At 46.6% G+C, this 123016-nt stretch overlaps 5 protein-coding genes and 4 long non-coding RNA genes across 21 annotated transcripts; 5 read left to right on the forward strand and 4 right to left on the reverse strand.

Annotated features, from left to right (window-relative positions):
• Window positions 1–2087: 2087 nt before the first annotated feature.
• On the reverse strand, window positions 2088–2943 carry LOC148385838 (janus kinase and microtubule-interacting protein 3-like). The gene is made up of 3 exons (XM_088399679.1): window positions 2841–2943; window positions 2568–2630; window positions 2088–2481 (listed from the first exon to the last, which is right to left on the reverse strand). The coding sequence occupies exons 1-3, from the start codon at window positions 2907–2909 to the stop codon at window positions 2356–2358; spliced, it is 258 nt and encodes an 85-aa protein (XP_088255805.1). The 5' UTR covers window positions 2910–2943; the 3' UTR covers window positions 2088–2355.
• Window positions 2944–23535: 20592 nt separating this feature from the next.
• On the reverse strand, window positions 23536–24915 carry LOC148385839 (janus kinase and microtubule-interacting protein 3-like). The gene is made up of 5 exons (XM_088399389.1): window positions 24813–24915; window positions 24517–24579; window positions 24332–24430; window positions 24013–24246; window positions 23536–23879 (listed from the first exon to the last, which is right to left on the reverse strand). Exons 1-5 carry the CDS (start codon window positions 24879–24881, stop codon window positions 23670–23672), a joined length of 675 nt encoding a protein of 224 aa, XP_088255515.1. The 5' UTR covers window positions 24882–24915; the 3' UTR covers window positions 23536–23669.
• Window positions 24916–26017: 1102 nt separating this feature from the next.
• LOC148385840 (uncharacterized) lies at window positions 26018–34290 on the reverse strand. Of its 5 annotated transcripts, XR_015863111.1 has the most exons (8): window positions 34171–34290; window positions 31475–31862; window positions 31286–31362; window positions 30645–30818; window positions 28068–28309; window positions 27704–27921; window positions 27251–27444; window positions 26046–27126 (listed from the first exon to the last, which is right to left on the reverse strand). It is a non-coding gene; the product is annotated as an uncharacterized LOC148385840 (long non-coding RNA). The 5 variants fall into 5 exon arrangements; XR_015863110.1 differs by having other exon boundaries at window positions 26018–27126; window positions 27251–27921; XR_015863112.1 differs by lacking the exons at window positions 26046–27126; window positions 27251–27444; window positions 27704–27921; window positions 28068–28309 and adding an exon at window positions 29201–29436 and having other exon boundaries at window positions 34171–34282.
• Window positions 34291–35324: 1034 nt separating this feature from the next.
• Window positions 35325–35841, forward strand: LOC148385841 (uncharacterized). Its single transcript, XR_015863182.1, has 2 exons — window positions 35325–35516; window positions 35789–35841. It is a non-coding gene; the product is annotated as an uncharacterized LOC148385841 (long non-coding RNA).
• Window positions 35842–41892: 6051 nt separating this feature from the next.
• Window positions 41893–83429, forward strand: LOC148385842 (uncharacterized). 2 transcript variants are annotated; one of them, XR_015863184.1, is made up of 4 exons: window positions 41893–42117; window positions 82824–82894; window positions 83031–83135; window positions 83280–83429. It is a non-coding gene; the product is annotated as an uncharacterized LOC148385842 (long non-coding RNA). The 2 variants fall into 2 exon arrangements; XR_015863183.1 differs by lacking the exon at window positions 41893–42117 and having other exon boundaries at window positions 81643–82894.
• LOC148385843 (uncharacterized) lies at window positions 43528–54215 on the reverse strand. Of its 6 annotated transcripts, none has more exons than XM_088398691.1 (4): window positions 50912–54215; window positions 48175–50837; window positions 46494–47389; window positions 43736–44196 (listed from the first exon to the last, which is right to left on the reverse strand). In XM_088398691.1, the coding sequence occupies exon 2, from the start codon at window positions 50752–50754 to the stop codon at window positions 49255–49257; it is 1500 nt and encodes a 499-aa protein (XP_088254817.1). In that variant the 5' UTR covers window positions 50755–50837; window positions 50912–54215; the 3' UTR covers window positions 43736–44196; window positions 46494–47389; window positions 48175–49254. The 6 variants fall into 6 exon arrangements, with proteins under 6 accessions (XP_088254820.1, XP_088254819.1, XP_088254818.1 ...); XM_088398689.1 differs by having other exon boundaries at window positions 43741–44196; window positions 46494–48292; window positions 48364–50837; XM_088398694.1 differs by lacking the exons at window positions 43736–44196; window positions 46494–47389 and adding an exon at window positions 43528–43569.
• LOC148385844 (uncharacterized) lies at window positions 58987–63237 on the forward strand. The gene is made up of 2 exons (XM_088398729.1): window positions 58987–62290; window positions 62365–63237. The coding sequence occupies exon 2, from the start codon at window positions 62448–62450 to the stop codon at window positions 63102–63104; it is 657 nt and encodes a 218-aa protein (XP_088254855.1). The 5' UTR covers window positions 58987–62290; window positions 62365–62447; the 3' UTR covers window positions 63105–63237.
• LOC148385845 (uncharacterized) lies at window positions 64441–69560 on the forward strand. The gene is made up of 3 exons (XR_015863066.1): window positions 64441–64907; window positions 64979–66777; window positions 69066–69560. It is a non-coding gene; the product is annotated as an uncharacterized LOC148385845 (long non-coding RNA).
• Window positions 83430–83737: 308 nt separating the features above from the next.
• LOC148385846 (janus kinase and microtubule-interacting protein 3-like) lies at window positions 83738–102880 on the forward strand. Of its 3 annotated transcripts, XM_088399163.1 has the most exons (4): window positions 83738–83865; window positions 83952–84050; window positions 84136–84369; window positions 84503–84846. In XM_088399163.1, the coding sequence occupies exons 2-4, from the start codon at window positions 83961–83963 to the stop codon at window positions 84710–84712; spliced, it is 534 nt and encodes a 177-aa protein (XP_088255289.1). In that variant the 5' UTR covers window positions 83738–83865; window positions 83952–83960; the 3' UTR covers window positions 84713–84846. The 3 variants fall into 3 exon arrangements, with proteins under 3 accessions (XP_088255289.1, XP_088255290.1, XP_088255288.1); XM_088399164.1 differs by lacking the exon at window positions 84503–84846 and adding an exon at window positions 102537–102880 and having other exon boundaries at window positions 83738–84050; XM_088399162.1 differs by having other exon boundaries at window positions 83738–84050.
• Window positions 102881–123016: the final 20136 nt, after the last annotated feature.

A 123016-nucleotide genomic window follows, 5' to 3' on the forward strand; every position in this document is an offset into this window, starting at 1 on the left:
CCACGACGTGGCAGATGTCATATAGCAACCGCTGTTTTGTTTAGTAGATTTACAGTTGTTATGCATTGGCATAATGGTGTGCACTCAAAATAGATTTAAATAAATTAAATATTTCTTCTGCCCACTCCCTTTTAAACAAGTTAACTCTGCCCACGTCCATTGACGTCTTGTCTGCGTCACGTGACCACGACGTAGCGACGTCATATAGTAACCGCTGTTTTGATCAGTAGACTTAGTTATTATGCGTTGACATAATGGCGCACTGGTTAGCATGGCCACCTCTTAAGCATGATGTTGCGGGTTCGACGCCTGATCAATGTTAGCATGGAGTGAGCTGAAGTGCATGGCGCTGAAGATTTGAATCTTTGAAATGCGCTGAGGTCTGACATATCAGGCAGAATGGTTTGCCATCACGTTCAACAAAAAATAGAAACTTTCCCACTCTGATTAAAACGTCCTGTGTTCATCTACGTATTTTCGTTTTGCTGTGCATCTTTTCCCTGCCATTTCGAGAGCCCAATTGACACTCATAGTTTAAAGAAATGTGTTTGCCCATCCTACTTTGTGGAATTTCACCACATGCGCTTATGACCAAAATACCAAATTGAACTCAAGTGAAGCCAACACGCACAACCCCCCCCCCCCCACACACACACACACACACACACAAATGTTGATATGAACATAAAAGAGCCGCATGCGGTTCGGGAGTTGCGGCTTGGCCAAACCTGTACTATACAACTTTATTTGTATAAAATTTTCACAACAGCTGTCACACAAACAAAGCGGGAAAAACCGAAGACGTGCGTGTTCCGCCCACGCTGGATTTATTTGCACCTTTGAAAAGACACCGTATTGCCGCAGATGTGGCAAAGAGTACTTTTGGGCATCTGAGACGGAAGGATGTCCAAAGCATCATGTCACCTGCTCTGGTAGGCATGGTGGTGGGACGTTGAGGTCAACCGCTTTGGGGTTGGCTGAATCTTTGATCGCAGGATGCCACACACTTGAAGACAGAAGCAGAAAAGCAGAGCTAAATGCAAAATGTACTCACCGGTGACTCCAATTTTTTTCCCCCCTGAAGAAACAGCTGGACGGGTGGCCCCGGCTGGCCAGTGGGACTCTTGTTATTCTGACCCTTTTTAGTGCGCGTTTGGGGCAACAACCGTTTTTTGTGGCACTCTCTTCTGGTTCAAAAGTGCCCTGCATGTGAATTTGCTTTTCCTGCCTTCTGATTGGATGAGCGCCGGTGTGACGCGGTGCCTCTGTCACCGTGGCGGGGGGTATACGTTGGCATCGGAGCGTCTGCCAACGTCTGAGACCGGCTGGCAGTGTATCGGAGGTGTCGAGTGCGGTGCCGCTGGAGCTCACTCACCAGCTGGTGTTAGGGCCACAGAATGAAGGCCAAGGAGAAGAATAGAAAGAGAAACAGAAACTTCTCCTCCAATTGTTTGATTTGTCTCTTCTGAGCTTCGATGAATTCTTTCAGCTCTTTGTTCCTCTAGGACGGACAAATGGAAAGTGGCATTCAAAAGCCAGTAAGCGTGCAAGTAAGTGCCGGGCTGGCTTTGGGCCCTTACCTGTTGCGCGCTGTGCAGCAGATCCATTCTCTCTTGGAGGATGCAAGCGTCGCGCTCCCTCAACTCGCACATCAGGGCTCGCTTCCATTGGTCCACGGCGCTCCTAAGCTCTTCTCTCTGATCCGCCGTCAGCACGTCATTCACGCCAGCGTGGCTGGCTTTTTCGCCGTCCGTGGCGGGGCAGTCCCGCTGCGGTAGCGCCTCGTACAACATGGCCTCCAGCTCCAGGATCCTCTGGGCCGCAATCCTCGTCCATCAGTGGTCCGGCGGGAGATTTGAGGGAGGCTTACCTTATGAGCCTGGTCCATGGAACACTTCCTGAAGTCCAACTCTTCATCCAGGTAGCCCTTCTGCTTGCAGAACATAGAAGAGCCCAAAGGCACAGCGTCAACAAGCTTCTTTCAGCGCAAAGCCTTCCAAAAGTCACATTTGAGCCGCCGAGTCTCGTGGAGTGCGAACATAAGGAGTTCGACATACACTTACGGCGTTATAGCCCAGGATGTCCAGCTTCTTCATCAGATCACTGATGACGATGTCCGGGGGAAAGGCGCAAGGAGCAATGTAAGGTGTTCTGGGACCTCGGGTTAAGGTTAGGGTTGCGAGGGACGCCTTACGTACGCTCACGCCCTCGGCCTCGCAGTAGATCTGCAAAGGGCTGAGGCCGTCTGGGAAACGGACTTGCAGAAACTTCAAGACGGGGGAGCGCCACTCCCTCTCCTGAAAGGCAGAGGCATGCATCCGTCCGTCCGTCCGTCCGTCCGTCACATCTCTGGCCTCAACACGCTTGTGCGAGTCTTCCCACCTCCAGCTCCAGGATGCGGAACTCAAGCAGTTCGTTTTGGTCTCGGATATCCTGGATGTGCTCTTTCAGACGCGCTTCTTCCGCCTCCATCCGCCTGACCTGAAAAGACAGTCAGACCTCATCTGCGGGGCTTCCCGACGGGTGTGACGCCAAGCGACTCCGCCCAGCGCCTTTCTTTCCGTCACCTTTTCGGCCAACTGCTGATTGCTCTGACGCAGCAGCTGCTTCTCCTCCACCCACTTGACATTCTAGAAGAGACAAACGCGTGGACAGCTTTGGAATGTTGTGTCATTTTCATCCACAAATTCTTTGGTTGACTGGAAAATGACATTTGCTTTTCTCCGCATTTTCCCAGCCACATTCGGGGGGGGGGTTGGTCCAGTAATGCCAGACGAATGAGTGACTGAAGAATGTAGCTATTTTGTCTGAGAAAAAGGTGTGCTCATTGATGAGCTTACCTGTCCTTGTTGCTTCAGCGCTGACTCCAGATCTGCTACTCTGCTTTGATAGTGACCCATTTCTACCATCAGCTTTTCTCTGGTCTGAAAGGAGGAGGAGGGAGGCTCCTCCTCCTCCTTTCAGACCAGAGAACACCCGAGGCTGGGTGAGAACGGGGAGGCTGCGACCCGGCCGGGGGTTGCGGGAAGGGGCGCCACCTTGATCTCCTTCTCGGCGTCGTAGTCCCCTTCGCTGGTCTGGGCTAGCAGAGCGTAGGCTCGTTGCAGCGCTTGATATTCTTGCGTCAGCTGGCGGTAGCGAAGCTCCGCCTCTTCATGCACACACCAATGCAACACAGCACTAGTACCAGAATCAGTCAGACCGGCGACAAAGCACCCGCGACGCAAAGACGAGTCCGATTCCAGGCTGAAGAGGAATGTTTGGTGCCAATACGCTGGCAGAAATGGCGGGCTACCTCTTCGGGTTCCGTGTCGGGGGTTCTGTCGGTGTGAAAAGACAAGGACGATCCGTCCGAGTCCACCAACACGTCTTCGTCGTAGCCGTAAAATGTTTCGATGACCTGCGGGCGCGGAAGCAAACATCTCTCTGAACAAACTGAAGCGACACCTCACGATGAATCGACGAGAGGAACGATAGCGAGAAAAAGGCCATTTCATCTTGCGCAACACCAAGCAGCCGCAAACAAACAGACTCACCTTGCAGGACCTCACGCTTTGTTCCTCCTCAGAGATTCTCGACGTCGGTATCGTAGCAGCAAATCTCTCTCCTGTCGACACAAATAATCCGCCTTTGAGATTCTTTGGATGCAAAGGGAACGAACGGCTCCGGCGCAGAAACAAACGCGACTCACAATGACATTTCTGACATGAGCTCCTGTCTCCAGAGCCTGAAAAACACGTCACCGGCGATGATTGGAGGGACGCTCGTCTTTTCCAAAAGTGACAACTACAGGGTGTGTCAGGGTTTTCCAGATTATCTTTATCGTATCATTATGTTGCTTTGACTTTGACTGCAACCTGTAATAAATAATATTATTTATCCCTTATTTATCCCTATCGCTTATCCCTTCCTACACAAAGTCGTAAAACACCCCTTGCTATGTTTTGACTAGAGGTCAAGGGCTTCCTCTATTCAATCCACTCTTACACCCACCCTGTTTCTCTTAATTAAAATGCTCGTGCAGGAGCCGAGAGTCAGACTTCATTCGTACAACGGATGGACTCTCCACCTGCAGGTGTCCAAAAGAACTTACTTGTCTCCCGTGTGGTTCTTGCAAAATAAGTTGGAGCGAGCGCAACTCTAACAGGGTGCATTTTGCCACTAGCTGCCTACGGACAATGATGTCGCGCTCGCGGCTCATGGTTGACGGGCTGAGCAGCCGGGCAAGTCCGTCGTTTTCAGCGCACAGCGAGTGGCAAAGGCGCTGACAAAACGGGAGCTTTGAGCTGCTGAAAACGGCAAAACAAGTCTAAAGCGTGTTCAAACGCGTGCGCACAATGCTCCTGCTTGAAAGGTCGGAATTTAAGGGGGCCAATTTTTTGGATGGCGGCCGCCGGCCAAGCTTTGGACGGAAAAGATTTCCTGGCGACAGCGAGCGAGCGTGGCGCTGCCGTACGTGCACCGAGTCGCCTGCCTGAAGACCTTGGACAAGTCGTCGATGATGTGCCGCTGCTCCACAACTTGAAGGAACTCCATTTCACCGTCCTGCTGGCCGCAACCGCGGTCCAGGTCATTGAGCGAACTAGGCCTTCTCTGTGGAACACAAATGCAGTGGACTCTGTTGGCACGCCGCCGTTGTCCGCGTCGACTTACCAAGCTTGCCATCTCCTCGTTCTCCTGGGTGACAAAGCGCACTTTGTTTTCAAGGCGACACAGCACCAGCGAGAGTTCTTCATTCTTCCTGCTCAGGCGTTTGTTTTTGTACAGGAGTGGCAGAAACTGGCTTTCTGTTTCTCTCAGTCGCTTTAGCTGCAAGCATGAAGTGCGGGATGTGAAAGACGCACAACACGCGGGCCAGAACGTATCCATTCCTTTTGCATCGGTTTGAACGGAATCGTGGCTTTGGCTCCCAATAAAAGACATCTACCAGGCAACCGACTCGACGCGCCGCTCAACTAATAAGCAAGCGCAATGGGTGCCTCGCTGGATGGCGCGCATCAAACGTAGCGCAAACCTTCAAGCGTGCCGTCAATAAATTACCAGTTCATTGCGCTCTTCAGAAAGCAGGGCGTTTCGATCCTCCAGGTTCCTGATGACTGCGCTGAGCTCAGCGATTTTCAGATGAAACCGTCGCGTGTCCCGATCCTCCTGAGACTGAAAACGCCCCGCAACACACACACACAAGCACTCGTTCAAAGTTCAAAACTGTTTTTGTGCTACCTTCCTCCAGCAACGAACTAAGTCATGCGTACTGCAAGTGTGTGATGAGGTGGCTTACGCAATGAAGAGGATTGCTAGTAGCGGCGTTGACCCCACTTCCAGGGTAGTTTAGGCCCGCCCTTTGGGAATCCCTCAGGGCAGCGATCTGCTGCTCGGCAGCCTGAGTCTGCAGCTGAAGGCGGTGGACGTGGCCGGCCCCAGGGCTTCATCCAAAACACTAACCGCTCTGTCTTTCAGCTTGATCTCATCCGTCTGGATGTACAAACGGGGAGCGCTCAGGCAGGCGGGCAAACTCATTTGCCAGAATTGTGACAAAAACAAAGAGAGCAACCGGCCAATTTTTTTTCTTGAATCGACTGGAACACCTTTGCTGTGACAAAAGCGAAGCGAGCAACCGCACATTTTCTTCTTGTGAAATAGAATAGAATAGAATGCCTTAGGTGTCATTGCACTGCAGGTATACAACGAAATTGGGAACATAGCCACGCACCGCGCATCTGATCAGTCCTACCAGTCGGCGGATCTCCCTCTCGCAGTCTCTCTTGGTTCGGCTCAGCTCCTCCCGATGCTGGTGATGAGCCGATCGGAGCTCGGCCGCTCGGGACTGCCAGGCCTGCTGGGCCGCTGCCAGGGCTTCTTCCGCGCTCCTGGTGGAGGCGACACCGCTCGGTCTCCCGACACCGCCGCGTCTCCTCCACCTCCGCCAGCAAAGCGCCCCCCCTCCTCACCTGAGCAGACATTGCGCCACACCGGGCCGTTGAGACCGCAACGGAGCGCCGCGACGCTTACTGGGGACAAGCTACACAATACGGTAGCGGCCGCATCGAAGCCCGACGTGGCGTGCGGATAGTCAGACACGGATAGAGCGGATCACCTTGTCCATGGAGCCGTCCCTCAGGCTGAGGACCAAGGCATTCAGTCGCTGGATCTCTCCATCTTTGATTTTGATCACTCTCATCAGCTCCATTTCATGCTGCCGCAGTAATGTCTCCCTGGTAATGGCTAACTCTTTCTGCTTCTCCTCATGGAGTTTGCTTTTGAGTTCCGTCATGGCGGCGGTGGCACGGTGGTGCTCCGCCCGCAGGTCCTGACTTCTCTCTCTCTCCAGACAGCTGACCTGACATGACTTAGACTTAGACTTAGACAAACTTTATTGTCATCTTGTCTGCACATGGTGCATACAAAACGAAATTCCGTTGCATACGTCTTACAACAAAGTAGTGATATTGCAGTTGAATAGAAGTAACATATCCTATGAAAATATATATATATACATATACTATATATATATATATATATATATATATTAAAAATAAGTATAAAGTGCAGCAGTGATAATTATGCAATAGTGCAAGTAGGCAAAACAGTATTCAAGAGTGTGCAGAGGAATGCTAAACCATGTATTAAACTTCTATTTAAAGGGTTTATACAAGTTCAGTAAAGTTGGTAGTGCGAGATAGTGCAAGATAGAGGTCCGTAGTGTCATAAAGTACAGTTCTGTGAATGTGTGATGCAGAGTTCAGTTTAGAGCTCAACAGTTCTAGTGTTCAACAGTCTGATGACAGCAGGGAAAAAGCTGTTGCAGAACCTGGTGGACCTGCAGCGGATGCTGCAAACCTCTTCCCAGAGGGCAGCAGGGAGAACAGTCCATGGTGGGGGTGTGATGGGTCATTGATGATGTTACGGGCACGGGACATGCAGCGCTGAGATGAAATGTCCTGAATGGAGGGAAGAGGAGCCCCTATGATCCTCTCTGCTGTCCTCACCACTCTCCTCACGTTCTTCCAATCGGAGGCGGTGCAGCCTCCACACCACACAGAGAGACAGCTTGTCAGAATGCTCTCTATGGTGCTCCTGTAGAACGTCCTCATGATGGGTGGGGGCAGGTGGGCTCTCCTCATCCTCCGCTGTAAGTACAAGCGCTTCTGTGCCCTCTTGACCAGTGCCGTAGTGTTCATAGTCCAGGTGAGGTCTTCTGTGATGTGGACCCCCAGGAATTTGGTGGTGCTGACCACCTCCACAGCTGAGCTGTTGATGATCAGTGGAGCGTGGTGAGGCTGTTTTTTCCTGAAGTCGACGATGATCTCCTTCATCTTCTCCTCATTCAGGATCAGGCTGTTTTCTCTGCACCAGCCCACCAGCTGCTCCACCTCCTCTCTGTAGTCCAGGTCGTTGTTGTCTCTGATGAGCCCCACCACCGTTGTGTCGTCTGCTGACTTCACGATGTGATTGGTGGTGAACCTGAGGACGCAGTCGTGTGTCATCAGGGTGAACAGCAGGGGGCTCAGGACGCAGCCCTGAAGGGAGCCTGTGCTGAGGGTGATGACATCAGAGGTGTTCTGTCCGACCCGGACTGACTGAGGTCTGTTGCTGAGGAAGTCTAGCAGCCAGTTGCGAAGGAGGGTGTTGAAGCCCAGGTGTTCCAATTTTCCTACCAGATGCTGTGGGATGATGGTGTCAAACGCTGAGCTGAAGTCCAGGAACAGCCTCCGCACATGGGTGTTCTTCTCCTCCAGGTGAGCCAGGCTCAGGTGAAGAACGGAGGAGATGGCGCCCTGAGTGGAGCGGTTTTGCCGGTCGGCAAACTGGAACGGGTCAAATAATAGGGGGAGTCTGGAAACGATGTGACCTTTAAGCAGCCTTTCGAAGCACTTCATCATAACCGGAGTCAGTGCAACAGGCCGGTAATCATTAAATGAGGTGATTTGAGGTTTCTTCGGCACCGGAATGATGGAGGCAGTCTTAAAGCACGCCGGCACTGTGGCTTGGCCCAGCGAGGTGTTAAAAATGTCTGTGATGACCCCAGCCAGATGACTTGCACATTCCCTGAACACACGCCCAGGAATGTTGTCGGGGCCAGGGGCCTTACAGGGGTTGACTCTCCTCAGGGTCTTCAACACATCGGCGGAGTCAAGGCAAAGTACCTCCTCTTCCTGATGGGGGACAGTTTTAACTGCTGGAGTGCCGTTTAGTGCCTCGAACCTCCCAAAGAAGTTATTTAGACCATTTAGAAAGTCAGCATCAACTACACCCACCGGGGGGGGGGGGGAGAAGTGAGTTGTAGTCTGTAATCGCCCGTATGCCTTGCCACATACTCCTGATGTTTTTGACGTCGTGGAAACGATCCTGAAATTTTCGACTGCGGTCTCGCTTCGCTATCCTGATGGCACGGTTCAAGTTGGCTCTCGCTGTCCTCAGTGTCTCCTTGTCGCCAGACTTGAAGGCAGAGTTCCGCGCTCGTAGCGTTTGACGTACCTCCTCAGTCATCCAGGGTCGTTGGTTGCCCCGGGTGATGATATTCTTAGTGGTGCTGACGTCCTCGGTGCATTTGTTGATGTAGGCTGACACAGTCATGGCACACGCATGTCTAATCTACATCGGGAAAACTGGGAGGGAGGGAGGGAGGCAGGCAGGGAGGCAGGCAGGGAGGCAGGCAGTGTCTGTCTGTTGAGGTTTTCACCTTGTTCTTCTCCTGCTGAAGTTCTAACTGGACGTCCATCAGTTTGGTTCTCAGCTCGTCATTGGCGGCCTGAAGGGCGTCCGTTCGCTCCGCCTTGGCCCGCCCTGCCGGAGCTCGTTTGGACATCTCTTACTCGAGTCTCGCCCGGTCGTCAGTCAGAGATCACAACATTTGTACCTGGAGAGCACAAACGCAGCGCTGTTTTCCACTGGCTTCGAACTCAACTTCAATCGGTACCGTAACTTACAACATCATAAACATAGAACTAGCTTGACTTATTCATTGAATAAATGCATTTGGTTCTTCAAAACTGCATCACGCAACATAGCGTGACCGAGACGGCCGTTATCCACCTGCGTGAAGTTATTTGGTGAAATGAATGAGATGTTTAAGACACCATCGTTCTGTCTCTATGTAGATGAAGGGAAATAATCGATTGCTGAAGGTCCAAAGGTGTTGTGATAAACAAATAAACATATTAGTGATTAGTGACATATTTGTGATAAACATATTAGGCAGGATAATCACATATGTTAACGTGACTGCCCACACTGTATTTATTTATGGTTATTTGTTAAATCGAGTACTGTTAGACATGAAATAGGAAGTGTTTAACATAAATGGAAGACGAAAGGGGTACTCACCATTGTAGCTCCTGCTGGTCAATGATACGAGCCTCTTCTTGCAGTGGAAAACATACAGCCAACAAACACCGTGGAACCTAAAGGAATGAAATTAAACATTAACATTTAGCCTCAACCAACATTCACAGATACAACGCAACGCAAACTACACAAACGTAAATCTTTTTAAACACAATGAGTTGTACTTACCGTGTACGCTCTAGACGGTCCACTTGCAAGCAGAAAATAAAGATATTTCTGTTGATAATCGTCGTGTTTGTATCCGGTGTCTCGCTCAAGGCCATTGCGCCCACAGATTTGAATTTTGGCGAGAGTTCAGCCTATTGACGTCATTTCCGCGGTGTAATACCCGCATATCTGAAACGGCAAAGTTAAGAGTAGAGTTAAATAAAGTTTTTAGTCAACGCAATAATTTACAACCGTTGACCAGTCGAAATAATCGTCGAAATTTGGCGTCTGTGGCTGGAAGCAGACGCCGAGTTCGACATTCCTCCCAAACGCCACACTCCCTCGCTTTTCAGGGCTAAAAAAAAACAGTTGTAATTACCTTGTACGCTCTAGACGGTCAAGTTGCAAGCTGAAAACAAAAATATTTGCCTTGTTAGTCATCGTGTTACTAACCGCTGTGTCTTGTTTGCCAGAATTGCCGCTTTCCTACTTCCTGTTGCAAGCCACGCCCACGGATTATAATTTTGCCGTGAGTTCCGCCTATTGACGTCATGTCCGCGTCACATGACTGCGACGTAATATTATCTAAAACTGTTTGTGCGGTATTGTGTTGTTCTGTGCGGTATTGTGTTATTCTGTGCGGCGTCGTGTTGTTCTGTGCGGCGTCGTGTTGTTCAGTGCGACGTCGTGTTGTTCAGTGCGGCATGGTGTTGTTCAGTAAGGCATGGTGTTGTTCAGTGCGGCATGGTGTTGTTCAGTGCGGCATAATGTTGTTCAGTGCGGCATGGTGTTGTTCAGTGCAGGATGGTGTTGTTCAGTGCGGCATGGTGTTGTTCAATGCAGGATCGTGTTGTTCAGTGCAGCATAATGTTGTTCAGTGCAGCATGGTGTTGTTCAGTGCGGCATGGTGTTGTTCAATGTGGCATGGTGTTGTTCACTGCGGGATGGTGTTGTTCAATGCGGGATCGTGTTGTTCAGTGCGGCATAATGTTGTTCAGTGCGGCATGGTGTTGTTCAGTGCGGCATGGTGTTGTTCAGTGCGACATAATGTTGTTTAGTGCGGCATAATGTTGTTCAGTGCGGCATAATGTTGTTCAGTGCGGCATGGTGTTGTTCAGTGCGGCATGGTGTTGTTCAGTGCGGCATGGTGTTGTTCAGTGCAGGATGGTGTTGTTCAGTGCGGCATGGTGTTCAATGCGGCATGGTGTTGTTCAGTGCGGGATGGTGTTGTTCATTGCGGCATGGTGTTGTTCAGTGCGGCATGGTGTTGTTCAGTGCGGCATGGTGTTGTTCAGTGCGGCATGGTGTTGTTCAGTGCGGCATAATGTTGTTCAGTGCGGCATGGTGTTGTTCAGTCCAGGATGGTGTTGTTCAGTGCGGCATGGTGTTGTTCAATGCAGGATCGTGTTGTTCAGTGCAGCATAATGTTATTCAGTGCAGCATGGTGTTGTTCAGTGCGGCATGGTGTTGTTCAATGCGGCATGGTGTTGTTCACTGCGGGATGGTGTTGTTCAATGCGGGATCGTGTTGTTCAGTGCGGCATAATGTTGTTCAGTGCGGCATGGTGTTGTTCAGTGTGGCATGGTGTTGTTCAGTGCGACATAATGTTGTTCAGTGCGGCATAATGTTGTTCAGTGCGGCATAATGTTGTTCAGTGCGGCATGGTGTTGTTCAGTGCGGCATGGTGTTGTTCAGTGCGGCATGGTGTTGTTCAGTGCAGGATGGTGTTGTTCAGTGCGGCATGGTGTTGTTCAATGCGGCATGGTGTTGTTCAGTGCGGGATGGTGTTGTTCAGTGCGGGATGGTGTTGTTCAGTGCGGCATGGTGTTGTTCAGTGCGGAATGGTGTTGTTCAGTGCGGAATGGTGTTGTTCAGTGCGGCATGGTGTTGTTCAGTGCGGCATGGTGTTGTTCAATGCGGCATGGTGTTGTTCAGTGCGGGATGGTGTTGTTCAGTGCGGCATGGTGTTGTTCAGTGCGGCATGGTGTTGTTCAGTGCGGCATGGTGTTGTTCAGTGCGGCATGGTGTTGTTCAGTGCGGCATGGTGTTGTTCAGTGCGGCATGGTGTTGTTCAATGCGGCATGGTGTTGTTCAGTGCGGGATGGTGTTGTTCAGTGCAGGATGGTGTTGTTCAGTGCGGCATGGTGTTGTTCAATGCGTCAGTGCGGCATAATGTTGTTCAGTGCGGCATGGTGTTGTTCAGTGCGGCATGGTGTTCAGTGCGGCATGGTGTTCAGTGCAGGATGGTGTTGTTCAGTGCGGCATGGTGTTGTTCAATGCGGCATGGTGTTGTTCAGTGCGGGATGGTGTTGTTCAGTGCAGGATGGTGTTGTTCAGTGCGGCATGGTGTTGTTCAGTGCGGAATGGTGCTGTTCAGTGCGGCATGGTGTTGTTCAGTGCGGCATGGTGTTGTTCAGTGCAGGATGGTGTTGTTCAATGCGGGATCGTGTTGTTCAGTGCGGCATGGTGTTGTTCAGTGCGGCATGGTGTTGTTCAGTGCGGCATGGTGTTGTTCAGTGCGGCATAATGTTGTTCAGTGCGGCATGGTGTTGTTCAGTGCGGCATGGTGTTGTTCAGTGCGGCATGGTGTTGTTCAGTGCGGCATAATGTTGTCCAGTGCGCCATAATGTTGTTCAGTGCGGCATGGTGTTGTTCAGTGCGGGATGGTGTTGTTCAGTGCGGCATGGTGTTGTTCAATGCGGCATGGTGTTGTTCAGTGCGGGATGGTGTTGTTCAGTGCAGGATGGTGTTGTTCAGTGCGGCATGGTGTTGTTCAATGCGGCATGGTGTTGTTCAGTGCGGGATGGTGTTGTTCAGTGCGGCATGGTGTTGTTCAGTGCGGCATGGTGTTGTTCAGTGCGGCATGGTGTTGTTCAGTGCGGCATGGTGTTGTTCAGTGCGGCATGGTGTTGTTCAGTGCGGCATGGTGTTGTTCAGTGCGGAATGGTGTTGTTCAGTGCGGCATGGTGTTGTTCAGTGCGGGATGGTGTTGTTCAATGCGGGATCGTGTTGTTCAGTGCGGGGTGGTGTTGTTCAGTGCAGGATGGTGTTGTTCAGTGCAGGATGGTGTTGTTCAGTGCGGCATGGTGTTGTTCAATGCAGGATCGTGTTGTTCAGTGCAGCATAATGTTGTTCAGTGCAGCATGGTGTTGTTCAGTGCGGCATGGTGTTGTTCAATGCGGCATGGTGTTGTTCAGTGCGGGATGGTGTTGTTCAGTGCGGCATGGTGTTTTTCAGTGCGGCATAATGTTGTTCAGTGCAGGATGGTGTTGTTCAGTGCGGCATGGTGTTGTTCAGTGCGACATAATGTTGTTCAGTGCGGCATAATGTTGTTCAGTGCGGCATGGTGTTGTTCAGTGCGGCATGGTGTTGTTCAGTGCGGCATGGTGTTGTTCAGTGCGGCATGGTGTTGTTCAGTGCAGGATGGTGTTGTTCAGTGCAGGATGGTGTTGTTCAATGCGGCATGGTGTTGTTCAGTGCGGGATGGTGTTGTTCAGTGCAGGATGGTGTTGTTCAGTGGGCATGGTGTTGTTCAGTGCGGAATGGTGTTGTTCAGTGCGGCATGGTGTTGTTGAGTGCGGCATGGTGTTGTTCAGTGCAGGATGGTGTTGTTCAATGCGGGATGGTGTTGTTCAGTGCGGGATGGTGTTGTTTAGTGCAGGATGGTGTTGTTCAGTGCGGCATGGTGTTGTTCAATGCGGCATGGTGTTGTTCAGTGCAGGATGGTGTTGTTCAGTGCGGCATGGTGTTGTTCAATGCGGCATGGTGTTGTTCAATGCGGCATGGTGTTGTTCAATGCGGCATGGTGTTGTTCAGTGCGGCATGGTGTTGTTCAGTGCGGCATGGTGTTGTTCAGTGCAGCGTAATGTTGTTCAGTGCGGCATGGTGTTGTTCAGTGCGGAATGGTGTTGTTCAGTGCGGGATGGTGTTGTTCAGTGCGGGATGGTGTTGTTCAGTGCGGCATGGTGTTGTTCAGTGCGGCATGGTGTTGTTCAGTGCGGGATGGTGTTGTTCATTGCGGCATGGTGTTGTTCAGTGCGGCATGGTGTTGTTCAGTGCGGCATGGTGTTGTTCAGTGCGGCATAATGTTGTTCAGTGCGGCATAATGTTGTTCAGTGCGGCATGGTGTTGTTCAGTGCGGGATGGTGTTGTTCAGTGCAGGATGGTGTTGTTCAGTGCGGCATGGTGTTGTTCAATGCGGGATCGTGTTGTTCAGTGCGCCATGGTGTTGTTCAGTGCGCCATGGTGTTGTTCAGTGCGGCATGGTGTTGTTCAGTGCGGCATGGTGTTGTTCAGTGCGGCATAATGTTGTTCAGTGCGGCATAATGTTGTTCAGTGCGGCATAATGTAGTTCAGTGCGGCATAATGTTGTTCAGTGTGGCATAGTGTTGTTCAGTGCGGGATGGTGTTGTTCATTGCGGCATGGTGTTGTTCAGTGCGGCATGGTGTTGTTCAGTGCGGCATGGTGTTGTTCAGTGCGGGATGGTGTTGTTCAGTGCAGGATGGTGTTGTTCAGTGCGGCATGGTGTTGTTCAATGCGGCATGGTGTTGTTCAGTTCGGGATGGTGTTGTTCAGTGCGGCATGGTGTTGTTCAGTGCGGGATGGTGTTCAATGCGGGATCGTGTTGTTCAGTGCGGCATGGTGTTGTTCAGTGCGGCATGGTGTTGTTCAGTGCGGCATGGTGTTGTTCAGTGCAGCATGGTGTTGTTCATTTCGGCATAATGTTGTTCAGTGCGGCATAATGTTGTTTAGTGCGGCATGGTGTTGTTCAGTGCGGGATGGTGTTGTTCAGTGCGTTATAATGTTTTTCAGTGCGGCATGGTGTTGTTCAGTGCGGCATAATGTTGTTCAGTGCGGCATAATGTTGTTCAGTGCGGCATGGTGTTCAGTGCGGGATGGTGTTGTTCAGTGCGGGATGGTGTTGTTCAGTGCGGCATGGTGTTCAATGCGGAATGGTGTTGTTCAGTGCAGGATGGTGTTGTTCAGTGCGGCATGGTGTTGTTCAGTGCGGCATAATGTTGTTCAGTGCGGCATGGTGTTGTTCAGTGCGGCATGGTGTTGTTCAGTGCGGCATGGTGTTGTTCAGTGCGGCATAATGTTGTTCAGTGCGGCATGGTGTTGTTCAGTGCGGCATGGTGTTGTTCAGTGCGGCATAATGTTCAGTGCGGCATAATGTTGTTCAGTGCGGCATGGTGTTGTTCAGTGCGGGATGGTGTTGTTCAGTGCAGGATGGTGTTGTTCAGTGCGGCATGGTGTTCAGTGCGGGATGGTGTCTTTCAGTGCAGCATGGTGTCGTTCAGTGCGGCATGGTGTCTTTCAGTGCGGCATGGTGTCGTTCAGTGAGGCATGGTGTTGTTCAGTGCGGCATGGTGTTATTTAGTGCGGCATGGTGTTGTTCAGTGCGGGATGGTGTTGTTCAGTGCGGCATGGTGTTCAGTGCGGCATGGTGTTGTTCAGTGCGGTATCGTGTTGTTCAGTGCGGTATCGTGTTTCTCAGTGCGGTATCGTGTTGTTCAGTGCAGTATCGTTGTGTTGTTCGTATTGTGTTGTGTTGTTCGTAATGTGTTGTGTTGTTCGTATTGTGTTGTGTTGTTCATATTGTGTTGTTCATATTGTGTTGAGTTGTTCGTATTGTGTTGTGTTGTTCGTATTGTGTTGCCTTTAACATTAGCCTCTAACACTTAGCCTCTAACACTTAGCCTCTAGCATCTAGAAGGTAAATAAATAGGAAGGAAGGACTCACCGGTGACGTCTTCGCCCACGTCCAAGCGTTGTACTTTGTATTTTCATCCTTCTGACAGTGGAAAACATAGCCAACAAACACCGTGGAACCTAAACGAATGAAAGAAAACTATCATTTGGCCACAACCAACATTCACAGATACAACACAATGTGACGTGCGGGGTTGAGGTTAAAGGTTGAGTGAAGGGCCCTCGTTTTAAACTACTTTTTTGAAAAGAATTGGGAACAAGTAAGACGTATTTAATTTATTTAATGGGAAGTAGTAAGAGCTATTGAATTTAATCTATGTATTATATTCTATTGTATTGTATTCTGTTGTATTCTTTTGGATTGTATTCACACTAACCCCACTAAAACTTCAGCCCACAAAAACTCGCCTCTGGCGCCTAGCCTCTGGCACTTAGCCTCTAACACTTAGCCTTTAACACTTAGCCTTTAACACTTAGCCTTCAACACTTAGCCTAGAAGGTGAATAAATAGGGTTAAAGGTTGAGTGAAGGGACCTCGTTTTAAACTACTTTTTTGAAAAGGAGTGGGAACAAGTAAGACGTATTTAATTTATTTAATGGGAAGTAGTAAGACTTATTAAATTTATTTAATCTACTTTTCTTCCCAGGCAAAATTTGATGTGCTGCAATTCCAAATTTCCAAAGTGAATGAAGGAATGAAGTCCTTTAAATTATGATTTTGTATAAATACTAGGCATTAACACAAAATGGACGTCACAAAATGGGCAGACTTTACTTGTTTGAAAAGGACTGGTTACAAGACAGACTTTTTTAATTTATTTAATGGGAAGAAGACTTATTTAGTTTAATTGATCTATTTTTGTTCCCTGGCAAAATTCGATTTGCTGCAATTCCAAATTTCCAAAGTGAATGAAGGAAAGAAGTCATTTAAATTATGATTTTGTTTAAATACTAGGCATAGACACAAAATCTACGGCACAAAATGGGCAGACTTTACTTGTTTGAAGAGGACTGGTTACAAGACAGACTTTTCTGATTTATTTAATGGGAAGAAGACTTATTTAGTTTATTTAATCTATTTTTGTTCCCTGGCAAAATTGGATTTGCTGAAATTGTATTTTGCCAAATCTTGCCTTGAGACCTGATAGGAAGTATTAAACGCTTAGTTAAATCAATACAAGTTGGTAATAAGAGCGAGTAATGTTGGTTGAACCGATGAATGAAGGTTGAAAGCAATTTAAATTATGACTTTGTATAAATACTAGATATTAACAGAACATCTACTGCGCGAAATGGGCAGAGTTTACTTGTTTGAGAAGGAGTGGCTTATTAAAAACTAAGATTTATTTAATCTGTTTGTTCCCAGGCAAAATTGGATGTGATGCAATTCCAAATTTCACCACATGATAGTGCCCAATTTTGACTTCATAGGACATATTAAACACTTAGCTTGTTATTATGTTCAAGGTAATCAGATTTGTTTATTATTCTAATGGCCTCTTCAAAACTATTCTGGATTACTACTTTGGATCTATTCTACATTACTTGGCAACAACATACTCTGTAACAGATTAGGCAGTATAATCATATATGTTAACTTGAGAGTGCCCACACTCAATCTACTTATCGTGATGTGTTAAATCAATTACTGTTAGACATTATTTGTCTGATAATCTACCAAATCTTTGAATTGAAGAATTTGTGATTTAATTAATAGCTTGTTCAGGGTAATCAGACTTGTATATAATTCTAATGGCCTTCTTTTGAAAACTATTCTGAATTACAACTTTGGATCTTATATTACTTTGCAACAATCTACTCGGTGACAGATTAGGCAGTATAATCACATATGTTAACTTCAGTGCCCACACTGTATTTATTTATGGTTATTTGTTAAATCAAGTACTGTTAGACATGAAATAGGAAGTGTTTAACATAAATGTTATGGCTACTCACCATTGTAGCTCGCTCCTGGTCAATGATACGAGCCTCTTCTTGCAGTGGAAAACTTGCAGCCAACAAACACCGTGGAACCTAAAGGAATGAAATTAAACATTAACATTTCGCCTCGACCAATTTTCACACGTACAACGCAACGCGGCTACACTTCTGCTATTACAAACGTAAATCTCCTTAAACACAATGAGTGTTACTTACCGTGTACGCTCTAGACGGTCCAGTTGCAAGCAGAAAATAAAGATATTTCCGTTGATAATCGTCGCTGCTCAGTGGCTCACGGCCATCGCGCCAACAGATTTGAATTTTGGCGGAGGTTCGGGCAATTACGTCATATCCGCGGCACATGACTGCGACGTAATACCCGCTTATCTGAAACGGCAGTTAAAAGTAGAGTTACATCAAGTTTTCTTGGAACCTAAACGAATGAAAGAAAACTATCATTTGGCCACAACCAACATTCACAGATACAACACAACGTGCGGGGTTGAGGTTAAAGATTGAGTGAAGGGCCCTCGTTTTAAACTACTGTTTTGAAAAGGAGTGGGAACAAGTAAGACGTATTTAATTTATTTAATGGGAAGTAGTAAGACTTATTAAATTTATTTAATCTACTTTTCTTCCCAGGCAAAATTTGATGTGCTGCAATTCCAAATTTCCAAAGTGAATGAAGGAATGAAGTCCTTTAAATTATGATTTTGTATAAATACTAGGCATTAACACAAAATCGACGTCACAAAATGGGCAGACTTTACTTGTTTGAAAAGGACTGGTTACAAGACAGACTTTTTTAATTTATTTAATGGGAAGAAGACTTATTTAGTTTAATTGATCTATTTTTGTTCCCTGGCAAAATTCGATTTGCTGCAATTCCAAATTTCCAAAGTGAATGAAGGAAAGAAGTCGTTTAAATTATGATTTTGTTTAAATACTAGGCATAGACACAAAATCTACGGCACAAAATGGGCAGACTTTACTTGTTTGAAGAGGACTGGTTACAAGACAGACTTTTCTGATTTATTTAATGGGAAGAAGACTTATTTAGTTTATTTAATCTATTTTTGTTCCCTGGCAAAATTGGATTTGCTGAAATTGTATTTTGCCAAATCTTGCCTTGAGACCTGATAGGAAGTATTAAACGCTTAGTTAAATCAATACAAGTTGGTAATAAGAGCGAGTAATGTTGGTTGAACCGATGAATGAAGGTTGAAAGCAATTTAAATTATGACTTTGTATAAATACTAGATATTAACAGAACATCTACTGCGCGAAATGGGCAGAGTTTACTTGTTTGAGAAGGAGTGGCTTATTCAAAACTAAGATTTATTTAATCTGTTTGTTCCCAGGCAAAATTGGATGTGATGCAATTCCAAATTTCACCACATGATAGTGCCCAATTTTGACTTCATAGGACATATTAAACACTTAGCTTGTTATTATGTTCAAGGTAATCAGATTTGTTTATTATTCTAATGGCCTCTTCAAAACTATTCTGGATTACTACTTTGGATCTATTCTACATTACTTGGCAACAACATACTCTGTAACAGATTAGGCAGTATAATCATATATGTTAACTTGAGAGTGCCCACACTCAATCTACTTATCGTGATGTGTTAAATCAATTACTGTTAGACATTATTTGTCTGATAATCTACCAAATCTTTGAATTGAAGAATTTGTGATTTAATTAATAGCTTGTTCAGGGTAATCAGACTTGTATATAATTCTAATGGCCTTCTTTTGAAAACTATTCTGAATTACAACTTTGGATCTTATATTACTTTGCAACAATCTACTCGGTGACAGATTAGGCAGTATAATCACATATGTTAACTTCAGTGCCCACACTGTATTTATTTATGGTTATTTGTTAAATCAAGTACTGTTAGACATGAAATAGGAAGTGTTTAACATAAATGTTATGGCTACTCACCATTGTAGCTCGCTCCTGGTCAATGATACGAGCCTCTTCTTGCAGTGGAAAACTTGCAGCCAACAAACACCGTGGAACCTAAAGGAATGAAATTAAACATTAACATTTCGCCTCGACCAATTTTCACACGTACAACGCAACGCGGCTACACTTCTGCTATTACAAACGTAAATCTCCTTAAACACAATGAGTGTTACTTACCGTGTACGCTCTAGACGGTCCAGTTGCAAGCAGAAAATAAAGATATTTCCGTTGATAATCGTCGCTGCTCAGTGGCTCACGGCCATCGCGCCAACAGATTTGAATTTTGGCGGAGGTTCGGGCAATTACGTCATATCCGCGGCACATGACTGCGACGTAATACCCGCTTATCTGAAACGGCAGTTAAAAGTAGAGTTACATCAAGTTTTCTTGGAACCTAAACGAATGAAAGAAAACTATCATTTGGCCACAACCAACATTCACAGATACAACACAACGTGCGGGGTTGAGGTTAAAGATTGAGTGAAGGGCCCTCGTTTTAAACTACTGTTTTGAAAAGGAGTGGGAACAAGTAAGACGTATTTAATTTATTTAATGGGAAGTAGTAAGACTTATTAAATTTATTTAATCTACTTTTCTTCCCAGGCAAAATTTGATGTGCTGCAATTCCAAATTTCCAAAGTGAATGAAGGAATGAAGTCCTTTAAATTATGATTTTGTATAAATACTAGGCATTAACACAAAATCGACGGCACAAAATGGGCAGACTTTACTTGTTTGAAAAGGACTGGTTACAAGACAGACTTTTTTAATTTATTTAATGGGAAGAAGACTTATTTAGTTTAATTGATCTATTTTTGTTCCCTGGCAAAATTCGATTTGCTGCAATTCCAAATTTCCAAAGTGAATGAAGGAAAGAAGTCGTTTAAATTATGATTTTGTTTAAATACTAGGCATAGACACAAAATCTACGGCACAAAATGGGCAGACTTTACTTGTTTGAAGAGGACTGGTTACAAGACAGACTTTTCTGATTTATTTAATGGGAAGAAGACTTATTTAGTTTATTTAATCTATTTTTGTTCCCTGGCAAAATTGGATTTGCTGAAACTGTATTTTGCCAAATCTTGCCTTGAGACCTGATAGGAAGTATTAAACGCTTAGTTAAATCAATACAAGTTGGTAATAAGAGCGAGTAATGTTGGTTGAACCGATGAATGAAGGTTGAAAGCAATTTAAATTATGACTTTGTATAAATACTAGATATTAACAGAACATCTACTGCGCGAAATGGGCAGAGTTTACTTGTTTGAGAAGGAGTGGCTTATTCAAAACTAAGATTTATTTAATCTGTTTGTTCCCAGGCAAAATTGGATGTGATGCAATTCCAAATTTCACCACATGATGGTGCCCAATTTTGACTTCATAGGACATATTAAACACTTAGCTTGTTATTATGTTCAAGGTAATCAGATTTGTTTATTATTCTAATGGCCTCTTCAAAACTATTCTGGATTACTACTTTGGATCTATTCTACATTACTTGGCAACAACATACTCTGTAACAGATTAGGCAGTATAATCAAATATGCTAACTTGAGAGTGCCCACACTCAATCTACTTATCGTGATGTGTTAAATCAATTACTGTTAGACATTATTTGTCTGATAATCTACCAAATCTTTGAATTGAAGAATTTGTGATTTAATTAATAGCTTGTTCAGGGTAATCAGACTTGTATATAATTCTAATGGCCTTCTTTTGAAAACTATTCTGAATTACAACTTTGGATCTTATATTACTTTGCAACAATCTACTCGGTGACAGATTAGGCAGTATAATCACATATGTTAACTTCAGTGCCCACACTGTATTTATTTATGGTTATTTGTTAAATCAAGTACTGTTAGACATGAAATAGGAAGTGTTTAACATAAATGTTATGGCTACTCACCATTGTAGCTCGCTCCTGGTCAATGATATGAGCCTCTTCTTGCAGTGGAAAACTTGCAGCCAACAAACACCGTGGAACCTAAAGGAATGAAATTAAACATTAACATTTCGCCTGGACCAACATTCACACGTACAACGCAACGCGGCTACACTTCTGCTATTACAAACGTAAATCTCCTTAAACACAACGAGTGTTACTTACCGTGTACGCTCTAGGCAAAATTGGATGTGATGCAATTCCAAATCTATCTGAAACGGCAGTTAAAAGTAGAGTTACATCAAGTTTTCTTTTTTAATCAACACAATCATTTACAACCGTTGACCAGAAAGAATCGTCGAAATTCGACGTCCCCCACAAACGCCACGCTCACTCGCTTTTCAGGGCAACAAAAGTACTTCTTTTTAAAAACGATGAGTTGTACTTACCGTGTACGCTCTGGACGGTCCAGTTGCAAGCAGAAAATAAAAATATTTCTCTTGTTAGTCGTATGTTACCATCCGCCGTGTCTTTGTCAACATCGCCGCCATTTTCCTACTTCCTGCTGCGAGCCACGCCCACGGATTTAAATTTGGGCGGAAGCTCTTTCCATTGGCGTCGTTTTCGCGTATAGCAAATCCGATTGGTTGGGAAGGGGGCACGGTTATGCAGCCGAGGGGTCCTGTGATCGGTGGGATGTAAAGTAGGCGTCGACGTCACGTCCGCGTCACGTGACCACGACGTGGCAGACGTCCTATAGCAACCGCTGTTTTGTTTAGTAGACTTACAGTTGTTATGCATTGACATAATGGCGCACACACCAAATAGATTTAAATAAATTAAATAGTTCTTCTGCCCACTCTCTTTTAAACAAGTTAACTCTCCCCGCGGATTTGAATTCCGGCGAAAGTTACGCCCATCGACGTCACGTATGTCACGTGACCACGACGTGGCAGATGTCATATAGCAACCGCTGTTTTGTTTAGTAGATTTACAGTTGTTATGCATTGGCATAATGGTGTGCACTCAAAATAGATTTAAATAAATTAAATATTTCTTCTGCCCACTCCCTTTTAAACAAGTTAACTCTGCCCACGTCCATTGACGTCTTGTCTGCGTCACGTGACCACGACGTAGCGACGTCATATAGTAACCGCTGTTTTGATCAGTAGACTTAGTTATTATGCGTTGACATAATGGCGCACTGGTTAGCATGGCCACCTCTTAAGCATGATGTTGCGGGTTCGACGCCTGATCAATGTTAGCATGGAGTGAGCTGAAGTGCATGGCGCTGAAGATTTGAATCTTTGAAATGCGCTGAGGTCTGACATATCAGGCAGAATGGTTTGCCATCACGTTCAACAAAAAATAGAAACTTTCCCACTCTGATTAAAACGTCCTGTGTTCATCTACGTATTTTCGTTTTGCTGTGCATCTTTTCCCTGCCATTTCGAGAGCCCAATTGACACTCATAGTTTAAAGAAATGTGTTTGCCCATCCTACTTTGTGGAATTTCACCACATGCGCTTATGACCAAAATACCAAATTGAACTCAAGTGAAGCCAACACGCACAACCCCCCCCCCCCCCCACACACACACACACACACAAATGTTGATATGAACATAAAAGAGCCGCATGCGGTTCGGGAGTTGCGGCTTGGCCAAACCTGTACTATACAACTTTATTTGTATAAAATTTTCACAACAGCTGTCACACAAACAAAGCGGGAAAAACCGAAGACGTGCGTGTTCCGCCCACGCTGGATTTATTTGCACCTTTGAAAAGACACCGTATTGCCGCAGATGTGGCAAAGAGTACTTTTGGGCATCTGAGACGGAAGGATGTCCAAAGCATCATGTCACCTGCTCTGGTAGGCATGGTGGTGGGACGTTGAGGTCAACCGCTTTGGGGTTGGCTGAATCTTTGATCGCAGGATGCCACACACTTGAAGACAGAAGCAGAAAAGCAGAGCTAAATGCAAAATGTACTCACCGGTGACTCCAATTTTTTTCCCCCCTGAAGAAACAGCTGGACGGGTGGCCCCGGCTGGCCAGTGGGACTCTTGTTATTCTGACCCTTTTTAGTGCGCGTTTGGGGCAACAACCGTTTTTTGTGGCGCTCTCTTCTGGTTCAAAAGTGCCCTGCATGTGAATTTGCTTTTCCTGCCTTCTGATTGGATGAGCGCCGGTGTGACGCGGTGCCTCTGTCACCGTGGCGGGGGGTATACGTTGGCATCGGAGCGTCTGCCAACGTCTGAGACCGGCTGGCAGTGTATCGGAGGTGTCGAGTGCGGTGCCGCTGGAGCTCACTCACCAGCTGGTGTTAGGGCCACAGAATGAAGGCCAAGGAGAAGAATAGAAAGAGAAACAGAAACTTCTCCTCCAATTGTTTGATTTGTCTCTTCTGAGCTTCGATGAATTCTTTCAGCTCTTTGTTCCTCTAGGACGGACAAATGGAAAGTGGCATTCAAAAGCCAGTAAGCGTGCAAGTAAGTGCCGGGCTGGCTTTGGGCCCTTACCTGTTGCGCGCTGTGCAGCAGATCCATTCTCTCTTGGAGGATGCAAGCGTCGCGCTCCCTCAACTCGCACATCAGGGCTCGCTTCCATTGGTCCACGGCGCTCCTAAGCTCTTCTCTCTGATCCGCCGTCAGCACGTCATTCACGCCAGCGTGGCTGGCTTTTTCGCCGTCCGTGGCGGGGCAGTCCCGCTGCGGTAGCGCCTCGTACAACATGGCCTCCAGCTCCAGGATCCTCTGGGCCGCAATCCTCGTCCATCAGTGGTCCAGCGGGAGATTTGAGGGAGGCTTACCTTATGAGCCTGGTCCATGGAACACTTCCTGAAGTCCAACTCTTCATCCAGGTAGCCCTTCTGCTTGCAGAACATAGAAGAGCCCAAAGGCACAGCGTCAACAAGCTTCTTTCAGCGCAAAGCCTTCCAAAAGTCACATTTGAGCCGCCGAGTCTCGTGGAGTGCGAACATAAGGAGTTCGACATACACTTACGGCGTTATAGCCCAGGATGTCCAGCTTCTTCATCAGATCACTGATGACGATGTCCGGGGGAAAGGCGCAAGGAGCAATGTAAGGTGTTCTGGGACCTCGGGTTAAGGTTAGGGTTGCGAGGGACGCCTTACGTACGCTCACGCCCTCGGCCTCGCAGTAGATCTGCAAAGGGCTGAGGCCGTCTGGGAAACGGACTTGCAGAAACTTCAAGACGGGGGAGCGCCACTCCCTCTCCTGAAAGGCAGAGGCATGCATCCGTCCGTCCGTCCGTCCGTCCGTCACATCTCTGGCCTCAACACGCTTGTGCGAGTCTTCCCACCTCCAGCTCCAGGATGCAGAACTCAAGCAGTTCGTTTTGGTCTCGGATATCCTGGATGTGCTCTTTCAGACGCGCTTCTTCCGCCTCCATCCGCCTGACCTGAAAAGACAGTCAGACCTCATCTGCGGGGCTTCCCGACGGGTGTGACGCCAAGCGACTCCGCCCAGCGCCTTTCTTTCCGTCACCTTTTCGGCCAACTGCTGATTGCTCTGACGCAGCAGCTGCTTCTCCTCCACCCACTTGACATTCTAGAAGAGACAAACGCGTGGACAGCTTTGGAATGTTGTGTCATTTTCATCCACAAATTCTTTGGTTGACTGGAAAATGACATTTGCTTTTCTCCGCATTTTCCCAGCCACGTTCGGGGGGGGGGGGGGGGGGGGGGGGGGGGGGGGGTTGGTCCAGTAATGCCAGACGGATGAGTGACTGAAGAATGTAGCTATTTTGTCTGAGAAAAAGGTGTGCTCATTGATGAGCTTACCTGTCCTTGTTGCTTCAGCGCTGACTCCAGATCTGCTACTCTGCTTTGATAGTGACCCATTTCTACCATCAGCTTTTCTCTGGTCTGAAAGGAGGAGGAGGGAGGCTCCTCCTCCTCCTTTCAGACCAGAGAACACCCGAGGCTGGGTGAGAACGGGGAGGCTGCGACCCGGCCGGGGGTTGCGGGAAGGGGCGCCACCTTGATCTCCTTCTCGGCGTCGTAGTCCCCTTCGCTGGTCTGGGCTAGCAGAGCGTAGGCTCGTTGCAGCGCTTGATATTCTTGCGTCAGCTGGCGGTAGCGAAGCTCCGCCTCTTCATGCACACACCAATGCAACACAGCACTAGTACCAGAATCAGTCAGACTGGCGACAAAGCACCCGCGACGCAAAGACGAGTCCGATTCCAGGCTGAAGAGGAATGTTTGGTGCCAATACGCTGGCAGAAATGGCGGGCTACCTCTTCGGGTTCCGTGTCGGGGGTTCTGTCGGTGTGAAAAGACAAGGACGATCCGTCCGAGTCCACCAACACGTCTTCGTCGTAGCCGTAAAATGTTTCGATGACCTGCGGGCGCGGAAGCAAACATCTCTCTGAACAAACTGAAGCGACACCTCACGATGAATCGACGAGAGGAACGATAGCGAGAAAAAGGCCATTTCATCTTGCGCAACACCAAGCAGCCGCAAACAAACAGACTCACCTTGCAGGACCTCACGCTTTGTTCCTCCTCAGAGATTCTCGACGTCGGTATCGTAGCAGCAAATCTCTCTCCTGTCGACACAAATAATCCGCCTTTGAGATTCTTTGGATGCAAAGGGAACGAACGGCTCCGGCGCAGAAACAAACGCGACTCACAATGACATTTCTGACATGAGCTCCTGTCTCCAGAGCCTGAAAAACACGTCACCGGCGATGATTGGAGGGACGCTCGTCTTTTCCAAAAGTGACAACTACAGGGTGTGTCAGGGTTTTCCAGATTATCTTTATCGTATCATTATGTTGCTTTGACTTTGACTGCAACCTGTAATAAATAATATTATTTATCCCTTATTTATCCCTATCGCTTATCCCTTCCTACACAAAGTCGTAAAACACCCCTTGCTATGTTTTGACTAGAGGTCAAGGGCTTCCTCTATTCAATCCACTCTTACACCCACCCTGTTTCTCTTAATTAAAATGCTCGTGCAGGAGCCGAGAGTCAGACTTCATTCGTACAACGGATGGACTCTCCACCTGCAGGTGTCCAAAAGAACTTACTTGTCTCCCGTGTGGTTCTTGCAAAATAAGTTGGAGCGAGCGCAACTCTAACAGGGTGCATTTTGCCACTAGCTGCCTACGGACAATGATGTCGCGCTCGCGGCTCATGGTTGACGGGCTGAGCAGCCGGGCAAGTCCGTCGTTTTCAGCGCACAGCGAGTGGCAAAGGCGCTGACAAAACGGGAGCTTTGAGCTGCTGAAAACGGCAAAACAAGTCTAAAGCGTGTTCAAACGCGTGCGCACAATGCTCCTGCTTGAAAGGTCGGAATTTAAGGGGGCCAATTTTTTGGATGGCGGCCGCCGGCCAAGCTTTGGACGGAAAAGGTTTCCTGGCGACAGCGAGCGAGCGTGGCGCTGCCGTACGTGCACCGAGTCGCCTGCCTGAAGACCTTGGACAAGTCGTCGATGATGTGCCGCTGCTCCACAACTTGAAGGAACTCCATTTCACCGTCCTGCTGGCCGCAACCGCGGTCCAGGTCATTGAGCAAACTAGGCCTTCTCTGTGGAACACAAATGCAGTGGACTCTGTTGGCACGCCGCCGTTGTCCGCGTCGACTTACCAAGCTTGCCATCTCCTCGTTCTCCTGGGTGACAAAGCGCACTTTGTTTTCAAGGCGACACAGCACCAGCGAGAGTTCTTCATTCTTCCTGCTCAGGCGTTTGTTTTTGTACAGGAGTGGCAGAAACTGGCTTTCTGTTTCTCTCAGTCGCTTTAGCTGCAAGCATGAAGTGCGGGATGTGAAAGACGCACAACACGCGGGCCAGAACGTATCCATTCCTTTTGCATCGGTTTGAACGGAATCGTGGCTTTGGCTCCCAATAAAAGACATCTACCAGGCAACCGACTCGACGCGCCGCTCAACTAATAAGCAAGCGCAATGGGTGCCTCGCTGGATGGCGCGCATCAAACGTAGCGCAAACCTTCAAGCGTGCCGTCAATAAATTACCAGTTCATTGCGCTCTTCAGAAAGCAGGGCGTTTCGATCCTCCAGGTTCCTGATGACTGCGCTGAGCTCAGCGATTTTCAGATGAAACCGTCGCGTGTCCCGATCCTCCTGAGACTGAAAACGCCCCGCAACACACACACACAAGCACTCGTTCAAAGTTCAAAACTGTTTTTGTGCTACCTTCCTCCAGCAACGAACTAAGTCATGCGTACTGCAAGTGTGTGATGAGGTGGCTTACGCAATGAAGAGGATTGCTAGTAGCGGCGTTGACCCCACTTCCAGGGTAGTTTAGGCCCGCCCTTTGGGAATCCCTCAGGGCAGCGATCTGCTGCTCGGCAGCCTGAGTCTGCAGCTGAAGGCGATGGACGTGGCCGGCCCCAGGGCTTCATCCAAAACACTAACCGCTCTGTCTTTCAGCTTGATCTCATCCGTCTGGATGTACAAACGGGGAGCGCTCAGGCAGGCGGGCAAACTCATTTGCCAGAATTGTGACAAAAACAAAGAGAGCAACCGGCCAATTTTTTTTCTTGAATCGACTGGAACACCTTTGCTGTGACAAAAGCGAAGCGAGCAACCGGACATTTTCTTCTTGTGAAATAGAATAGAATAGAATGCCTTAGGTGTCATTGCACTGCAGGTATACAACGAAATTGGGAACATAGCCACGCACCGCGCATCTGATCAGTCCTACCAGTCGGCGGATCTCCCTCTCGCAGTCTCTCTTGGTTCGGCTCAGCTCCTCCCGATGCTGGTGATGAGCCGATCGAAGCTCGGCCGCTCGGGACTGCCAGGCCTGCTGGGCCGCTGCCAGGGCTTCTTCCGCGCTCCTGGTGGAGGCGACACCGCTCGGTCTCCCGACACCGCCGCGTCTCCTCCACCTCCGCCAGCAAAGCGCCCCCCCCTCCTCACCTGAGCAGACATTGCGCCACACCGGGCCATTGAGACCGCAACGGAGCGCCGCGACGCTTACTGGGGACAAGCTACACAATACGGTAGCGGCCGCATCGAAGCCCGACGTGGCGTGCGGATAGTCAGACACGGATAGAGCGGATCACCTTGTCCATGGAGCCGTCCCTCAGGCTGAGGACCAAGGCATTCAGTCGCTGGATCTCTCCATCTTGATTTTGATCACTCTCATCAGCTCCATTTCATGCTGCCGCAGTAATGTCTCCCTGGTAATGGCTAACTCTTTCTGCTTCTCCTCATGGAGTTTGCTTTTGAGTTCCGTCATGGCGGCGGTGGCACGGTGGTGCTCCGCCCGCAGGTCCTGACTTCTCTCTCTCTCCAGACAGCTGACCTGACATGACTTAGACTTAGACTTAGACAAACTTTATTGTCATCTTGTCTGCACATGGTGCATACAAAACGAAATTCCGTTGCATACGTCTTACAACAAAGTAGTGATATTGCAGTTGAATAGAAGTAACATATCCTATGAAAATATATATATATACATATACTATATATATATATATATATATATATATATATATATTAAAAATAAGTATAAAGTGCAGCAGTGATAATTATGCAATAGTGCAAGTAGGCAAAACAGTATTCAAGAGTGTGCAGAGGAATGCTAAACCATGTATTAAACTTCTATTTAAAGGGTTTATACAAGTTCAGTAAAGTTGGTAGTGCGAGATAGTGCAAGATAGAGGTCCGTAGTGTCATACAGTTCTGTGAATGTGTGATGCAGAGTTCAGTTTAGAGCTCAACAGTTCTAGTGTTCAACAGTCTGATGACAGCAGGGAAAACGCTGTTGCAGAACCTGGTGGACCTGCAGCGGATGCTGCAAACCTCTTCCCAGAGGGCAGCAGGGAGAACAGTCCATGGTGGGGGTGTGATGGGTCATTGATGATGTTACGGGCACGGGACATGCAGCGCTGAGATGAAATGTCCTGAATGGAGGGAAGAGGAGCCCCTATGATCCTCTCTGCTGTCCTCACCACTCTCCTCACGTTCTTCCAATCGGAGGCGGTGCAGCCTCCACACCACACAGAGAGACAGCTTGTCAGAATGCTCTCTATGGTGCTCCTGTAGAACGTCCTCATGATGGGTGGGGGCAGGTGGGCTCTCCTCATCCTCCGCTGTAAGTACAAGCGCTTCTGTGCCCTCTTGACCAGTGCCGTAGTGTTCATAGTCCAGGTGAGGTCTTCTGTGATGTGGACCCCCAGGAATTTGGTGCTGCTGACCACCTCCACAGCTGAGCTGTTGATGATCAGTGGAGCGTGGTGAGGCTGTTTTCTCCTGAAGTCGACGATGATCTCCTTCATCTTCTCCTCATTCAGGATCAGGCTGTTTTCTCTGCACCAGCCCACCAGCTGCTCCACCTCCTCTCTGTAGTCCAGGTCGTTGTTGTCTCTGATGAGCCCCACCACCGTTGTGTCGTCTGCTGACTTCACGATGTGATTGGTGGTGAACCTGAGGACGCAGTCGTGTGTCATCAGGGTGAACAGCAGGGGGCTCAGGACGCAGCCCTGAGGGGAGCCTGTGCTGAGGGTGATGACATCAGAGGTGTTCTGTCCGACCCGGACTGACTGAGGTCTGTTGGTGAGGAAGTCTAGCAGCCAGTTGCGAAGGGGGGTGTTGAAGCCCAGGTGTTCCAATTTTCCTACCAGATGCTGTGGGATGATGGTGTTAAACGCTGAGCTGAAGTCCAGGAACAGCATCCGCACATGGGTGTTCTTCTCCTCCAGGTGAGCCAGGCTCAGGTGAAGAACGGAGGAGATGGCGTCCTGAGTGGAGCGGTTTTGCCGGTCGGCAAACTGGAACGGGTCAAATAATAGGGGGAGTCTGGAAACGATGTGACCTTTAAGCAGCCTTTCGAAGCACTTCATCATAACCGGAGTCAGTGCAACAGGCCGGTAATCATTAAATGAGGTGATTTGAGGTTTCTTCGGCACCGGAATGATGGAGGCAGTCTTAAAGCACGCCGGCACTTTGGCTTGGCCCAGCGAGGTGTTAAAAATGTCTGTGATGACCCCAGCCAGATGACTTGCACATTCCCTGAACACACGCCCAGGAATGTTGTCGGGGCCAGGGGCCTTACAGGGGTTGACTCTCCTCAGGGTCTTCAACACATCGGCGGAGTCAAGGCAGAGTACCTCCTCTTCCTGATGGGGGACAGTTTTAACTGCTGGAGTGCCGTTTAGTGCCTCGAACCTCCCAAAGAAGTTATTTAGACCATTTAGAAAGTCAGCATCAACTACACCCACCAGGGGGGGGAGGGTGAGTTGTAGTCTGTAATCGCCCGTATGCCTTGCCACATACTCCTGATGTTTTTGACGTTGTGGAAACGATCCTGAAATTTTCGACTGCGGTCTCGCTTCGCTATCCTGATGGCACGGTTCAAGTTGGCTCTCGCTGTCCTCAGTGTCTCCTTGTCGCCAGACTTGAAGGCAGAGTTCCGCGCTCGTAGCGTTTGACGTACCTCCTCAGTCATCCAGGGTCGTTGGTTGCCCCGGGTGATGATATTCTTAGTGGTGCTGACGTCCTCGGTGCATTTGTTGATGTAGGCTGACACAGTCATGGCACACGCATGTCTAATCTACATCGGGAAAACTGGGAGGGAGGGAGGGAGGGAGGGAGGGAGGGAGGCAGGCAGGCAGTGTGTCTGTTGAGGTTTTCACCTTGTTCTTCTCCAGCTGAAGTTCTAACTGGACGTCCATCAGTTTGGTTCTCAGCTCGTCATTGGTGGCCTGAAGGGCGTCTGTTCGCTCCGCCTTGGCCCGCCCTGCCGGAGCTCGTTTGGACATCTCTTACTCGAGTCTCGCCCGGTCGTCAGTCAGAGATCACATTTGTACCTGGAGAGCACAAACGCAGCGCTGTTTTCCACTGGCTTCGAACTCAACTTCAATCGGTACCGTAACTTACAACATCATAAACATAGAACTAGCTTGACTTATTCATTGAATAAATGCATTTGGTTCTTCAAAACTGCATCACGCAACATAGCGTGACCGAGACGGCCGTTATCCACCTGCGTGAAGTTATTTGGTGAAATGAATGAGATGTTTAAGACACCATCGTTCTGTCTCTATGTAGATGAAGGGAAATAATCGATTGCTGAAGGTCCAAAGGTGTTGTGATAAACAAATAAACATATTAGTGATTAGTGACATATTTGTGATAAACATATTAGGCAGGATAATCACATATGTTAACTTGACTGCCCACACTGTATTTATTTATGGTTATTTGTTAAATCGAGTACTGTTAGACATGAAATAGGAAGTGTTTAACATAAATGGAAGACGAAAGGGGTACTCACCATTGTAGCTCCTGCTGGTCAATGATACGAGCCTCTTCTTGCAGTGGAAAACATACAGCCAACAAACACCGTGGAACCTAAAGGAATGAAATTAAACATTAACATTTAGCCTCAACCAACATTCACAGATACAACGCAACGCAAACTACACAAACGTAAATCTTTTTAAACACAATGAGTTGTACTTACCGTGTACGCTCTAGACGGTCCACTTGCAAGCAGAAAATAAAGATATTTCTGTTGATAATCGTCGTGTTTGTATCCGGTGTCTCGCTCAAGGCCATTGCGCCCACAGATTTGAATTTTGGCGAGAGTTCAGCCTATTGACGTCATTTCCGCGGTGTAATACCCGCATATCTGAAACGGCAAAGTTAAGAGTAGAGTTAAATAAAGTTTTTAGTCAACGCAATAATTTACAACCGTTGACCAGTCGAAATAATCGTCGAAATTTGGCGTCTGTGGCTGGAAGCAGACGCCGAGTTCGACATTCCTCCCAAACGCCACACTCCCTCGCTTTTCAGGGCTCAAAAAAAACAGTTGTAATTACCTTGTACGCTCTAGACGGTCAAGTTGCAAGCTGAAAACAAAAATATTTGCCTTGTTAGTCATCGTGTTACTAACCGCTGTGTCTTGTTTGCCAGAATTGCCGCTTTCCTACTTCCTGTTGCAAGCCACGCCCACGGATTATAATTTTGCCGTGAGTTCCGCCTATTGACGTCATGTCCGCGTCACATGACTGCGACGTAATATTATCTAAAACTGTTTGTGCGGTAATGTGTTGTTCTGTGCGGTATTGTGTTATTCTGTGCGGCGTCGTGTTGTTCTGTGCGGCGTCGTGTTGTTCAGTGCGACGTCGTGTTGTTCAGTGCGGCATGGTGTTGTTCAGTGCGGCATGGTGTTGTTCAGTGCGGCATAGTGTTGTTCAGTGCGGCATAATGTTGTTCAGTGCGGCATGGTGTTGTTCAGTGCAGGATGGTGTTGTTCAGTGCGGCATGGTGTTGTTCAATGCAGGATCGTGTTGTTCAGTGCAGCATAATGTTGTTCAGTGCAGCATGGTGTTGTTCAGTGCGGCATGGTGTTGTTCAATGCGGCATGGTGTTGTTCACTGCGGGATGGTGTTGTTCAATGCGGGATCGTGTTGTTCAGTGCGGCATAATGTTGTTCAGTGCGGCATGGTGTTGTTCAGTGCGGCATGGTGTTGTTCAGTGCGACATAATGTTGTTTAGTGCGGCATAATGTTGTTCAGTGCGGCATAATGTTGTTCAGTGCGGCATGGTGTTGTTCAGTGCGGGATGGTGTTGTTCAGTGCGGCATGGTGTTGTTCAATGCGGCATGGTGTTGTTCAGTGCGGGATGGTGTTGTTCAGTGCGGCATGGTGTTGTTCAGTGCGGCATAATGTTGTTCAGTGCGGCATGGTGTTGTTCAGTGCGGCATGGTGTTGTTCAGTGCGGCATGGTGTTGTTCAGTGCGGCATGGTGTTGTTCAGTGCGGCATGGTGTTGTTCAGTGCGGGATGGTGTTGTTCAATGCGGGATCGTGTTCAGTGCGGGGTGGTGTTGTTCAGTGCAGGATGGTGTTGTTCAGTGCAGGATGGTGTTGTTCAGTGCGGCATGGTGTTGTTCAATGCAGGATCGTGTTGTTCAGTGCAGCATAATGTTGTTCAGTGCAGCATGGTGTTGTTCAGTGCGGCATGGTGTTGTTCAATGCGGCATGGTGTTGTTCAGTGCGGGATGGTGTTGTTCAGTGCGGCATGGTGTTTTTCAGTGCGGCATAATGTTGTTCAGTGCAGCATGGTGTTGTTCAGTGCGGCATGGTGTTGTTCAGTGCGACATAATGTTGTTCAGTGCGGCATAATGTTGTTCAGTGCGGCATGGTGTTGTTCAGTGCGGCATGGTGTTGTTCAGTGCGGCATGGTGTTGTTCAGTGCAGCGTAATGTTGTTCAGTGCGGCATGGTGTTGTTCAGTGCGGCATGGTGTTGTTCAGTGCGGCATGGTGTTGTTCAGTGCGGGATGGTGTTGTTCAGTGCGGCATGGTGTTGCTCAGTGCGGCATGGTGTTGTTCAGTGCGGGATGGTGTTGTTCATTGCGGCATGGTGTTGTTCATTGCGGCATGGTGTTGTTCAGTGCGGCATGGTGTTGTTCAGTGCGGCATAATGTTGTTCAGTGCGCCATAATGTTGTTCAGTGCGCCATAATGTTGTTCAGTGCGGCATGGTGTTGTTCAGTGCGGGATGGTGTTGTTCAGTGCGGGATGGTGTTGTTCAATGCGGGATCGTGTTGTTCAGTGCGGCATGGTGTTGTTCAGTGCGGCATGGTGTTGTTCAGTGCGGCATGGTGTTGTTCAGTGCGGCATGGTGTTGTTCAGTGCGGCATAATGTTGTTCAGTGCGGCATAATGTTGTTCAGTGCGGCATAATGTTGTTCAGTGCGGCATAATGTTGTTCAGTGCGGCATAATGTTGTTCAGTGCGGGATGGTGTTGTTCATTGCGGCATGGTGTTGTTCAGTGCGGGATGGTGTTGTTCAGTGTGGCATGGTGTTCAGTGCGGCATGGTGTTGTTCAGTGCGGTATCGTGTTGTTCAGTGCGGTATCGTGTTTCTCAGTGCGGTATCGTGTTGTTCAGTGCAGTATCGTTGTGTTGTTCGTATTGTGTTGTGTTGTTCGTAATGTGTTGTGTTGTTCGTATTGTGTTGTGTTGTTCGTATTGTGTTGTGTTGTTCGTATTGTGTTGTGTTGTTCATATTGTGTTGTTCATATTGTGTTGAGTTGTTCGTATTGTGTTGTGTTGTTCGTATTGTGTTGCCTTTAACACTTAGCCTCTAACACTTAGCCTCTAACACTTAGCCTCTAGCATCTAGAAGGTAAATAAATAGGAAGGAAGGACTCACCGGTGACGTCTTTGCCCACGTCCAAGCGTTGTACTTTGTATTTTCATCCTTCTGACAGTGGAAAACATAGCCAACAAACACCGTGGAACCTAAACGAATGAAAGAAAACTATCATTTGGCCACAACCAACATTCACAGATACAACACAATGTGACGTGCGGGGTTGAGGTTAAAGGTTGAGTGAAGGGCCCTCGTTTTAAACTACTTTTTTGAAAAGGATTGGGAACAAGTAAGACGTATTTAATTTATTTAATGGGAAGTAGTAAGAGCTATTGAATTTAATCTATGTATTATATTCTATTGTATTGTATTCTGTTGTATTCTTTTGGATTGTATTCACACTAACCCCACTAAAACTTCAGCCCACAAAAACTCGCCTCTGGCGCCTAGCCTCTGGCACTTAGCCTCTAACACTTAGCCTTTAACACTTAGCCTTTAACACTTAGCCTTTAACACTTAGCCTTTAACACTTAGCCTAGAAGGTGAATAAATAGGGTTAAAGGTTGAGTGAAGGGACCTCGTTTTAAACTACTTTTTTGAAAAGGAGTGGGAACAAGTAAGACGTATTTAATTTATTTAATGGGAAGTAGTAAGACTTATTAAATTTATTTAATCTACTTTTCTTCCCAGGCAAAATTTGATGTGCTGCAATTCCAAATTTCCAAAGTGAATGAAGGAATGAAGTCCTTTAAATTATGATTTTGTATAAATACTAGGCATTAACACAAAATCGACGGCACAAAATGGGCAGACTTTACTTGTTTGAAAAGGACTGGTTACAAGACAGACTTTTTTAATTTATTTAATGGGAAGAAGACTTATTTAGTTTAATTGATCTATTTTTGTTCCCTGGCAAAATTCGATTTGCTGCAATTCCAAATTTCCAAAGTGAATGAAGGAAAGAAGTCGTTTAAATTATGATTTTGTTTAAATACTAGGCATAGACACAAAATCTACGGCACAAAATGGGCAGACTTTACTTGTTTGAAGAGGACTGGTTACAAGACAGACTTTTCTGATTTATTTAATGGGAAGAAGACTTATTTAGTTTATTTAATCTATTTTTGTTCCCTGGCAAAATTGGATTTGCTGAAATTGTATTTTGCCAAATCTTGCCTTGAGACCTGATAGGAAGTATTAAACGCTTATGTACTGTTATCCCGTTTATTCTTTCGTTGAACGCTCTAACACTGCCCCCTAGTGACCGAATTTAGGTTAGGTTTCATTCGTTCATTCATTTCCGGTTACTCGACCCCCACTCAGCCACTACGCAGGTCGTACGCAGCTACCAGACAGTGCACATCGTCGCAGCGGGTTCGTGGCTCAGCCTTGGGGTATCTTAGTCTGTAAGTTATACATTCTAGTTGACTTTCTGTATATATGTGTTTATAAAATGTACGCTAACATCCTAAGCTCCATTTGCCTGTGAATGCTACGCTAGTATTGCAAATGTGATTGTTTAGCGCTACTTTTGGCTACAATGCTATGCTAGGTTTACGCATGTGACGGTTAGGTAGGCTAATCGTCTCCATTTAAGTTTATATGTTTTCATTTCTACATCTTCTGTGATTTTGATGTACATTCTACTGATGCACTGTTGTTGTTGTGTGAATTACAGTTTTACAAAAAAGAAATAACTGCCTGTGTGCCAAGTAAAGCAGCTACAAACTACGCGGCCGCAGCATCCTTTTTTCTTCAGTTGTTCGCTATCTGTCTAGCCTTGGCAGACATCACGCCAGCGTGAGGACAGAATAGTAAAAAGACTGTTACCCGGCGGGTTGAACCACAGCAAAAACGACTGTGACCCAGCGAGTTGAAACTCCACAGTAAGAAGACTCTTACAGCATCGGACTGAAACTCCACAGTAAGAAGACTCTTACACAGCGGACTGAAACTCCACAGTAAAAGACTTCATCTACTAATACTAAAACACGCATCCAAACGATACAAGATGGAGCAGCGGAATGAGTTGGTCCAGCCACAAAAGCTCTACGACACCAGATCAATCGCCGTAAGAACGGAGTCTTCAAGGTCCAGCAGGTCCTCAACCAGCTCTGCAGCCACCAAAGCAAGGGCAAGAGCCGAAGCAGCCCTGGTGGGGGCGAAATATGCAGCTCGAGAAGCAGAAATGATGAAAGCAAAGGCTAAAATAGAGGCTGAAGCAGCACAACTGGAGGCCAGTCTGTATGTGCTAAAGACCGAGAGAAGTGCCACAGCAGCGGCAGCTGAAGCAGCAGTCTACGAAGAGGCAGCAGCAATGGAAGGCCGCTCTCTCGAAGATCCGACGCAGATCCCTCCGGAGGACAACGCTCAACGCACCAGCGAGTATGTGAAGGCTCACTACGTGACACCGAACGCTCAGCAGCCAGCTCCGTGTCCAAAGCAGCCGCTCAACGCATCGTCGCCAGCACCACGAGCACCGTCGCCAGCACCACCAGCTCCAACCCAGCGGTACCCGCTCACCGACACCGTCACAAACCAGCCTAAGACTCTTGCTAATGATGAAGTTATGTTTGATTATAATACAAATAGATCTGCACATTGTCCTTCAGCTCCAGTGTCTCACACAGCTAGCTTCAGAAATTATCCTTGGGAACCAGCACAAATGACTGATCTTACCAAACATCTCGTTAGAAGAGAACTTGTGAGTTCCGGACTTTTGAAATTTGATGACTGTCCAGAAAACTACTGGGCCTGGAAAACTTCTTTCCAGGATGTGATTAGAGAACTTAATCTAACAGCTAGAGAAGAGATTAATTTGCTTTTAAAGTGGCTTGGCCCCGAATCTTCCACACAAGCCACGCGTATCAGGTCCGCGCATGTTCACAACATTACGGCAGGAGTAGCTATGGTGTGGAAAAGGTTAGATGATACATATGGCTCACCAGAAGTCATTGAGAATGCTCTTTTGTCGAAACTAGAGAACTTCCCTAAAATCTCGAACAAAGACAATCAGCGTCTCAGAGAGTTAGGAGACATTCTTTTAGAGATTCAAGCAGCTAAGTCAGAGGGATATCTTCCTGGTCTATCCTATCTTGACACAGCTAGGGGGGTAAATCCTATTGTCGAGAAGCTTCCTTACGGTCTGCAAGAACGCTGGATATCACTCGGGTCTATGTTCAAAGAAGAACACGGGGTGTGCTTTCCACCATTCACTTACTTTGTAAGTTTCATATCCAGACAAGCAAAAACCCGAAACGATCCAAGCTTTGCGTTCTCATCGAACTGCGCTGCAAGTCAGCCAAAACATGAAAGATATCCAAAACAGTATAACAATCCCAGAACAGTTTCAGTGAAGAAGACAGAAGTAACAGCAAAACCTACGAGTAATAGTGTCAAAGGGAACAAAATAGAGGAGCCAGCAGATCAGTGCCCAATACACAATAAACCACATCCTCTATCAAAATGTCGTGGATTTAGGATCAAACCGTTAGATGAGAGGAAAGCTTATCTAAAAGAGAACTCAATCTGTTTTCGCTGTTGCGCTACCACAAAACATGTAGCCAAAGACTGTAAAATCGCTGTGAAATGCAAAGAGTGTGACAGTGACAGACACATCAGTGCGCTACATCCCGGTCCAGCTCCCTGGTCAACTTCTGCTCAAGTAACGGAGCAAGTGCAAGGCGGGGAGTGTGAAAACAGTTTCCCTGAAGTGATCGCAAAATGCACTGAAATCTGTGACAAAGCGCAGGGACTCAAGTCATGTTCTAAAATCTCACTTGTGAATGTGTACCCTGCTGGTCGCCCTGACCAATCTCAGAAAATGTACGTTGTGTTGGATGACCAAAGCAATCGGTCTCTGGCGAAGTCTGAGTTTTTTGAGCTGTTTAATGTCAAATCGGCTCCGTCCACTTATACCTTGAAAACATGTACTGGGGTTAGTGAGGCCACAGGCAGGAAAGCTCACAACTTTGTTGTTTCCTCACTTGATGGTGGCACTCATGTAACTCTTCCACCTCTGCTGGAGTGCGACGCACTGCCAGGTGACCGTAGTGAAATTCCTACGCCTGACGTTGTAGAGTTATTCCCGCATCTCGAACCCATTGCTGGCAAGATACCACCTTTAGAGCCCAGCACACCTATTTTGCTCTTATTGGGGCGAGATGTTTTAAGTGTTCATAAAGTGCGTGAACAGTACAATGGCCCGCACCACTCACCTTATGCCCAACGATTAGACTTGGGGTGGGTTATTGTGGGTGAAATATGTCTAAATGGAGTACACAGACGGACAAAGGTGAACGTGTACAAAACTAACGTCCTACCAAATGGACGGTCTTCTTTTCTTGAGCCTTGCACAAATGCAATGAAGGTGAAAGAGACATTTGTCATGCCAAAACAGAAGACTAATGCTTTCTGTGACATCGAGGCTGCTTCTCTCAGACAGACTGATGCTCTGGGTGTCAATGTCTTTCAAAGAAGTCCTGATGACGACAAACCAGGGTTGTCTATAGAAGACAAAAGGTTCATTGAAATAATGGACAAAGAAATGTACATGGACAATGACAACCACCTTGTGGCGCCTTTGCCTTTTCGTGACCAGCGACCACTTCTTCCCAACAACAGAGGGCAGGCTCTGAAACGCCTCAATGTTCTGAAACGGGCTTTGGATAAAAAACCAGCTATGAGAGAACAGTTCATCGAGTTTATGCAGAGGATATTTGACAATGACCAAGCTGAAAAGGCTCCAGAGTTAACGCCAGGTGAAGAGTGTTGGTACTTACCAATATTTGGTGTGTATCATCCTCAGAAACCGAGCAAGATCCGAGTTGTATTTGACTCGAGCGCCCAGTTTGAGGGTGTCTCACTAAATGATACTCTCCTCAGAGGGCCTGATTTGAACAATACGCTTCTTGGTGTTTTACTGCGCTTCAGAAAGGAACAAGTTGCAGTTACTGTTGATGTAGAACAGATGTTCTATTGCTTTCGAGTGAAGGAATCACACAGAAACTATCTGAGGTTTCTCTGGTTCAAAGACAATGATCCAAACGAAGCCATCACAGAGTTTCGCATGAAAGTCCCAGTTTTTGGGAACAGTCCTTCTCCAGCCATTGCTATCTATGGTCTGAGACGGGCAGCTGAGCTGGGAGAAGAAGAGCATGGATCGAAGACCAAAGCGTTTGTCTTCCGCAATTTCTATGTGGATGATGGACTTGCTTCTGTCTCCAAGGAGAGCGAAGCTGTTGAACTTTTAGAAGATGCAAGACGCATGCTAGCTGAGGCAAACATTAGGCTTCACAAAATCGCGTCTAATGTCGGGCGTGTCATGAATGCATTTCCTCCAGAAGAAAGAGCCACAGATCTTAAAGATTTGGATTTGGATGTGGATCCTCTGCCGCTCCAACGCAGTCTTGGGGTCTGTTGGGATCTAGAACGTGACTGTTTCACCTTTCGAGTTGCAAAGGACACTAAACCTTTCACCCGACGTGGAATACTTTCTGTTGCCAATAGTCTTTATGATCCTCTCGGATTTGCAGCACCTGTGACAATTCAAGGCAAAGCATTGTACAGAGAGTTGACACTTGAACAACAAGATTGGGACGACCCTCTACCATCAGACAAAGAAGCAGAGTGGTTAAAATGGACTGAATCGCTCAGTGTACTAGAAAGTCTACAGATTCAGAGACCCTTTGTTTCCATTACATTATCAGAGACACAAACAAGAGAGCTTTGCATCTTCTCAGATGCTTCGATGATGGCAATAGCAGCTGTTGCTTATCTCAAAGTGTCCGACAGAGGTGGACACTATCAGGTCGGATTTGTCATGGGCAAGTCTAAGCTTGCACCATCTTCTGCTCACACAGTACCTCGCTTGGAACTATGCGCAGCCGTGCTCGCAGTAGAACTGGCTCAGATCATTGTTGGTGAATGTGACATAGAGTTTGACGCAGTAAAGTTTTACACCGACAGTCGAATAGTTCTTGGGTACATTCACAACAGCACTCGCAGATTTTACGTCTATGTGACAAATCGAGTTGCTCAGATTCGTAAATCAACCAAACCTGAGCAGTGGGTTTATGTAGCCACAGACCAAAACCCAGCAGACCATGGCACCAGAGTAGTTCAAGCTTCTCACTTGCAAAACACTACTTGGCTTACTGGTCCACAGTTCTTAGTGCAGTCAGAGACAGAACAAACAGAAACGTTTGCACTTGTGAATCCATCGGAGGATGGGGAACTTCGCCCCCAAGTGACTGCTCTTATAACCAAAGTCAGTAAAAACAAGCTTGGCTCTCACAGGTTTGAGCGCTTCTCAACATGGAAATCCTTGGTCCAAGGAATGAGAACTCTTCTGCAGGTTGCTATGTCAAGATCCAAAGCATCCCAGTCAGACGTCATAAAACCCTCACATCCTAAAGTTGTCATACTCAAATGTGTGCAACAGGAAATCTATCAAGAGGAAATTGAGTTGCTTTCTAAAGGGAAAGATCTCCCTTCAAACAGTCCCATCGGGAAGCTTGACCCCTTTGTTGACGAGGACGGCTTACTAAGAGTTGGGGGACGTTTACAATCTGCTGATCTTTCCGAAGTCGAAAAGCATCCTGTGATAATACCAAATTCTCACCATGTGGCAGTTCTTTTGGTCAGGCATTATCACAATGAGGTAGCCCATCAGGGGCGTCAGTTCACTGAAGGCAGTTTGCGGACTGCAGGGCTGTGGATTGTAGGAGCTAAGAGACTCATATCCACCATTATACACAAATGTGTCTTGTGTCGGAAGTTAAGAGGCCGCTTTGAAGAACAGAAGATGGCTAGTCTTCCTTCTGATAGGCTTACTGTTGACCCACCATTCACTCATGTCGGTCTTGATGTTTTCGGACCTTGGAGTGTCACATCACGTCGCACTAGAGCAAGCAGTGTTGAGAACAAAAGGTGGGCTGTGATGTTTACTTGTCTTTGTACACGAGCTGTTCACATTGAAGTTGTCGAGTCGATGTCTACCTCCAGCTTCATAAACGCTCTTCGCCGCTTCCTGTCAATCAGGGGACCAGTTAGAAACCTGAGATCAGATCAAGGTACTAATTTCATTGGCGCCTGCAATGAGTTGCAAATCAATGTGGATGACCCACAGATAAAGGACTACTTGCAGGAACAAAGCTGCACTTGGACTTTTAACGCTCCACACTCTTCTCATATGGGGGGAGTGTGGGAGAGGATGATAGGTCTCGCTCGCAACATCCTTGACGGCTTGCTTTCAAAGGGCCCAACCACTCGCCTCACTCATGAGGTACTGGTCACTCTTATGGCTGAGGTCGTGGCCATAATGAACGCCAGACCCTTAGTCCCTGTGTCAACCGATCGTGGAGCGCCTGAAGTTCTCTCGCCTGGAATGCTTCTGACTCAGAAGGCCAACCCAGTGTTAGCTCCCCCTGGTAACTTTGAACTCCGGGACCTATACAAGGCCCAGTGGCATCAAGTCCAGGGTCTTGCAGATTGTTTCTGGAAAAGATGGAAACGGGAGTATCTCGCTACCCTGCAGTCTAGGAGGAAGTGGAAGGTAGAGAAACCTAATGTGAAAGAGGGTGACATTGTTTTGTTGAAAGACAATCAAGCCAAACGCAATGAATGGCCACTTGGTACAGTTGTTAAGGCGATTCCTAGCCACGATGGCAGGGTCAGAAAGGTCGAAGTGAAAATCGTACAACACGGTTCCGTCAAAACTTATACCAGACCTATCACAGATGTAATCTTACTCTGTGCTGAAAGTTGAAATAACAATAGTGGTATATTTTTAATATACCAAGCGGGGAGTGTACTGTTATCCCGTTTATTCTTTCGTTGAACGCTCTAACACTGCCCCCTAGTGACCGAATTTAGGTTAGGTTTCATTCGTTCATTCATTTCCGGTTACTCGACCCCCACTCAGCCACTACGCAGGTCGTACGCAGCTACCAGACAGTGCACATCGTCGCAGCGGGTTCGTGGCTCAGCCTTGGGGTATCTTAGTCTGTAAGTTATACATTCTAGTTGACTTTCTGTATATATGTGTTTATAAAATGTACGCTAACATCCTAAGCTCCATTTGCCTGTGAATGCTACGCTAGTATTGCAAATGTGATTGTTTAGCGCTACTTTTGGCTACAATGCTATGCTAGGTTTACGCATGTGACGGTTAGGTAGGCTAATCGTCTCCATTTAAGTTTATATGTTTTCATTTCTACATCTTCTGTGATTTTGATGTACATTCTACTGATGCACTGTTGTTGTTGTGTGAATTACAGTTTTACAAAAAAGAAATAACTGCCTGTGTGCCAAGTAAAGCAGCTACAAACTACGCGGCCGCAGCATCCTTTTTTCTTCAGTTGTTCGCTATCTGTCTAGCCTTGGCAGACATCACGCCAGCGTGAGGACAGAATAGCTTAGTTAAATCAATACAAGTTGGTAATAAGAGCGAGTAATGTTGGTTGAACCGATGAATGAAGGTTGAAAGCAATTTAAATTATGACTTTGTATAAATACTAGATATTAACAGAACATCTACTGCGCGAAATGGGCAGAGTTTACTTGTTTGAGAAGGAGTGGCTTATTCAAAACTAAGATTTATTTAATCTGTTTGTTCCCAGGCAAAATTGGATGTGATGCAATTCCAAATTTCACCACATGATGGTGCCCAATTTTGACTTCATAGGACATATTAAACACTTAGCTTGTTATTATGTTCAAGGTAATCAGATTTGTTTATTATTCTAATGGCCTCTTCAAAACTATTCTGGATTACTACTTTGGATCTATTCTACATTACTTGGCAACAACATACTCTGTAACAGATTAGGCAGTATAATCATATATGTTAACTTGAGAGTGCCCACACTCAATCTACTTATCGTGATGTGTTAAATCAATTACTGTTAGACATTATTTGTCTGATAATCTACCAAATCTTTGAATTGAAGAATTTGTGATTTAATTAATAGCTTGTTCAGGGTAATCAGACTTGTATATAATTCTAATGGCCTTCTTTTGAAAACTATTCTGAATTACAACTTTGGATCTTATATTACTTTGCAACAATCTACTCGGTGACAGATTAGGCAGTATAATCACATATGTTAACTTCAGTGCCCACACTGTATTTATTTATGGTTATTTGTTAAATCAAGTACTGTTAGACATGAAATAGGAAGTGTTTAACATAAATGTTATGGCTACTCACCATTGTAGCTCGCTCCTGGTCAATGATACGAGCCTCTTCTTGCAGTGGAAAACTTGCAGCCAACAAACACCGTGGAACCTAAAGGAATGAAATTAAACATTAACATTTCGCCTGGACCAACATTCACACGTACAACGCAACGCGGCTATACTTCTGCTATTACAAACGTAAATCTCCTTAAACACAACGAGTGTTACTTACCGTGTACGCTCTAGGCAAAATTGGATGTGATGCAATTCCAAATCTATCTGAAACGGCAGTTAAAAGTAGAGTTACATCAAGTTTTCTTTTTTAATCAACACAATCATTTACAACCGTTGACCAGAAAGAATCGTCGAAATTCGACGTCCCCCACAAACGCCACGCTCACTCGCTTTTCAGGGCAACAAAAGTACTTCTTTTTAAAAACGATGAGTTGTACTTACCGTGTACGCTCTGGACGGTCCAGTTGCAAGCAGAAAATAAAAATATTTCTCTTGTTAGTCGTATGTTACCATCCGCTGTGTCTTTGTCAACATCGCCGCCATTTTCCTACTTCCTGCTGCGAGCCACGCCCACGGATTTAAATTTGGGCGGAAGCTCTTTCCATTGGCGTCGTTTTCGCGTATAGCAAATGCGATTGTTTGGGAAGGGGGCACGGTTAGGGTTAGGGTTAGGGTTAGGTATTTTGAGTTTTACTCGCTAAACCTTCCCCAAAGGGTCCGCCGACCCTGTCGGTTAGATAGAAGGCAACGGAAGGCACGGGCCTACGCATGTCTCACCAGTAAACCCCGCCGTACCAGGTCACATAAAATCTGGATTGGGTACGAAGGACGGCGAAGTGAGACTGCACTTCTGCCAGAACCTCCCCCGAGTAGCTGAGGCGCCACCCAGGTCTTCGGCCAGCAAGATGGAAAAAATGAGAGAAGAAGAAAAAAATGAGAGAAGAAAAAAAAGCAACCTAAAGTCCTACCCTTGGATTACATTATGTCTATTCACTTTGAATCATTGTTTACCTCATATCTTGTTTTTATATTCAACCAACCGCTTTCTTAGAAGTTAGGGGTTAGGGTCCGCTAAAGAGTTCCTCCCCCGAAGGAGAGGAGCAAAGGCACAGTCCTCCTATCCTTACCTGCCACCCATAACCGGCTCCAAAGTATCCTACCCATTGCGGACACGCCAGCCATGTTGGCCCGGACGACGTTGGGGTTGAGAAAGATATTTCTTTTACCTTGAACTTGTGTTTGTGCTTATTGTATGTTTGATTTTGACTGTACTTACCCGATCTGGTCACCTCTGAGGAAAAAAAACCTAATTTAAAGTCCTACCCTTGGATTACCTTTGTCTATTCCCTTTGAACTATTTTTGAACTAATATTTCGTTTTTATATTCAACCAACCATTTTCTTTAGAGGTTAAGGTTAGGGATTAGGGGTTAGGGGTTAGGTTTAGGGATTAGGAGTTAGGTTTAGGGATTAGGGGTTAGTTTCCTCTTTTTAGGGATTAGGGGTTAGGTTTAGGGTTAGGTTTAGGGATTAGGTTTAGGGATCAGGGGTTAGATCTAGGGATTAAGGGTTAGGTTTAGGGATTAGGGGTTAGGTTTAGGGATTAGGGGTTAGGACTAGGTCTATAAGGTTTACTCGCTACACATTCCCCAAAGGGTCCGCCGACCCAGCCGGCCAGACAGAAGGCCGCGGAGGGCACAGGCCGACGCGTGTCCCCCTCAACAAACCCCGCCGCACCGGAGTCGCACAAACTCCGGAACGAAGGACAGCGAAGCGAGACCGCACCTCAACCAGAACCCCCCCCGGAGCAGCCGAGGCGCCCCCCCCCGGGGACTCCAGCCAGCAAGACAAAAAAACAGCGAGACACGAGAGAAGAAAGTCCCACCCCTGGACCACATCACGTCTACCAACCTTGCAGCATTCTTGACCCAATATCTTGTTTCTATACTCAACCAACCACTTTCTTCAAAAGGGGTCCCATTAAGTCGTCCTTATTGTCCTGGGTAATTTGAACGTCATAATTTTGTAGACACGTCATCAGTAGTGGACCTTGGGGTCACAGAGTGTTTCGGCCATTATCACCAGACACCCTCGCCCAAGGGAGGCCCCGCCGGGGTCGATCAAGCCCCGGAGTGTGTCTACATCCTCAATCGAAATCTCAGTAATTGTCTAGTCAACTGTCCAGCTTTACCGCAGACAGCATAAATCAATTGGTCAGTCTGTTAGTCCTTTTGTTGTGCTGATTTGTTCAACCGTTAAACATATGTACAAAACCTTTGTATTCCTTTGTATGGCATGCCCCAAGTCTGGTAAAACATAGTTTAGGGCTAACCTGGTATAGTTTTGCTTCGCCCGCTCCCGCATATCTTATCTCAATAAAGTCTAGCATAGCGTAGTCCAGCATAGCCTAGTCTTGACGATTAAACAAGTTTCACCCGTTACTCTCAAAGAATCGGAAGAATCTTCCATATTAACCGGAAGCCAAATTCTTCCCCAATGCCCCTCCCCCGAGTCACAGTCCTACCGCCGAGCACCTCCTCCCAAGAGCCTCAGCGAAGCAACTGACAGCTCTCGTCATAAAATCACGTTCCCACATCTAACTGATAAGCACTAAAAAAATATATCGGCAAACCCTATTGGTACTGTTTAATTGGGTTAGTCGTGCAACATTTAAATGTAAATTGAATTCACAATCTAAATCCAATCACATATTCAGGAATACATTCATCTACATAAATCGCGATTCCCCTAAGTCCCGCCCCCCGGAAACACTCAAACTCCTGTCAATCACTCTAGCGGCTGTTTTTTCTGTAAACCCCCTATCTTCCAAACCCTCACATCGCCCCAATCAACTATCAATATGAAACAAAATTCTCCTAAAACCCCTGGTATTATTAAAGTGTATAACCCGATTCCCTTCATTCGTAAAAGTAATTTATAACATTAATACGATCGTATATTCGTAACCAAATCCCCGTAAGCGTATCGTAGCTAATGTTTTGAGCGTTAGCTGTGTTTCCTTTATTGATATCCGGTCCCATTCATCCGGCAATTTAATATTTTCTCTTTTCGTTCTCTTTTAGCTTAGCATACTCCCGCACATCCTATACCAATAAATTCCAGCATAGCGTAGTAACGCATAACGTAGCTTTAGCAATTAAAAAGAATCGGAAGAATCTTCCACCTTACCTGGAAAGAAGGTCTTCCCCAGTACCCCTCTCCTGAGTCACAGCGCTACCGCCGAACGCCATCCCCCCACGAGCCTCAGCGAATTAACTGACGGCTCTCGTCATCCCATCACGTTCCCACCTCTATCAGACAAGCCCTAAAACATTCGGTAAACCCTATTGGTACCGTTTAATTGGGTTAGTCATGAAACATTTAAATGTAAATTGAATTCATCCTCTAAATCGAATCATATATTTAGAAATACATTCCTCTAACTAAATTGCCATCCCCCTAAGTCCCGCCCCCCGGAAACACTCGTAAACTCCTGTCAATCACTCTGGCGGCTCTTTTTTCCGTAATCACCCTATCTTACAAAACCTCACAACGCCCAAATAAACGATCAATATGCAATAAAATTTTCCTAAATCCCCTGGTATTATTAAAGTGTGTAATCCGATCCCCTTCATTCGTAGAATTAATTTATAACATTACTACGATCGTATATTCGTAACAAAATCCCCGTAAACGTATCGTAGCTAATGTTATGAGCGTTAGCTGTGTTTCCTTTATTGATATCCGGTCCCATTCATCCGGCAATTTAATATTTTCTCTTTTCGTTCTCTTTTAGCTTAGCATACTCTCACATATCCTATGCCAATAAAGGCTAGCATAGCGTAGTACCGTATAATTTAGCTTTAGCGATTAAAAAGGGTTCACCTGTTTTTCTCAAAAAGAATCGGAAGAATCTTCCACAGTACCTGGAAAGAAGGACTTCCCCAGTGCCACTCTCCTGAGTCACAGCGCCACCGCCGAAAGCCAACCCTTCCTTTCTCTTTTCTTTTCTCTCCCACGAGCCTCAGCGAAGCAACTGACGGCTCTCGTCATCCAATCACGTTCCCACATCTAACTGATAAGCACTAAGACATTCGGTAAATCCTATTGGTACCATTTAATTAAGTTAGTCGTGAAACATTTAAGTGTAAATTGAATTCATCATCTAAATCAAATTATATATTTAGAAATACATTCATCTACGTAAATCGCGATCCCCCTAGGTCCCGCCCCCCGGAAGTACTCCTACGCTCCTGTCAATTACTCTGCCGGCTCTTTTTTTCTAATCCCCCTATTTTCCCAAACCTCCCCTCGTCCAAATAAATAATTCACATGGAATAAAATTCTCCTCCACCCCCTGGTATCATTAAAGTGTGTTACCCGATTCCATTAATTCGTAGAATACGATCGTATATTCGTAACGAAATCACTATAAGCGTATCGTGGCTAATGTTATGAGCATTAGCGATGCGGAAGTACCCATAAGCCCCAGCAAAGCCCAATGGCGTCTCCCCTAGCCACTAATAGTACCGAAGCCGTTCCATAATTCATAAGAATTAAATAAATTGTAATTCCACCGCTTGCCACCGTTCCTTTATTTATACCCGGTCCCATTGATCCACCAATTTAATAGCGATCATTGAAATAGTTACCTATTTGGGGCGATATCGTCCTGCGCGTACTGCAGCTAACAAGCATTAGCAACCCCGAAGTACCCATAAGCCTTTGCGAAAAGTCATGGCGGCCCCCTTAATACAATATTATTATTAAACTTGCCCCTCGCAATCACCATAATAAAATCCATTTAGATCAGTATTGTTTACTTGCACCACCCGGTCCCCTCCGTCCGTAAAAAAACACACTCACTCACCTTAATCCGACTTTGCATTCGGAGTCAGTAGCCCCGTATACAACGTAGCTAGTCAATATTAGCCAAACCGGAAGTTTCACACTCCCCATTGCGTCATGGCAACCCTCCGTCAACCATTCTGCAAATCAAAGTATCCGTTAGAACAAACCAGATTAAAATCACGTCTAGAGTTGAAAAACCTTTCCATACCACTTAATAGTGTTTTCCAACGTATTCATTTCTGAATTTAAAGGGTATCATTAATCCCCTAATATTTGCGTCTAGCCGAGCCCTATTCGTACCACCGCGATTTAGTGTGCCAAGGGCGCCCTCAAGCGTCCCATCACGTACTATGTTTTCCTTTTATGTGTTTGAAGAGAAATCCTTCTTTTTTTTTATATTTTTTTCTTTTTCTTTTAAAGTTTGCTTAAAATCCAAAATATAATTCGATTATAGTTCCCCCTTTTTTTTGTTTTGCAATTTAATTAAATTTAATCGTAAATTTTTAGATTTGGTAGGATTAAAATTCATTCTGGAATCTCATTGCATTTAGGATCAAAATAAGGTTCAGTTTAGACTAATTTTGTTGAAATTTGGTACAATTTCCTAATTAATTTAGAGTTAAGGGTTAGGGTCAGAGGTCAAGGGTAGAATTAGGGTTTGGGTTAGGTTTCCTTTCTGAATCTGAATTTATGTAAGTTTTGTGAATTGATTAAGTGTTAGGATTTAATGTTAGAGTAGAGTCCAAATAAGAATGAAGATTAGAATTTGGTGTCCGAGTTGGGCACTTTATCTATGTTGTCAGGAAAACCAGCCAACCAGAGTTAGACTCTTTGACTAAATGGAAAGTGTCAGGAGCCCCCGGATGTGACGTACAATGTCATACCTCTGTCAGGGCTAAGTTCCTCATTCACCTTCAGTCCCGGTCCAAACTCCTTTCAGCCGTCTCCCAACACATAAACCTCCCCCACAAGAACTTAAACCCAGGAACAATTATGATATTTTCCCTAATTTCTATATATCGTTTTGGGAGGGCATTCCCTTTAAATTTTCTTAAACGTGTAAACTCTAACCCTAGAATTTCCATTTTAACCCAGATATTCAAGTGTTTTCCGTTTCCGTTGTTGTTAAATTGAGTCCCAGTGGATATTTAGTTTTCAGCCGCTTGACCCATCTCATTTCCGCGTTTTCCCTATCCCTTTGTGTCCAGCCCGCACAGTTTTCCAAAATCCGTATTCTCAAGTTACGTAACCCGTGCAGGCGGAAATGGCGTACTACATGAGTGTTACGCTTCTGGTTATGTGTGATGCTATAGCGGTGCGAATGCAGTCTGCTTCTGACATCATTTCGAGTCTGTCCCACATACATAACTCCACACAACCGACAGCTCATACAGTAGACCGCATTCCGCGTAGACAAGGCCTTACCCGTCTGTGTGAAGAAATGTTCTTTCTTCTGAGAGTCTGTTATCACTCCTATTGATCTCCTGGCTGCACGAGAGGATCCACTTTTCATTTTAGTGCTAACCAACAAATCTTTTAAATTTGGATTCCTTTTGAAGGCTGAAACCACCTTATGTTTCGCCTTCAGGTCAGTCAGCGCCGACGCTTCCAAATTCTGTTTAATTTTTCTGTGAACATTGACTGTGTAAGAGTTGTAAGTCGAAATTAGAGGAAGTACCATCTTTTTAACCCCCTGAGTGTCCCCTCTTCTTCCTTTTTTCCTTGTCTGTAGCTTAATCGTGCGAAGAAATGACCGAGAATAACCTCGTTGTTGTAATGACCTGAACAAGACTTTGGTCGCTTCTTCCCTATCTTCTGTGCGAGTGCAAATCCTCCCGAATCTCAAGAGTTGTGAATAAACCAAACCCCCAAACGTGTGTCTAGGGTGAAAACTCTTTTTGTGTAGTAGCGCATGAGTATCTGTGGATTTAAAAAATACTCTGACATCAAGTACCCCTGTTGTATGAAATTCCGGTCCCTTATATGTAGTTGTGTCAAGAAAATTTATTTCCCTCTCGCTAATCTGTGCCGTCAGCTTAATTGAAGGTTGGTGGCCATTTACGGTTTTAAGAAACACGTCAAATTCTTCCCTAGAATCTCCCCAAATTCCCCAAATATCATCTAAGAACCTCAGGTAAGCTATAGGTTTCTTAGAGCACTGTGTCAAGGCGTTCTCCTCCCATTCAGCCATATAGATATTGGCATAGGCTGGAGAGAAACGTTTCCCCATTGCTGTCCCCTTGACCTGTAAAAAATACTCATTGTCAAATTGAAAATCATTCTTAGTCAGATTGAGTTCCAGCAATGCCAAAATGTGTTCATCCGGGCGGCCCACAATCGGATTACGTGCCAAAACATTGCGTACCGCCTCTAAACCCTTAGCAGTTTCAATATTAGTATACAAGTTTTCAACATCCATGGAAAACAACCAACAGGTCTGTGGCAAGGTCAAGGTCCGTACTTTTGAAACAAAATCATTAGTATCTTTGATGTAACTCGGATGTAGAATTGACAAGGGATTCAAGTAATAATCTACTAGCTCAGCCGAGCCGTAGGATTCGCTACTACAATCTGATACGATGGGACGTCCTGGCGGCATTTCATAGGGCCAGGGCCACGATGCCGGGTCTTTATGAATCTTGGGTATGAGATAAAAGTATCTCGGACGTGACGGGGACGCTCCTGTTAAATACAAGAATTGTTTTTTAGTAATGTGGTGCTCTTTTCTCATTTGATCTAATATTGTGTGGACTAACTTTTCTGTATCCGGATAAATCGGTTTTTGGATCGAATGGTAATACTCCGTATTGCGAAGTTGTCGATGAGCCTCTCTCACGTAATTTTTCCGGTTCATAATGACCACCGCTGACCCTTTATCTGCTGGCTTAATAATCAATTCCTCTGCCGAACTTAATTCGTCCAGGGCTCTTCTTTCGCCCTCTGTCAAATTTGGCATCTCTCTTGGGACTTCCACTTGTTTTAGGACCGCTCTGTCTTTGTGTATTAATACTTTCATCTCCCTAGGTACTTCATCATCCTTGGGCTCCCACATTGAAGCCGACTGGAATTTGGGTGGTGCTGCCGTCGTTGAAGTTCCAAAATAAGAGTCTAGTTTTAACCTTCTATGGTACTGTCGCACATGGGCCTTGGTGATCTTTCTCTGATCCGTCATCATGGTTGCGGTGGGGACGAATGTAAGCCCCTTCCCCAGAAGCTCCCTATGATCTTTCGTCAAACTAAAGGAGGTCGACAGGTTGACCACTGGATCAGTCAGGGTTATCTCCTTGAGTGGGGGGAGGCTTCTTGGCATAAAAAAGGTTTTCCACAAGGTCCACATCTCTTCAGCCGTGTCCGTTGTCCAATGGATGTTGTCCGGTCCTGTGGTAAACAGTCTTGATGGTAAGCGTTGAATCGAATGGCCCGTTTCCTCTATTATATCATTCAGTTCCCTAAGGTTGGCTTGGATCTCCAAAGGAAGTGATTGGGAATAATTAATTTTAGGAATGAATATTTTAGCATAAGGAAAAGTGGCCTTAGCTGCTCCCAGCAATCTGGCTATCTCCTTGGATATGAATATTGGGATGACCCTACCTCTATTGTTAAGGCCAAAGGATAAAATGACCCCTAGCACGTTGGGAGAGGTCGCAGTTCTGTTTCTGAGTAGGTGAATCCCATGGCTGATTTTAGCTCCCGGATAACAGTCCACTTGTACTTCACGGTCTTCGATTTTCGGCAATTTGGCTAAGTTTGAATCACCTACAATCAACCATCTTCTCTGGGGAAACAAAAACCAATTTGCCCTCTTATTCCCTTCATGTTCGTGTCTGGTGTACATCGATTGTGGTTCGGTTTGTGTGTCACGTGACTGGAAGGATGTTGTTTCCAGTAATTTCGGTCGTGGTGTCTCACTTCTCCTACTTGGTGTTTCTGACGCGTTAGGACCAGTAGGTTCCTGGTATTTCCTCATTATTCCCTCAATGCGCTTCATTACAGTCTCTGTCGTCGGTTCGTGGAAAGCTGTCGAGTTCTCCTCTTGAGTCGGTGAAGGTAAGTCCTCCATCTGCTCGTCAAGGTAAGTCGTTTGGGGCGCCCTCCCTTCCTCCATGTGTTGGGCATCCCTCTGTTCCCCTGAGTGGTGGGTGAGCTTCCTACTCCTCTTTTTCTTTTTCTTCATCTTCTTAACTTCACCTTGTTGAGTGTGGTGGGTGAGTGTCTTACTTCTCTTTCTCTTTTTCTTAATCTTCTTAATCTTCTTAACTTCACCTTGTTGAGTGTCTTTTTTTAGGTAACTTGGTTCAACTGCGGAGCTGGACTTCTCAGGTGCCCTCTTCCTGGGCCTCCTTACCCGGCGTCTCATCCGCCTCCTCCCAGGCAGCAATGGGAGAGGTCCTGTCATTCCCAGCGATTCCAGCACTTTCACTGTTGCTGACCCCACTTGCGGGTTGACCACCCGGTAGCGTCTGAGGACCCAACGTTGGGCAACTTGCCACGCTCTTGATCCATCCACCAAAGGAAGGGAGCCTATTCTCTTTCTCAGGGATTGCTCCCCTTGTTCATAGTGCTCCTGTAAAATCTGAGAAGCGGACTCACCCCAGGTACGTGCAATATCGGTCAAACGCTTGGCTGTGTCCGGCTTAGGTTGACTGGGGGTCACTGCTTTCTCAAGTCGGTCCTGTAGACGACTCAGGTGTTGAGTTGTAGTTGTTGTACCTCTCTGTTCACACCGATTCCATGTGTTCCACTGAAACTTGTAGAGGCTAAAGATGGCTCTAACCAGGCTCCCAAACTCGTCTCTCTGCGTCATTTTTATCCTAGCCAATAACAAGAAAGTGAGAATTAGAGAAATCTAAAAGAGAGGGACCATGGATAGGCACTGGGAAATGGAACCATTTCAACCAAAACCCTGGGGTTTCTGACCCCACACATGGTCCTCTCCCTCTCCGACCCTTGACAGAAGGGGAGGAGGGACGGGAGGGAGAAGCTGTTTACCAAGAAAGTAAGAGTTAGAGAAAATTTAAGAAAAGAGAGATACCACGGAAAGGCAATGGGAAATGCGAGCATCTCAACCAAAGCCCGCAAAGCATGCGACCCGATAATTTGGCTTAAGGTAATACTGGGATGTCCGAAGGGCACTGGCTGGTTACGTATTTTGAGTTTTACTCGCTAAACCTTCCCCAAAGGGTCCGCCGACCCTGTCGGTTAGATAGAAGGCAACGGAAGGCACGGGCCTACGCATGTCTCACCAGTAAACCTCGCCGTACCAGGTCACATAAAATCTGGATTGGGTACGAAGGACGGCGAAGTGAGACTGCACTTCTGCCAGAACCTCCCCCGAGTAGCTGAGGCGCCACCCAGGTCTTCGGCCAGCAAGATGGAAAAAATGAGAGAAGAAGAAAAAAATGAGAGAAGAAAAAAAAGCAACCTAAAGTCCTACCCTTGGATTACATTATGTCTATTCACTTTGAATCATTGTTTACCTCATATCTTGTTTTTATATTCAACCAACCGCTTTCTTAGAAGTTAGGGGTTAGGGTCCGCTAAAGAGTTCCTCCCCCGAAGGAGAGGAGCAAAGGCACAGTCCTCCTATCCTTACCTGCCACCCATAACCGGCTCCAAAGTATCCTACCCATTGCGGACACGCCAGCCATGTTGGCCCGGACGACGTTGGGGTTGAGAAAGATATTTCTTTTACCTTGAACTTGTGTTTGTGCTTATTGTATGTTTGATTTTGACTGTACTTACCCGATCTGGTCACCTCTGAGGAAAAAAAACCTAATTTAAAGTCCTACCCTTGGATTACCTTTGTCTATTCCCTTTGAACTATTTTTGAACTAATATTTCGTTTTTATATTCAACCAACCATTTTCTTTAGAGGTTAAGGTTAGGGATTAGGGGTTAGGGGTTAGGTTTAGGGATTAGGAGTTAGGTTTAGGGATTAGGGGTTAGTTTCCTCTTTTTAGGGATTAGGGGTTAGGTTTAGGGTTAGGTTTAGGGATTAGGTTTAGGGATCAGGGGTTAGATCTAGGGATTAAGGGTTAGGTTTAGGGATTAGGGGTTAGGGTTAGGGTTAGGGTTAGGGTTAGGGGTTAGGGTTAGGGTTAGGGTTAGGGTTAGGGTTAGGTATTTTGAGTTTTACTCGCTAAACCTTCCCCAAAGGGTCCGCCGACCCTGTCGGTTAGATAGAAGGCAACGGAAGGCACGGGCCTACGCATGTCTCACCAGTAAACCTCGCCGTACCAGGTCACATAAAATCTGGATTGGGTACGAAGGACGGCGAAGTGAGACTGCACTTCTGCCAGAACCTCCCCCGAGTAGCTGAGGCGCCACCCAGGTCTTCGGCCAGCAAGATGGAAAAAATGAGAGGAGAAGAAAAAAATGAGAGAAGAAAAAAAAGGAACCTAAAGTCCTACCCTTGGATTACATTATGTCTATTCACTTTGAATCACTGTTTACCTCATATCTTGTTTTTATATTCAACCAACCGCTTTCTTAGAAGTTAGGGGTGAGGGTCCGCTAAAGAGTTCCTCCCCCGAAGGAGAGGAGCAAAGGCACAGTCCTCCTATCCTTACCTGCCACCCATAACCAGCTCCAAAGTATCCTACCCATTGCGGACACGCCAGCCATGTTGGCCCGGACGACTTTGGGCTTGAGAAAGATATTTCTTTTACCTTGAACTTGTGTTTGTGCTTATTGTATGTTTGATTTTGACTGTACTTACCCGATCTGGTCACCTCTGAGGAAAAAAAACCTAATTTAAAGTCCTACCCTTGGATTACCTTTGTCTAATCCCTTTGAACTATTTTTGAACTAATATTTCGTTTTTATATTCAACCAACCATTTTCTTTAGAGGTTAGGGTTAGGGGTTAGGGTTAGGATTAGGGTTAGGGGTTAGGGTTAGGGTTAGGGGTTAGGGTTAGGGTTAGGGTTAGGGTTAAGAAGGGAGTTCCTCCCCCGAAGGAGAGGAGCAAAGCCACGGTCCTACCATCCACGCCCACGTCCCACAACCAGCCCCAGAGCACACTGTACGTCGTGGCTGCGCCAGCCATGCTGGTCAGGCCTAATTGGGCTTAATAAACATGTACTTGCTTTGTAGTTGTTGTTTGTTTTTGTGTTTGTACTTTGCCTATCCGGTCGCCTTTGTTATATATGTAATAAATGAGTCTCGACTTGGCATGATAGATTGACAGCTGCATTTGCGGTCAAATTAGTCGTACCTCGCACTTAATTCATCGACTCCCCTATCTGGGTGGAGCGAGAGCATCTTGCTCTGTGCGGCATCCATGCGCTCTCCTATCTGGGTAGAGCGTGGGTAAATTATAATTTTGCGTCTAATTGTTTTCCTATCGGCGCTAGTTTGCGCTCCCTTTTATTTCCTCCGTGTGGCCATTGACAACGTTTCGGCATCTTTTGTGCCTTCCTCAGGTCTGGCACACGGGAATTGCAGCTAAATTTAGTTTTATTGCATGTGGAGCTGTTTCCTCCTTCATGGCCGCATCGAGACTGAGTTTCCTGCTTTGAGCGGTCCTTATATAGTTTTATGTCAGCAATTTGCGTTTCGTTCCGGATAATTTCCCATCTACTTATTTTAGCTTATTAACTTGTTGTTTTCGCTCTTGTGCATTTTTGTTTCTTTTCTTGCAGGTACCGATTGGGCGTGAATATGTGATCTCGGCATAGGTAAGTATAACTGTGTTTCCTTTTTTCAGGTTTGTACCAGGTAAGTATTGTTTTTTGATATTGTAAATATTTACATCCAACCACTTTTTAGTTTATGTTCAATTTTGTGTTTATGTTTCCTTTTTTCAGGTTTGTATCAGGTAAGTATTGTTTTTTGATAGTGTAAATATTTACTTCCAACCACTTTTTAGTTTATATTCAATTTTGTGTTTGTGTTCAAATTTTTGACTTCTTAATTTCCAATTTTTGACTTACAGGTTGAAATTTTTTTCATATTGGGAGTCAGGGAGGGATTTGGATTAGGGTTAGGGTTAGGGTTGGGGTTAGGGTTAGGGTTTGGGTTAGGGTTAGGGTTGGGGTTAGGGTTTGGGGTTAGTTTCGGCATCTTTTGTGCCTTCCTCAGGTCTGGCACACGGGAATTGCTGCTAAATTTAGTTTTATTGCATGTGGAGCTGTTTCCTCCTTCATGGCCGCATCGAGACTGAGTTTCCTGCTTTGAGCGGTCCTTATATAGTTTTATGTCAGCAATTTGCGTTTCGTTCCGGATAATTTCCCATCTACTTATTTTAGCTTATTAACTTGTTGTTTTCGCTCTTGTGCATTTTTGTTTCTTTTCTTGCAGGTACCGATTGGGCGTGATATTATATATATATATTATAATTTACCCACGCTCTACCCAGATAGGAGAGCGCATGGATGCCGCACAGAGCAAGATGCTCTCGCTCCACCCAGATAGGGGAGTCGATGAATTAAGTGCGAGGTACGACTAATTTGACCGCAAATGCAGCTGTCAATCTATCATGCCAAGTCGAGACTCATTTATTACATATATAACAAAGGCGACCGGATAGGCAAAGTACAAACACATAAAACAAACAACAACTACAAAGCAAGTACATGTTTATTAAGCCCAATTAGGCCTGACCAGCATGGCTGGCGCAGCCACGACGTACAGTGTGCTCTGGGGCTGGTTGTGGGACATGGGCGTGGTTGGTAGGACCGTGCCTTTGCTCCTCTCCTTCGGGGGAGGAACTCCCTTCTTAATCCTAACTCGCCTGTGCCACCTCCACTGCCCCCCCACGTTTCCAGTTTCCATTCAGCTTCTGCTGCGTCTGTGCGCTGTCCCCTAAACCGATCCTACCCTAACCCTAACCCTAACCTAACCCCAAACCCTAACCCTAACCCCAACCCTAACCCTAACCCAAACCCTAACCCCAACCCTAACCCTAACCCTAATCCAAATCCCTCCCTGACTCCCAATATGAAAAAAATTTCAACCTGTAAGTCAAAAATTGGAAATTAAGAAGTCAAAAATTTGAACACAAACACAAAATTGAATATAAACTAAAAAGTGGTTGGAAGTAAATATTTACACTATCAAAAAACAATACTTACCTGATACAAACCTGAAAAAAGGAAACATAAACACAAAATTGAACATAAACTAAAAAGTGGTTGGATGTAAATATTTACAATATCAAAAAACAATACTTACCTGGTACAAACCTGAAAAAAGGAAACACAGTTATACTTACCTATGCCGAGATCACATATTCACGCCCAATCGGTACCTGCAAGAAAAGAAACAAAAATGCACAAGAGCGAAAACAACAAGTTAATAAGCTAAAATAAGTAGATGGGAAATTATCCGGAACGAAACGCAAATTGCTGACATAAAACTATATAAGGACCGCTCAAAGCAGGAAACTCAGTCTCGATGCGGCCATGAAGGAGGAAACAGCTCCACATGCAATAAAACTAAATTTAGCTGCAATTCCCGTGTGCCAGACCTGAGGAAGGCACAAAAGATGCCGAAACGTTGTCAATGGCCACACGGAGGAAATAAAAGGGAGCGCAAACTAGCGCCGATAGGAAAACAATTAGACGCAAAATTATAATTTACCCACGCTCTACCCAGATAGGAGAGCGCATGGATGCCGCACAGAGCAAGATGCTCTCGCTCCACCCAGATAGGGGAGTCGATGAATTAAGTGCGAGGTACGACTAATTTGACCGCAAATGCAGCTGTCAATCTATCATGCCAAGTCGAGACTCATTTATTACATATATAACAAAGGCGACCGGATAGGCAAAGTACAAACACAAAAACAAACAACAACTACAAAGCAAGTACATGTTTATTAAGCCCAATTAGGCCTGACCAGCATGGCTGGCGCAGCCACGACGTACAGTGTGCTCTGGGGCTGGTTGTGGGACGTGGGCGTGGATGGTAGGACCGTGGCTTTGCTCCTCTCCTTCGGGGGAGGAACTCCCTTCTTAACCCTAACCCTAACCCTAACCCTAACCCCTAACCCTAACCCTAACCCCTAACCCTAATCCTAACCCTAACCCCTAACCCTAACCTCTAAAGAAAATGGTTGGTTGAATATAAAAACGAAATATTAGTTCAAAAATAGTTCAAAGGGATTAGACAAAGGTAATCCAAGGGTAGGACTTTAAATTAGGTTTTTTTTCCTCAGAGGTGACCAGATCGGGTAAGTACAGTCAAAATCAAACATACAATAAGCACAAACACAAGTTCAAGGTAAAAGAAATATCTTTCTCAAGCCCAAAGTCGTCCGGGCCAACATGGCTGGCGTGTCCGCAATGGGTAGGATACTTTGGAGCTGGTTATGGGTGGCAGGTAAGGATAGGAGGACTGTGCCTTTGCTCCTCTCCTTCGGGGGAGGAACTCTTTAGCGGACCCTCACCCCTAACTTCTAAGAAAGCGGTTGGTTGAATATAAAAACAAGATATGAGGTAAACAGTGATTCAAAGTGAATAGACATAATGTAATCCAAGGGTAGGACTTTAGGTTCCTTTTTTTTCTTCTCTCATTTTTTTCTTCTCCTCTCATTTTTTCCATCTTGCTGGCCGAAGACCTGGGTGGCGCCTCAGCTACTCGGGGGAGGTTCTGGCAGAAGTGCAGTCTCACTTCGCCGTCCTTCGTACCCAATCCAGATTTTATGTGACCTGGTACGGCGAGGTTTACTGGTGAGACATGCGTAGGCCCGTGCCTTCCGTTGCCTTCTATCTAACCGACAGGGTCGGCGGACCCTTTGGGGAAGGTTTAGCGAGTAAAACTCAAAATACCTAACCCTAACCCTAACCCTAACCCTAACCCTAACCCCTAACCCTAACCCTAACCCTAACCCTAACCCCTAATCCCTAAACCTAACCCTTAATCCCTAGATCTAACCCCTGATCCCTAAACCTAATCCCTAAACCTAACCCTAAACCTAACCCCTAATCCCTAAAAAGAGGAAACTAACCCCTAATCCCTAAACCTAACTCCTAATCCCTAAACCTAACCCCTAACCCCTAATCCCTAACCTTAACCTCTAAAGAAAATGGTTGGTTGAATATAAAAACGAAATATTAGTTCAAAAATAGTTCAAAGGGAATAGACAAAGGTAATCCAAGGGTAGGACTTTAAATTAGGTTTTTTTTCCTCAGAGGTGACCAGATCGGGTAAGTACAGTCAAAATCAAACATACAATAAGCACAAACACAAGTTCAAGGTAAAAGAAATATCTTTCTCAACCCCAACGTCGTCCGGGCCAACATGGCTGGCGTGTCCGCAATGGGTAGGATACTTTGGAGCCGGTTATGGGTGGCAGGTAAGGATAGGAGGACTGTGCCTTTGCTCCTCTCCTTCGGGGGAGGAACTCTTTAGCGGACCCTAACCCCTAACTTCTAAGAAAGCGGTTGGTTGAATATAAAAACAAGATATGAGGTAAACAATGATTCAAAGTGAATAGACATAATGTAATCCAAGGGTAGGACTTTAGGTTGCTTTTTTTTCTTCTCTCATTTTTTTCTTCTTCTCTCATTTTTTCCATCTTGCTGGCCGAAGACCTGGGTGGCGCCTCAGCTACTCGGGGGAGGTTCTGGCAGAAGTGCAGTCTCACTTCGCCGTCCTTCGTACCCAATCCAGATTTTATGTGACCTGGTACGGCGAGGTTTACTGGTGAGACATGCGTAGGCCCGTGCCTTCCGTTGCCTTCTATCTAACCGACAGGGTCGGCGGACCCTTTGGGGAAGGTTTAGCGAGTAAAACTCAAAATACGTAACCAGCCAGTGCCCTTCGGACATCCCAGTATTACCTTAAGCCAAATTATCGGGTCGCATGCTTTGCGGGCTTTGGTTGAGATGCTCGCATTTCCCATTGCCTTTCCGTGGTATCTCTCTTTTCTTAAATTTTCTCTAACTCTTACTTTCTTGGTAAACAGCTTCTCCCTCCCGTCCCTCCTCCCCTTCTGTCAAGGGTCGGAGAGGGAGAGGACCATGTGTGGGGTCAGAAACCCCAGGGTTTTGGTTGAAATGGTTCCATTTCCCAGTGCCTATCCATGGTCCCTCTCTTTTAGATTTCTCTAATTCTCACTTTCTTGTTATTGGCTAGGATAAAAATGACGCAGAGAGACGAGTTTGGGAGCCTGGTTAGAGCCATCTTTAGCCTCTACAAGTTTCAGTGGAACACATGGAATCGGTGTGAACAGAGAGGTACAACAACTACAACTCAACACCTGAGTCGTCTACAGGACCGACTTGAGAAAGCAGTGACCCCCAGTCAACCTAAGCCGGACACAGCCAAGCGTTTGACCGATATTGCACGTACCTGGGGTGAGTCCGCTTCTCAGATTTTACAGGAGCACTATGAACAAGGGGAGCAATCCCTGAGAAAGAGAATAGGCTCCCTTCCTTTGGTGGATGGATCAAGAGCGTGGCAAGTTGCCCAACGTTGGGTCCTCAGACGCTACCGGGTGGTCAACCCGCAAGTGGGGTCAGCAACAGTGAAAGTGCTGGAATCGCTGGGAATGACAGGACCTCTCCCATTGCTGCCTGGGAGGAGGCGGATGAGACGCCGGGTAAGGAGGCCCAGGAAGAGGGCACCTGAGAAGTCCAGCTCCGCAGTTGAACCAAGTTACCTAAAAAAAGACACTCAACAAGGTGAAGTTAAGAAGATTAAGAAGATTAAGAAAAAGAGAAAGAGAAGTAAGACACTCACCCACCACACTCAACAAGGTGAAGTTAAGAAGATGAAGAAAAAGAAAAAGAGGAGTAGGAAGCTCACCCACCACTCAGGGGAACAGAGGGATGCCCAACACATGGAGGAAGGGAGGGCGCCCCAAACGACTTACCTTGACGAGCAGATGGAGGACTTACCTTCACCGACTCAAGAGGAGAACTCGACAGCTTTCCACGAACCGACGACAGAGACTGTAATGAAGCGCATTGAGGGAATAATGAGGAAATACCAGGAACCTACTGGTCCTAACGCGTCAGAAACACCAAGTAGGAGAAGTGAGACACCACGACCGAAATTACTGGAAACAACATCCTTCCAGTCACGTGACACACAAACCGAACCACAATCGATGTACACCAGACACGAACATGAAGGGAATAAGAGGGCAAATTGGTTTTTGTTTCCCCAGAGAAGATGGTTGATTGTAGGTGATTCAAACTTAGCCAAATTGCCGAAAATCGAAGACCGTGAAGTACAAGTGGACTGTTATCCGGGAGCTAAAATCAGCCATGGGATTCACCTACTCAGAAACAGAACTGCGACCTCTCCCAACGTGCTAGGGGTCATTTTATCCTTTGGCCTTAACAATAGAGGTAGGGTCATCCCAATATTCATATCCAAGGAGATAGCCAGATTGCTGGGAGCAGCTAAGGCCACTTTTCCTTATGCTAAAATATTCATTCCTAAAATTAATTATTCCCAATCACTTCCTTTGGAGATCCAAGCCAACCTTAGGGAACTGAATGATATAATAGAGGAAACGGGCCATTCGATTCAACGCTTACCATCAAGACTGTTTACCACAGGACCGGACAACATCCATTGGACAACGGACACGGCTGAAGAGATGTGGACCTTGTGGAAAACCTTTTTTATGCCAAGAAGCCTCCCCCCACTCAAGGAGATAACCCTGACTGATCCAGTGGTCAACCTGTCGACCTCCTTTAGTTTGACGAAAGATCATAGGGAGCTTCTGGGGAAGGGGCTTACATTCGTCCCCACCGCAACCATGATGACGGATCAGAGAAAGATCACCAAGGCCCATGTGCGACAGTACCATAGAAGGTTAAAACTAGACTCTTATTTTGGAACTTCAACGACGGCAGCACCACCCAAATTCCAGTCGGCTTCAATGTGGGAGCCCAAGGATGATGAAGTACCTAGGGAGATGAAAGTATTAATACACAAAGACAGAGCGGTCCTAAAACAAGTGGAAGTCCCAAGAGAGATGCCAAATTTGACAGAGGGCGAAAGAAGAGCCCTGGACGAATTAAGTTCGGCAGAGGAATTGATTATTAAGCCAGCAGATAAAGGGTCAGCGGTGGTCATTATGAACCGGAAAAATTACGTGAGAGAGGCTCATCGACAACTTCGCAATACGGAGTATTACCATTCGATCCAAAAACCGATTTATCCGGATACAGAAAAGTTAGTCCACACAATATTAGATCAAATGAGAAAAGAGCACCACATTACTAAAAAACAATTCTTGTATTTAACAGGAGCGTCCCCGTCACGTCCGAGATACTTTTATCTCATACCCAAGATTCATAAAGACCCGGCATCGTGGCCCTGGCCCTATGAAATGCCGCCAGGACGTCCCATCGTATCAGATTGTAGTAGCGAATCCTACGGCTCGGCTGAGCTAGTAGATTATTACTTGAATCCCTTGTCAATTCTACATCCGAGTTACATCAAAGATACTAATGATTTTGTTTCAAAAGTACGGACCTTGACCTTGCCACAGACCTGTTGGTTGTTTTCCATGGATGTTGAAAACTTGTATACTAATATTGAAACTGCTAAGGGTTTAGAGGCGGTACGCAATGTTTTGGCACGTAATCCGATTGTGGGCCGCCCGGATGAACACATTTTGGCATTGCTGGAACTCAATCTGACTAAGAATGATTTTCAATTTGACAATGAGTATTTTTTACAGGTCAAGGGGACAGCAATGGGGAAACGTTTCTCTCCAGCCTATGCCAATATCTATATGGCTGAATGGGAGGAGAACGCCTTGACACAGTGCTCTAAGAAACCTATAGCTTACCTGAGGTTCTTAGATGATATTTGGGGAATTTGGGGAGATTCTAGGGAAGAATTTGACGTGTTTCTTAAAACCGTAAATGGCCACCACCCTTCAATTAAGCTGACGGCACAGATTAGCGAGAGGGAAATAAATTTTCTTGACACAACTACATATAACTACATATTGTGTGTCTTTGGCATGTGGAGAAATTGACAATAAAGCTGACTTTGACTTTGACTTTGATAAGGGACCGGAATTTCATACAACAGGGGTACTTGATGTCAGAGTATTTTTTAAATCCACAGATACTCATGCGCTACTACACCAAAAGAGTTTTCACCCTAGACACACGTTTGGGGGTTTGGTTTATTCACAACTCTTGAGATTCGGGAGGATTTGCACTCGCACAGAAGATAGGGAAGAAGCGACCAAAGTCTTGTTCAGGTCATTACAACAACGAGGTTATTCTCGGTCATTTCTTCGCACGATTAAGCTACAGACAAGGAAAAAAGGAAGAAGAGGGGACACTCAGGGGGTTAAAAAGATGGTACTTCCTCTAATTTCGACTTACAACTCTTACACAGTCAATGTTCACAGAAAAATTAAACAGAATTTGGAAGCGTCGGCGCTGACTGACCTGAAGGCGAAACATAAGGTGGTTTCAGCCTTCAAAAGGAATCCAAATTTAAAAGATTTGTTGGTTAGCACTAAAATGAAAAGTGGGTCCTCTCGTGCAGCCAGGAGATCAATAGGAGTGATAACAGACTCTCAGAAGAAAGAACATTTCTTCACACAGACGGGTAAGGCCTTGTCTACGCGGAATGCGGTCTACTGTATGAGCTGTCGGTTGTGTGGAGTTATGTATGTGGGACAGACTCGAAATGATGTCAGAAGCAGACTGCATTCGCACCGCTATAGCATCACACATAACCAGAAGCGTAACACTCATGTAGTACGCCATTTCCGCCTGCACGGGTTACGTAACTTGAGAATACGGATTTTGGAAAACTGTGCGGGCTGGACACAAAGGGATAGGGAAAACGCGGAAATGAGATGGGTCAAGCGGCTGAAAACTAAATATCCACTGGGACTCAATTTAACAACAACGGAAACGGAAAACACTTGAATATCTGGGTTAAAATGGAAATTCTAGGGTTAGAGTTTACACGTTTAAGAAAATTTAAAGGGAATGCCCTCCCAAAACGATATATAGAAATTAGGGAAAATATCATAATTGTTCCTGGGTTTAAGTTCTTGTGGGGGAGGTTTATGTGTTGGGAGACGGCTGAAAGGAGTTTGGACCGGGACTGAAGGTGAATGAGGAACTTAGCCCTGACAGAGGTATGACATTGTACGTCACATCCGGGGGCTCCTGACACTTTCCATTTAGTCAAAGAGTCTAACTCTGGTTGGCTGGTTTTCCTGACAACATAGATAAAGTGCCCAACTCGGACACCAAATTCTAATCTTCATTCTTATTTGGACTCTACTCTAACATTAAATCCTAACACTTAATCCATTCACAAAACTTACATAAATTCAGATTCAGAAAGGAAACCTAACCCAAACCCTAATTCTACCCTTGACCTCTGACCCTAACCCTTAACTCTAAATTAATTAGGAAATTGTACCAAATTTCAACAAAATTAGTCTAAACTGAACCTTATTTTGATCCTAAATGCAATGAGATTCCAGAATGAATTTTAATCCTACCAAATCTAAAAATTTACGATTAAATTTAATTAAATTGCAAAACAAAAAAAAGGGGGAACTATAATCGAATTATATTTTGGATTTTAAGCAAACTTTAAAAGAAAAAGAAAAAAATATAAAAAAAAGAAGGATTTCTCTTCAAACACATAAAAGGAAAACATAGTACGTGATGGGACGCTTGAGGGCGCCCTTGGCACACTAAATCGCGGTGGTACGAATAGGGCTCGGCTAGACGCAAATATTAGGGGATTAATGATACCCTTTAAATTCAGAAATGAATACGTTGGAAAACACTATTAAGTGGTATGGAAAGGTTTTTCAACTCTAGACGTGATTTTAATCTGGTTTGTTCTAACGGATACTTTGATTTGCAGAATGGTTGACGGAGGGTTGCCATGACGCAATGGGGAGTGTGAAACTTCCGGTTTGGCTAATATTGACTAGCTACGTTGTATACGGGGCTACTGACTCCGAATGCAAAGTCGGATTAAGGTGAGTGAGTGTGTTTTTTTACGGACGGAGGGGACCGGGTGGTGCAAGTAAACAATACTGATCTAAATGGATTTTATTATGGTGATTGCGAGGGGCAAGTTTAATAATAATATTGTATTAAGGGGGCCGCCATGACTTTTCGCAAAGGCTTATGGGTACTTCGGGGTTGCTAATGCTTGTTAGCTGCAGTACGCGCAGGACGATATCGCCCCAAATAGGTAACTATTTCAATGATCGCTATTAAATTGGTGGATCAATGGGACCGGGTATAAATAAAGGAACGGTGGCAAGCGGTGGAATTACAATTTATTTAATTCTTATGAATTATGGAACGGCTTCGGTACTATTAGTGGCTAGGGGAGACGCCATTGGGCTTTGCTGGGGCTTATGGGTACTTCCGCATCGCTAATGCTCATAACATTAGCCACGATACGCTTATAGTGATTTCGTTACGAATATACGATCGTATTCTACGAATTAATGGAATCGGGTAACACACTTTAATGATACCAGGGGGTGGAGGAGAATTTTATTCCATGTGAATTATTTATTTGGACGAGGGGAGGTTTGGGAAAATAGGGGGATTAGAAAAAAAGAGCCGGCAGAGTAATTGACAGGAGCGTAGGAGTACTTCCGGGGGGCGGGACCTAGGGGGATCGCGATTTACGTAGATGAATGTATTTCTAAATATATAATTTGATTTAGATGATGAATTCAATTTACACTTAAATGTTTCACGACTAACTTAATTAAATGGTACCAATAGGATTTACCGAATGTCTTAGTGCTTATCAGTTAGATGTGGGAACGTGATTGGATGACGAGAGCCGTCAGTTGCTTCGCTGAGGCTCGTGGGAGAGAAAAGAAAAGAGAAAGGAAGGGTTGGCTTTCGGCGGTGGCGCTGTGACTCAGGAGAGTGGCACTGGGGAAGTCCTTCTTTCCAGGTACTGTGGAAGATTCTTCCGATTCTTTTTGAGAAAAACAGGTGAACCCTTTTTAATCGCTAAAGCTAAATTATACGGTACTACGCTATGCTAGCCTTTATTGGCATAGGATATGTGAGAGTATGCTAAGCTAAAAGAGAACGAAAAGAGAAAATATTAAATTGCCGGATGAATGGGACCGGATATCAATAAAGGAAACACAGCTAACGCTCATAACATTAGCTACGATACGTTTACGGGGATTTTGTTACGAATATACGATCGTAGTAATGTTATAAATTAATTCTACGAATGAAGGGGATCGGATTACACACTTTAATAATACCAGGGGATTTAGGAAAATTTTATTGCATATTGATCGTTTATTTGGGCGTTGTGAGGTTTTGTAAGATAGGGTGATTACGGAAAAAAGAGCCGCCAGAGTGATTGACAGGAGTTTACGAGTGTTTCCGGGGGGCGGGACTTAGGGGGATGGCAATTTAGTTAGAGGAATGTATTTCTAAATATATGATTCGATTTAGAGGATGAATTCAATTTACATTTAAATGTTTCATGACTAACCCAATTAAACGGTACCAATAGGGTTTACCGAATGTTTTAGGGCTTGTCTGATAGAGGTGGGAACGTGATGGGATGACGAGAGCCGTCAGTTAATTCGCTGAGGCTCGTGGGGGGATGGCGTTCGGCGGTAGCGCTGTGACTCAGGAGAGGGGTACTGGGGAAGACCTTCTTTCCAGGTAAGGTAGAAGATTCTTCCGATTCTTTTTAATTGCTAAAGCTACGTTATGCGGTACTACGCTATGCTGGAATTTATTGGTATAGGATGTGCGGGAGTATGCTAAGCTAAAAGAGAACGAAAAGAGAAAATATTAAATTGCCGGATGAATGGGACCGGATATCAATAAAGGAAACACAGCTAACGCTCAAAACATTAGCTACGATACGCTTACGGGGATTTGGTTACGAATATACGATCGTATTAATGTTATAAATTACTTTTACGAATGAAGGGAATCGGGTTATACACTTTAATAATACCAGGGGTTTTAGGAGAATTTTGTTTCATATTGATCGTTGATTGGGGCGATGTGAGGGTTTGGAAGATAGGGGGTTTACAGAAAAAACAGCCGCTAGAGTGATTGACAGGAGTTTGAGTGTTTCCGGGGGGCGGGACTTAGGGGAATCGCGATTTATGTAGATGAATGTATTCCTGAATATGTGATTGGATTTAGATTGTGAATTCAATTTACATTTAAATGTTGCACGACTAACCCAATTAAACAGTACCAATAGGGTTTGCCGATATATTTTTTTAGTGCTTATCAGTTAGATGTGGGAACGTGATTTTATGACGAGAGCTGTCAGTTGCTTCGCTGAGGCTCTTGGGAGGAGGTGCTCGGCGGTAGGACTGTGACTCGGGGGAGGGGCATTGGGGAAGAATTTGGCTTCCGGTTAATATGGAAGATTCTTCCGATTCTTTGAGAGTAACAGGTGAAACTTGTTTAATCGTCAAGACTAGGCTATGCTGGACTACGCTATGCTAGACTTTATTGAGATAAGATATGCGGGAGCGGGCGAAGCAAAACTATACCAGGTTAGCCCTAAACTATGTTTTACCAGACTTGGGGCATGCCATACAAAGGAATACAAAGGTTTTGTACATATGTTTAACGGTTGAACAAATCAGCACAACAAAAGGACTAACAGACTGACCTTTATGCTGTCTGCGGTAAAGCTGGACAGTTGACTAGACAATTACTGAGATTTCGATTGAGGATGTAGACACACTCCGGGGCTTGATCGACCCCGGCGGGGCCTCCCTTGGGCGAGGGTGTCTGGTGATAATGGCCGAAACACTCTGTGACCCCAAGGTCCACTACTGATGACGTGTCTACAAAATTATGACGTTCAAATTACCCAGGACAATAAGGGCGACTTAATGGGACCCCTTTTGAAGAAAGTGGTTGGTTGAGTATAGAAACAAGATATTGGGTCAAGAATGCTGCAAGGTTGGTAGACGTGATGTGGTCCAGGGGTGGGACTTTCTTCTCTCGTGTCTCGCTGTTTTTTTGTCTTGCTGGCTGGAGTCCCCGGGGGGGGCGCCTCGGCTGCTCCGGGGGGGGGTTCTGGTTGAGGTGCGGTCTCGCTTCGCTGTCCTTCGTTCCGGAGTTTGTGCGACTCCGGTGCGGCGGGGTTTGTTGAGGGGGACACGCGTCGGCCTGTGCCCTCCGCGGCCTTCTGTCTGGCCGGCTGGGTCGGCGGACCCTTTGGGGAATGTGTAGCGAGTAAACCTTATAGACCTAGTCCTAACCCCTAATGCCTAAACCTAACCCCTAATCCCTAAACCTAACCCTTAATCCCTAGATCTAACCCCTGATCCCTAAACCTAATCCCTAAACCTAACCCTAAACCTAACCCCTAATCCCTAAAAAGAGGAAACTAACCCCTAATCCCTAAACCTAACTCCTAATCCCTAAACCTAACCCCTAACCCCTAATCCCTAACCTTAACCTCTAAAGAAAATGGTTGGTTGAATATAAAAACGAAATATTAGTTCAAAAATAGTTCAAAGGGAATAGACAAAGGTAATCCAAGGGTAGGACTTTAAATTAGGTTTTTTTTCCTCAGAGGTGACCAGATCGGGTAAGTACAGTCAAAATCAAACATACAATAAGCACAAACACAAGTTCAAGGTAAAAGAAATATCTTTCTCAACCCCAACGTCGTCCGGGCCAACATGGCTGGCGTGTCCGCAATGGGTAGGATACTTTGGAGCCGGTTATGGGTGGCAGGTAAGGATAGGAGGACTGTGCCTTTGCTCCTCTCCTTCGGGGGAGGAACTCTTTAGCGGACCCTAACCCCTAACTGCTAAGAAAGCGGTTGGTTGAATATAAAAACAAGATATGAGGTAAACAATGATTCAAAGTGAATAGACATAATGTAATCCAAGGGTAGGACTTTAGGTTGCTTTTTTTTCTTCTCTCATTTTTTTCTTCTCTCATTTTTTCCATCTTGCTGGCCGAAGACCTGGGTGGCGCCTCAGCTACTCGGGGGAGGTTCTGGCAGAAGTGCAGTCTCACTTCGCCGTCCTTCGTACCCAATCCAGATTTTATGTGACCTGGTACGGCGAGGTTTACTGGTGAGACATGCGTAGGCCCGTGCCTTCCGTTGCCTTCTATCTAACCGACAGGGTCGGCGGACCCTTTGGGGAAGGTTTAGCGAGTAAAACTCAAAATACCTAACCCTAACCCTAACCCTAACCGTGCCCCCTTCCCAAACAATCGGATTTGCTATACGCGAAAACGACGCCAATGGAAAGAGCTTCCGCCCAAATTTAAATCCGTGGGCGTGGCTCGCAGCAGGAAGTAGGAAAATGGCGGCGATGTTGACAAAGACACAGCGGATGGTAACATACGACTAACAAGAGAAATATTTTTATTTTCTGCTTGCAACTGGACCGTCCAGAGCGTACACGGTAAGTACAACTCATCGTTTTTAAAAAGAAGTACTTTTGTTGCCCTGAAAAGCGAGTGAGCGTGGCGTTTGTGGGGGACGTCGAATTTCGACGATTCTTTCTGGTCAACGGTTGTAAATGATTGTGTTGATTAAAAAAGAAAACTTGATGTAACTCTACTTTTAACTGCCGTTTCAGATAGATTTGGAATTGCATCACATCCAATTTTGCCTAGAGCGTACACGGTAAGTAACACTCGTTGTGTTTAAGGAGATTTACGTTTGTAATAGCAGAAGTATAGCCGCGTTGCGTTGTACGTGTGAATGTTGGTCCAGGCGAAATGTTAATGTTTAATTTCATTCCTTTAGGTTCCACGGTGTTTGTTGGCTGCAAGTTTTCCACTGCAAGAAGAGGCTCGTATCATTGACCAGGAGCGAGCTACAATGGTGAGTAGCCATAACATTTATGTTAAACACTTCCTATTTCATGTCTAACAGTACTTGATTTAACAAATAACCATAAATAAATACAGTGTGGGCACTGAAGTTAACATATGTGATTATACTGCCTAATCTGTCACCGAGTAGATTGTTGCAAAGTAATATAAGATCCAAAGTTGTAATTCAGAATAGTTTTCAAAAGAAGGCCATTAGAATTATATACAAGTCTGATTACCCTGAACAAGCTATTAATTAAATCACAAATTCTTCAATTCAAAGATTTGGTAGATTATCAGACAAATAATGTCTAACAGTAATTGATTTAACACATCACGATAAGTAGATTGAGTGTGGGCACTCTCAAGTTAACATATATGATTATACTGCCTAATCTGTTACAGAGTATGTTGTTGCCAAGTAATGTAGAATAGATCCAAAGTAGTAATCCAGAATAGTTTTGAAGAGGCCATTAGAATAATAAACAAATCTGATTACCTTGAACATAATAACAAGCTAAGTGTTTAATATGTCCTATGAAGTCAAAATTGGGCACCATCATGTGGTGAAATTTGGAATTGCATCACATCCAATTTTGCCTGGGAACAAACAGATTAAATAAATCTTAGTTTTGAATAAGCCACTCCTTCTCAAACAAGTAAACTCTGCCCATTTCGCGCAGTAGATGTTCTGTTAATATCTAGTATTTATACAAAGTCATAATTTAAATTGCTTTCAACCTTCATTCATCGGTTCAACCAACATTACTCGCTCTTATTACCAACTTGTATTGATTTAACTAAGCGTTTAATACTTCCTATCAGGTCTCAAGGCAAGATTTGGCAAAATACAATTTCAGCAAATCCAATTTTGCCAGGGAACAAAAATAGATTAAATAAACTAAATAAGTCTTCTTCCCATTAAATAAATCAGAAAAGTCTGTCTTGTAACCAGTCCTCTTCAAACAAGTAAAGTCTGCCCATTTTGTGCCGTAGATTTTGTGTCTATGCCTAGTATTTAAACAAAATCATAATTTAAACGACTTCTTTCCTTCATTCACTTTGGAAATTTGGAATTGCAGCAAATCGAATTTTGCCAGGGAACAAAAATAGATCAATTAAACTAAATAAGTCTTCTTCCCATTAAATAAATTAAAAAAGTCTGTCTTGTAACCAGTCCTTTTCAAACAAGTAAAGTCTGCCCATTTTGTGCCGTCGATTTTGTGTTAATGCCTAGTATTTATACAAAATCATAATTTAAAGGACTTCATTCCTTCATTCACTTTGGAAATTTGGAATTGCAGCACATCAAATTTTGCCTGGGAAGAAAAGTAGATTAAATAAATTTAATAAGTCTTACTACTTCCCATTAAATAAATTAAATACGTCTTACTTGTTCCCACTCCTTTTCAAAAAAGTAGTTTAAAACGAGGTCCCTTCACTCAACCTTTAACCCTATTTATTCACCTTCTAGGCTAAGTGTTAAAGGCTAAGTGTTAAAGGCTAAGTGTTAAAGGCTAAGTGTTAGAGGCTAAGTGCCAGAGGCTAGGCGCCAGAGGCGAGTTTTTGTGGGCTGAAGTTTTAGTGGGGTTAGTGGGAATACAATCCAAAAGAATACAACAGAATACAATACAATAGAATATAATACATAGATTAAATTCAATAGCTCTTACTACTTCCCATTAAATAAATTAAATACGTCTTACTTGTTCCCAATCCTTTTCAAAAAAGTAGTTTAAAACGAGGGCCCTTCACTCAACCTTTAACCTCAACCCCGCACATCACATTGTGTTGTATCTGTGAATGTTGGTTGTGGCCAAATGATAGTTTTCTTTCATTCGTTTAGGTTCCACGGTGTTTGTTGGCTATGTTTTCCACTGTCAGAAGGATGAAAATACAAAGTACAACGCTTGGACGTGGGCGAAGACGTCACCGGTGAGTCCTTCCTTCCTATTTATTTACCTTCTAGATGCTAGAGGCTAAGTGTTAGAGGCTAAGTGTTAGAGGCTAAGTGTTAAAGGCAACACAATACGAACAACACAACACAATACGAACAACTCAACACAATATGAACAACACAATATGAACAACACAACACAATACGAACAACACAATATGAACAACACAACACAATACGAACAACACAACACATTACGAACAACACAACACAATACGAACAACACAACGATACTGCACTGAACAACACGATACCGCACTGAGAAACACGATACCGCACTGAACAACACGATACCGCACTGAACAACACCATGCCGCACTGAACACCATGCCACACTGAACAACACCATCCCGCACTGAACAACACCATGCCGCACTAAATAACACCATGCCGCATTGAACAACACCATGCCTCACTGAACGACACCATGCCGCACTGAAAGACACCATGCCGCACTGAACGACACCATGCCGCACTGAAAGACACCATCCCGCACTGAACACCATGCCGCACTGAACAACACCATCCTGCACTGAACAACACCATCCCGCACTGAACAACACCATGCCGCACTGAACAACATTATGCCGCACTGAACATTATGCCGCACTGAACAACACCATGCCGCACTGAACAACACCATGCCGCACTGAACAACATTATGCCGCACTGAACAACACCATGCCGCACTGAACAACACCATGCCGCACTGAACAACACCATGCCGCACTGAACAACACCATGCCGCACTGAACAACATTATGCCGCACTGAACAACACCATCCTGCACTGAACAACACCATCCTGCACTGAACAACACCATTCCGCATTGAACACCATTCCGCGTTGAACACCATGCCGCACTGAACAACACCATCCCGCACTGAACAACACCATCCCGCACTGAACAACACCATGCCGCACTGAACAACATTATGCCGCACTGAACAACATTGTGCCGCACTGAACAACACCATGCCGCACTGAACAACACCATGCCGCACTGAACAACACCATGCTGCACTGAACAACATTATAACGCACTGAACAACACCATCCCGCACTGAACAACACCATGCCGCACTAAACAACATTATGCCGCACTGAACAACATTATGCCGAAATGAACAACACCATGCCGCACTGAACAACACCATGCCGCACTGAACAACACCATGCCGCACTGAACAACACCATGCCGCACTGAACAACACGATCCCGCATTGAACACCATCCTGCACTGAACAACACCATGCCGCACTGAACAACACCATGCCGCACTGAACAACACCATGCCGCACTGAACAACACCATGCCGCACTGAACAACACCATTCCGCACTGAACAACACCATGCCGCACTGAACAACATTATGCTGCACTGAACAACACCATGCCGCACTGAACAACACCATTACGCACTGAAAAACATTATGCCGCACTGAACAATACCATGCCGCACTGAACAACACCATCCCGAACTGAACAACACCATGCCGCATTGAACAACACCATGCCGCACTGAACAACACCATCCTGCACTGAACAACACCATCCCGCACTGAACAACACCATGCCGCACTGAACAACACCATGCCGCACTGAACAACACCATGCCGCAATGAACAACACCATCCCGCACTGAACAACATTATGCCGCACTGAACAACATTATGCCGCACTGAACAACATTATGCCGCACTGAACAACATTATGCCGCACTGAACAACATTATGCCGCACTGAACAACACCATGCCGCACTGAACAACACCATGCCGCACTGAACAACACCATGCCGCACTGAACAACACCATGCCGCACTGAACAACACGATCCCGCATTGAACAACACCATGCCGCACTGAACAACACCATCCTGCACTGAACAACACCATCCCGCACTGAACAACACCATGCCGCACTGAACAACACCATGCCGCACTGAACAACATTATGCCGCACTGAACAACACCATGCCGCACTGAACAACACCATGCCGCACTGAACAACACCATGCCGCAATGAACAACACCATCCCGCACTGAACAACACCATGCCGCACTGAACAACACCATGCCGCACTGAACAACACCATCCCGCACTGAACAACACCATGCCGCACTGAACAACACCATTCCGCACTGAACAACACCATGCCGCACTGAACAACATTACGCTGCACTGAACAACACCATGCCGCACTGAACAACACCATGCCGCACTGAACAACACCATGCCGCACTGAACAACACCATGCCGCATTGAACAACACCATGCCGCACTGAACAACACCATCCTGCACTGAACAACACCATGCCGCATTGAACAACACCATGCCGCACTGAACAACACCATCCTGCACTGAACAACACCATCCCGCACTGAACAACACCATCCCGCATTGAACAACACCATCCTGCACTGAACAACACCATGCCGCACTGAACAACACCATGCCGCACTGAACAACACCATTCCGCACTGAACAACACCATGCCCACTGAACAACACCATCCTGCACTGAACAACACCATCCCGCACTGAACAACACCATGCCGCATTGAACAACACCATGCCGCACTGAACAACATTATGCCGCACTGAACATTATGCCGCACTGAACAACACCATGCCGCACTGAACAACACCATGCCGCACTGAACAAAATTTTGCCGCACTGAACAACATTATGTCGCACTGAACAACACCATGCCGCACTGAACAACACCATGCTGCACTGAACAACATTATGCCGCACTGAAAAACACCATGCCGCACTGAACAACACCATCCCGCACTGAACAACACCATGCCGCATTGAACAACACCATGCCGCACTGAACAACTCCATGCTGCACTGAACAACATTATGCTGCACTGAACAACACGATCCTGCATTGAACAACACCATGCCGCACTGAACAACACCATCCTGCACTGAACAACACCATCCTGCACTGAACAACACCACCCCGCACTGAACAACACAATCCCGCATTGAACAACACCATCCCACACTGAACAACACCATGCCGCACTGAACAACACCATTCCGCACTGAACAACACCATGCCGCACTGAACAACACCATGCCGCACTGAACAACACCATGCCGCACTGAACAACACCATGCCGCACTGAACAACACCATGCCGCACTGAACAACACCATGCCGCACTGAACAACACCATGCCGCACTGAACAACACCATCCCGCACTGAACAACACCATGCCGCATTGAACAACACCATGCCGCACTGAACAACACCATCCTGCACTGAACAACACCATCCCGCACTGAACAACACCATGCCGCATTGAACAACACCATGCCGCACTGAACAACACCATCCCGCACTGAACAACACCATGCCGCACTGAACAACATTATGGCGCACTGGACAACATTATGCCGCACTGAACAACACCATGCCGCACTGAACAACACCATGCCGCACTGAACAACACCATGCCGCACTGAACAACACCATGCCGCACTGAACAACATTATGCCGCAATGAACAACACCATGCCGCACTGAACAACACCATGCCGCACTGAACAACACGATCCCGCATTGAACAACACCATCCTGCACTGAACAACACCATGCCGCACTGAACAACACCATGCCGCACTGAACAGCACCATTCCGCACTGAACAACACCATGCCGCACTGAACAACACCATCCCGCACTGAACAACACCATCCCGAACTGAACAACACCATGCCGCATTGAACAACACCATGCCGCACTGAACAACACCATCCTGCACTGAACAACACCATGCCGCACTGAACAACACCATGCCGCACTGAACAACACCATGCCGCACTGAACAACATTATGCCGCACTGACGCATTGAACAACACCATGCCGCACTGAACAACACCATCCTGCACTGAACAACACCATCCCGCTCTGAACAACACCATGCCGCATTGAACAACACCATGCCGCACTGAACAACACCATCCCGCACTGAACAACACCATGCCGCACTGAACAACATTATGGCGCACTGGACAACATTATGCCGCACTGAACAACACCATGCCGCACTGAACAACACCATGCCGCACTGAACAGCACCATCCCGCACTGAACAACACCATGCCGCACTGAACAACACCATTCCGCACTGAACAACACCATGCTGCACTGAACAACACCATGCCGCACTGAACAACACCATGCCGCACTGAACAACACCATGCCGCACTGAACAACACCATGCCGCATTGAACAACACCATGCCGCATTGAACAACACCATGCCGCACTGAACAACACCATCCTGCACTGAACAACACCATGCCGCATTGAACAACACCATGCCTTACTGAACAACACCATGCCGCACTGAACAACACGACGTCGCACTGAACAACACGACGCCGCACAGAACAACACGACGCCGCACAGAATAACAATACCGCACAGAACAACACAATACCGCACAAACAGTTTTAGATAATATTACGTCGCAGTCATGTGACGCGGACATGACGTCAATAGGCGGAACTCACGGCAAAATTATAATCCGTGGGCGTGGCTTGCAACAGGAAGTAGGAAAGCGGCAATTCTGGCAAACAAGACACAGCGGTTAGTAACACGATGACTAACAAGGCAAATATTTTTGTTTTCAGCTTGCAACTTGACCGTCTAGAGCGTACAAGGTAATTACAACTGTTTTTTTTTAGCCCTGAAAAGCGAGGGAGTGTGGCGTTTGGGAGGAATGTCGAACTCGGCGTCTGCTTCCAGCCACAGACGCCAAATTTCGACGATTATTTCGACTGGTCAACGGTTGTAAATTATTGCGTTGACTAAAAACTTTATTTAACTCTACTCTTAACTTTGCCGTTTCAGATATGCGGGTATTACACCGCGGAAATGACGTCAATAGGCTGAACTCTCGCCAAAATTCAAATCTGTGGGCGCAATGGCCTTGAGCGAGACACCGGATACAAACACGACGATTATCAACAGAAATATCTTTATTTTCTGCTTGCAAGTGGACCGTCTAGAGCGTACACGGTAAGTACAACTCATTGTGTTTAAAAAGATTTACGTTTGTGTAGTTTGCGTTGCGTTGTATCTGTGAATGTTGGTTGAGGCTAAATGTTAATGTTTAATTTCATTCCTTTAGGTTCCACGGTGTTTGTTGGCTGTATGTTTTCCACTGCAAGAAGAGGCTCGTATCATTGACCAGCAGGAGCTACAATGGTGAGTACCCCTTTCGTCTTCCATTTATGTTAAACACTTCCTATTTCATGTCTAACAGTACTCGATTTAACAAATAACCATAAATAAATACAGTGTGGGCAGTCACGTTAACATATGTGATTATCCTGCCTAATATGTTTATCACAAATATGTCACTAATCACTAATATGTTTATTTGTTTATCACAACACCTTTGGACCTTCAGCAATCGATTATTTCCCTTCATCTACATAGAGACAGAACGATGGTGTCTTAAACATCTCATTCATTTCACCAAATAACTTCACGCAGGTGGATAACGGCCGTCTCGGTCACGCTATGTTGCGTGATGCAGTTTTGAAGAACCAAATGCATTTATTCAATGAATAAGTCAAGCTAGTTCTATGTTTATGATGTTGTAAGTTACGGTACCGATTGAAGTTGAGTTCGAAGCCAGTGGAAAACAGCGCTGCGTTTGTGCTCTCCAGGTACAAATGTTGTGATCTCTGACTGACGACCGGGCGAGACTCGAGTAAGAGATGTCCAAACGAGCTCCGGCAGGGCGGGCCAAGGCGGAGCGAACGGACGCCCTTCAGGCCGCCAATGACGAGCTGAGAACCAAACTGATGGACGTCCAGTTAGAACTTCAGCAGGAGAAGAACAAGGTGAAAACCTCAACAGACAGACACTGCCTGCCTCCCTGCCAGCCTCCCTGCCTGCCTCCCTCCCTCCCTCCCAGTTTTCCCGATGTAGATTAGACATGCGTGTGCCATGACTGTGTCAGCCTACATCAACAAATGCACCGAGGACGTCAGCACCACTAAGAATATCATCACCCGGGGCAACCAACGACCCTGGATGACTGAGGAGGTACGTCAAACGCTACGAGCGCGGAACTCTGCCTTCAAGTCTGGCGACAAGGAGACACTGAGGACAGCGAGAGCCAACTTGAACCGTGCCATCAGGATAGCGAAGCGAGACCGCAGTCGAAAATTTCAGGATCGTTTCCACGACGTCAAAAACATCAGGAGTATGTGGCAAGGCATACGGGCGATTACAGACTACAACTCACTCTCCCCCCCCCCGGTGGGTGTAGTTGATGCTGACTTTCTAAATGGTCTAAATAACTTCTTTGGGAGGTTCGAGGCACTAAACGGCACTCCAGCAGTTAAAACTGTCCCCCATCAGGAAGAGGAGGTACTCTGCCTTGACTCCGCCGATGTGTTGAAGACCCTGAGGAGAGTCAACCCCTGTAAGGCCCCTGGCCCCGACAACATTCCTGGGCGTGTGTTCAGGGAATGTGCAAGTCATCTGGCTGGGGTCATCACAGACATTTTTAACACCTCGCTGGGCCAAGCCACAGTGCCGGCGTGCTTTAAGACTGCCTCCATCATTCCGGTGCCGAAGAAACCTCAAATCACCTCATTTAATGATTACCGGCCTGTTGCACTGACTCCGGTTATGATGAAGTGCTTCGAAAGGCTGCTTAAAGGTCACATCGTTTCCAGACTCCCCCTATTATTTGACCCGTTCCAGTTTGCCGACCGGCAAAACCGCTCCACTCAGGACGCCATCTCCTCCGTTCTTCACCTGAGCCTGGCTCACCTGGAGGAGAAGAACACCCATGTGCGGAGGCTGTTCCTGGACTTCAGCTCAGCGTTTGACACCATCATCCCACAGCATCTGGTAGGAAAATTGGAACACCTGGGCTTCAACACCCCCCTTCGCAACTGGCTGCTAGACTTCCTCAGCAACAGACCTCAGTCAGTCCGGGTCGGACAGAACACCTCTGATGTCATCACCCTCAGCACAGGCTCCCTTCAGGGCTGCGTCCTGAGCCCCCTGCTGTTCACCCTGATGACACACGACTGCGTCCTCAGGTTCACCACCAATCACATCGTGAAGTCAGCAGACGACACAACGGTGGTGGGGCTCATCAGAGACAACAACGACCTGGACTACAGAGAGGAGGTGGAGCAGCTGGTGGGCTGGTGCAGAGAAAACAGCCTGATCCTGAATGAGGAGAAGATGAAGGAGATCATCGTCGACTTCAGGAAAAAACAGCCTCACCACGCTCCACTGATCATCAACAGCTCAGCTGTGGAGGTGGTCAGCACCACCAAATTCCTGGGGGTCCACATCACAGAAGACCTCACCTGGACTATGAACACTACGGCACTGGTCAAGAGGGCACAGAAGCGCTTGTACTTACAGCGGAGGATGAGGAGAGCCCACCTGCCCCCACCCATCATGAGGACGTTCTACAGGAGCACCATAGAGAGCATTCTGACAAGCTGTCTCTCTGTGTGGTGTGGAGGCTGCACCGCCTCCGATTGGAAGAACGTGAGGAGAGTGGTGAGGACAGCAGAGAGGATCATAGGGGCTCCTCTTCCCTCCATTCAGGACATTTCATCTCAGCGCTGCATGTCCCGTGCCCGTAACATCATCAATGACCCATCACACCCCCACCATGGACTGTTCTCCCTGCTGCCCTCTGGGAAGAGGTTTGCAGCATCCGCTGCAGGTCCACCAGGTTCTGCAACAGCTTTTTCCCTGCTGTCATCAGACTGTTGAACACTAGAACTGTTGAGCTCTAAACTGAACTCTGCATCACACATTCACAGAACTGTACTTTATGACACTACGGACCTCTATCTTGCACTATCTCGCACTACCAACTTTACTGAACTTGTATAAACCCTTTAAATAGAAGTTTAATACATGGTTTAGCATTCCTCTGCACACTCTTGAATACTGTTTTGCCTACTTGCACTATTGCATAATTATCACTGCTGCACTTTATACTTATTTTTAATATATATATATATATATATATAGTATATGTATATATATATATTTTCATAGGATATGTTACTTCTATTCAACTGCAATATCACTACTTTGTTGTAAGACGTATGCAACGGAATTTCGTTTTGTATGCACCATGTGCAGACAAGATGACAATAAAGTTTGTCTAAGTCTAAGTCTAAGTCATGTCAGGTCAGCTGTCTGGAGAGAGAGAGAAGTCAGGACCTGCGGGCGGAGCACCACCGTGCCACCGCCGCCATGACGGAACTCAAAAGCAAACTCCATGAGGAGAAGCAGAAAGAGTTAGCCATTACCAGGGAGACATTACTGCGGCAGCATGAAATGGAGCTGATGAGAGTGATCAAAATCAAAGATGGAGAGATCCAGCGACTGAATGCCTTGGTCCTCAGCCTGAGGGACGGCTCCATGGACAAGGTGATCCGCTCTATCCGTGTCTGACTATCCGCACGCCACGTCGGGCTTCGATGCGGCCGCTACCGTATTGTGTAGCTTGTCCCCAGTAAGCGTCGCGGCGCTCCGTTGCGGTCTCAACGGCCCGGTGTGGCGCAATGTCTGCTCAGGTGAGGAGGGGGGGCGCTTTGCTGGCGGAGGTGGAGGAGACGCGGCGGTGTCGGGAGACCGAGCGGTGTCGCCTCCACCAGGAGCGCGGAAGAAGCCCTGGCAGCGGCCCGGCAGGCCTGGCAGTCCCGAGCGGCCGAGCTCCGATCGGCTCATCACCAGCATCGGAAGGAGCTGAGCCGAACCAAGAGAGACTGCGAGAGGGAGATCCGCCGACTGGTAGGACTGATCAGATGCGCGGTGCTTGGCTATGTTCCCAATTTCGTTGTATACCTGCAGTGCAATGACACCTAAGGCATTCTATTCTATTCTATTTCACAAGAAGAAAATGTCCGGTTGCTCGCTTCGCTTTTGTCACAGCAAAGGTGTTCTAGTCGATTCAAGAAAAAAAATTGGCCGGTTGCTCTCTTTGTTTTTGTCACAATTCTGGAAAATGAGTTTGCCCGCCTGCCTGAGCGCTCCCCGTTTGTACATCCAGACGGATGAGATCAAGCTGAAAGACAGAGCGGTTAGTGTTTTGGATGAAGCCCTGGGGCCGGCCACGTCCACCGCCTTCAGCTGCAGACTCAGGCTGCCGAGCAGCAGATCGCTGCCCTGAGGGATTCCCAAAGGGCGGGCCTAAACTACCCTGGAAGTGGGGTCAACGCCGCTACTAGCAATCCTCTTCATTGCGTAAGCCACCTCATCACACACTTGCAGTACGGATGACTTAGTTCGTTGCTGGAGGAAGGTAGCACAAAAACAGTTTTGAACTTTGAACGAGTGCTTGTGTGTGTGTGTTGCGGGGCGTTTTCAGTCTCAGGAGGATCGGGACACGCGACGGTTTCATCTGAAAATCGCTGAGCTCAGCGCAGTCATCAGGAACCTGGAGGATCGAAACGCCCTGCTTTCTGAAGAGCGCAATGAACTGGTAATTTATTGACGGCACACTTGAAGGTTTGCGCTACGTTTGATGCGCGCCATCCAGCGAGGCACCCATTGCGCTTGCTTATTAGTTGAGCGGCGCGTCGAGTCGGTTGCCTGGTAGATGTCTTTTATTGGGAGCCAAAGCCACGATTCCGTTCAAACCGATGCAAAAGGAATGGATACGTTCTGGCCCGCGTGTTGTGCGTCTTTCACATCCCGCACTTCATGCTTGCAGCTAAAGCGACTGAGAGAAACAGAAAGCCAGTTTCTGCCACTCCTGTACAAAAACAAACGCCTGAGCAGGAAGAATGAAGAACTCTCGCTGGTGCTGTGTCGCCTTGAAAACAAAGTGCGCTTTGTCACCCAGGAGAACGAGGAGATGGCAAGCTTGGTAAGTCGACGCGGACAACGGCGGCGTGCCAACAGAGTCCACTGCATTTGTGTTCCACAGAGAAGGCCTAGTTCGCTCAATGACCTGGACCGCGGTTGCGGCCAGCAGGACGGTGAAATGGAGTTCCTTCAAGTTGTGGAGCAGCGGCACATCATCGACGACTTGTCCAAGGTCTTCAGGCAGGCGACTCGGTGCACGTACGGCAGCGCCGCGCTCGCTCGCTGTCGCCAGGAAACCTTTTCCGTCCAAAGCTTGGCCGGCGGCCGCCATCCAAAAAATTGGCCCCTTAAATTCCGACCTTTCAAGCAGGAGCATTGTGCGCACGCGTTTGAACACGCTTTAGACCTGTTTTGCCGTTTTCAGCAGCTCAAAGCTCCCGTTTTGTCAGCGCCTTTGCCACTCGCTGTGCGCTGAAAACGACGGACTTGCCCGGCTGCTCAGCCCGTCAACCATGAGCCGCGAGCGCGACATCATTGTCCGTAGGCAGCTAGTGGCAAAATGCACCCTGTTAGAGTTGCGCTCGCTCCAACTTATTTTGCAAGAACCACACGGGAGACAAGTAAGTTCTTTTGGACACCTGCAGGTGTAGAGTCCATCCGTTGTACGAATGAAGTCTGACTCTCGGCTCCTGCACGAGCATTTTAATTAAGAGAAACAGGGTGGGTGTAAGAGTGGATTGAATAGAGGAAGCCCTTGACCTCTAGTCAAAACATAGCAAGGGGTGTTTTACGACTTTGTGTAGGAAGGGATAAGCGATAGGGATAAATAAGGGATAAATAATATTATTTATTACAGGTTGCAGTCAAAGTCAAAGCAACATAATGATACGATAAAGATAATCTGGAAAACCCTGACACACCCTGTAGTTGTCACTTTTGGAAAAGACGAGCGTCCCTCCAATCATCGCCGGTGACGTGTTTTTCAGGCTCTGGAGACAGGAGCTCATGTCAGAAATGTCATTGTGAGTCGCGTTTGTTTCTGCGCCGGAGCCGTTCGTTCCCTTTGCATCCAAAGAATCTCAAAGGCGGATTATTTGTGTCGACAGGAGAGAGATTTGCTGCTACGATACCGACGTCGAGAATCTCTGAGGAGGAACAAAGCGTGAGGTCCTGCAAGGTGAGTCTGTTTGTTTGCGGCTGCTTGGTGTTGCGCAAGATGAAATGGCCTTTTTCTCGCTATCGTTCCTCTCGTCGATTCATCGTGAGGTGTCGCTTCAGTTTGTTCAGAGAGATGTTTGCTTCCGCGCCCGCAGGTCATCGAAACATTTTACGGCTACAACGAAGACGTGTTGGTGGACTCGGACGGATCGTCCTTGTCTTTTCACACCGACAGAACCCCCGACACGGAACCCGAAGAGGTAGCCCGCCATTTCTGCCAGCGTATTGGCACCAAACATTCCTCTTCAGCCTGGAATCGGACTCGTCTTTGCGTCGCGGGTGCTTTGTCGCCGGTCTGACTGATTCTGGTACTAGTGCTGTGTTGCATTGGTGTGTGCATGAAGAGGCGGAGCTTCGCTACCACCAGCTGACGCAAGAATATCAAGCGCTGACACGAGCCTACGCTCTGCTAGCCCAGACCAGCGAAGGGGACTACGACGCCGAGAAGGAGATCAAGGTGGCGCCCCTTCCCGCAACCCCCGGCCGGGTCGCAGCCTCCCCGTTCTCACCCAGCCTCGGGTGTTCTCTGGTCTGAAAGGAGGAGGAGGAGCCTCCCTCCTCCTCCTTTCAGACCAGAGAAAAGCTGATGGTAGAAATGGGTCACTATCAAAGCAGAGTAGCAGATCTGGAGTCAGCGCTGAAGCAACAAGGACAGGTAAGCTCATCAATGAGCACACCTTTTTCTCAGACAAAATAGCTACATTCTTCAGTCACTCATCCGTCTGGCATTACTGGACCAACCCCCCCCCCCCGAACGTGGCTGGGAAAATGCGGAGAAAAGCAAATGTCATTTTCCAGTCAACCAAAGAATTTGTGGATGAAAATGACACAACATTCCAAAGCTGTCCACGCGTTTGTCTCTTCTAGAATGTCAAGTGGGTGGAGGAGAAGCAGCTGCTGCGTCAGAGCAATCAGCAGTTGGCCGAAAAGGTGACGGAAAGAAAGGCGCTGGGCGGAGTCGCTTGGCGTCACACCCGTCGGGAAGCCCCGCAGATGAGGTATGACTGTCTTTTCAGGTCAGGCGGATGGAGGCGGAAGAAGCGCGTCTGAAAGAGCACATCCAGGATATCCGAGACCAAAACGAACTGCTTGAGTTCCGCATCCTGGAGCTGGAGGTGGGAAGACTCGCACAAGCGTGTTGAGGCCAGAGATGTGACGGACGGACGGACGGACGGACGGATGCATGCCTCTGCCTTTCAGGAGAGGGAGTGGCGCTCCCCCGTCTTGAAGTTTCTGCAAGTCCGTTTCCCAGACGGCCTCAGCCCTTTGCAGATCTACTGCGAGGCCGAGGGCGTGAGCGTACGTAAGGCGTCCCTCGCAACCCTAACCTTAACCCGAGGTCCCAGAACACCTTACATTGCTCCTTGCGCCTTTCCCCCGGACATCGTCATCAGTGATCTGATGAAGAAGCTGGACATCCTGGGCTATAATGCCGTAAGTGTATGTCGAACTCCTTATGTTCGCACTCCACGAGACTCGGCGGCTCAAATGTGACTTTTGGAAGGCTTTGCGCTGAAAGAAGCTTGTTGACGCTGTGCCTTTGGGCTCTTCTATGTTCTGCAAGCAGAAGGGCTACCTGGATGAAGAGTTGGACTTCAGGAAGTGTTCCATGGACCAGGCTCATAAGGTAAGCCGCCCTCAAATCTCCCGCCGGACCACTGATGGACGAGGATTGCGGCCCAGAGGATCCTGGAGCTGGAGGCCATGTTGTACGAGGCGCTACCGCAGCGGGACTGCCCCGCCACGGACGGCGAAAAAGCCAGCCACGCTGGCGTGAATGACGTGCTGACGGCGGATCAGAGAGAAGAGCTTAGGAGCGCCGTGGACCAATGGAAGCGAGCCCTGATGTGCGAGTTGAGGGAGCGCGACGCTTGCATCCTCCAAGAGAGAATGGATCTGCTGCACAGCGCGCAACAGGTAAGGGCCCAAAGCCAGCCCGGCACTTACTTGCACGCTTACTGGCTTTTGAATGCCACTTTCCATTTGTCCGTCCTAGAGGAACAAAGAGCTGAAAGAATTCATCGAAGCTCAGAAGAGACAAATCAAACAATTGGAGGAGAAGTTTCTGTTTCTCTTTCTATTCTTCTCCTTGGCCTTCATTCTGTGGCCCTAACACCAGCTGGTGAGTGAGCTCCATCGGCACCGCACTCGACACCTCCGATACACTGCCAGCCGGTCTCAGACGTTGGCAGACGCTCCGATGCCAACGTATACCCCCCGCCACGGTGACAGAGGCACCGCGTCACACCGGCGCTCATCCAATCAGAAGGCAGGAAAAGCAAATTCACATGCAGGGCACTTTTGAACCAGAAAAGAGCGCCACAAAAAACGGTTGTTGCCCCAAACGCGCACTAAAAAGGGTCAGAATAACAAGAGTCCCACTGGCCAGCCGGGGCCACCCGTCCAGCTGTTTCTTCAGGGGGGAAAAAAATTGGAGTCACCGGTGAGTACATTTTGCATTTAGCTCTGCTTTTCTGCTTCTGTCTTCAAGTGTGTGGCATCCTGCGATCAAAGATTCAGCCAACCCCAAAGCGGTTGACCTCAACGTCCCACCAACATGCCTACCAGAGCAGGTGACGTGATGCTTTGGACATCCTTCCGTCTCAGATGCCCAAAAGTACTCTTTGCCACATCTGCGGCAATACGGTGTCTTTTCAAAGGTGCAAATAAATCCAGCGTGGGCGGAACACGCACGTCTTCGGTTTTTCCCGCTTTGTTTGTGTGACAGCTGTTGTGAAAATTTTATACAAATAAAGTTGTATAGTACAGGTTTGGCCAAGCCGCAACTCCCGAACCGCATGCGGCTCTTTTATGTTCATATCAACATTTGTGTGTGTGTGTGTGTGTGTGGGGGGGGGGGGGGGGGGGGGGGGGGTTGTGCGTGTTGGCTTCACTTGAGTTCAATTTGGTATTTTGGTCATAAGCGCATGTGGTGAAATTCCACAAAGTAGGATGGGCAAACACATTTCTTTAAACTATGAGTGTCAATTGGGCTCTCGAAATGGCAGGGAAAAGATGCACAGCAAAACGAAAATACGTAGATGAACACAGGACGTTTTAATCAGAGTGGGAAAGTTTCTATTTTTTGTTGAACGTGATGGCAAACCATTCTGCCTGATATGTCAGACCTCAGCGCATTTCAAAGATTCAAATCTTCAGCGCCATGCACTTCAGCTCACTCCATGCTAACATTGATAATGCGTGGAACCCGCAACATCATGCTTAAGAGGTGGCCATGCTAACCAGTGCGCCATTATGTCAACGCATAATAACTAAGTCTACTGATCAAAACAGCGGTTACTATATGACGTCGCTACGTCGTGGTCACGTGACGCAGACAAGACGTCAATGGACGTGGGCAGAGTTAACTTGTTTAAAAGGGAGTGGGCAGAAGAAATATTTAATTTATTTAAATCTATTTTGAGTGCACACCATTATGCCAATGCATAACAACTGTAAATCTACTAAACAAAACAGCGGTTGCTATATGACATCTGCCACGTCGTGGTCACGTGACATACGTGACGTCGATGGGCGTAACTTTCGCCGGAATTCAAATCCGCGGGGAGAGTTAACTTGTTTAAAAGAGAGTGGGCAGAAGAATTATTTAATTTATTTAAATCTATTTGGTGTGTGCGCCATTATGTCAATGCATAACAACTGTAAGTCTACTAAACAAAACAGCGGTTGCTATATGACGTCTGCCACGTCGTGGTCACGTGACGCGGACGTGACGTCGACGCCTACTTTACATCCCACCGATCACAGGACCCCTCGGCTGCATAACCGTGCCCCCTTCCCAACCAATCGGATTTGCTATACGCGAAAACGACGCCAATGGAAAGAGCTTCCGCCCAAATTTAAATCCGTGGGCGTGGCTCGCAGCAGGAAGTAGGAAAATGGCGGCGATGTTGACAAAGACACAGCGGATGGTAACATACGACTAACAAGAGAAATATTTTTATTTTCTGCTTGCAACTGGACCGTCCAGAGCGTACACGGTAAGTACAACTTATCGTTTTTAAAAAGAAGTACTTTTGTTGCCCTGAAAAGCGAGTGAGCGTGGCGTTTGTGGGGGACGTCGAATTTCGACGATTCTTTCTGGTCAACGGTTGTAAATGATTGTGTTGATTAAAAAAGAAAACTTGATGTAACTCTACTTTTAACTGCCGTTTCAGATAGATTTGGAATTGCATCACATCCAATTTTGCCTAGAGCGTACACGGTAAGTAACACTCGTTGTGTTTAAGGAGATTTACGTTTGTAATAGCAGAAATGTAGCCGCGTTGCGTTGTACGTGTGAATGTTGGTCCAGGCGAAATGTTAATGTTTAATTTCATTCCTTTAGGTTCCACGGTGTTTGTTGGCTGCAAGTTTTCCACTGCAAGAAGAGGCTCGTATCATTGACCAGGAGCGAGCTACAATGGTGAGTAGCCATAACATTTATGTTAAACACTTCCTATTTCATGTCTAACAGTACTTGATTTAACAAATAACCATAAATAAATACAGTGTGGGCACTGAAGTTAACATATGTGATTATACTGCCTAATCTGTCACCGAGTAGATTGTTGCAAAGTAATATAAGATCCAAAGTTGTAATTCAGAATAGTTTTCAAAAGAAGGCCATTAGAATTATATACAAGTCTGATTACCCTGAACAAGCTATTAATTAAATCACAAATTCTTCAATTCAAAGATTTGGTAGATTATCAGACAAATAATGTCTAACAGTAATTGATTTAACACATCACGATAAGTAGATTGAGTGTGGGCACTCTCAAGTTAACATATATGATTATACTGCCTAATCTGTTACAGAGTATGTTGTTGCCAAGTAATGTAGAATAGATCCAAAGTAGTAATCCAGAATAGTTTTGAAGAGGCCATTAGAATAATAAACAAATCTGATTACCTTGAACATAATAACAAGCTAAGTGTTTAATATGTCCTATGAAGTCAAAATTGGGCACCATCATGTGGTGAAATTTGGAATTGCATCACATCCAATTTTGCCTGGGAACAAACAGATTAAATAAATCTTAGTTTTGAATAAGCCACTCCTTCTCAAACAAGTAAACTCTGCCCATTTCGCGCAGTAGATGTTCTGTTAATATCTAGTATTTATACAAAGTCATAATTTAAATTGCTTTCAACCTTCATTCATCGGTTCAACCAACATTACTCGCTCTTATTACCAACTTGTATTGATTTAACTAAGCGTTTAATACTTCCTATCAGGTCTCAAGGCAAGATTTGGCAAAATACAATTTCAGCAAATCCAATTTTGCCAGGGAACAAAAATAGATTAAATAAACTAAATAAGTCTTCTTCCCATTAAATAAATCAGAAAAGTCTGTCTTGTAACCAGTCCTCTTCAAACAAGTAAAGTCTGCCCATTTTGTGCCGTAGATTTTGTGTCTATGCCTAGTATTTAAACAAAATCATAATTTAAACGACTTCTTTCCTTCATTCACTTTGGAAATTTAGAATTGCAGCAAATCGAATTTTGCCAGGGAACAAAAATAGATCAATTAAACTAAATAAGTCTTCTTCCCATTAAATAAATTAAAAAAGTCTGTCTTGTAACCAGTCCTTTTCAAACAAGTAAAGTCTGCCCATTTTGTGCCGTCGATTTTGTGTTAATGCCTAGTATTTATACAAAATCATAATTTAAAGGACTTCATTCCTTCATTCACTTTGGAAATTTGGAATTGCAGCACATCAAATTTTGCCTGGGAAGAAAAGTAGATTAAATAAATTTAATAAGTCTTACTACTTCCCATTAAATAAATTAAATACATCTTACTTGTTCCCACTCCTTTTCAAAAAAGTAGTTTAAAACGAGGTCCCTTCACTCAACCTTTAACCCTATTTATTCACCTTCTAGGCTAAGTGTTAAAGGCTAAGTGTTAAAGGCTAAGTGTTAAAGGCTAAGTGTTAAAGGCTAAGTGTTAGAGACTAAGTGCCAGAGGCTAGGCGCCAGAGGCGAGTTTTTGTGGGCTGAAGTTTTAGTGGGGTTAGTGTGAATACAATCCAAAAGAATACAACAGAATACAATACAATAGAATATAATACATAGATTAAATTCAATAGCTCTTACTACTTCCCATTAAATACATTAAATACGTCTTACTTGTTCCCAATCCTTTTCAAAAAAGTAGTTTAAAACGAGGGCCCTTCACTCAACCTTTAACCTCAACCCCGCACGTCACATTGTGTTGTATCTGTGAATGTTGGTTGTGGCCAAATGATAGTTTTCTTTCATTCGTTTAGGTTCCACGGTGTTTGTTGGCTATGTTTTCCACTGTCAGAAGGATGAAAATACAAAGTACAACGCTTGGACGTGGGTGAAGACGTCACCGGTGAGTCCTTCCTTCCTATTTATTTACCTTCTAGATGCTAGAGGCTAAGTGTTAGAGGCTAAGTGTTAGAGGCTAAGTGTTAAAGGCAACACAATACGAACAACACAACACAATACGAACAACTCAACACAATATGAACAACACAATATGAACAACACAACACAATACGAACAACACAACACATTACGAACAACACAACACAATACGAACAACACAACGAGACTGCACTGAACAACACGATACCGCACTGAGAAACACGATACCGCACTGAACAACACGATACCGCACTGAACAACACCATGCCGCACTGAACAACACCATCCCGCACTGAACAACACCATGCCGCACTGAACATTATGCCGCACTGAACGTTATGCCGCACTGAACAACACCATGCCGCACTGAACAACACCATGCCGCACTGAACAACATTATGCCGCACTGAACAACACCATGCCGCACTGAACAACACCATGCCGCACTGAACAACACCATGCCGCACTGAACAACATTATGCCGCACTGAACAACACCATGCCGCACTGAACAACACCATCCTGCACTGAACAACACCATTCCGCATTGAACACCATGCCGCACTGAACAACACCATCCCGCACTGAACAACACCATCCCGCACTGAACAACACCATGCCGCACTGAACAACATTATGCCGCACTGAACAACATTATGCCGCACTGAACAACACCATGCCGCACTGAACAACACCATGCCGCACTGAACAACACCATGCCGCACTGAACAACATTATAACGCACTGAACAACACCATCCCGCACTGAACAACACCATGCCGCACTAAACAACATTATGCCGCACTGAACAACATTATGCCGAAATGAACAACACCATGCCGCACTGAACAACACCATGCCGCACTGAAAAACACCATGCCGCACTGAAAAACACCATGCCGCACTGAACAACACGATCCCGCATTGAACACCATCCCGCACTGAACAACACCATGCCGCACTGAACAACACCATGCCGCACTGAACAACACCATGCCGCACTGAACAACACCATGCCGCACTGAACAACACCATTCCGCACTGAACAACACCATGCCGCACTGAACAACATTATGCTGCACTGAACAACACCATGCCGCACTGAACAACACCATGCCGCACTGAAAAACATTATGCCGCACTGAACAACACCATGCCGCACTGAACAACACCATCCCGAACTGAACAACACCATGCCGCATTGAACAACACCATGCCGCACTGAACAACACCATCCTGCACTGAACAACACCATCCCGCACTGAACAACACCATGCCGCACTGAACAACACCATGCCGCACTGAACAACACCATGCCGCAATGAACAACACCATCCCGCACTGAACAACATTATGCCGCACTGAACAACATTATGCCGCACTGAACAACATTATGCCGCACTGAACAACATTATGCCGCACTGAACAACATTATGCCGCACTGAACAACATTATGCCGCACTGAACAACACCATGCCGCACTGAACAACACCATGCCGCACTGAACAACACCATGCCGCACTGAACAACACCATGCCGCACTGAACAACACGATCCCGCATTGAACAACACCATGCCGCACTGAACAACACCATCCTGCACTGAACAACACCATCCCGCACTGAACAACACCATGCCGCACTGAACAACATTATGCCGCACTGAACAACATTATGCCGCACTGAACAACACCATGCCGCACTGAACAACACCATGCCGCACTGAACAACACCATGCCGCAATGAACAACACCATCCCGCACTGAACAACACCATGCCGCACTGAACAACACCATGCCGCACTGAACAACACCATCCCGCACTGAACAACACCATGCCGCACTGAACAACACCATTCCACACTGAACAACACCATGCCGCACTGAACAACATTAAGCTGCACTGAACAACACCATGCCGCACTGAACAACACCATGCCGCACTGAACAACACCATGCCGCATTGAACAACACCATGCCGCATTGAACAACACCATGCCGCACTGAACACCATCCTGCACTGAACAACACCATGCCGCATTGAACAACACCATGCCGCACTGAACAACACCATGCCGCACTGAACAACACCATGCCGCACTGAACAACATTATGCCGCACTAAACAACATTATGTCGCACTGAACAACACCATGCCGCACTGAACAACACCATGCCGCACTGAACAACATTATGCCGCACTGAACAACACGATCCCGCATTGAACAACACCATCCCGCAGTGAACAACACCATGCCGCACTGAACAACATTATGCCGCACTGAACAACACCATGCCGCACTGAACAACACCATCCCGCACTGAACAACACCATGCCGCATTGAACACCATGCCGCACTGAACAACACCATCCTGCACTGAACAACACCATCCCGCACTGAACAACACCATGCCGCACTGAACGACATTATGGCGCACTGAACAACACCATGCCGCACTGAACAACACCATGCCGCACTGAACAACATTATGCCGCACTGAACAACATTATGCCGCACTGAACAACACCATGCCGCACTGAACAACACCATGCCGCACTGAACAACACCATGCCGCACTGAACAACACCATGCCGTACTGAACAACATTATGCCGCACTGAACAACACTATGCCGCACTGAACAACACCATGCCGCACTGAACAACACCATGCCGCACTGAACAACACCATTCCGCACTGAACAACACCATGCCGCACTGAACAACACCATGCCGCACTGAACAACACCATGCCGCACTGAACAACACCATGCCGCACTGAACAACACCATGCCGCACTGAACAACACCATGCCGCACTGAACAACACCATCCCGCACTGAACAACACCATGCCGCATTGAACAACACCATGCCGCACTGAACAACACCATCCTGCACTGAACAACACCATCCCGCACTGAACAACACCATGCCGCATTGAACAACACCATGCCGCACTGAACAACACCATCCCGCACTGAACAACACCATGCCGCACTGAACAACATTATGGCGCACTGGACAACATTATGCTGCACTGAACAACACCATGCCGCACTGAACAACACCATGCCGCACTGAACAACACCATGCCGCACTGAACAACACCATGCCGCACTGAACAACACCATGCCGCACTGAACAACATTATGCCGCACTGAACAACACCATGCCGCACTGAACAACACCATGCCGCACTGAACAACACGATCCCGCATTGAACAACACCATCCTGCACTGAACAACACCATGCCGCACTGAACAACACGATGCCGCACTGAACAGCACCATTCCGCACTGAACAACACCATGCCGCACTGAACAACACCATCCTGCACTGAACAACACCATCCCGCACTGAACAACACCATGCCGCATTGAACAACACCATGCCGCACTGAACAACACCATCCTGCACTGAACAACACCATGCCGCACTGAACACCATGCCGCACTGAACAACACCATGCCGCACTGAACAACATTATGCCGCACTGACGCATTGAACAACACCATGCCGCACTGAACAACACCATTCTGCACTGAACAACACCATCCCGCACTGAACAACACCATGCCGCATTGAACAACACCATGCCGCACTGAACAACACCATGCCGCACTGAACAACACCATGCCGCACTGAACAACACCATGCCGCACTGAACAACACCATGCCGCACTGAACAACACCATGCCGCACTGAACAACACCATCCCGCACTGAACAACACCATGCCGCATTGAACAACACCATGCCGCACTGAACAACACCATGCCGCACTGAACAACACCATTCCGCACTGAACAACACCATTCCGCACTGAACAACACCATGCCGCACTGAACAACACCATCCCGCACTGAACAACACCATCCCGCACTGAACAACACCATGCCGCATTGAACAACACCATGCCGCACTGAACAACACCATCCTGCACTGAACAACACCATGCCGCACTGAACAACACCATGCCGCACTGAACAACACCATGCCGCACTGAACAACATTATGCCGCACTGAACAACATTATGCCGCACTAAACAACATTATGTCGCACTGAACAACACCATGCCACACTGAACAACACCATGCCGCACTGAACAACATTATGCCGCACTGAACAACACGATCCCGCATTGAACAACACCATCCCGCAGTGAACAACACCATGCCGCATTGAACAACACCATGCCGCACTGAACAACACCATGCTGCACTGAATAACATTATGCTGCACTGAACAACACGATCCTGCATTGAACAACACCATGCCGCACTGAACAACACCATCCTGCACTGAACAACACCATGCCGCACTGAACAACATTATGCCGCACTGAACAACACCATGCCGCACTGAACAACACCATGCCGCACTGAACAACACCATGCCGCACTGAACAACACCATGCCGCAATGAACAACACCATCCCGCACTGAACAACACCATGCCGCATTGAACACCATGCCGCACTGAACAACACCATCCTGCACTGAACAACACCATGCCGCACTGAACAACACCATGCCGCACTGAACAACACCATGCCGCACTGAACAACATTATGCCGCACTGAACAACATTATGCCGCACTAAACAACATTATGTCGCACTGAACAACACCATGCCGCACTGAACAACACCATGCCGCACTGAACAACATTATGCCGCACTGAACAACACGATCCCGCATTGAACAACACCATCCCGCAGTGAACAACACCATGCCGCATTGAACAACACCATGCCGCACTGAACAACACCATGCTGCACTGAACAACATTATGCTGCACTGAACAACACGATCCTGCATTGAACAACACCATGCCGCACTGAACAACACCATCCTGCACTGAACAACACCATGCCGCACTGAACAACATTATGCCGCACTGAACAACACCATGCCGCACTGAACAACACCATGCCTTACTGAACAACACCATGCCGCACTGAACAACACGACGTCGCACTGAACAACACGACGCCGCACAGAACAACACGACGCCGCACAGAATAACACAATACCGCACAGAACAACACAATACCGCACAAACAGTTTTAGATAATATTACGTCGCAGTCATGTGACGCGGACATGACGTCAATAGGCGGAACTCACGGCAAAATTATAATCCGTGGGCGTGGCTTGCAACAGGAAGTAGGAAAGCGGCAATTCTGGCAAACAAGACACAGCGGTTAGTAACACGATGACTAACAAGGCAAATATTTTTGTTTTCAGCTTGCAACTTGACCGTCTAGAGCGTACAAGGTAATTACAACTGTTTTTTTTTAGCCCTGAAAAGCGAGGGAGTGTGGCGTTTGGGAGGAATGTCGAACTCGGCGTCTGCTTCCAGCCACAGACGCCAAATTTCGACGATTATTTCGACTGGTCAACGGTTGTAAATTATTGCGTTGACTAAAAACTTTATTTAACTCTACTCTTAACTTTGCCGTTTCAGATATGCGGGTATTACACCGCGGAAATGACGTCAATAGGCTGAACTCTCGCCAAAATTCAAATCTGTGGGCGCAATGGCCTTGAGCGAGACACCGGATACAAACACGACGATTATCAACAGAAATATCTTTATTTTCTGCTTGCAAGTGGACCGTCTAGAGCGTACACGGTAAGTACAACTCATTGTGTTTAAAAAGATTTACGTTTGTGTAGTTTGCGTTGCGTTGTATCTGTGAATGTTGGTTGAGGCTAAATGTTAATGTTTAATTTCATTCCTTTAGGTTCCACGGTGTTTGTTGGCTGTATGTTTTCCACTGCAAGAAGAGGCTCGTATCATTGACCAGCAGGAGCTACAATGGTGAGTACCCCTTTCGTCTTCCATTTATGTTAAACACTTCCTATTTCATGTCTAACAGTACTCGATTTAACAAATAACCATAAATAAATACAGTGTGGGCAGTCACGTTAACATATGTGATTATCCTGCCTAATATGTTTATCACAAATATGTCACTAATCACTAATATGTTTATTTGTTTATCACAACACCTTTGGACCTTCAGCAATCGATTATTTCCCTTCATCTACATAGAGACAGAACGATGGTGTCTTAAACATCTCATTCATTTCACCAAATAACTTCACGCAGGTGGATAACGGCCGTCTCGGTCACGCTATGTTGCGTGATGCAGTTTTGAAGAACCAAATGCATTTATTCAATGAATAAGTCAAGCTAGTTCTATGTTTATGATGTTGTAAGTTACGGTACCGATTGAAGTTGAGTTCGAAGCCAGTGGAAAACAGCGCTGCGTTTGTGCTCTCCAGGTACAAATGTTGTGATCTCTGACTGACGACCGGGCGAGACTCGAGTAAGAGATGTCCAAACGAGCTCCGGCAGGGCGGGCCAAGGCGGAGCGAACGGACGCCCTTCAGGCCGCCAATGACGAGCTGAGAACCAAACTGATGGACGTCCAGTTAGAACTTCAGCAGGAGAAGAACAAGGTGAAAACCTCAACAGACAGACACTGCCTGCCTCCCTGCCTGCCTCCCTGCCTGCCTCCCTCCCAGTTTTCCCGATGTAGATTAGACATGCGTGTGCCATGACTGTGTCAGCCTACATCAACAAATGCACCGAGGACGTCAGCACCACTAAGAATATCATCACCCGGGGCAACCAACGACCCTGGATGACTGAGGAGGTACGTCAAACGCTACGAGCGCGGAACTCTGCCTTCAAGTCTGGCGACAAGGAGACACTGAGGACAGCGAGAGCCAACTTGAACCGTGCCATCAGGATAGCGAAGCGAGACCGCAGTCGACAATTTCAGGATCGTTTCCACGACGTCAAAAACATCAGGAGTATGTGGCAAGGCATATGGGCGATTACAGACTACAACTCACTCTCCCCCCCCCCGGTGGGTGTAGTTGATGCTGACTTTCTAAATGGTCTAAATAACTTCTTTGGGAGGTTCGAGGCACTAAACGGCACTCCAGCAGTTAAAACTGTCCCCCATCAGGAAGAGGAGGTACTCTGCCTTGACTCCGCCGATGTGTTGAAGACCCTGAGGAGAGTCAACCCCTGTAAGGCCCCTGGCCCCGACAACATTCCTGGGCGTGTGTTCAGGGAATGTGCAAGTCATCTGGCTGGGGTCATCACAGACATTTTTAACACCTCGCTGGGCCAAGCCACAGTGCCGGCGTGCTTTAAGACTGCCTCCATCATTCCGGTGCCGAAGAAACCTCAAATCACCTCATTTAATGATTACCGGCCTGTTGCACTGACTCCGGTTATGATGAAGTGCTTCGAAAGGCTGCTTAAAGGTCACATCGTTTCCAGACTCCCCCTATTATTTGACCCGTTCCAGTTTGCCGACCGGCAAAACCGCTCCACTCAGGACGCCATCTCCTCCGTTCTTCACCTGAGCCTGGCTCACCTGGAGGAGAAGAACACCCATGTGCGGAGGCTGTTCCTGGACTTCAGCTCAGCGTTTGACACCATCATCCCACAGCATCTGGTAGGAAAATTGGAACACCTGGGCTTCAACACCCCCCTTCGCAACTGGCTGCTAGACTTCCTCAGCAACAGACCTCAGTCAGTCCGGGTCGGACAGAACACCTCTGATGTCATCACCCTCAGCACAGGCTCCCTTCAGGGCTGCGTCCTGAGCCCCCTGCTGTTCACCCTGATGACACACGACTGCGTCCTCAGGTTCACCACCAATCACATCGTGAAGTCAGCAGACGACACAACGGTGGTGGGGCTCATCAGAGACAACAACGACCTGGACTACAGAGAGGAGGTGGAGCAGCTGGTGGGCTGGTGCAGAGAAAACAGCCTGATCCTGAATGAGGAGAAGATGAAGGAGATCATCGTCGACTTCAGGAAAAAACAGCCTCACCACGCTCCACTGATCATCAACAGCTCAGCTGTGGAGGTGGTCAGCACCACCAAATTCCTGGGGGTCCACATCACAGAAGACCTCACCTGGACTATGAACACTACGGCACTGGTCAAGAGGGCACAGAAGCGCTTGTACTTACAGCGGAGGATGAGGAGAGCCCACCTGCCCCCACCCATCATGAGGACGTTCTACAGGAGCACCATAGAGAGCATTCTGACAAGCTGTCTCTCTGTGTGGTGTGGAGGCTGCACCGCCTCCGATTGGAAGAACGTGAGGAGAGTGGTGAGGACAGCAGAGAGGATCATAGGGGCTCCTCTTCCCTCCATTCAGGACATTTCATCTCAGCGCTGCATGTCCCGTGCCCGTAACATCATCAATGACCCATCACACCCCCACCATGGACTGTTCTCCCTGCTGCCCTCTGGGAAGAGGTTTGCAGCATCCGCTGCAGGTCCACCAGGTTCTGCAACAGCTTTTTCCCTGCTGTCATCAGACTGTTGAACACTAGAACTGTTGAGCTCTAAACTGAACTCTGCATCACACATTCACAGAACTGTACTTTATGACACTACGGACCTCTATCTTGCACTATCTCGCACTACCAACTTTACTGAACTTGTATAAACCCTTTAAATAGAAGTTTAATACATGGTTTAGCATTCCTCTGCACACTCTTGAATACTGTTTTGCCTACTTGCACTATTGCATAATTATCACTGCTGCACTTTATACTTATTTTTAATATATATATATATATATATATATAGTATATGTATATATATATATTTTCATAGGATATGTTACTTCTATTCAACTGCAATATCACTACTTTGTTGTAAGACGTATGCAACGGAATTTCGTTTTGTATGCACCATGTGCAGACAAGATGACAATAAAGTTTGTCTAAGTCTAAGTCTAAGTCATGTCAGGTCAGCTGTCTGGAGAGAGAGAGAAGTCAGGACCTGCGGGCGGAGCACCACCGTGCCACCGCCGCCATGACGGAACTCAAAAGCAAACTCCATGAGGAGAAGCAGAAAGAGTTAGCCATTACCAGGGAGACATTACTGCGGCAGCATGAAATGGAGCTGATGAGAGTGATCAAAATCAAAGATGGAGAGATCCAGCGACTGAATGCCTTGGTCCTCAGCCTGAGGGACGGCTCCATGGACAAGGTGATCCGCTCTATCCGTGTCTGACTATCCGCACGCCACGTCGGGCTTCGATGCGGCCGCTACCGTATTGTGTAGCTTGTCCCCAGTAAGCGTCGCGGCGCTCCGTTGCGGTCTCAACGGCCCGGTGTGGCGCAATGTCTGCTCAGGTGAGGAGGGGGGGCGCTTTGCTGGCGGAGGTGGAGGAGACGCGGCGGTGTCGGGAGACCGAGCGGTGTCGCCTCCACCAGGAGCGCGGAAGAAGCCCTGGCAGCGGCCCAGCAGGCCTGGCAGTCCCGAGCGGCCGAGCTCCGATCGGCTCATCACCAGCATCGGGAGGAGCTGAGCCGAACCAAGAGAGACTGCGAGAGGGAGATCCGCCGACTGGTAGGACTGATCAGATGCGCGGTGCGTGGCTATGTTCCCAATTTCGTTGTATACCTGCAGTGCAATGACACCTAAGGCATTCTATTCTATTCTATTTCACAAGAAGAAAATGTCCGGTTGCTCGCTTCGCTTTTGTCACAGCAAAGGTGTTCCAGTCGATTCAAGAAAAAAAATTGGCCGGTTGCTCTCTTTGTTTTTGTCACAATTCTGGCAAATGAGTTTGCCCGCCTGCCTGAGCGCTCCCCGTTTGTACATCCAGACGGATGAGATCAAGCTGAAAGACAGAGCGGTTAGTGTTTTGGATGAAGCCCTGGGGCCGGCCACGTCCACCGCCTTCAGCTGCAGACTCAGGCTGCCGAGCAGCAGATCGCTGCCCTGAGGGATTCCCAAAGGGCGGGCCTAAACTACCCTGGAAGTGGGGTCAACGCCGCTACTAGCAATCCTCTTCATTGCGTAAGCCACCTCATCACACACTTGCAGTACGCATGACTTAGTTCGTTGCTGGAGGAAGGTAGCACAAAAACAGTTTTGAACTTTGAACGAGTGCTTGTGTGTGTGTGTTGCGGGGCGTTTTCAGTCTCAGGAGGATCGGGACACGCGACGGTTTCATCTGAAAATCGCTGAGCTCAGCGCAGTCATCAGGAACCTGGAGGATCGAAACGCCCTGCTTTCTGAAGAGCGCAATGAACTGGTAATTTATTGACGGCACGCTTGAAGGTTTGCGCTACGTTTGATGCGCGCCATCCAGCGAGGCACCCATTGCGCTTGCTTATTAGTTGAGCGGCGCGTCGAGTCGGTTGCCTGGTAGATGTCTTTTATTGGGAGCCAAAGCCACGATTCCGTTCAAACCGATGCAAAAGGAATGGATACGTTCTGGCCCGCGTGTTGTGCGTCTTTCACATCCCGCACTTCATGCTTGCAGCTAAAGCGACTGAGAGAAACAGAAAGCCAGTTTCTGCCACTCCTGTACAAAAACAAACGCCTGAGCAGGAAGAATGAAGAACTCTCGCTGGTGCTGTGTCGCCTTGAAAACAAAGTGCGCTTTGTCACCCAGGAGAACGAGGAGATGGCAAGCTTGGTAAGTCGACGCGGACAACGGCGGCGTGCCAACAGAGTCCACTGCATTTGTGTTCCACAGAGAAGGCCTAGTTCGCTCAATGACCTGGACCGCGGTTGCGGCCAGCAGGACGGTGAAATGGAGTTCCTTCAAGTTGTGGAGCAGCGGCACATCATCGACGACTTGTCCAAGGTCTTCAGGCAGGCGACTCGGTGCACGTACGGCAGCGCCACGCTCGCTCGCTGTCGCCAGGAAACCTTTTCCGTCCAAAGCTTGGCCGGCGGCCGCCATCCAAAAAATTGGCCCCTTAAATTCCGACCTTTCAAGCAGGAGCATTGTGCGCACGCGTTTGAACACGCTTTAGACTTGTTTTGCCGTTTTCAGCAGCTCAAAGCTCCCGTTTTGTCAGCGCCTTTGCCACTCGCTGTGCGCTGAAAACGACGGACTTGCCCGGCTGCTCAGCCCGTCAACCATGAGCCGCGAGCGCGACATCATTGTCCGTAGGCAGCTAGTGGCAAAATGCACCCTGTTAGAGTTGCGCTCGCTCCAACTTATTTTGCAAGAACCACACGGGAGACAAGTAAGTTCTTTTGGACACCTGCAGGTGGAGAGTCCATCCGTTGTACGAATGAAGTCTGACTCTCGGCTCCTGCACGAGCATTTTAATTAAGAGAAACAGGGTGGGTGTAAGAGTGGATTGAATAGAGGAAGCCCTTGACCTCTAGTCAAAACATAGCAAGGGGTGTTTTACGACTTTGTGTAGGAAGGGATAAGCGATAGGGATAAATAAGGGATAAATAATATTATTTATTACAGGTTGCAGTCAAAGTCAAAGCAACATAATGATACGATAAAGATAATCTGGAAAACCCTGACACACCCTGTAGTTGTCACTTTTGGAAAAGACGAGCGTCCCTCCAATCATCGCCGGTGACGTGTTTTTCAGGCTCTGGAGACAGGAGCTCATGTCAGAAATGTCATTGTGAGTCGCGTTTGTTTCTGCGCCGGAGCCGTTCGTTCCCTTTGCATCCAAAGAATCTCAAAGGCGGATTATTTGTGTCGACAGGAGAGAGATTTGCTGCTACGATACCGACGTCGAGAATCTCTGAGGAGGAACAAAGCGTGAGGTCCTGCAAGGTGAGTCTGTTTGTTTGCGGCTGCTTGGTGTTGTGCAAGATGAAATGGCCTTTTTCTCGCTATCGTTCCTCTCGTCGATTCATCGTGAGGTGTCGCTTCAGTTTGTTCAGAGAGATGTTTGCTTCCGCGCCCGCAGGTCATCGAAACATTTTACGGCTACGACGAAGACGTGTTGGTGGACTCGGACGGATCGTCCTTGTCTTTTCACACCGACAGAACCCCCGACACGGAACCCGAAGAGGTAGCCCGCCATTTCTGCCAGCGTATTGGCACCAAACATTCCTCTTCAGCCTGGAATCGGACTCGTCTTTGCGTCGCGGGTGCTTTGTCGCCGGTCTGACTGATTCTGGTACTAGTGCTGTGTTGCATTGGTGTGTGCATGAAGAGGCGGAGCTTCGCTACCGCCAGCTGACGCAAGAATATCAAGCGCTGCAACGAGCCTACGCTCTGCTAGCCCAGACCAGCGAAGGGGACTACGACGCCGAGAAGGAGATCAAGGTGGCGCCCCTTCCCGCAACCCCCGGCCGGGTCGCAGCCTCCCCGTTCTCACCCAGCCTCGGGTGTTCTCTGGTCTGAAAGGAGGAGGAGGAGCCTCCCTCCTCCTCCTTTCAGACCAGAGAAAAGCTGATGGTAGAAATGGGTCACTATCAAAGCAGAGTAGCAGATCTGGAGTCAGCGCTGAAGCAACAAGGACAGGTAAGCTCATCAATGAGCACACCTTTTTCTCAGACAAAATAGCTACATTCTTCAGTCACTCATTCGTCTGGCATTACTGGACCAACCCCCCCCCCGAATGTGGCTGGGAAAATGCGGAGAAAAGCAAATGTCATTTTCCAGTCAACCAAAGAATTTGTGGATGAAAATGACACAACATTCCAAAGCTGTCCACGCGTTTGTCTCTTCTAGAATGTCAAGTGGGTGGAGGAGAAGCAGCTGCTGCGTCAGAGCAATCAGCAGTTGGCCGAAAAGGTGACGGAAAGAAAGGCGCTGGGCGGAGTCGCTTGGCGTCACACCCGTCGGGAAGCCCCGCAGATGAGGTCTGACTGTCTTTTCAGGTCAGGCGGATGGAGGCGGAAGAAGCGCGTCTGAAAGAGCACATCCAGGATATCCGAGACCAAAACGAACTGCTTGAGTTCCGCATCCTGGAGCTGGAGGTGGGAAGACTCGCACAAGCGTGTTGAGGCCAGAGATGTGACGGACGGACGGACGGACGGACGGATGCATGCCTCTGCCTTTCAGGAGAGGGAGTGGCGCTCCCCCGTCTTAAAGTTTCTGCAAGTCCGTTTCCCAGACGGCCTCAGCCCTTTGCAGATCTACTGCGAGGCCGAGGGCGTGAGCGTACGTAAGGCGTCCCTCGCAACCCTAACCTTAACCCGAGGTCCCAGAACACCTTACATTGCTCCTTGCGCCTTTCCCCCGGACATCGTCATCAGTGATCTGATGAAGAAGCTGGACATCCTGGGCTATAACGCCGTAAGTGTATGTCGAACTCCTTATGTTCGCACTCCACGAGACTCGGCGGCTCAAATGTGACTTTTGGAAGGCTTTGCGCTGAAAGAAGCTTGTTGACGCTGTGCCTTTGGGCTCTTCTATGTTCTGCAAGCAGAAGGGCTACCTGGATGAAGAGTTGGACTTCAGGAAGTGTTCCATGGACCAGGCTCATAAGGTAAGCCTCCCTCAAATCTCCCGCCGGACCACTGATGGACGAGGATTGCGGCCCAGAGGATCCTGGAGCTGGAGGCCATGTTGTACGAGGCGCTACCGCAGCGGGACTGCCCCGCCACGGACGGCGAAAAAGCCAGCCACGCTGGCGTGAATGACGTGCTGACGGCGGATCAGAGAGAAGAGCTTAGGAGCGCCGTGGACCAATGGAAGCGAGCCCTGATGTGCGAGTTGAGGGAGCGCGACGCTTGCATCCTCCAAGAGAGAATGGATCTGCTGCACAGCGCGCAACAGGTAAGGGCCCAAAGCCAGCCCGGCACTTACTTGCACGCTTACTGGCTTTTGAATGCCACTTTCCATTTGTCCGAGGAACAAAGAGCTGAAAGAATTCATTGAAGCTCAGAAGAGACAAATCAAACAATTGGAGGAGAAGTTTCTGTTTCTCTTTCTATTCTTCTCCTTGGCCTTCATTCTGTGGCCCTAACACCAGCTGGTGAGTGAGCTCCAGCGGCACCGCACTCGACACCTCCGATACACTGCCAGCCGGTCTCAGACGTTGGCAGACGCTCCGATGCCAACGTATACCCCCCGCCACGGTGACAGAGGCACCGCGTCACACCGGCGCTCATCCAATCAGAAGGCAGGAAAAGCAAATTCACATGCAGGGCACTTTTGAACCAGAAGAGAGCGCCACAAAAAACGGTTGTTGCCCCAAACGCGCACTAAAAAGGGTCAGAATAACAAGAGTCCCACTGGCCAGCCGGGGCCACCCGTCCAGCTGTTTCTTCAGGGGGGAAAAAAATTGGAGTCACCGGTGAGTACATTTTGCATTTAGCTCTGCTTTTCTGCTTCTGTCTTCAAGTGTGTGGCATCCTGCGATCAAAGATTCAGCCAACCCCAAAGCGGTTGACCTCAACGTCCCACCACCATGCCTACCAGAGCAGGTGACATGATGCTTTGGACATCCTTCCGTCTCAGATGCCCAAAAGTACTCTTTGCCACATCTGCGGCAATACGGTGTCTTTTCAAAGGTGCAAATAAATCCAGCGTGGGCGGAACACGCACGTCTTCGGTTTTTCCCGCTTTGTTTGTGTGACAGCTGTTGTGAAAATTTTATACAAATAAAGTTGTATAGTACAGGTTTGGCCAAGCCGCAACTCCCGAACCGCATGCGGCTCTTTTATGTTCATATCAACATTTGTGTGTGTGTGTGTGTGTGGGGGGGGGGGGGGGGGGGGGGGGGGTTGTGCGTGTTGGCTTCACTTGAGTTCAATTTGGTATTTTGGTCATAAGCGCATGTGGTGAAATTCCACAAAGTAGGATGGGCAAACACATTTCTTTAAACTATGAGTGTCAATTGGGCTCTCGAAATGGCAGGGAAAAGATGCACAGCAAAACGAAAATACGTAGATGAACACAGGACGTTTTAATCAGAGTGGGAAAGTTTCTATTTTTTGTTGAACGTGATGGCAAACCATTCTGCCTGATATGTCAGACCTCAGCGCATTTCAAAGATTCAAATCTTCAGCGCCATGCACTTCAGCTCACTCCATGCTAACATTGATCATGCGTCGAACCCGCAACATCATGCTTAAGAGGTGGCCATGCTAACCAGTGCGCCATTATGTCAACGCATAATAACTAAGTCTACTGATCAAAACAGCGGTTACTATATGACGTCGCTACGTCGTGGTCACGTGACGCAGACAAGACGTCAATGGACGTGGGCAGAGTTAACTTGTTTAAAAGGGAGTGGGCAGAAGAAATATTTAATTTATTTAAATCTATTTTGAGTGCACACCATTATGCCAATGCATAACAACTGTAAATCTACTAAACAAAACAGCGGTTGCTATATGACATCTGCCACGTCGTGGTCACGTGACATACGTGACGTCGATGGGCGTAACTTTCGCCGGAATTCAAATCCGCGGGGAGAGTTAACTTGTTTAAAAGAGAGTGGGCAGAAGAACTATTTAATTTATTTAAATCTATTTGGTGTGTGCGCCATTATGTCAATGCATAACAACTGTAAGTCTACTAAACAAAACAGCGGTTGCTATTTGACGTCTGCCACGTCGTGGTCACGTGACGCGGACATGACGTCGACGCCTACTTTACATCCCACCGATCACAGGACCCCTCGGCTGCATAACCGTGCCCCCTTCCCAACCAATCGGATTTGCTATACGCGAAAACGACGCCAATGGAAAGAGCTTCCGCCCAAATTTAAATCCGTGGGCGTGGCTCGCAGCAGGAAGTAGGAAAATGGCGGCGATGTTGACAAAGACACGGCGGATGGTAACATACGACTAACAAGAGAAATATTTTTATTTTCTGCTTGCAACTGGACCGTCCAGAGCGTACACGGTAAGTACAACTCATCGTTTTTAAAAAGAAGTACTTTTGTTGCCCTGAAAAGCGAGTGAGCGTGGCGTTTGTGGGGGACGTCGAATTTCGACGATTCTTTCTGGTCAACGGTTGTAAATGATTGTGTTGATTAAAAAAGAAAACTTGATGTAACTCTACTTTTAACTGCCGTTTCAGATAGATTTGGAATTGCATCACATCCAATTTTGCCTAGAGCGTACACGGTAAGTAACACTCGTTGTGTTTAAGGAGATTTACGTTTGTAATAGCAGAAGTGTAGCCGCGTTGCGTTGTACGTGTGAATGTTGGTCCAGGCGAAATGTTAATGTTTAATTTCATTCCTTTAGGTTCCACGGTGTTTGTTGGCTGCAAGTTTTCCACTGCAAGAAGAGGCTCATATCATTGACCAGGAGCGAGCTACAATGGTGAGTAGCCATAACATTTATGTTAAACACTTCCTATTTCATGTCTAACAGTACTTGATTTAACAAATAACCATAAATAAATACAGTGTGGGCACTGAAGTTAACATATGTGATTATACTGCCTAATCTGTCACCGAGTAGATTGTTGCAAAGTAATATAAGATCCAAAGTTGTAATTCAGAATAGTTTTCAAAAGAAGGCCATTAGAATTATATACAAGTCTGATTACCCTGAACAAGCTATTAATTAAATCACAAATTCTTCAATTCAAAGATTTGGTAGATTATCAGACAAATAATGTCTAACAGTAATTGATTTAACACATCACGATAAGTAGATTGAGTGTGGGCACTCTCAAGTTAGCATATTTGATTATACTGCCTAATCTGTTACAGAGTATGTTGTTGCCAAGTAATGTAGAATAGATCCAAAGTAGTAATCCAGAATAGTTTTGAAGAGGCCATTAGAATAATAAACAAATCTGATTACCTTGAACATAATAACAAGCTAAGTGTTTAATATGTCCTATGAAGTCAAAATTGGGCACCATCATGTGGTGAAATTTGGAATTGCATCACATCCAATTTTGCCTGGGAACAAACAGATTAAATAAATCTTAGTTTTGAATAAGCCACTCCTTCTCAAACAAGTAAACTCTGCCCATTTCGCGCAGTAGATGTTCTGTTAATATCTAGTATTTATACAAAGTCATAATTTAAATTGCTTTCAACCTTCATTCATCGGTTCAACCAACATTACTCGCTCTTATTACCAACTTGTATTGATTTAACTAAGCGTTTAATACTTCCTATCAGGTCTCAAGGCAAGATTTGGCAAAATACAGTTTCAGCAAATCCAATTTTGCCAGGGAACAAAAATAGATTAAATAAACTAAATAAGTCTTCTTCCCATTAAATAAATCAGAAAAGTCTGTCTTGTAACCAGTCCTCTTCAAACAAGTAAAGTCTGCCCATTTTGTGCCGTAGATTTTGTGTCTATGCCTAGTATTTAAACAAAATCATAATTTAAACGACTTCTTTCCTTCATTCACTTTGGAAATTTGGAATTGCAGCAAATCGAATTTTGCCAGGGAACAAAAATAGATCAATTAAACTAAATAAGTCTTCTTCCCATTAAATAAATTAAAAAAGTCTGTCTTGTAACCAGTCCTTTTCAAACAAGTAAAGTCTGCCCATTTTGTGCCGTCGATTTTGTGTTAATGCCTAGTATTTATACAAAATCATAATTTAAAGGACTTCATTCCTTCATTCACTTTGGAAATTTGGAATTGCAGCACATCAAATTTTGCCTGGGAAGAAAAGTAGATTAAATAAATTTAATAAGTCTTACTACTTCCCATTAAATAAATTAAATACGTCTTACTTGTTCCCACTCCTTTTCAAAACAGTAGTTTAAAACGAGGGCCCTTCACTCAATCTTTAACCTCAACCCCGCACGTTGTGTTGTATCTGTGAATGTTGGTTGTGGCCAAATGATAGTTTTCTTTCATTCGTTTAGGTTCCAAGAAAACTTGATGTAACTCTACTTTTAACTGCCGTTTCAGATAAGCGGGTATTACGTCGCAGTCATGTGCCGCGGATATGACGTAATTGCCCGAACCTCCGCCAAAATTCAAATCTGTTGGCGCGATGGCCGTGAGCCACTGAGCAGCGACGATTATCAACGGAAATATCTTTATTTTCTGCTTGCAACTGGACCGTCTAGAGCGTACACGGTAAGTAACACTCATTGTGTTTAAGGAGATTTACGTTTGTAATAGCAGAAGTGTAGCCGCGTTGCGTTGTACGTGTGAAAATTGGTCGAGGCGAAATGTTAATGTTTAATTTCATTCCTTTAGGTTCCACGGTGTTTGTTGGCTGCAAGTTTTCCACTGCAAGAAGAGGCTCGTATCATTGACCAGGAGCGAGCTACAATGGTGAGTAGCCATAACATTTATGTTAAACACTTCCTATTTCATGTCTAACAGTACTTGATTTAACAAATAACCATAAATAAATACAGTGTGGGCACTGAAGTTAACATATGTGATTATACTGCCTAATCTGTCACCGAGTAGATTGTTGCAAAGTAATATAAGATCCAAAGTTGTAATTCAGAATAGTTTTCAAAAGAAGGCCATTAGAATTATATACAAGTCTGATTACCCTGAACAAGCTATTAATTAAATCACAAATTCTTCAATTCAAAGATTTGGTAGATTATCAGACAAATAATGTCTAACAGTAATTGATTTAACACATCACGATAAGTAGATTGAGTGTGGGCACTCTCAAGTTAACATATATGATTATACTGCCTAATCTGTTACAGAGTATGTTGTTGCCAAGTAATGTAGAATAGATCCAAAGTAGTAATCCAGAATAGTTTTGAAGAGGCCATTAGAATAATAAACAAATCTGATTACCTTGAACATAATAACAAGCTAAGTGTTTAATATGTCCTATGAAGTCAAAATTGGGCACCATCATGTGGTGAAATTTGGAATTGCATCACATCCAATTTTGCCTGGGAACAAACAGATTAAATAAATCTTAGTTTTGAATAAGCCACTCCTTCTCAAACAAGTAAACTCTGCCCATTTCGCGCAGTAGATGTTCTGTTAATATCTAGTATTTATACAAAGTCATAATTTAAATTGCTTTCAACCTTCATTCATCGGTTCAACCAACATTACTCGCTCTTATTACCAACTTGTATTGATTTAACTAAGCGTTTAATACTTCCTATCAGGTCTCAAGGCAAGATTTGGCAAAATACAATTTCAGCAAATCCAATTTTGCCAGGGAACAAAAATAGATTAAATAAACTAAATAAGTCTTCTTCCCATTAAATAAATCAGAAAAGTCTGTCTTGTAACCAGTCCTCTTCAAACAAGTAAAGTCTGCCCATTTTGTGCCGTAGATTTTGTGTCTATGCCTAGTATTTAAACAAAATCATAATTTAAACGACTTCTTTCCTTCATTCACTTTGGAAATTTGGAATTGCAGCAAATCGAATTTTGCCAGGGAACAAAAATAGATCAATTAAACTAAATAAGTCTTCTTCCCAATAAATAAATTAAAAAAGTCTGTCTTGTAACCAGTCCTTTTCAAACAAGTAAAGTCTGCCCATTTTGTGACGTCGATTTTGTGTTAATGCCTAGTATTTATACAAAATCATAATTTAAAGGACTTCATTCCTTCATTCACTTTGGAAATTTGGAATTGCAGCACATCAAATTTTGCCTGGGAAGAAAAGTAGATTAAATAAATTTAATAAGTCTTACTACTTCCCATTAAATAAATTAAATACGTCTTACTTGTTCCCACTCCTTTTCAAAACAGTAGTTTAAAACGAGGGCCCTTCACTCAATCTTTAACCTCAACCCCGCACGTTGTGTTGTATCTGTGAATGTTGGTTGTGGCCAAATGATAGTTTTCTTTCATTCGTTTAGGTTCCAAGAAAACTTGATGTAACTCTACTTTTAACTGCCGTTTCAGATAAGCGGGTATTACGTCGCAGTCATGTGCCGCGGATATGACGTAATTGCCCGAACCTCCGCCAAAATTCAAATCTGTTGGCGCGATGGCCGTGAGCCACTGAGCAGCGACGATTATCAACGGAAATATCTTTATTTTCTGCTTGCAACTGGACCGTCTAGAGCGTACACGGTAAGTAACACTCATTGTGTTTAAGGAGATTTACGTTTGTAATAGCAGAAGTGTAGCCGCGTTGCGTTGTACGTGTGAAAATTGGTCGAGGCGAAATGTTAATGTTTAATTTCATTCCTTTAGGTTCCACGGTGTTTGTTGGCTGCAAGTTTTCCACTGCAAGAAGAGGCTCGTATCATTGACCAGGAGCGAGCTACAATGGTGAGTAGCCATAACATTTATGTTAAACACTTCCTATTTCATGTCTAACAGTACTTGATTTAACAAATAACCATAAATAAATACAGTGTGGGCACTGAAGTTAACATATGTGATTATACTGCCTAATCTGTCACCGAGTAGATTGTTGCAAAGTAATATAAGATCCAAAGTTGTAATTCAGAATAGTTTTCAAAAGAAGGCCATTAGAATTATATACAAGTCTGATTACCCTGAACAAGCTATTAATTAAATCACAAATTCTTCAATTCAAAGATTTGGTAGATTATCAGACAAATAATGTCTAACAGTAATTGATTTAACACATCACGATAAGTAGATTGAGTGTGGGCACTCTCAAGTTAACATATATGATTATACTGCCTAATCTGTTACAGAGTATGTTGTTGCCAAGTAATGTAGAATAGATCCAAAGTAGTAATCCAGAATAGTTTTGAAGAGGCCATTAGAATAATAAACAAATCTGATTACCTTGAACATAATAACAAGCTAAGTGTTTAATATGTCCTATGAAGTCAAAATTGGGCACTATCATGTGGTGAAATTTGGAATTGCATCACATCCAATTTTGCCTGGGAACAAACAGATTAAATAAATCTTAGTTTTTAATAAGCCACTCCTTCTCAAACAAGTAAACTCTGCCCATTTCGCGCAGTAGATGTTCTGTTAATATCTAGTATTTATACAAAGTCATAATTTAAATTGCTTTCAACCTTCATTCATCGGTTCAACCAACATTACTCGCTCTTATTACCAACTTGTATTGATTTAACTAAGCGTTTAATACTTCCTATCAGGTCTCAAGGCAAGATTTGGCAAAATACAATTTCAGCAAATCCAATTTTGCCAGGGAACAAAAATAGATTAAATAAACTAAATAAGTCTTCTTCCCATTAAATAAATCAGAAAAGTCTGTCTTGTAACCAGTCCTCTTCAAACAAGTCTGCCCATTTTGTGCCGTAGATTTTGTGTCTATGCCTAGTATTTAAACAAAATCATAATTTAAACGACTTCTTTCCTTCATTCACTTTGGAAATTTGGAATTGCAGCAAATCGAATTTTGCCAGGGAACAAAAATAGATCAATTAAACTAAATAAGTCTTCTTCCCATTAAATAAATTAAAAAAGTCTGTCTTGTAACCAGTCCTTTTCAAACAAGTAAAGTCTGCCCATTTTGTGACGTCCATTTTGTGTTAATGCCTAGTATTTATACAAAATCATAATTTAAAGGACTTCATTCCTTCATTCACTTTGGAAATTTGGAATTGCAGCACATCAAATTTTGCCTGGGAAGAAAAGTAGATTAAATAAATTTAATAAGTCTTACTACTTCCCATTAAATAAATTAAATACGTCTTACTTGTTCCCACTCCTTTTCAAAAAAGTAGTTTAAAACGAGGTCCCTTCACTCAACCTTTAACCCTATTTATTCACCTTCTAGGCTAAGTGTTGAAGGCTAAGTGTTAAAGGCTAAGTGTTAAAGGCTAAGTGTTAGAGGCTAAGTGCCAGAGGCTAGGCGCCAGAGGCGAGTTTTTGTGGGCTGAAGTTTTAGTGGGGTTAGTGTGAATACAATCCAAAAGAATACAACAGAATACAATACAATAGAATATAATACATAGATTAAATTCAATAGCTCTTACTACTTCCCATTAAATAAATTAAATACGTCTTACTTGTTCCCAATTCTTTTCAAAAAAGTAGTTTAAAACGAGGGCCCTTCACTCAACCTTTAACCTCAACCCCGCACGTCACATTGTGTTGTATCTGTGAATGTTGGTTGTGGCCAAATGATAGTTTTCTTTCATTCGTTTAGGTTCCACGGTGTTTGTTGGCTATGTTTTCCACTGTCAGAAGGATGAAAATACAAAGTACAACGCTTGGACGTGGGCGAAGACGTCACCGGTGAGTCCTTCCTTCCTATTTATTTACCTTCTAGATGCTAGAGGCTAAGTGTTAGAGGCTAAGTGTTAGAGGCTAAGTGTTAAAGGCAACACAATACGAACAACACAACACAATACGAACAACTCAACACAATATGAACAACACAATATGAACAACACAACACAATACGAACAACACAACACATTACGAACAACACAACACAATACGAACAACACAACGATACTGCACTGAACAACACGATACCGCACTGAGAAACACGATACCGCACTGAACAACACGATACCGCACTGAACAACACCATGCCGCACTGAACACCATGCCGCACTGAACAACACCATCCCGCACTGAACAACACCATGCCGCACTAAATAACACCATGCCGCACTGAACAACACCATGCCTCACTGAACGACACCATGCCGCACTGAAAGACACCATGCCGCACTGTACGACACCATGCCGCACTGAAAGACACCATCCCGCACTGAACACCATGCCGCACTGAACAACACCATCCTGCACTGAACAACACCATCCCGCACTGAACAACACCATGCCGCACTGAACAACATTATGCCGCACTGAACATTATGCCGCACTGAACAACACCATGCCGCACTGAACAACACCATGCCGCACTGAACAACATTATGCCGCACTGAACAACACCATGCCGCACTGAACAACACCATGCCGCACTGAACAACACCATGCCGCACTGAACAACATTATGCCGCACTGAACAACACCATGCCGCACTGAACAACACCATCCTGCACTGAACAACACCATTCCGCATTGAACACCATGCCGCACTGAACAACACCATCCCGCACTGAACAACACCATCCCGCACTGAACACCATGCCGCACTGAACAACATTATGCCGCACTGAACAACATTATGCCGCACTGAACAACACCATGCCGCACTGAACAACATTATAACGCACTGAACAACACCATCCCGCACTGAACAACACCATGCCGCACTAAACAACATTATGCCGCACTGAACAACATTATGCCGAAATGAACAACACCATGCTGCACTGAACAACACCATGCCGCACTGAACAACACCATGCCGCACTGAACAACACCATGCCGCACTGAACAACACGATCCCGCATTGAACACCATCCCGCACTGAACAACACCATGCCGCACTGAACAACACCATCCCGAACTGAACAACACCATGCCGCATTGAACAACACCATGCCGCACTGAACAACACCATCCTGCACTGAACAACACCATCCCGCACTGAACAACACCATGCCGCACTGAACAACACCATGCCGCACTGAACAACACCATGCCGCAATGAACAACACCATCCCGCACTGAACAACATTATGCCACACTGAACAACATTATGCCGCACTGAACTACATTATGCCGCACTGAACAACATTATGCCGCACTGAACAACATGATGCCGCACTGAACAACACCATGCCGCACTGAACAACACCATGCCGCACTGAACAACACCATGGCGCACTGAACAACACCATGGCGCACTGAACAACACGATCCCGCATTGAACAACACCATGCCGCACTGAACAACACCATCCTGCACTGAACAACACCATCCCGCACTGAACAACACCATGCCGCACTGAACAACATTATGCCGCACTGAACAACATTATGCCGCACTGAACAACACCATGCCGCACTGAACAACACCATGCCGCACTGAACAACACCATGCCGCAATGAACAACACCATCCCGCACTGAACAACACCATGCCGCACTGAACAACACCATGCCGCACTGAACAACACCATCCCGCACTGAACAACACCATCCCGCACTGAACAACACCATTCCGCACTGAACAACACCATGCCGCACTGAACAACATTACGCTGCACTGAACAACACCATGCCGCACTGAACAACACCATGCCGCACTGAACAACACCATGCCGCATTGAACAACACCATGCCGCATTGAACAACACCATGCCGCACTGAACAACACCATCCTGCACTGAACAACACCATGCCGCATTGAACAACACCATGCCGCACTGAACAACACCATCCTGCACTGAACAACACCATCCCGCACTGAACAACACCATCCCGCATTGAACAACACCATCCTGCACTGAACAACACCATGCCGCACTCAACAACACCATGCCGCACTGAACAACACCATTCCGCACTGAACAACACCATGCCCACTGAACAACACCATCCTGCACTGAACAACACCATCCCGCACTGAACAACACCATGCCGCATTGAACAACACCATCCTGCACTGAACAACACCATCCTGCACTGAACAACACCATGCCGCACTGAACAACACCATGCCGCACTGAACAACACCATGCCGCACTGAACAACACCATGCCGAGCTGAACAACATTATGCCGCACTGAACAACATTATGTCGCACTGAACAACACCATGCCGCACTGAACAACACCATCCTGCACTGAACAACATTATGCCGCACTGAAAAACACCATGCCGCACTGAACAACACCATCCCGCACTGAACAACACCATGCCGCATTGAACAACACCATGCCGCACTGAACAACACCATGCTGCACTGAACAACATTATGCTGCACTGAACAACACGATCCTGCATTGAACAACACCATGCCGCACTGAACAACACCATCCTGCACTGAACAACACCATCCTGCACTGAACAACACCACCCCGCACTGAACAACACGATCCCGCATTGAACACCATCCCGCACTGAACAACACCATGCCGCACTGAACAACACCATTCCGCACTGAACAACACCATGCCGCACTGAACAACACCATGCCGCACTGAACAACACCATGCCGCACTGAACAACACCATGCCGCACTGAACAACACCATGCCGCACTGAACAACACCATGCCGCACTGAACAACACCATCCCGCACTGAACAACACCATGCCGCATTGAACAACACCATGCCGCACTGAACAACACAATCCTGCACTGAACAACACCATCCCGCACTGAACAACACCATGCCGCATTGAACAACACCATGCCGCACTGAACAACACCATCCCGCACTGAACAACACCATGCCGCACTGAACAACATTATGGCGCACTGGACAACATTATGCTGCACTGAACAACACCATGCCGCACTGAACAACACCATGCCGCACTGAACAACACCATGCCGCACTGAACAACACCATGCCGCACTGAACAACACCATGCCGCACTGAACAACATTATGCCGCACTGAACAACACCATGCCGCACTGAACAACACCATGCCGCACTGAACAACACGATCCCGCATTGAACAACACCATCCTGCACTGAACAACACCATGCCGCACTGAACAACACGATGCCGCACTGAACAGCACCATTCCGCACTGAACAACACCATGCCGCACTGAACAACACCATCCTGCACTGAACAACACCATCCCGCACTGAACAACACCATGCCGCATTGAACAACACCATGCCGCACTGAACAACACCATCCTGCACTGAACAACACCATGCCGCACTGAACACCATGCCGCACTGAACAACACCATGCCGCACTGAACAACATTATGCCGCACTGACGCATTGAACAACACCATGCCGCACTGAACAACACCATCCTGCACTGAACAACACCATCCCGCACTGAACAACACCATGCCGCATTGAACAACACCATGCCGCACTGAACAACACCATGCCGCACTGAACAACACCATGCCGCACTGAACAACACCATGCCGCACTGAACAACACCATGCCGCACTGAACAACACCATGCCGCACTGAACAACACCATCCCGCACTGAACAACACCATGCCGCATTGAACAACACCATGCCGCACTGAACAACACCATGCCGCACTGAACAACACCATTCCGCACTGAACAACACCATTCCGCACTGAACAACACCATGCCGCACTGAACAACACCATCCCGCACTGAACAACACCATCCCGCACTGAACAACACCATGCCGCATTGAACAACACCATGCCGCACTGAACAACACCATCCTGCACTGAACAACACCATGCCGCACTGAACAACACCATGCCGCACTGAACAACACCATGCCGCACTGAACAACATTATGCCGCACTGAACAACATTATGCCGCACTAAACAACATTATGTCGCACTGAACAACACCATGCCACACTGAACAACACCATGCCGCACTGAACAACATTATGCCGCACTGAACAACACGATCCCGCATTGAACAACACCATCCCGCAGTGAACAACACCATGCCGCATTGAACAACACCATGCCGCACTGAACAACACCATGCTGCACTGAATAACATTATGCTGCACTGAACAACACGATCCTGCATTGAACAACACCATGCCGCACTGAACAACACCATCCTGCACTGAACAACACCATGCCGCACTGAACAACACCATGCCGCACTGAACAACACCATGCCGCACTGAACAACACCATGCCGCACTGAACAACACCATGCCGCACTGAACAACACCATGCCGCAATGAACAACACCATCCCGCACTGAACAACACCATGCCGCATTGAACACCATGCCGCACTGAACAACACCATCCTGCACTGAACAACACCATGCCGCACTGAACAACACCATGCCGCACTGAACAACACCATGCCGCACTGAACAACATTATGCCGCACTGAACAACATTATGCCGCACTAAACAACATTATGTCGCACTGAACAACACCATGCCGCACTGAACAACACCATGCCGCACTGAACAACATTATGCCGCACTGAACAACACGATCCCGCATTGAACAACACCATCCCGCAGTGAACAACACCATGCCGCATTGAACAACACCATGCCGCACTGAACAACACCATGCTGCACTGAACAACATTATGCTGCACTGAACAACACGATCCTGCATTGAACAACACCATGCCGCACTGAACAACACCATCCTGCACTGAACAACACCATGCCGCACTGAACAACATTATGCCGCACTGAACAACACCATGCCGCACTGAACAACACCATGCCTTACTGAACAACACCATGCCGCACTGAACAACACGACGTCGCACTGAACAACACGACGCCGCACAGAACAACACGACGCCGCACAGAATAACACAATACCGCACAGAACAACACAATACCGCACAAACAGTTTTAGATAATATTACGTCGCAGTCATGTGACGCGGACATGACGTCAATAGGCGGAACTCACGGCAAAATTATAATCCGTGGGCGTGGCTTGCAACAGGAAGTAGGAAAGCGGCAATTCTGGCAAACAAGACACAGCGGTTAGTAACACGATGACTAACAAGGCAAATATTTTTGTTTTCAGCTTGCAACTTGACCGTCTAGAGCGTACAAGGTAATTACAACTGTTTTTTTTTAGCCCTGAAAAGCGAGGGAGTGTGGCGTTTGGGAGGAATGTCGAACTCGGCGTCTGCTTCCAGCCACAGACGCCAAATTTCGACGATTATTTCGACTGGTCAACGGTTGTAAATTATTGCGTTGACTAAAAACTTTATTTAACTCTACTCTTAACTTTGCCGTTTCAGATATGCGGGTATTACACCGCGGAAATGACGTCAATAGGCTGAACTCTCGCCAAAATTCAAATCTGTGGGCGCAATGGCCTTGAGCGAGACACCGGATACAAACACGACGATTATCAACAGAAATATCTTTATTTTCTGCTTGCAAGTGGACCGTCTAGAGCGTACACGGTAAGTACAACTCATTGTGTTTAAAAAGATTTACGTTTGTGTAGTTTGCGTTGCGTTGTATCTGTGAATGTTGGTTGAGGCTAAATGTTAATGTTTAATTTCATTCCTTTAGGTTCCACGGTGTTTGTTGGCTGTATGTTTTCCACTGCAAGAAGAGGCTCGTATCATTGACCAGCAGGAGCTACAATGGTGAGTACCCCTTTCGTCTTCCATTTATGTTAAACACTTCCTATTTCATGTCTAACAGTACTCGATTTAACAAATAACCATAAATAAATACAGTGTGGGCAGTCACGTTAACATATGTGATTATCCTGCCTAATATGTTTATCACAAATATGTCACTAATCACTAATATGTTTATTTGTTTATCACAACACCTTTGGACCTTCAGCAATCGATTATTTCCCTTCATCTACATAGAGACAGAACGATGGTGTCTTAAACATCTCATTCATTTCACCAAATAACTTCACGCAGGTGGATAACGGCCGTCTCGGTCACGCTATGTTGCGTGATGCAGTTTTGAAGAACCAAATGCATTTATTCAATGAATAAGTCAAGCTAGTTCTATGTTTATGATGTTGTAAGTTACGGTACCGATTGAAGTTGAGTTCGAAGCCAGTGGAAAACAGCGCTGCGTTTGTGCTCTCCAGGTACAAATGTTGTGATCTCTGACTGACGACCGGGCGAGACTCGAGTAAGAGATGTCCAAACGAGCTCCGGCAGGGCGGGCCAAGGCGGAGCGAACGGACGCCCTTCAGGCCGCCAATGACGAGCTGAGAACCAAACTGATGGACGTCCAGTTAGAACTTCAGCAGGAGAAGAACAAGGTGAAAACCTCAACAGACAGACACTGCCTGCCTCCCTGCCTGCCTCCCTGCCTGCCTCCCTCCCAGTTTTCCCGATGTAGATTAGACATGCGTGTGCCATGACTGTGTCAGCCTACATCAACAAATGCACCGAGGACGTCAGCACCACTAAGAATATCATCACCCGGGGCAACCAACGACCCTGGATGACTGAGGAGGTACGTCAAACGCTACGAGCGCGGAACTCTGCCTTCAAGTCTGGCGACAAGGAGACACTGAGGACAGCGAGAGCCAACTTGAACCGTGCCATCAGGATAGCGAAGCGAGACCGCAGTCGAAAATTTCAGGATCGTTTCCACGACGTCAAAAACATCAGGAGTATGTGGCAAGGCATACGGGCGATTACAGACTACAACTCACTCTCCCCCCCCCCGGTGGGTGTAGTTGATGCTGACTTTCTAAAGGGTCTAAATAACTTCTTTGGGAGGTTCGAGGCACTAAACGGCACTCCAGCAGTTAAAACTGTCCCCCATCAGGAAGAGGAGGTACTCTGCCTTGACTCCGCCGATGTGTTGAAGACCCTGAGGAGAGTCAACCCCTGTAAGGCCCCTGGCCCCGACAACATTCCTGGGCGTGTGTTCAGGGAATGTGCAAGTCATCTGGCTGGGGTCATCACAGACATTTTTAACACCTCGCTGGGCCAAGCCACAGTGCCGGCGTGCTTTAAGACTGCCTCCATCATTCCGGTGCCGAAGAAACCTCAAATCACCTCATTTAATGATTACCGGCCTGTTGCACTGACTCCGGTTATGATGAAGTGCTTCGAAAGGCTGCTTAAAGGTCACATCGTTTCCAGACTCCCCCTATTATTTGACCCGTTCCAGTTTGCCGACCGGCAAAACCGCTCCACTCAGGACGCCATCTCCTCCGTTCTTCACCTGAGCCTGGCTCACCTGGAGGAGAAGAACACCCATGTGCGGAGGCTGTTCCTGGACTTCAGCTCAGCGTTTGACACCATCATCCCACAGCATCTGGTAGGAAAATTGGAACCTGGGCTTCAACACCCCCCTTCGCAACTGGCTGCTAGACTTCCTCACCAACAGACCTCAGTCAGTCCGGGTCGGACAGAACACCTCTGATGTCATCACCCTCAGCACAGGCTCCCTTCAGGGCTGCGTCCTGAGCCCCCTGCTGTTCACCCTGATGACACACGACTGCGTCCTCAGGTTCACCACCAATCACATCGTGAAGTCAGCAGACGACACAACGGTGGTGGGGCTCATCAGAGACAACAACGACCTGGACTACAGAGAGGAGGTGGAGCAGCTGGTGGGCTGGTGCAGAGAAAACAGCCTGATCCTGAATGAGGAGAAGATGAAGGAGATCATCGTCGACTTCAGGAAAAAACAGCCTCACCACGCTCCACTGATCATCAACAGCTCAGCTGTGGAGGTGGTCAGCACCACCAAATTCCTGGGGGTCCACATCACAGAAGACCTCACCTGGACTATGAACACTACGGCACTGGTCAAGAGGGCACAGAAGCGCTTGTACTTACAGCGGAGGATGAGGAGAGCCCACCTGCCCCCACCCATCATGAGGACGTTCTACAGGAGCACCATAGAGAGCATTCTGACAAGCTGTCTCTCTGTGTGGTGTGGAGGCTGCACCGCCTCCGATTGGAAGAACGTGAGGAGAGTGGTGAGGACAGCAGAGAGGATCATAGGGGCTCCTCTTCCCTCCATTCAGGACATTTCATCTCAGCGCTGCATGTCCCGTGCCCGTAACATCATCAATGACCCATCACACCCCCACCATGGACTGTTCTCCCTGCTGCCCTCTGGGAAGAGGTTTGCAGCATCCGCTGCAGGTCCACCAGGTTCTGCAACAGCTTTTTCCCTGCTGTCATCAGACTGTTGAACACTAGAACTGTTGAGCTCTAAACTGAACTCTGCATCACACATTCACAGAACTGTACTTTATGACACTACGGACCTCTATCTTGCACTATCTCGCACTACCAACTTTACTGAACTTGTATAAACCCTTTAAATAGAAGTTTAATACATGGTTTAGCATTCCTCTGCACACTCTTGAATACTGTTTTGCCTACTTGCACTATTGCATAATTATCACTGCTGCACTTTATACTTATTTTTAATATATATATATATATATATATATATAGTATATGTATATATATATATATATTTTCATAGGATATGTTACTTCTATTCAACTGCAATATCACTACTTTGTTGTAAGACGTATGCAACGGAATTTCGTTTTGTATGCACCATGTGCAGACAAGATGACAATAAAGTTTGTCTAAGTCTAAGTCTAAGTCATGTCAGGTCAGCTGTCTGGAGAGAGAGAGAAGTCAGGACCTGCGGGCGGAGCACCACCGTGCCACCGCCGCCATGACGGAACTCAAAAGCAAACTCCATGAGGAGAAGCAGAAAGAGTTAGCCATTACCAGGGAGACATTACTGCGGCAGCATGAAATGGAGCTGATGAGAGTGATCAAAATCAAAGATGGAGAGATCCAGCGACTGAATGCCTTGGTCCTCAGCCTGAGGGACGGCTCCATGGACAAGGTGATCCGCTCTATCCGTGTCTGACTATCCGCACGCCACGTCGGGCTTCGATGCGGCCGCTACCGTATTGTGTAGCTTGTCCCCAGTAAGCGTCGCGGCGCTCCGTTGCGGTCTCAACGGCCCGGTGTGGCGCAATGTCTGCTCAGGTGAGGAGGGGGGGCGCTTTGCTGGCGGAGGTGGAGGAGACGCGGCGGTGTCGGGAGACCGAGCGGTGTCGCCTCCACCAGGAGCGCGGAAGAAGCCCTGGCAGCGGCCCAGCAGGCCTGGCAGTCCCGAGCGGCCGAGCTCCGATCGGCTCATCACCAGCATCGGGAGGAGCTGAGCCGAACCAAGAGAGACTGCGAGAGGGAGATCCGCCGACTGGTAGGACTGATCAGATGCGCGGTGCGTGGCTATGTTCCCAATTTCGTTGTATACCTGCAGTGCAATGACACCTAAGGCATTCTATTCTATTCTATTTCACAAGAAGAAAATGTCCGGTTGCTCGCTTCGCTTTTGTCACAGCAAAGGTGTTCCAGTCGATTCAAGAAAAAAAATTGGCCGGTTGCTCTCTTTGTTTTTGTCACAATTCTGGCAAATGAGTTTGCCCGCCTGCCTGAGCGCTCCCCGTTTGTACATCCAGACGGATGAGATCAAGCTGAAAGACAGAGCGGTTAGTGTTTTGGATGAAGCCCTGGGGCCGGCCACGTCCACCGCCTTCAGCTGCAGACTCAGGCTGCCGAGCAGCAGATCGCTGCCCTGAGGGATTCCCAAAGGGCGGGCCTAAACTACCCTGGAAGTGGGGTCAACGCCGCTACTAGCAATCCTCTTCATTGCGTAAGCCACCTCATCACACACTTGCAGTACGCATGACTTAGTTCGTTGCTGGAGGAAGGTAGCACAAAAACAGTTTTGAACTTTGAACGAGTGCTTGTGTGTGTGTGTTGCGGGGCGTTTTCAGTCTCAGGAGGATCGGGACACGCGACGGTTTCATCTGAAAATCGCTGAGCTCAGCGCAGTCATCAGGAACCTGGAGGATCGAAACGCCCTGCTTTCTGAAGAGCGCAATGAACTGGTAATTTATTGACGGCACGCTTGAAGGTTTGCGCTACGTTTGATGCGCGCCATCCAGCGAGGCACCCATTGCGCTTGCTTATTAGTTGAGCGGCGCGTCGAGTCGGTTGCCTGGTAGATGTCTTTTATTGGGAGCCAAAGCCACGATTCCGTTCAAACCGATGCAAAAGGAATGGATACGTTCTGGCCCGCGTGTTGTGCGTCTTTCACATCCCGCACTTCATGCTTGCAGCTAAAGCGACTGAGAGAAACAGAAAGCCAGTTTCTGCCACTCCTGTACAAAAACAAACGCCTGAGCAGGAAGAATGAAGAACTCTCGCTGGTGCTGTGTCGCCTTGAAAACAAAGTGCGCTTTGTCACCCAGGAGAACGAGGAGATGGCAAGCTTGGTAAGTCGACGCGGACAACGGCGGCGTGCCAACAGAGTCCACTGCATTTGTGTTCCACAGAGAAGGCCTAGTTCGCTCAATGACCTGGACCGCGGTTGCGGCCAGCAGGACGGTGAAATGGAGTTCCTTCAAGTTGTGGAGCAGCGGCACATCATCGACGACTTGTCCAAGGTCTTCAGGCAGGCGACTCGGTGCACGTACGGCAGCGCCACGCTCGCTCGCTGTCGCCAGGAAATCTTTTCCGTCCAAAGCTTGGCCGGCGGCCGCCATCCAAAAAATTGGCCCCCTTAAATTCCGACCTTTCAAGCAGGAGCATTGTGCGCACGCGTTTGAACACACTTTAGACTTGTTTTGCCGTTTTCAGCAGCTCAAAGCTCCCGTTTTGTCAGCGCCTTTGCCACTCGCTGTGCGCTGAAAACGACGGACTTGCCCGGCTGCTCAGCCCGTCAACCATGAGCCGCGAGCGCGACATCATTGTCCGTAGGCAGCTAGTGGCAAAATGCACCCTGTTAGAGTTGCGCTCGCTCCAACTTATTTTGCAAGAACCACACGGGAGACAAGTAAGTTCTTTTGGACACCTGCAGGTGGAGAGTCCATCCGTTGTACGAATGAAGTCTGACTCTCGGCTCCTGCACGAGCATTTTAATTAAGAGAAACAGGGTGGGTGTAAGAGTGGATTGAATAGAGGAAGCCCTTGACCTCTAGTCAAAACATAGCAAGGGGTGTTTTACGACTTTGTGTAGGAAGGGATAAGCGATAGGGATAAATAAGGGATAAATAATATTATTTATTACAGGTTGCAGTCAAAGTCAAAGCAACATAATGATACGATAAAGATAATCTGGAAAACCCTGACACACCCTGTAGTTGTCACTTTTGGAAAAGACGAGCGTCCCTCCAATCATCGCCGGTGACGTGTTTTTCAGGCTCTGGAGACAGGAGCTCATGTCAGAAATGTCATTGTGAGTCGCGTTTGTTTCTGCGCCGGAGCCGTTCGTTCCCTTTGCATCCAAAGAATCTCAAAGGCGGATTATTTGTGTCGACAGGAGAGAGATTTGCTGCTACGATACCGACGTCGAGAATCTCTGAGGAGGAACAAAGCGTGAGGTCCTGCAAGGTGAGTCTGTTTGTTTGCGGCTGCTTGGTGTTGCGCAAGATGAAATGGCCTTTTTCTCGCTATCGTTCCTCTCGTCGATTCATCGTGAGGTGTCGCTTCAGTTTGTTCAGAGAGATGTTTGCTTCCGCGCCCGCAGGTCATCGAAA

This window comes from Syngnathus floridae, chromosome 15, assembly GCF_059516105.1.
Source record: "Syngnathus floridae isolate MCC-2025c chromosome 15, RoL_Sflo_1.0, whole genome shotgun sequence".
Classification (NCBI taxonomy): domain Eukaryota; kingdom Metazoa; phylum Chordata; class Actinopteri; order Syngnathiformes; family Syngnathidae; genus Syngnathus; species Syngnathus floridae.

What these genes read in the sequence shown, in the direction of transcription:
- LOC148385846 (XM_088399164.1), top strand. Translation starts at nt 83,961, where the DNA reads ATGGAGGCGGAAGAAGCGCGTCTGAAAGAGCACATCCAGGATATCCGA. An exon ending in TCCGCATCCTGGAGCTGGAG is followed by an intron (nt 84,051 to 84,135) that starts GTGGGAAGACTC and finishes TCTGCCTTTCAG; the next exon opens with GAGAGGGAGTGGCGCTCCCC. An exon ending in ACATCCTGGGCTATAATGCC is followed by an intron (nt 84,370 to 102,536) that starts GTAAGTGTATGT and finishes TTCTGCAAGCAG; the next exon opens with AAGGGCTACCTGGATGAAGA.
- LOC148385844 (XM_088398729.1), top strand. Translation starts at nt 62,448, where the DNA reads ATGCCGCCAGGACGTCCCATCGTATCAGATTGTAGTAGCGAATCCTAC.
- LOC148385838 (XM_088399679.1), bottom strand. Translation starts at nt 2,909, where the DNA reads ATGGTAGAAATGGGTCACTATCAAAGCAGAGTAGCAGATCTGGAGTCA. An exon ending in CGCTGAAGCAACAAGGACAG is followed by an intron (nt 2,631 to 2,840) that starts GTAAGCTCATCA and finishes TGTCTCTTCTAG; the next exon opens with AATGTCAAGTGGGTGGAGGA. An exon ending in ATCAGCAGTTGGCCGAAAAG is followed by an intron (nt 2,482 to 2,567) that starts GTGACGGAAAGA and finishes CTGTCTTTTCAG; the next exon opens with GTCAGGCGGATGGAGGCGGA.
- LOC148385839 (XM_088399389.1), bottom strand. Translation starts at nt 24,881, where the DNA reads ATGGTAGAAATGGGTCACTATCAAAGCAGAGTAGCAGATCTGGAGTCA. An exon ending in CGCTGAAGCAACAAGGACAG is followed by an intron (nt 24,580 to 24,812) that starts GTAAGCTCATCA and finishes TGTCTCTTCTAG; the next exon opens with AATGTCAAGTGGGTGGAGGA. An exon ending in ATCAGCAGTTGGCCGAAAAG is followed by an intron (nt 24,431 to 24,516) that starts GTGACGGAAAGA and finishes CTGTCTTTTCAG; the next exon opens with GTCAGGCGGATGGAGGCGGA.
- LOC148385843 (XM_088398694.1), bottom strand. Translation starts at nt 50,754, where the DNA reads ATGCCGCCAGGACGTCCCATCGTATCAGATTGTAGTAGCGAATCCTAC.